Genomic DNA, 134,190 nt, shown 5'->3' on the forward strand with positions numbered 1-134,190 from the left:
TATAGACATCAAAGCTATGTTTTGTAAGAGTCTGCTACAATCCCTTTGCCTTACCATTCTTGGTTGTCATCTTGCTTACTGAGAAATAACTATCAAGCTTTGTCTGGCCCTTTCATGCTTACTTCCACTCCAGACATTGCTGTATGCATGCTGATTTGTTGTCAATAACAGGACCATATGAGTATAATTTATGTGGGCCTACTGTTTATGGTCCATCTAGTATTGACCATAATGTACTTTTTTAAGAGCTTACCAGGTTTTTTTATAGATAAGAGCCAGTCTCTGTCTCATAGATCATCAAGATTAACATCCTCTAGCATCTCCATCATTATATCTTTTATCTGTTCCATCCTATACTTTGACAGTTCTTCTCTGTCTGTATTTTATCCTCTGACACAGCACCATCTAGCAGTGATGGCTTCAAACCTGCATAAGGATATCATTTCAAGATATCACCCATGTCTTCATTAGTGTCTAACTCAAATTTAGATAAGTTTCTCAAGTGGATTGATTTTTTGCGAAGATTACTGAATATTCAATATATGTTTCTTTCTTAGAGGGCACTCTTGGGGATGCTTTGAATGCTGTATAAGTTAGAAGCTTAGTATGTCATTACAGCCTTGGTGAATTTTTTTAGGACTATTTAAGACTATCATTGAACTCAGATAAAAAAAATAAAGTCAATTAATGCTATTTCTAAGGCCCTACGATTTAATTTGGGGATTGGCCAATTTTTTGAGGGTCAAAATCAATAAAATGTAATTTACATGAGATTGGCCTATAGGATTTTGCTTGTAAGGAGCTCAAAATCCTTGTTTACTGAATGCATATCAGTTCTGGTGCTTCTGAAGAGTGGGAAAATTAGTTGACTAAAATTATCAACTTTGCTTGTCCAGAATTGTAGACTCCCCCATTAAGCAAGAGTTATCTTTTACACTCTAAAGCAAAACCTAGGCCAAAATTATCCCCCTAGTGCTATATAAGTCAATGGATAACTCTGTCGCAATAATCACCCCATTTAACAAAAAGATGCTTATGGGTTCTACCAAGACACCAATACAGATGCCTTACTAAATTATGACAACTGCTCATATGAAAATGGGTAATACTACTTTATGTTTCCTAACAGAAGAGAGGAAGAGTATCTTCAAAATAAAACAGAGAACCACTGGGACACGGTACCCTAGTGTAAAGATTTGGAACCAGTAATTCCAGATGACTTAGAGCAAGAAGATGTCACTTCTAATTTAGACTCCAACTTATTATATAATCAAATACTAATCAATACCCAAAACCCACATATTGTTGCCAATATGTCAGAATAAGGATCAGGCACCACCCCTTCTGCTCCTACACAACCTAGGAGAGGAAAAGTCAAACTCTCCAAAAACTACTTAGGTGACCAAACAGAATCTCAGAAGTTTATACTTTAATGCCTTTTTTTGTAGCAAAATTAGATAGGTACAAGACCAATTCAGACAAGTATCCCTTGTACTCTCATGTATAAGGCACAGTATGGCAAGAGCTTGGGACAAAAACTACTTAGCCAAAATAATAGGTGCTGAAACTCCCAAGGACTTAGGAGTTTTGTTAGACTTCTTGGCTACATTCAGACTGCAATTTAAGGAGTCCAACAAAATAGATAAAGTATGGAGTGCCCTTATAGCATTCTCCTAAGAAAAGATAACTATAAGTGAGTACTCTAACCAATTCCTTCTCATTGCTACTAATGCCAATATTACCGATGTCACAACGCAAACAAGTTTGTGCCTTGGCAGGATAATTTCAAAGAATGTTCTATAGAAAGAAATAACTATGCAAGTCTAGGCCAAGGCAAAGAACATTAGAAAAGAATGGGAAATTGAGAAACAAGATGATTCAAGAACTGCTGGTAATCACATCTGCGGATCACTCCTTCACGTCATATCCAACAACACCTCTGCATGCTTATCACTTTGGGGCATATTCTCTCGATCATTGTTCCTTCTTCATCGCCACACAGAGCTTTGACAGCCACCACCAGACTTCTATCCACTAATTGTCCCATTGGGTCCACGACTTGACTTGCTTAATATATCCTCTATCTTACCATCACCTCACTCTTTTATAACCATCCCCTATGAACCCACATACTGCATCAATGTCACCTCCAATACTCTTCTAGCTCCATCACCTTTGAATAAGCCATCCATGATGTTAATCTTTCCTGCCGAAGATGGAATTTGACTGCCACCTGTTTCGGCCAGAGGAGTATCAATGGAAGTCTGTGTCCTTCCTAGGAAAGAAGGGATTTGGTTGGAAGATGGGGTTTCAGTGGAGGTGATTGAAAGAAAGTCAGATGGCGACTATGAGTTTACGACTATCATTCTTTCTGAAATGGTCTGGCAAGATGATTGTATTGCCGTCTTTGGTGGAGCAGGCAACGAGCAGCAGTTCATAGTGGTGACATCTACTTTCTGTGTCAACTCCCCTCCCCCACTTGGCTATGCGATGTATCACACGTTCAGTGAGTACATTTGAGCTCTCTTCAGCTCTGACCGCAAACGTGTTCCCGCATCTGATGGCAATGTCTTGGAGATTGCGAGGTGAGCATTAGCAGGAGTGGGAGGTATGATCTTTCGTCGATTTGCTAGGCCATGAACACTTTACCCATTCATGATTCATTAAGTTCTTACTCATTTAGTCCAGTGTTTCTGTTACGAAATGTCTTGCTTATGTTACCTACTTTTCTCACCATCTTGATAAGGACACATGGAACCTTTCTCCCGACTTTACCCCGTGTTCCTATTTCACTGATACTTGGTCCGTGCTTTCACTTGTACATATTTATAAATACTGTGGCGTAGTGTGGAAGCCCTAGGCTATCCACCTCTGTCCAATCTAAGAACTGCTGTTCACATAGTCTTCTCTAATTCCAAGACACTGGTCTGATCAGTCCCGAATATCCTCTCCAATCCTCTTGTATTGTTTGTGGCCTAGGATCTCCTCGTCTCGAACAGCCGTTTGTGACATCTGGATAGCCTCTCTTCATACAATCCTACTCCACCTTTTCCTTTCAGCAGAACACTGGCTAGTTATATACGGCGCTAGGCAGTCCCAAAAGACAAGTGACCATCGACCATAAATAGTTACTATACATTTCGAGCAAACGATTGGACGATTCCACTTTAGTGTGGGTCGTTTCAGATTGTAGAATACTTCTATCTGGTAATCAACCCAGTAGAGGTACGACCGAAACAATTGCACTCGATGTTACGTACGGTACTATACCAGAAGTAGAAATTACTATACCCGGCTAGGAAGAGCTGCTGTTGCCTTGACCCTCAAACCTTTATCAGGTCGAGACTAGCGCGGGCTCTTTGATCTAACAAGACGACTTTCCAAAGTTTAGGAAGACACATAGGGCAAGTTCGACACGGAACCGACTACTTGCAGCACTCAAACACATACGTCCATTTCGGACAACCTATCAGAAGGACCTCCAAGGGAAATTGGGTTTACGTAGGAGGACAGGATAGCGGAAAAACAGTTGATGCTCCGCTAGTACCCTGGGAAGACAGGAAAGTGCCCCTCAGAACAGTCACTACCCCAACCAGAATGAAACCCATCCTACCACCAGTCGATATCCCTAAAGGAGACATTGAAGAAATACCAATCCCCGCGGGAGTATTAACCCCAGTTGACGAAGAAGACCCGAAACCTGTAGCAGGACCGAGTCAACCGAACCCAAACCTGAATCTACAACCAAACCCCTTACCTAGCACAGAAACAACCGATGACGAAGACGAGATGTCAGACAAAGGGAACAAGCCAAAAGACTTCGATGGAATGAGGTCAAAGTACTGAGAATGGATTTACGAGTGCCACATGTATATTCTGGCCAACCCAACCAAATATGACACTAACATGAACAAAACATTAATGGTCTTGTCGTACATGAGGGAAGGGACGGCATCGCTCTTTGCCCAGAAATATTACTTTGATAGAGAACTCCGAGAATACAAAGCAACGGAGACCAAATTGACATGGGGAACGTTCAAAGCTTTTTTAAAAGAATTAGCCGAATCATTCAGAGACGAAAGCCTCGAACAAAAGGCGAGGCAGAAGCTGTTCACCATAAGAATGGGAAAACAATCCGTAGACGAATTTGTCACGGACTACCTCATAACAGTCGGAGAAAGCGGATTTGATCTAGAATCCACTGTCGACTACTTCCACCGAGCCATACACCCGGAAATCCTTAAACAGATTTACCGGCTCCCAGAAATGCCGACCACCATGGACAATTGGGTAAAGTACACCCGCAGATTTGATAACCAATGGAGAGAATTATAGAGCATAAAAAGCTCTGTACCCTCTATTCTGGTTCAACAGAACAACCCCTTTTGCTACAACTCGTCAAATGCTCCCTCTTCCATAAATAACTCTGTCGTCCCGATGGCCGTCGACTCAGTCTGAACAGCTTTAACCGACGAGGAACAAAACAAGTTACGAATGGAGGGTGGGTGTTTTTATTGCCGTCAGAAAGGACATATGGCGAACCAATGCCCTGCTAGGGGTTCGTCTAGGATACATGAAGGGTCAATTGGACATGTTCAACAGAGTGGTGGAAAGATGGGGTACCGCCCGGCTCAGGCCAGTGGAAGGATGGCAGCAGGAGGAGGGAGCTATGGCCGAGCATTCTCGGCAAAAGCTCAGAGCAGTGATACAAGAAGCGCTACGATCCAGGGTGGAAGTGTAGTGACGACTAACCCATTCCAAGCCAGGCTCGCAGCGCGGCAAGCCTACGCATCCGGACCGGATGAAGCTATACATCAGGAGGAGCCTAAGATTAGCCGAGAAGAAATCAAGAGGTTCATAGGCAAGCTGAGATGGGATGAACAAGAAGCGCTCCTTCAGGAATTGAGTGAAGGAAGCAGGCAAAAGGAATTGGATTTTTAAATAGGCCTATGGCTCCGGTGTACCGTAGACCCACTCCAGAAACCCTTGTAAAAACAATTGTACGGCTCACCAAATCCAATCAGAAATCGTCTATGAGAATAAACATGCAATTGAAACACAAAGGAGGAACCACCAAAGCCAAGGTATTAATTGACTCAGGAGCAGAAGGGCTTCTCATCGACAAACAATTCTGCTTAGACAAGAAAATACCGATGCAAAAAATTGACAAACCTATTCCTGTGTTTAATGTGGACGGAACAGCTAATGAAGGAGGAAAAATCACTGACAAAGCCTGCCTGCTTATGAGAATGAAAAATGAAGAAGGCGATTACCATGACGAATGATGTGAATTACTATCTGCTAACCTAGGAGGAGAAAATATAATTCTCGGAACGGACTGGCTACACGAGCATAACCCACAAATTAATTGGGTAAAGAATAGTCTCACGTTTTCAACGTACGCTACCACGTGTCTAGTCAGCCGACCTAAATTCACTATACAAGCACTAGCAACTACGCAGAAAAGAAGAAGCAGAGCAGTCGGGTATTCCAAAATGGAAAACGACCTGGAAGACAACAAAACTCTTGACACCTTCTTTTCAGAATTCTACGAAGAATGGTATTACCAAGACCTGCTTGGGGCGCACCTTCTTGAGGCACTTCACATCGGTTCCATCGGAAACAAGTCACAACAATTGGCAGAAAAAGCGAACAAGACAAAGACGGAACGACCCATTGAGAAAATAGTGCCGGCGTATGTCCTTAAACGATTTGCCAAAATCTTTAGCCAGGAAGCTTCGCAACAACTTCCAGAACATTTACAATGGGACCACAAGATCAATATGAAGCCAGGATGGGAACCAATGGGATGCAAACTCTACCCCTTGACCGAAGAAGAAGAAGACAAGCTACACAAAATGCTTCAAGAATATTTGAAGTGGGGGACCATCAGAATATCCAAATCTCCACAAGCGTCACCCTTCTTCTTCGTGAAAAAGAAAAAAGGAGATTTACGACCGGTTCAAGATTACCGAAGATTGAATGAATAGATGATAAAAAACAAATACCCATTACCCCTGATTGATGATATAATAAGGACCATCGCGAAATCGAAAGCGAGGATCTTTTCTAAGTTTGACGTCAAATAGGGATACAACAACATCAACGTAGTAGAAGGAGACAAATGGAAGACAGCTTTCATGACCAAATTTGGCCTGTTTGAATGCCTTGTTATGTTCTTTGGTCTTTGCAACTCACCTGCTACATTCCAAACCATGATGAACATTATTTTTTACGACCTCATCGTTGTGCAAGTCCTAGCAGTCTACATGGATGACATCTTGGTATTTACAAAGACCATAGAAAAACACCAACGAGTGACAACCCAAGTTATGCAAATACTTCTGGACAATGATTTATTCCTGAAACCTTCCAAGTGTACTTTCGAGACGGACATGGTTGAATACCTCGGATTCATCATCTCCGCGGATACCATATCCATGGATCCGGTCAAAGTAGAAGGCATCGCCGCCTGGCCAATGCCGATGAACCTAAAGGAAGTACAGTCATTTCTTGGCTTTGAAAACTTCTACAGACGGTTCATCAAAGACTTCGCTACCATGGCCCGACCTCTCAATGACCTCACAAAGAAAGACGTCCTGTTCACGTGGACCAACGAGTGGAACACTGCCTTCGAAAACTTGAAAAACTGTTTCACCTCTACTCCAGTCCTCATCGACCCTAATGGCAAACGCCCGTTCCAACTTGAAACTGATGCTTCCAACTTTGCCTCCGGAGTGATCCTGTCGCAAGAAACCCCAAACGACAGATGGCACCCTATTGCCTATCTGTCCAAGTCGTTCAACGTGGCAGAATAAAATTACGACATCTTCGACAAAGAACTACTTGCCGTCATACATACCCTTGATCACTGGCGGGTATACCTCGAAGGCGCACGGAATCCGTTTGAGATCTGGTCTGATCATAAGAACCTTCTATATTTCTCTACCGCGGGAACTCTCTCCTGTTGACAAGCATGTTGGTCACTTTTCCTTTCTCGCTTCGACTTCACCCTTGTGCACAAACCCGGTGTCACCCATCGACCCGATGCTCTGTCCAGGCATCCAGATCTAAAAGAGGGGGTAAAATCCGACAATAAAGACCGGGTATTGTTACAGCCCCAAATGTTCGTCAAAAGTGCAACAGGATGAGGTACAGTCGAAATGCTCGACAGCCAGCTGAGACAAAAGTTAAAAGAAGTCACAGCTAAAGACAAAGAAGTAACGGAAGCAATAGAGCTTATCAAAGCATCAGGGACCAGAGCACTCTCAAAAGGATTACAAGAGTGGAATTGAAGACGACCTCATCTAGCACAAAGGAAGAATATACGTTCCTCCAGATGATAAACTTAAAAGACGAATCACGAAAATGTACCATGATTCGCCTGCAACGGGACACCCAGGACGATGGAAGACCTACATCCTGATATCAGACAATTTCTGGTGGCCAGGAATGTCCACATTTATAAAGGAATATGTAACAGGATGTGCAATATGTCAAAACACAAAAAACATCACACATCCCACACGCTCTCCACTAATTCCAAACGAAATACCAGAAGGACCCTGGCAAACGGTTACGATGGACTTCATTACCGATCCTCCCCAAGTCGGACCATATAATGCCATCCACGTAACAGTAGACAGAAGCACCAAAGGCGTTGTCTACACCCCATGCAACAAAACTATAGACGCCGAAGGAACGACCGACCTCTATATGAAAAACGTCTGAAAACGATACAGACTTCTAAGGAAGATCATCTCCGACAGAGGTCCACAGTTTGCGGCTAGGTTCACCAAAGAGCTATGGAAGAAGTTAGGAGTGACGACAGTGCTATCAACCGCATATCACCCAGAAACAGATGGAGAAACGGAAAGAGTAAACCAAGAACTAGAACAATACCTACGAGCATTCTGCAATTACGAGCAAACAAATTGGCCCAAACTGTTGCCATATGCAGAATTTGCACATAACGTTAGAGAACATTCAGCAACACACCAGTCACCGTTTGAACTCATGTACAGCTACAATCCAACCTTTGTGCCCCAAATCATGCCAAGATCCGACATTCCCGGCGTTGAACAGAGATTGGAAAGGTTAAAGCAATTACGACAGGAGACGAAGGCCAGCCTGGAAGTTACGGCAGAATTAATGAAAAGGAAGACAGCTGAAAACAAAGTTAAATTAGAAGCAGGACAGAAGGTCTGGCTATCAGGAAAAAACATAAACACTACTCACCCGAAAAACAAGCTAGCCCCTAAACTGCATGGACCATTCGAAATAGAAAAAAGGTTAGGACCGGTGACGTACAAATTAAAGCTTCTGCCAACGTAGAGAATACACCCCGTATTCCACGCCTTTCCAATCATACGTTATCAAGAGATGGCTGCCCATGGCCCCAACTTCGAGCAACCATCACCTGATCTAATAGAAGGACAAGAGAAATACGAAGTTAAGGAAATTCTTGACAAAAGGAGAAGAGGACGCGGGTACCAATACCTAATACGCTGGAAAGGGTATCCGGACTCCACAAACGAATGGATCACGAGGACAAACTTAGGGAACGCCAAAGAACTTTTGGAAGCATATGAAGCATGATACCATGACTTACCATTACGAACCGCCCTCACAAATACAGAACAAATAAAACCCAAAGGATATAAAAACTCGAACTCAATCCTCGTAATCCCACCATCACTCCAAGCATTCTTCCCCACCCACAACATTCTTCCATCTGACAAACATGTCCTCCAACGGATCCCTTCACCTTTCTTCCATTGAGAACACCCTCATCGACCGATCCATACAGACCTCTCCCTCTTCCCCCTCTTCTGAGTCATCCCTCACTCCCGCAGAAACATACATACAGTCGGGATTTGTCACAGACCGACCCATGATGAGTATGAGAGAGTTGGCATGGGAGCAGGAAGAGATCGCAAGAAAATACCAAGCCCGAGTCGACGCCAATGCGGCAGAAGAAGCAGCTACCGCACGCACCCCTAGTCCTCCCATCCTATCCACTGTAGACATCACAACATCCCGAACAACCTCTTCCTCCCGCTCGCCGTCTCCTTTCCCGTTGATCCATGAAGGGAACAAAGGAGTCGTATTTCCTGATAGAGAGACGTACTTGATGACCCCTGTGTCTTACATGATGGGACTTATTGAAGGTACACTGAACACTGAGTTTGTGTCTGGACCCACATGGCCAGAGGTACGAAGGGCTTTGGAAATCCTAGAGGAAGAGAGGAGTTTCGTTAGGCATGCACAGAGAGCCCTGCAGATCAGGGAAGGAACACTCATCGCTCGCATCAATGCGGGCGAGAGGAGACTCATGGGGCTAAACCAAACGACGCAGCTTTGCGACTCTTTTCATCCGGCCGACGACAACCCCGCCACTAAGTACCATATGCCTACCACGGCTGTGGTATCTAGTGCCTCGTCTTCGGCCTCAAATGGAGCACCACTTTGCCCAATGCCGGGGGCTTATCCCACGAGACATTGCGGATGGGACGATGTGTATAAGTTCACACAAATTTCTCCCCGCTACCACATAAAACTGCTGGGGCAAACAACGGTTTGACTCCATTGGGCCGGTACCCATTGCCACAATGAGATGAGGGACTCGGTTCTAGAACGCAGTCCCCGCGTGGTTGGTAACGAGGTGGGGTATCATGATGTCCATACTCAAGGGCTATCGCGTCATGACTCGACAGTGGGCAGCGAGAATTTGTGCCCTAAGTATTATTTGTCTCTTGCACTCCATGCTTTGAACTGTATGCATTGCTTATGTTTTTCTTGGACTCTTCCTTACCATCTCTGACACTGACGGCCTAGAGGGGGGTGTAATGTTACAAAATGTCTTGCTTATGTTACCTACTTTTCTCACCATCTTGATAAGGACACATAGAACCTTTCTCCCGACTCTACCTCGTGTTCCTGTTGTTGAGCGCAGTGACAATGAAGCGACTGGCACAGAGAGAGTGCCAAAAAGAAGCTCTATAACGACAGGACTGTGGTCCAGAGGGTAAGAGTCTGAGGAAAGAATCGCCCTCGGACCACGGGTATTTAAGCTACACAGAACAATAAGAAACGAAATAGGAAGGTATGACATCAACGGGTCATTACATGTGAAACATCTTACAAAGCGGTCAAAAGCTCCACCTGGAGCTCGGTCCGGAGTGTCAATGACATCACACAGGACCGCCTCAGCCGGCTAACCCGGTGAAACAACTGAAACAAGGTGAGACAAGGTGAAAACAAGGTGAGACAGTCCAAATGGAGAAAGAAAGCAATATATACTTGCTCTGGGAACGGCTGTAGGGCCGCTCCCAGCTGTAGAGGCGAGTAATCAATGAGTCCCAAAGGGGGCACCCATGTGGCATCTATGCCACATCAACCAGAACGGCCAAAAACAACACACCCTCCTGATTGCACACCTCTACAGCGTCCAAAACACCCTCCTAATGCGGCAGATCCTCTAGTCCCATCAGGCCGCAGCAAATCTTCACCTTCTCAGGTGGAACAGCCTTCGTCAGGATGTCTGCAGCGTTGTCCGCAGTAGGAACGTAGGCTGGCGCAATCACACCAGCCTCTACCTGGTCCCTGAGCCAAAAGAATCGAAGATCGAGATGCTTCATGCGCCCATGGTGCTCTGGATTCTTGCTAACTGCAACAGCCGACTGGTTATCGACACGGAGAATCGATGCCTCAGACAGGGAGTAGCCAAGTTCAGTGAGCAAATTGCGCATCCAGACGATCTCCCGGCCCGCATCAACGGCAGCAATGAATTCCGCCTCTGTGGTTGACTGTGCAACCAGTCCCTGAAGCTTGGAGCTCCAGCTGATCGCTCCAGAGCCAATGCGCAACACATATCCACTCGTGGACCGTCCGTTGTCTGGGTTGCCTGCATGATCAGCATCACAGAACGAGGTAAAGAGCTCCTTGGAGTCGGTGGGACCATAGACAAGTCGATAATCCAGGGTGCCTCTCAGATAGCGAAACAGATGCTTCACAGCCTTCCAGTGCGCAATCCCAGGATTCGAGTTGAAACGGCATAGGACAGAGACCGTGTGGGCGATGTCAGGACGAGTGGCCAGTGCAAGGAACAGCAGGGAACCGACAGCAGAGATGTAGGGAACCTTCTTCATATACTCCTTGTCCTCAGTCGATACAGGAGCCATGGAGACAGAGAGATTGGTGCCAGGGACCATGGGGGTCTTCACAGGGGTCGAGTCGGCCTGTCCATAACGCTCCAGCATGTCTAGAATGTACTGGCGCTGGGAGAGCATCAGGCGACGATTAGGGCGATCCCTGGCAATCTCTATCCCAAGAAGAGCGGTAGTGGGCCCCAAATCGCGAAGCTTGAACGACCTAGAGAGCTCAACGACAAGATCATCGAGCAGGGACAAGGAATTCGATGCAAAAGTGCAGTCATCCACAAAGACAGGCAGAATGACCTTGACCTGATCCTTGGTGTAGACATAGATGCTGTTGTCAGAGTAGATCGCCTTGAATCCCATGCGCTCCAATACCGCCTTGAGCTTCTTGTACCACAGCCGACTCGCCTGCTTCAGCCCATACAAGCCCTTCATCAAGCGGCACACCATCTCAGGTCCTCCCTGCTCAAATCCTTCAGGCTGCTCCATGTAGACCACAGTGTCCAGATCGCCATTGATGAACGCATGGGAGATGTCGACAGAGCGCAGGTGAAAGTCCTCGAGGGCAGAGAGAGCAAGGATGGCGCGAATGGCTGCAAACTTGGCTGTGGGGGCGAATGTCTCGAAGTAATCAAACCCAGGGCGCTGACTGAAGCCCTTGGCGACGAGACGAGCCTTGTAGCGCTCGACAGAGCCATCCGTGTTGTGCTTCACCTTGAAAACCCAACGAGAGCCAATTGCCTTGCAGCCCTCAGGGAGTGGAACAATGTCCCAGGTGCGATTCCGAGCATGAGCCTCCATCTCTTCCTCTGCCGCCTTCTGCCACTGATCTGCATCAGGGCGCTTCATTGCCTGACGATACGTCGAGGGCTCAGCCTTTTCAGCACCAGAGGTGAACAGGGCACGCTCGACTTCAGCCAGAAATGCGTCCTCAACAATGGGTTCCATCTCTGCCTCTCCAAAAGCATCAGGGACGTCCTCAGCAGTGTCCGAATGAGCATCATTGTCTGCAGACAGCGTCCTAACCTTCCACCATTCCCCAGGAGCGCGACGAGTACGAGTGGAGCGTCGAGTAACAGATGGGCCTGGTTCAGGGGTAGCAGAGCGATTCCTGGAGCGCGTTCTGAGAGCAGGAGGTGGCGCTGGAATGACAGGAGGGGGAGCATCAGGAGGGACAATGGCAGGAGCAAGAGGTGGAGGAGGTGCTGGGTCTGCCACAGGATGATCCTGATCGATGGGAGCATCTTCGAGATGACCAGCAGGAGGAGGAGCATCTGCTTCCCCCCCCAGAACCGGCACCGGATCCACATCTGCATCCCAAAGACTGAACAGAGACGAAGGAGGAGGGGTGGCAGACTGGGTGTTAGCATCAAAGTGGCGAGTGCCAGGAAAGAATCGCTCATCAAAGTCTGCCCTTTCCGAAATGATGACCTTCCGAGTCGCAGGATTGTAGAACTTCCACGCCTTGTAGCCATCAGGATACCCAATAAACACGCACTTCTCCATATGCGATCCAAATCCATCCCTTTTGTCTCTCTGCACATGCACATAAGCCAGGCAGCCCCAGACCCGCAAGTGCGAAACGTCCGGCTTCTTCCCATGGACCATCTCAAATGGTGTCTTGCCCTTCAGGGTAGACGTCCAGAGTCGATTCCAGACGTGCACATAGGCGGCCAGAGCCTCGCCCCAGAAAACAAGCGGCAAATGCGATTCAGAGAGCATGGCAGTGAGGGCCTCCATGATAGTGCGATTGGCACGCTCTGCCACGCCGTTCTGCTGTGGCCGATTGCGCGCTGTGTGCCTCCTAGTGATCCCATGCTCCAAACAAAACAAGTCCCAGGCATTGGACATGTACTCTCCTCCCTTGTCATCCTGCAAAGCCAAAATGCGCTGTCCAGTCAGGTTCTCCACATAGGCCTTGTAGCGCTTGAAAGCCTCAAACGCGTCGCTCTTCAAGCGCAGGACATAGACCACCTTGAGCTTGGTGAACTCATCAATGAAGGTGATCCAGTAGCGCATTCCAGAGTGAGTTGCAACAGGGAGAGGACCGTGGAGATCAGAGTGGACGAGTTCAAGCGGTTTGGAGGTCACAGAGCCAGTGGAGGGGAAGGGGTGAGCGTGCATCTTGCCAGAGAGACAGGGATCGCACACAGGGTCAGGCTGCACGTCCGAATCGAGCTATAGACCAGTAACGAGACGTTCCTTCACCATCTTCTGCACTCCAGCATGGTGGTGGTAGCAGAGACGACGATGCCACAGGGACAAGTCAAGAGGGAGAGTAGAAGCGGCACCAGCAGACTGCAAAACAACGGTGGATGTGGTCCCTTGAAGATATGCGTTGTTGGAACCATCAGGAACGATTGCCATGAACCACACTGCACTATCCCGGGAGAAATGCATCGAAGATCCTTCTATTAGCACAGAGAAGTGCTTGTGCTGAGTCAAATACAGCACAGACAGGAGATTACAACCGAGATCAGGGACATGCAGGACGTTTGAGAACTCCACAGACTGCGCCCTCTTGCCTCTAACGACCGGATTGAACACCACAGTCCCAACACCAGCAGAGTAGATGACAGATGAGTCTGCAAGACGAATGGGGACGACGAAGGGACGATAGTTGCGAAGCCAGTGGCGATGGGGCGTCATATGAGAGGTCGCACCTGTGTCCGCATTCCAATCGAGGTCAGTGACGAGTGAGGGGGCTGTGGATGAAGGGGATGGAGCAGGGGAACGAGAACTTGCATTGCCTGCAAACTGCATGGGACCAGAGGCTTCAGGGGCCTGAACCGAGTGGGCCTGCTGTGGCTTGGACTTCTTCAGCTCCTCATTAATCCTCTTGAAGCACCTGTCATCAGTATGGCCAGTGGCACCACAGAAGTCGCACTTGTACTGCTTCCTGGGTGGCCTAGAACGTCTGTAGGAGGTGGAGGAAGAGGTGGAGGACGAAGGAAAGGATGCCACAAGGGCCTGTGCAGAGTCTGTGGGATCAGAACGACGCGCACGATTCAAATCCTCACGCCTGAACGCGTCCTCGAGCTTGGAGCGAGACAAGACGTCCATGAGACTGAGGGAGGACGGAAGGTGTCAAACTTGGAGGGGAGAGACCACAAGAGGGCCATGCAAGTGAGCTCCTCGTCCTGCTTCTTGAGATCGAAGCCAGAGTCGCGGAGGTTCTTCAAGACGCGCATAGACTCGTCGACACGATGAATGAGGGACTGGAGGGACTCATCGTTGCGCTTCTTGATCGAAAAGAGGTCCTCCATCGCGTTGAAACGCGATCCAGCAGACTTCTTATTGAACTGCTCCTCTAGTTTGGTCCAAATGGCAATGGGGTCGTCCTCAATGCCATCCAAGACGCCTCTGAACTGCTCCTCAACTGAAAGTAAGAGCGCACCAGCAGCCTTCTGAGCATTCCTCTTCCACTCTGCCACCTCCCTTGCCTCAGCAGGCTTCTCCTTTGTGCCAACAGGGGCTGTCTCATCACCAGAGACTAGAAGCCACAGGCCTTTGAGATGAAGCCAGGCCTTGATCTCCTTGGACCAGGAAGGATAGTTGCGATTATTGAGAGGGGAGACAGAAGGGAGAGCGAATGAGGGGTCAGACATGGTGTGGCACGAGTGGCACAAGGAGGGAAAGGTGTTGGAAGCGATGTGTGAAGATGGGAAAGGCAGGGAAAGCAATGGGGAAGATGTGGCAGCAATGGGGTGTGGCCAGAAAAGAGTGGCACAGCAGATGGGAGACCAGAAAGTGTGGATAAAACGATGTAGAGCAAAGTCGCTAGAGCGCAGGGCCCATAACCTGTTGATCGCAGTGACAATGAAGCGACTGGCACAGAGAGAGTGCCAAAAAGAAGCTCTATAACGACAGGACTGTGGTCCAGAGGGTAAGAGTCTGAGGAAAGAATCGCCCTCGGACCACGGGTATTTAAGCTACACAGAACAATAAGAAACGAAATAGGAAGGTATGACATCAACGGGTCATTACATGTGAAACATCTTACAAAGCGGTCAAAAGCTCCACCTGGAGGTCGGTCCGGAGTGTCAATGACATCACACCGGACCGCCTCAGCCGGCTAACCCGGTGAAACAACTGAAACAAGGTGAGACAAGGTGAAAACAAGGTGAGACAGTCCAAATGGAGAAAGAAAGCAATATATACCCGCTCTGGGAACGGCTGTAGGGCCGCTCCCAGCTGTAGAGGCGAGTAATCAATGAGTCCCAAAGGGGGCACCCATGTGGCATCTATGCCACATCAACCAGAACGGCCAAAAACAACACCTGTTTCACTGATACTTGGTCCGTGCTTTCACTTGTACATATTTATAGATACTGCGGCGCAGTGTGGAAGCCCTAGGCTATCCACCTCTGTCCAATCTAAGAACTGCTGTTCACACAGTCTTCTCTGATTCCAAGACACTGGTCTGATCAGTCCCGAATATCCTCTCCAATTCTCTTGTATTGTTTGTGGCCTAGGATCTCCTCATCTCGAACAGCCGTTCGTGACAGTTTCTTGTTTATTTCTTTCTCTAAAATTCATACAGTCTTTACATTTCAAGTATCACACTCTCCCTTGGCTCCAGTTTCATGCTTAGGATGTGGATGGACATTTTGATCTATATTTGTGAATATATGCAGCTGTCTTTCATTAAACCTCGACTTATCAAGGACTTAAAGTGTCTATATTTATTGAAAAAGCTGCCTTAGTGCTATTTTAACAGACCGGATGAAGCCTAGAAGGGACTAGAGTAGAGCCAAACTGATCCAGGCTCTCATAGAATTGCATGGACCTTATGCGCTTTCTAATGCACTGAGAGGCTTTGTAATGGCTTAGTGAGCAGATGAGGAATCGAGAGGCTAGAGAACCTAGAGCTGCTCAGGTGACTAATAGAAAATCTGGAATAATTCCAGGCCATGCTCTAGAGGAATCTAGGAAAGCCTACTCTGTTCTAGTTTAGACCAGATACTTCATTCTAGAATCTTTAGCACCTAGATACATCTGTAAATACCCAAATCCAGGTCTCATGCACAGCCTCTCCAGAAACACATAAAAGAGGAGTGCATGTGCCCTGAAATATATGCAGTTTATTGCCCCTGTTATTGAAGTTGCTCTTGCCCTGTAAAGTAGTCCTCACTAATCACTAAAGTCTCTGAAGTTAGCACCAAGTACCTTCTGATAAGTTTAAAGCTGTGTTAGCCAAAACGGGATGCTGAATTAGTTCTAAGTCTGATCTGGTCAGAAAACGTCTGAACCTGCATCAGTAAAGAAGCTCTGAAAACACCAAGTTCAACCAACACCTATTAGTCTGATATCCAGGTCTTGTCTCTTCATCACACTCATCCTCTGGATTCTTTCAAACGGAAAGAGTCTGAATTCAGGAAAGTATTTCTCACGCTGCTCTACCAATCCTAACGCACAGCACCTTGATAGGAACAACACACTTCACAGCACACTAGTAACCACTCCCTTAGGATCCATACACCTCCTAACATAGGCACACAGCTTTGCATAAGTAAGATAAACTGGTACCAATATATAAACAAGAAAAATTACCCTCAACAACGAACAACTAGGCTGCTCTGGGAAAGAAGAAAACCCTGAGTCAGTCTAGGCGACGATTCTTTGGAATTGGTTGGCGTGTCAATTAGACTATTTCCTGCCCTCCGACTTCAAACCGTCTCACTGCACGACACCGATAAGAAACAAGTACCTTATTTCTAATGAGGATTAGATCTGTGGGCTATAGATAAGATCTATGACAAAGAAGCACTACCCAAGTACCTAGTCTCTGTTACTGTTGTGGTAAAACTGGATATTGGAGCATTAGCTGCCCCTCTCTATGCAGAATCCCCTCTACCTTCTCACAGAAACCTAGGCAAACCTGTTGTTTGTGGCCGTTCTGGTTGATGTGGCATGCATGTGGCATGCATGCCACCTTACAGACTCATTGGGACCAGTCCTATAGCCGCTCCCAGAGTGGGTATACTGCCTTCTTTCTCCTTTTGGACTCTCTCACTTTCATTTCACCTTGTCTCACTTCTTTTCAGTGGTTTCACTAGGCCGACCTGGGTCAGGGTGGTCCCATGTGATGTCATGGACGCTCCAGACTGACCTACAAGTAGAGCTTTTGACTGCTTTATAAGGCGGACCACCTGAAATGACCCATTGATGTTATACCTTACTCTCTGGACCACAGGTGCGCTCCCTTCTGTTCTTTGTATCTACTCAGACTCTTACCCTCTGGATCTCGAAATAATCAAACCCAGGGTGCTGACTGAAGCCCTTGGCGATGAGACGAGCTTTGTAGCGTTCGACAAAGCCATCCATGTTGTGCTTCACCTTGAAAATTCAACGAGAACCGATGTCCTAACCTTCCCACCATTCCCTAGGGGCGCGACGAGTGCGAGTAGAGCGTCGAGTGGTAGATGGACCTGGTTCAGGGGTGGCAGAGCGATTCCTAGAGCGTGTTCTAAGAGCAGGAAGGGTGCTGGGTGTTGTTTGTGGCCATTCTAGTTCATGTGGCATGCGTGCCACCTTTCGGACTCATTGATTACTCGCCTCTACAGCTAGGAGCGGCCCTACAGCCACTCCTAGAGCGAGTATATTGCTTTCCTTCTCCATTTGGACTCTCTCGCTTTGTTTGTATTGTTTTACTGGGTTGGCTGACTCAGGTGGTCCTGTGTGATGTCATTGAGGCTCCAGACCGACCTACAGGTGGAGTTTTTGAACAGGTGGAGCTTTTGACCGCTTCGTAAGGTGTTTCACCTGTAATGACCCGTTGATGTCATACCTTCCTATTTCATTTCTTATTGTTCTGTGTAGCTTAAATACCCGTGGTGTAGCTTAAATACCCGTGGTCCGAGGGCGATTCTTTCCTCAGACTCTTACTCTCTGGACCACAGTCCTGTCGTTATAGAGCTTCTTTTGGGCACTCTCTCTGTGCCAGTCGCTTCGTTGTCACTGCGTTCAACAGGTTATGGGCCCTGCGCTCTAGCGACTTTGCTCTACATCGTTTTATCCACACTTTCTCGTCTCCCATCTGCTGTGCCACTCCTTTCTGGCCACACTTCTTTGCTGCCACATCTTCCCCATTGCTTTCCCTGCCTTTCCCATCGTCCCACATCACTTCCAACATCTTTCCCTCCTGGTGCCACTCGTCCTACACCATGTCTGACCCCTCATTCGCTCTCCCTTCCATCTCCCCTCTCAATAATTGCAACTATCCTTCCTGGTCCAAGGAGATCAAGGCCTGGCTTCGTCTCAAAGGCCTGTGGCTTCTAGTCTCTGGTGATGAGACAGCCCCTGTTGGCTCGAAGGAGAAGCCTGCTGACCCAAAGGAGGTGGCAGAGTGTAAGAGGAATGCTCAGAAGGCTGCTGGTGCACTCTTACTTTCAGTTGAGGAGCAGTTCAGAGGTGTCTTGGATGGCATTGAGAACGACCCCATCGCTATTTGGACCACACTGGAGGAGCAGTTCAACAAGAAGTCTGCTGGATCGCGTTTCAATGCGATGGTGACCTCTTTTCGATCAAGAAGCGCAATGATGAGTCCCTCCAGTCCCTCATTCATCGTGTCGACGAGTCTATGCGCGTCTTGAAGAACCTCCGCGACTCTGGCTTCGATCTCAAGAAGCAGGACGAGGAGCTCACTTGCATGGCCCTCTTGTGGTCTCTCCCCTCCAAGTTTGACACCTTCCGCTCCTCCCTCAGTCTTATGGACGTCTTGTCTTGCTCCAAGCTCGAGGACGCGTTCAGGCGCGAGGATTTGAATCGTGCGCGTCGTTCTGATCCCACAGACTCTGCACAGGCCCTTGTGGCATCCTTTCCTTCATCCCCCTCCTCTTCCTCCACCTCCTACAGACGTTCCAGGCCACCCAGGAAGCAGTACAAGTGCGACTTCTGCGGTGCCACTAGCCACACTGATGACAGGTGCTTCAAGAGGATCAATGAGGACCTGAAGAAGTCCAAGCCACAGCAGGCCCACTCGGTTCAGGCCCCTGAAGCCTTTGGTCCCATGCAGTTTGCAGGCAATGCAAGTTTTCGTTCCCCTGCTCCATCCCCTTCGTCCACAGCCCCCTCACTCGTCACTGACCTCGATTGGAATGCGGACACAGGTGCGACCTCTCATATGACGCCCCATCACCACTGGCTTCGCAACTATCGTCCCTTCGTCGTCCCCATTCGTCTTGCAGACTCATCTGTCATCTATTCTGCTGGTGTTGGGACTGTGGTGTTCAATCCGGTCGTTAGAGGCAAGAGGGCGCAGTCTGTGGAGTTCTCAAACGTCCTGCATGTCCCTGATCTCGGTTGTAATCTCCTGTCTGTGCTGTATTTGACTCAGCACAAGCACTTCTCTATGCTAATAGAAGGATCTTCGATGCATTTCTCCCGGGACGGTGCAGTGTGGTTCATGGCAATCGTTCCTGATGGTTCCAACAACGCATATCTTCAAGGCACCACCTCCACCATTGTTTTGCAGTCTGCTAGTGCCGCTTCTACTCTCCCTCTTGACTTGTCCTTATGGCATCGTCGTCTCTGCTACCACCACCATGCTGGAGTGCAGAGGATGGTCAAGGAACAACTCGTTACTGGTCTACAGCTCGATTCGGACGTGCAGCCTGACCCTGTGTGCGAGCCCTGTCTCTTTGGCAAGATGCACGCTCACCCCTTCCCCTCCACTGGCTCTGTGACCTCCAAACCGCTTGAACTCGTCCACTCTGATCTCCATGGTCCTCTCCCTGTTGCCACTCACTCTGGAATGCGCTACTGGATCACCTTCATTGATGAGTTCACCAAGCTCAAGGTGGTCTATGTCCTTCGCTTGAGGAGCGACGCGTTTGAGGCTTTCAAGCGCTACAAGGCCTATGTGGAGAACCTGATGGACAGCACGTTTTGGCTCTGCAGGATGACAAGGGAGGAGAGTACATGTCCAATGCCTGGGACTTGTTTTGTTTGGAGCATGGGATCGCTAGGAGGCACACGGCGCGCAATCGGCCACAGCAGAACGGCGTAGCAGAGCGTGCCAATCGCACTATCATGGAGGCCCTCACTGCCATGCTCTCTGAATCGCATTTGCCGCTTGTTTTCTGGGGCGAGGCTCTGGCCGCCTATGTGCACGTCTGGAATCGACTCTGGACGTCTACCCTGAAGGGCAAGACACCATTTGAGATGGTCCATGGGAAGAAGCCGGACGTTTCGCACTTGCGGGTCTGAAGCTGCTTGGCTTATGTGCATGTGCAGAGAGACAAAAGGGATGGATTTGGATCGCATATGGAGAAGTGCGTGTTTATTGGGTATCCTGAGGGCTACAAGGCGTGGAAGTTCTACAATCCTGCGACTCGGAAGGTCATCATTTCGGAAAGGGCAGACTTTGATGAGCGATTCTTTCCTGGCACTCGCAACTTTGATGCTAACCCCCAGTCTGCCACCCCTCCTCCTCCGTCTCTGTTCAGTCTTTGGGATGGAGATGTTGATCCGGTGCCAGTTCTGGGGGGGGAAGCAGATGCTCCTCCTCCTGCTGGTCACCTCGAAGACGCTCCCATCGATCAGGATCATCCTGTGGCAGACCCAGCACCTCTTCCACCTCTTGCTCCTGTTGTTGTCCCTCTTGTTGCTGTTGAGCGCAGTGACAAAGAAGCGACTGGCACAGAGAGAGTGCCAAAAAGAAGCTCTATAACGACAGGACTGTGGTCCAGAGGGTAAGAATCTAAGTAGATACAAAGAACAGAGGGGAGCGCACCTGTGGTCCAGAGAGTAAGAGTCTGAGGAAAGAATCGCCCTCGGACCACGGGTATTTAAGCTACACAGAACAATAAGAAACGAAAAAGGAAGGTATGACATCAACGGGTCATTACATGTGAAACATCTTACAACGCGGTCAAAAGCTCCATCTGGAGGTCGGTCCGGAGTGTCAATGACATCACACAGGACCGCCTCAGCCGGCTAACCCGGTGAAACAACTGAAACAAGGTGGCACAAGGTGAAAACAAGGTGAGACAGTTCAAAAGGAGAAAGAAAGCGATATACCTGCTCTGGGAACGGCTGTAGGGCCGCTCCCAGCTGTAGATGCGAGTAATGAGTCCCAAAGGTGGCACCCATATGTCATGGATCCCACATCAACGACAACGGCCACAAACAACACTGGATTATCGACTCGTCTATGGTCCCACCGACTCCAAGGAGCTCTTTACCTCGTTCTGTGATGCTGATCATGCAGGCAACCCAGACAACGGACGGTCCACGAGTGGATATGTGTTGCGCATTGGCTCTAGAGCGATCAGCTGGAGCTCGAAGCTTCAGGGACTCGTTGCACAGTTGACCACAGAGGCAGAATTCATTGCTGCTGTCGATGCGGGCCGGGAGATCATCTGGATGCGGAATTTGCTGACTGAACTTGGCTACTCCCTGTCTGAGGCATCGATTCTCCGCGTCGACAACCAGTCGGCCGTTGCAGTTAGCAAGAATCCAGAGCACCATGGGCGGATGAAGCATCTCGATCTTCGTTTCTTTTGGCTCAGGAACTAGGTAGAGGCTGGTGTGATTGCGCCAGCCTACGTTCCTACTGCGGACATCCTGACGATGGCTGTTCCACCTGAGAAGGTGAAGATTTGCTGCAGCCTGATGGGACTAGAGGATCTGCCACATTAGGAGGGTGTTTTGGACGCTGTAGAGGCGTGCAATCAGGAGGGTGTGTTGTTTTTGGCCATTCTGGTTGATGTGGCATGGATGCCACATGGGTGCCACCTTTGGGACTCATTGATTACTCGCCTCTACAGCTGGGAGTGGCCCTACAGCCGTTCCCAGAGCAGGTATATTGCTTTCTTTCTCCATTTGGACTGTCTCACCTTGTTTTCACCTTGTCTCACCTTGTTTTAGTTGTTTCACCGGGTTAGCCGGCTGAGGCGGTCCTGTGTGATGTCATTGACACTCCGGACCGACCTCCAAGTGGAGCTTTTGACCGCTTTGTAAGGTGTTTCACCTGCAATGACCCATTGATGTCATACCTTCCTTTTTCGTTTCTTATTGTTCTGTGTAGCTTAAATACCCATGGTCCGAGGGCGATTCTTTCCTCAGACTTTTACTCTCTGGACCACAGGTGCGCTCCCCTCTGTTCTTTGTATCTACTTAGACTCTTACCCTCTGGACCACAGTCCTGTCGTTATAGAGCTTCTTTTGGGCACTCTCTCTGTGCCAGTCGCTCCATTGTCACTGCATTCAACACTTCCCTGATGCTTAGCAGTTAGGAAGTAAAACATGAAATCTTCATGAGCTATGTGTAACTAACTCAAACCATAGACTTCCCCTTGAGTTATTAGAGGACTACCAGTCTTTGTTTTTAGTATTGTCCCAAAAGACACTATAAACCCATAGAACCAATTTGAATCCTACAGATAGTAATTATTATCTAAGGACTAACTTCTTAAAAGAAAGCTAAAATGACTCAGATAATAGAAATCTATAGGAGATAAATACAAACCCCCTAATAATATAAGAATAAGGCACTCCTACTCTTAATAACCCCCATAAACCTAAACAAACACCAACACCACCATTGCCTAACCATAATGATGGATCTGAGCAATCACCTCCACTACCAATACCATTACTGAGCTTTGAAAAAACAAATTTATCATGACCAAATAGCCCAATACCACTATATAAATTACCATATAAAATAAATAACTAGTAGAAGAAACAGATAGATAAAGTTGGCTGAAAATAAGGCATTATAATATTGAGGAGCATTTCAGTCATATAAGAAGAAAATATATATTTTGGTACATAGTCAAGATTTTAAATTTATAAGACTATAATTACAAGGTATACTAGTAGTGGTGTTTTTAACACAATTAGCACAATGATTTTATTAGAAGGACATAGTTAATAATAAGTGATAATACAGTCATAAACACTATAGGCAAAGTTTAATAGGATTGGTAATTCTAGACTAATTACCTAATAATTTCTTGTCCCAAAATACAGTATAAGATCCATGGATAAATCTTAAATAAAATAGGAATGTGCTACTTAATTTCCACGCAAAGTATGCTTAAATTATATTATAATATAATCAAAAATATATTTTAGAATAAGATCAGGCTGAAATATTATAAAGGCTATAATATATATCTATAAAGCATAAAAGGGAGGATATTTGAGCTAAAATTACAAGAAACTTATTGTTGAGCGCAGTGACAACGAAGTGACTGGCACAGAGAGAGTGCCAAAATGAAGCTCTCTAACGACAGGACTGTGGTCCAGAGGGTAAGAGTCTAAGTAGATACAAAGAACAGAGGGGAGCGCACCTGTGGTCCAGAGGGTAAGAGTCTGAGGAAAGAATCGCCCTCGGACCACGGGTATTTGAGCTACACAGAACAATAAGAAACGAAAAAGGAAGGTATGACATCAACGGGTCATTGCAGGTGAAACATCTTACAAAGCGGTCAAAAGCTCCACCTGGAGCTCAGTCCGGAGTGTCAATGACATCACACAGGACCACCTCAGCCGGCTAACCCGGTGAAACAACTGAAACAAGGTGAGACAAGGTGAAAAGAAAGTGAGACAGTCCAAATGGAGAAAGAAAGCAATGTACCCGCTCTGGGAACGGCTGTAGGGCCGCTCCCAGCTGTAGAGGCGAGTAATCAATGAGTCCCAAAGGTGGCACCCATGTGGCATGAATGCCACATCAACCAGAATGGCCAAAAATAACAAGCTGGTTCATGGTGTGGATGGAAAGGTTATGAAGGAGAAAGTGTGGATGGTTGACGCTATGTTCAATAGGCACCCCCAGTCATTGTATTTTTCTGATGGCAAGCATCCAGATCATGCGGCTGGTGTCTTCAAAGGCATGATAAGGATTTTGGAGGAGCACTGGTATTATGATGTTTAAGAATTATGAGCAGAATGCCCTAGGTTCAAGTGTCTGAATGACACTTCTTGCTGCTGCTATTGTCGACTGCTTTACAGTCAGCCTGACTTTGAGAATGTTGAGTCTATATTAGAGACTCATTGTCAAGCTCATGGTTTTCAAATTATTTTTCTTCCAAAATTTCACTGCGAGCTCAGTCCAATTGAGCAGTGTTGAGGGCATGCAAAGCATATATACTGAGATTTCCCTCCCTCCAAAGGAGGCTGACCTCGAACAAAATGTAAAGAAAGCTCTTGCTGCTGTTTCAATTCAATCTATACAACGGTGAGTCCTCACCAAGGCTAACTTTATATCTAACTTACCATGCCAATAGATTCTCAATATGAGCACATCGGTTTATGGATGCTTATTGAAAACGATTGTCTGGCAAGCAGGCAAGTTAGGCAGCAAAAATTTACCATGGCCATTGCACACTTTCAGACACCATCTTAGACCAGCTAGACAACATCAAGTAATATCTTTCTAATGTTGTTGTGTCTCTTGCCGCAGGCTCTTTGTCTCTCCTATCCCCCAACTCACTTATCAGTAACAAATATCATTGATTACCTACTTAACATGTTCTTTGTCACTCAATGGTCACTAATTGCCATGTTAAAAGTAACTCCATGTGATGTAGTTGCATTTGTATGCAGCCTATCTTAATAATAATAATAATAATAATAATAATAATAATAATAATAATAATAATAATAATAATAATAATAATAATAATATTATTATTATTATTATTATTATTATTATTATTATTATTATTATTATTATTATTATCAAACTTATTTAATATATTATCATCAAGCCTAAGCATGTACAGAATGGCATTAGTGGCATTTATATTATTTGAAAAATAAAAAATGCATTTAGTAATATTCTTTTCTATCTTATTGTCTAGACAACTATAAAGGCTATTTATTAACTAGACAAGGCTTACTATTAGAGTTAGTATATGTGGTATAGGGCAGTACTCTACTATTATTGTAATTTAATAGCTCAACAAGATTAAGATAGCCTAAATATGAAGTATGTATTATAATCTATTATAACTACATTAGTATTAGGCTAGGACTATTATAGTTAATAGATTGTCTTACTACCACTAAGAGCTTCAAATCTTTAGCAAAGATCTAATTATAGCAGCCTAGCTTAAAGAAGCCAAGATAGTTGAGGCAAATTAAATAAGGATATAAATCTTAATTTAAGCATATTATAAGATGTTATTCTGTGCATCTAGATATATGTTCATTAAGCCAATATAGTATTGTAAAATACAAGTTGGCTTATCTATATTTATTACTATAGAGATAGTGATAAATTAGCTATGTCTATTATGTCTATCTAAAAGTAAGCATACTTAAACTTGTTAATATTGCCATTATTGGAATTAATATAGTAGCTATTAATAGTATGAAGGTACATATTAATGTTATGTATATAACTGTGCCTGCCTAGATTAATGTGGATTATAGTAGTTGCCTCTAACTAATATTAAGCAAGATCTGTGAAATAGTAAGACTGGAATAGAAGAGCTTAGCTGTCACTTGAGATAGAGGTAAAATAGCTGAATTAAATAGTATCTATGAGATAGTAAGACCAAAATAGAAGAGTTATGAATGGCTTTTAGTATAAGTAAGATAATATAGGTAAACAAGAAGCTTACCTTAGTTGTCACTTAAGGTAGAGGTAAAACAACTGAGGGAGTGAGTGCTGATCATTGCAAACTTAATGGTAGGTCCACAGTACCAAAGTATGAATAAGGAAATCAATAAGTAGGAAAATACCAAATAAGAAAGAGGAGAGAATAAAAGAGGTCATACTTCACTACTTTTCCTTGATCTTCATAATACCAAAACTGATCATTAGTTCTTTGTGGTGATCCTAAGGGATCCCTTTTGTAAGTATGTCTACCAAGTTATATGCTAAGCTAATATGCTCTATTTTAAGCTTCCCCCATTCTACACATTCCTAGATAAAGTAGTAGTAAATATCAATGTGTTTTGCTCATAAGTGATTAACATATTCACACATCAAGATATTTGCACTGAGGTTGTCACTGTACATTAAGGTAGGACCTGCAATTAGAACCTCCAGCTTGCAAAAGAGCATGCAGAGCCAGATTGCCATTTATATAGTGCTAGATACAGCAACATATTTGACCTTAGTTGTTGAGATTGTGACAGACTGCTGTTTCTTAGAGCTCTAAGTAATGGGTTTACTGGCTAGGAAAAACACCTATCCTGACAATGAGTGGTGGTTCAATTCAATCACATAGTTCACATCAAAGTAGCTGATAGGAAATAGGCTTGCTCCCTTTCTATGATATGCGATTCCATAGTCCATGATGCCTTTGAGATAACAACAAAGATGCTTGAGGGTGCACCAATAACATGCACCAAGAGCATGCATGAATGAGCTAAGCACCTGGGTGGCAAAAGAGATATTAGGTTGAGTAGTGACAGCAAGATAGTTAATAGTGCCTAGGATTTCCTAGTAGAGCTTATTATGGCTCTTGTGGCACTTTGTATCATCAATAGGCTCAAATAGTAGATAGTATGCTCTTTTTAAGGGGAGTAGAGTAGACTCAATGCTATAGTCAGCCATGCCAGTATGCTCAAGTACTCGGAGGAGAAAGCCCCACTGTAAGATATAAATTGTGCATGCCATATAGTCTTTCTCAATTTTAATACCCAGGATCAGCTTAGGCTCCCTATTTATACCATCCATATCCTTAATACAGTATGCCAGGCCTTCCAAAGCTCCTATGAAGGTGTCCCCATCAAAATACCCCTAAACAGGTCAGAAAAATGCTAACATTTTCCTGATTTTGCTTGTGAAGCATGCTAAAACTAGGAAGGGTAGTCACATTTTGTCACATTTTGTCACAGCTATTTTGAGATAGTGTAAACTACTCTGTAGCACTGATTTCTTCTCACAAACAACAAAGAATGAGTATATGAGATACTTGAGGTATATTCTAAGGCTCTAGAATCTGACCACTAGGAACCATAGGTATTGGCATGGTTAGAAGAACCTTCTTCACCTTTGGATGAGTAAGAGCTCTCTATCTTGACCCTGCTATTAGTGTTAAACATATTAAGTCTTGCTACTATCCAATTACAAGGTCTTGTATAATTTTCTAGAGTGTCATGCCAGAAAAAAACCAGGTTTCTGAACCAATACCTGCTTAACTGGGCACTACAGGTTAGGATGATTGGCAAAGTGCTGTTATATCCTTAGGCCTGCTAGGGCTAATACTTTTAGTACATTGTGTGCTTACCTCTTTGTAGTACTTTATTTTACTATGGCTCTACCTATCCCTCTTCTACTATCTCTAGAACTTTCACTTAGATAGAGATCACAATCAATCAAATCTTGGGAGTAGTGGTGGAGCATGACTAGGTAGGTCACATAAGGAGGTCTAGCACTTTTCCCCCATATTAGGAGTGAAGCACTTAGAAACCCAGTTTTTTTCTGGCACAATACTCTATAATGTATTGGGTACAAGGTTATAAAGTATTTGTGAAGCCTTTTCTTGGGTCTTGGGAAATGATTTGTATATTTTGGATTTGCCACACATGCTGATCTAGGCTTAGAAAAGAGAAGTTGAGAAGTTGAGAGCTTCCATTATATAGATGTCCAAGGAAGCATAGGATTAGAGACAAAAAGGATTCTTGAATATTCTATGACAAGTTGACCAAAATTTTCAAATTAGTAAATGCTATAGAAATCCTAATGTTTCCCTAACCAGACACAAACTGCCCTTAAAAATGCTAACTACTAGAAAACATGGTGTGATTTTGACCTAGAAATATGCTAAATTCAGGGAAGGACCTGACCAAAATCAGCTCTTATATATGCTAATTTTTGGGGAAACCTTCATAGGAGCTTCAGAGGACCTAGTATGCCCCTGCAAGCTTCTCATTTGTGCACTTTGCCTTAGTAATGCTCGATCTAGCTCTATCCACCAATTATTTCTACCCTACTTCATGCCATAGATAGCTTTATTCAAACAGCATACCCAGAACTCCTTCTTGGCCTCCTCAAACCTAGTTGGTTTCCATATGTAGATATCAGAGTTGATAGGTGCATTAAGAAAGGCACTTTCAAAGTCAACCTGCTAGAGCTCTAGGTTAAGGATAGCTGTCAGTACAAGTGCAGTACAAACAGTCTCCAGACAAATGACTGCCACAGATGTCCATAAGAAGTTAATACTAAATTTCTGTGAGTACCCCTTCCCAACAAGGTAGGCTTTGTAACCAATTACCCTGCTATCTCTATTGAACTTCTTAGCAAAGACCTAGCAGTGGTCTATTAGCTCTGCCTCCTTTGGTGGTGGGACAATATCCCAAACATTGTATTCTTGCATTTTAACAAGTTCCCTCTCTACAGCCTCCTGCCAGAGCTTAGGCTGTCATATTGCTTCCTTAAGCATCTTTGGTAAGGATCTGTCCATAGAGTCAGCAACAAGTGCAAGAGGGTCGCCATAGCTCTTGGAGTCTATAAGCAAGGGGTCATCAGCATTGTCATTAGCTATATATATAGTAGCAGCCTCATTGTCAGCCCATTTATCATCATCTAGGTGGGCTTGGGACTCATATGCCTCATATTTGTGAGACTCCCAGAGGGCATACAATGGTTATAGAAAGCAGAAGGGGTATCTTAGGGTATTAGGGACTATAGGAAGAGGGATGTTGGGGCATGGCAGTGTCTTTAGTGCCATAACTGGTGGGTCCTAATTTGGGTTTGTGGGTCTTAATTTGGGTTTGGCATTTGTGCTTGCTAAGTCAATAGCTCCTACCTGTCCTTCACCTTTTGCTTGCTCCGTGCCCTCCTTTATATTATCTTTATTGGGATATGAATTCTCTCCTATAATACAGGTAGCCAGTTTGCACAACTAGTGTCTGGAACCCTTGTCAAAGACAATATCTTGTAGCAGGAAGACATGGCCACCAAATAACTCATACAGCTAGTAGAATATATGGCTGTGATACCCAACAAGGACCACATACATCATTTTACCATTTAGTTTTGAGCATCACTCATCTTGTACCTTCGTATAAGCCATAGATCCATAGGCACAGAGGTGCTTAATATGGGGGTGGTGCTTGAAGATGACTTTCCAAGCTGACAAGGTAGAGTTATAGGAAGATGGAACAATATTAGCAATATAGATGGTGATAGCAAATATCTAGAAAACCACCCCTTTGTATTAGCTCTGGATTATATCTAATAGTGTCTAAAAGTATCTAAAAGTGTTAATAGCATCTAAAAGTGTCTAATTTCCTAATTAGAAGCAACACATTGTGAGCATTAGATTAGTTTCTAATTTCATGATATGAGCACTAATTCTATACCAAGAAGTCTTTAATTAGCAGTAGGAAATAGTAAGTACTACTGCTCTATCAGTAAGAAGGTAAAGATGTGGCACATTCTATCCTATTTTAGCACATTATTCTCTTTTATATATGCCTGCACCATTATCTTGTAGCTCTTTTGCTGACTTTCCAGCTGCCTTTAAAAGGGACATAGAGAGAGAGAAATGTGCATTGATGCCCCTAGCCACTTTGTTGGCAGCTTGGCAGCTGCCATAAGAGGCTATAAAGACCTCAGTACCTTAGCCTTGCACACAAGATCATTAAAGTTGTCATTGTTAGCCAATGCCTACTACTAGTTATTATAAGACACAACATGTGGGTTGGGCTTAGGGATATGCTACATGCAGCCTTGTAGACCTTGTCTATTAGTACAGTGGTCAATACTGTCTTGTGCAGCACATAATCATCATCACTATTGATATTACAATTTTTAGCACTATCTATATTGTTCATTGCCTTGTTATACAGAAGATGCTCAAACTTAGTGTTTTCCTCTAGCTATTGGGCTATGGAAAAGACAGTTATGTTGGTATATGGTGCCAGAATGATATATTTGCCTGCCATATAGAAAATATGTGTACTAAGCATATTAAGATTATCTCTAACAATCTTGTGCTTATTTATATATAGGCATGCCATACATATACCCTTGTCCCCACCCTCTACCTCACTAGTGGCTATTTGGAAAACCCCTCTCTCTTATTGGATCTTGATTATTCATAATCATGTTTTTGATCAAATTTGCAAATTCAGGTAGCATTGTCTATACTAGTAGAGTCCCATTAAATATTACACTCAATTATAGTTTTACACATTCTCAGTCCAAATTGTGTAAGTGCCATAATTTGTTTTTATCCTATATAAAGTGTATTATTTATTTTCCATTGGTTTATTATCTGCTTAGCTGGTGTTTAAACTAAATGCTGAAAGACCTGACTTTTTGGGTATTTATTGACCTATTTATTTATAAGAGAGAGAAAAGATAAATGTTGAATAAAATTTAAGATGTTGAGGTTGCCTATATTATGTTTACTTATTTAGATTACCAAGTTTATATATTAGACCTTGTGGCTTAGTGGCTTAAAGCATCTGTCCTAGGTGCTTGTATACATAAGGTTATTGGTTCAACTCTGGAAGAAGGCAAGTTTATTATAAGGTATATTCTGTGTTTAGGTATTCAACTAGTGTTTAAATTAACATGACTCTATAAGAAGGCTATGACAACTGTAATGCATGATTTGTTATTATTATTCCGAAATTTCAAGCTATAATCTATCCTAATAATTCCTAATTTAGGAAAATTATGTCTAATTAGAACAGGTTTAAGGGGGGGGGGTAAGCAAATAATCTCTAATCCTAATCATTCTTAATTATGCATAAATAGAACTAATTAGAGCATAATACAAGAAAGTAATTTCCCAGATGAAGGCCTTGGCCCATAACTAGGTTGGAAGGGCCCTGTTATATATCATGGAACATGCATGCTCCACCATATGCAATTGCCATACTCCGACATTCTATTTTATACTAGTGAGTATAGTGTGCTAGTCTCGTAGATAATCCCTGCCTTATTACACTAGTTCTTCCACAACTCATTTACAAATTCTGTCCTATTGTCAGTATAGATATGGTAAACTGGGCACCTGGTCTATATTCAGATCTAGGCCACAAAGCATTTTGCCACTACTAAGGTTTTTTAATAGTTTTAGATACCAAGAAGGTGAATTCTCCCCAACCAAAAAAGCCATCACATAGCCCAAACACATAGTGTTTGCCCCTGAGTAACATAGTGGGCATTGGGCCAACTAGATCCCCATGCACATGCTCCCTGACTAAGGTCTCATGCAGTACCTGCTTATTACATGACCAGTGTGATTGGCATTCTTCTATACAATCCTTGCAAATAGCATTGATAGCTCCAGGTTTCAATTTCATCCCATCAATGATGTATGCCACATGCTTTGTTACTTGCATGCCAATGTGGCTGAGTCATTGGTACTAAGTTGGTAAGTCAGCAGCCTTGCTCTACAAGGCAGATAGCACAATAACTTCATCTATAGTGCAGGATCTGGCAAGGCAGGCATGTATGATTGCTTTAGATAGTGGCCAGTACAAAGAAATGCTGTAAAGCCCTGATTTTGCAGTATCACTCTTAAGGATTCATCTACCAGTCAGGCTTATAATAGTGTAGCCCCCTTCTATAGTGATACAAAACCCTTCCCTATTGAACTGATAAGTAGACAGCAGATTCTGTCCCATATTATATGTATGTAGCATGGAGAACATGCATGTAACTCGCTTACCCTATACTAGGGTATTCTTTACCACTATCTTCTTTCCCACTACTGTGAACCCTAAGGGACTTGCTGCTCAACCCATCTCTGGCTTTGGGAACACCTTGTAAACCACAAAATCATGCCTGTTAGTAAAGTAGTGGTTTATTACTTTAGAGTCGCTATATGTTGGTACTGTGCCTAGGATGACAGTCTTAGGGTCTGCTCAGGCAATGAAGCCAATGTTCAGTCCAATTGCTAGAGCTACATTGTGTGCCCCATTGTTTCTCCCAGTCCCCCTATGGTTCTATCGCCTGTTGAACCATTTGGATCATTGGTGCTTGGCTAATTCCCTATTAGCTCAGCATTTCTTGATTGGGTAGCCTAGTTTGCTATAATTGGAGCAGTGTAGCCATTTAGTCACTACAAGTGCTGTGCTACCAGGGGCCATAGATGCAACGGCCACATCTGGCATGGTACTATGCCAAAGCATACTAGCATGGATCTGGGCTTCTTGTAAGGATAAGACCAATTCTACGATGAAAGAGTCTTGGCAGGTAAGTAATATTATTACAACAATGCCTAGGACCCTATCAACTGGAAATGTCATTAATACTGTTTGATAGCACTCCCCTTCTATGATTCTGGTGCCAGCTTGATTGGCAGTATCTCATAGTACCCAAAGAGTTTTAAAGTGATCAGACACAGCTATGCCATTAGAGTACCACATTGATGCAAGGTGCATTTACATGTCCTGCACAATGATTGGGTCATGGAGCTCAAAGCAATTGTGCAAGGAGCACCATATGGCTACAGTAGTGCCGGAAACATCTAGCCCAGAACCCAGTATGTCTGCTACATTTGATATGATATGCATGCATGCTAATATGTCATATTCCTGCCACCCCCTATCTAATGCTGCATACGTTATTAGTACAGAGCTCATAGCTAAAATAAAGATCAGAAAGAATACAGAGAGCAGTGGTATAGAGGGTAGACTACTATACAGTAGTATTTGGATTGGGGTTGATGCTGGTGATGACACCGGGCTCATAGCCAGAGTGACTGTAGTTCTTACCATGCCAGTCACTGCAGCCATCCCTATGGCTATAGGCAATATAGGGCTCATCATTGGTATAGTACCCACAAGTAGCATAGGCAGTAGGAGGACAGTGCTGAGGAAGTATGGTTTAAGACCACACACCTAGCATATAGTATAAATATAGGGCATTTAGTTGGCCCAATTAGCCATGGTCAGCCTCTCTGCCTCTGGGAGGATATATACTCCAAGGAATGATAGTAGTGCTGCTGACATGTGGGGATTTATGCTAGTGTGAAAATTTCTAGGAACTTGAGCAGGTCTTGGCTTAGTGTTCTTAGAGTGGCAACTTATAAGTTTTGGCAGTGTGATTACTAGTCTCATTTTTAGATAGCACAGTCAGGGCCCATAACCTAATGTTGAGTGAGATCTGTGAAATAGTAAGACTAGAATAGAAGAGCTCAGTTGTCACTCAAGGTAGAGGTAAAATGACTGAATTAAATAGTACCTATGAGGTGGTAAGACTAAAATAGAAGAGCTATGAACAATTTTTAGTATAAGTAAAATAACATAGGTAAATAAGAAGCTCACCTCAGCTATTACTTAAGGTAGAGGTAAAATGACTAAGAGAGTGGATGCCAAGCATTGCAAGCTTAATAGTAGGTCTACAGTACCAAAGTACAAATAAGGAAATCAATAAGTAGCAAAATACAAAATGAGGAAGAGGAAAGGACAAAGAAGGTTATACTTCAACACTAATATATTTAAAATAGATCATAGAAAGTGTATGTAAGTATTAGTTCTCCAAAAAAGACTTGTTCTAAGTATAAGACCTCTATCACAATGTCAATCTATCATTGCTTATGTATGTCAATAAACTCTTGGTAAAGTTTTTAAATACAGCTTATGTATCTTCAGCATCTTTAGCATAATGCTGGCCAAGCTTGGTACTATACACTTGCTATATAAATTTAGTATATCATTAAGGTATTTTATCTAAACAATACTATATCTCATCAAAGAAGTTGGTGATATCAAATCTAGTAACAACTTAAATGGGACTGTGGTCAGAACATAATTAAAAAAAACTAGTAAAAGAAAATTATCCTAGTTAACTAAGAAAACCTGCCTTGCTATCTACAAAGTCAAAATTGCTTAGCCCTAAGCCTAGCTAGCCAATCTAAGATTGACTATAGTATAATAGTATATACAAATGTATAAATAACATTGTCATATAGCTATATAAGCTCATACTTTTCTAAGCATATATTTTCTTAATCCAGTTTGTTTGAAAATCTGGATACTATGTTGTTTACCAAATTTTCCAAGGAGTACCAATTTGAGATTTTTTTGTGTCATAATCTGTTTAGGTCCAAAAATAAATGAAAATTCTTTCCAAGTAAGCATTATTAAGGAGTGAGTATAATATGCAAAGTTACTTATGAAGATACAAATGATACCAACAATTCTAAGAAATGCTTGCACATCTAAGAGGTTACAACAAGGTCCCTAATTAACTATCTTTTTGATATAAGATTTCTTGAAAAGTTGACCTTTATAGATATAGTAATAGCCTATGACAATAATCTTGGGCACACAATGTGTTGCCTTATAACCTAATAAAATGCCACCATAGTACTTTATTTATTGGATAATCCAATTTGTACCTTGAAAGTATTTCCAAACAAATTGCCTAATGCCAAGATTGTTAGGATATGTTTTATATCATGTGGCTAGGCTTTGTATGAGAATATTGTTGATGAAGGGAATCATAGTGTTTGAAATCTTAGAGTATAAGATTATAAGTAACATTGTTATGGAAAATTGGCACCAAGTTCATTTATCTTATTAGTAGCATAATAAGGCAATATATGCTAAATGGGGTCTAGGATGTTGTATAATTGTATTATTTCTTATCAAGCCCTCACTTATTATACCTAATATAGAGATCAAGAATCCCTTTGCAAGTGCAATTTGCAAACTACTCAGTAATCTGATTAATATATAGAGGCATACCTGAGTGCTAAATAGTGGCAACATTAAGAGTTGTAGTGCTTTTAGTTTTCTTAACAACTATAAACTAGCAAGATTGATACAAGGAGTTTGAGGGCTTATAAATGCCAGCAGTAATCTTGGTTTTAATTAATTAACAGACTTTGTCATAGAGTTCTGGCAGTATTGGCATATTATACTAGAGTCATGGCTTATGCTTAATGATAGGCATGCTAACTAGGGGAAAGACATCTTTGAAAAAATGTCCATGTTCTGAGTTATCCTAGGCAAATCCAAGGTTTTAAAGGCATATAAAGTAGTATGTAAGCTTATGCTCTACTAGCCAAAGAAAGTTGGAAGAATAAACTTGGTCAATAAGGTTGCATTGCTCAGTAGTATATTGACCAGTTAGTGTGAATGAAAGAGGGTTAGATATAAGTGTTAGTAGACCTACAAGAGAATTGCCTTAAATATTAAAGATAATGCAAAATTTGTTAGAGAGATTGGCAAGTACTAGATAAGTTTATAAAGCAATATACTTGTATTTTTATTTGGTAACAAATTATAACTGGGCTGAAGAGATTAGATAGCAATGTTGAGCAAGGTAAAGCAGAAATCAAGAGACAGAGAGTAAAACAGGGGTAAGATAAAGATAAGGGCAAGAGAAAATAAAGAGACATAGCATGGAGAGGATTGTAGAAGGGAGATGGAAAGATTTTTTGGGGGCTTTGTGCCATGGATTATAAGCTAAGAGATAAGCAAGACTAATATTAGAGAGACAAGGTGAATATAACAAAAATGTGGAAATAGCTCTGATATAAAAGGAATCTAGGATATATGGGTCTTTAGCAATAACCAAAGTAACCTCTTCTTAATTAGTAATCAATTTCTCAAGTTTTAAATACCTAAGTTATTGTGGTAGAAAATTCTTAGAAGGCCTTGTTAAACTGTTGGTATTGTTACCTTTGAACTAGTATTTGGGTCACTTATCATGATTATCTGGCCTTTATTGGCAAAGTTCTTGACAATGCCCTCTATAATAATATTAAAGTATTAACAAAGGAGAAAGTTGCAAATAATATGTCCTTAGAGATATAGAGTGATATTGCTAATTAAGAAAAAAACATTACATATGAGACTAAAGAATTTGTTGATCTCTTTATTAGCTAATTGTAGATCAAGAACAATATCTAAGCCATAGATAATAGCAAGCTTATTGCAAATACTATCCAACATTGCTATAACCTATAAGCCTAAGATAATAATGTATTTAATAAATTGCTGGTAATTAATGAGAGAAATAATTGCTCTTAAAGTAGAATATTTTTCAGTAATAATAAGCAGTTGGGGAACCTAACTAGGTGATAGTGAGCTTAGATACTGCTCATAAAAGTTGGACACTATAAGAGATTCTAGCAAAGGTGTCTCTGATTGGTGAATAATATATACAAAGAAGAAAACTATTAATATTAGTGGGTTAAGATTGTTGATTATATAAGGGAGCTCTATATCCTAGTATAGGGTCCAAACTTGATTAGAGGCCCTGTATAGTATCTTGCCAAGGTTGGTTTTTTTTGCCAAGGTTACCTTACAAACTTGCAAGTATACTTTTGGTCTAAGCAAGAAAAGTTTGTACTAAATAAGCATTATCTGGTCAATATTATATAATTATAAATCTTGGATATGATTTTCTCATTGTTGATAAGCATTATGGTTTTGTATGCTAGGCTATTCTTCTTTGCTATTGAAATATTGGATAGTACTTTGATATTGTAACTGTAAGATGGTATATAGGTTGTATAAGAAATGTTGGCAAATAAATATACTAGAAATTTGGCTGGTACTGGCATAGCTATTCTTATTATAGCTTAATTAGGTCAAATAGACACTTGTCAAGGTATTGCCATAGTAAAAGATATCAAATAGCAATTATCAATATTAGGAGTGTATTTTTAAATGTTGTAGTTAATCTGGGCTTGGGCTTGCCTCCTCAGGTGTATAATGCAAAAATCTTGTATTAAAGGCTTTGAATCCTCTTAACGTCCATTAGCTAGTATATGGTAGCTGTGTTGAAAAGCAAGGGTGAGTTAAGTTGAAAGGCAATGCTAACTAAGAATGCTAGCAAAGAATTGGCTATAAACTTTGTTAAGCTAGTGGCAATCTAGCCTAGGTTATAATAATGCCATTTGTTGATATAACCTTTGAGATTGCTATCTGGAATCTCTTATAGTACAAACATGCCTATCAATAATATAATTCTCCCTTCTATATTTGAACATAGTAAAGAAGTCCTTGGCCCTGGTTTAGGGTTTTGCCTTTGCTCTATAAGTTATATGAGAGCTATTATATAAAGCAAGTTAAAAGGTCAAGAAGGTATTGTGTAAGATAAATCTTGTAGCATTATAAATATCTTGTGACCAATATAGATTATTAAGGAAATAGTCTAGAAAATTAAGCTAGAGGTATTGTAAAATATATTCCTATAATTCAAATCAGAACTTATAGATAAAGATGTGGCCATACTTGGGAATAAAGATATAATCCTTGCTAAGGAAAAAAAAAGTGATTATAAGAAACTAGCAATAGTACTTGCTAAGATTGCTTAGAGGTAAAATCCCTATCTTGCTGCTTTTACCAACTAACTTATTCATATCTATAACTAATTACTTTTTTTTTCTAATTTTAGATAGAGGTAATATACTGCTTGGCAAAAGTCTTTATAGAGGATCATAGTATTAATATACTTATCTAAGGTCTCCCAGAGCTTGCAAGTATTAATATTGAGGAAGTAGCAAGCATGTTTCTTGTGTTCTATTGTATCAACTACCACTAACTAAGTAAAGTAAAAATCAAAATTTGAAAAATATTGCTAGAGTTTACAAGGCTAGTGAGAATCAAAAGTGGATATGGTCCTATTGATACAAGCTAGCATTAAAAAGGTAGTCATAGCAATAATATTAATAGGGTATAATAATATGGTGATGGATTCTGGAAAGAAGAGGCACAATGTTAAGGGCAGGATAAAAGTGGGCAAAGCAAAAGTTAGAGTAGAATTCTTAGGAGTATGACTAAGCAAAGAAAATCTGAGTAATATAGAGATAAGATCAGGAATGGCAGAGAGGTTTCAAACTAGGCAAGATTCAGTGGTAGGGATGGTAATATATAACAAACCAATTGGTAATGATAGAGGGGTTAAGAAGAATAAGGAATCTAGTAGAGGTAAGGGCAATAATAGGGTTAGTAAATTGTGAAGGTAGTGATAAGAGAGATAGTAAGGCATAATGTTAGTATTAGTAAATAGGCTAAGATTGGTATTAAGTCCAAGATTACTAAAGCTAGCAATGAGCCTTTGGATTTTGTTATATTTGATAGTGGGTTAAAAAGATCATCAAAGGACCCTTAGTAGAATTTTGGAAACCTACCCCTTATAGTGGGCTCTAAAATAATATGCTAGCAATAGCTTTGTATGCAAAACACATTACAAAACATATGATCAAATATAGAATAGATAGAGAGCCAACTTTACTACAATATTAAAGGACCTTTATAAGTTATAAGATAGGACACAAAATATGTACCATGAGATATTAAGATATTAAGCAAGGTAATATGAGATTGTGCAGAATATGTTTGAGTAATATTAAGAATGCTCTTGACAAGCCAAGGTTATACAATATTAGTATAAGGCAATATATCATAGACCAAGGTTATAATTGACCAAGGTGACTTTAAGGATAGTGACAAAGGCCCTAATAATAGAGACAACAAAGGAAGCAAGAATAAGTCAAGTGAGATAAGAGCAATGTCAACAACCAACAATATAAGAGGGATATTCTTACAAGCTAAGCTCTAAACAGAGGGCTATTTAAAACTAGTATACTATAGAGTTATAGATAGATATTTATAGTAAAATTAAGATAGGTAAAGCAAGCACAAAATTATAATATAAAGTGGCAATAATATTGTGCTAAGACTATAAAATCAAGAGATAAACAAAATTATATATAGAAATACTCATAGACCATAAGGTTCTATTGCATTATAGTCAAGAGACAAAGAAATATTTAGTAAATAGTATAGTATAGGAATAAGGCAACCTCTATAAGAAATAAGAAAGAGTAGATTATAAGACTTGTACTATCTAATAGGTATACACAATAAAGCTCACTATAAGATTATGCTATAAAGATGCTTGCTATTAGGTTAGAGACCTATCATGTACACTTTATACACTTGTAGGTTCCCTAGGCTAATTCTATAAGATTCTGTAATATAAGACTCTAACAGATAAAGACAATAGATTGTCTTTAAGCTTAGAAGAGAAAAATAGGATTGCTATTTGCTTTATCTTTAAAGAGATGAAGAGAATAGTCTTCAAGAGTATCTCAATAATTATTAGGTATAGGGTCTTTCTCTTCTATCCAATAAATAACTCAAGGAGGAGTCCAAATAAGAACTTCATAGATAGTAAGTTCAGTATATATTCTGGAGAACAAAGTAGAGGATGATAGGGGAGGTGAGACAAATCTAGAAGAAAGATAAAGTAAGGAAGGGACAGTGCTTTGTTAGACTATATAAGAAAGTCTCAGATCTAATAGAAATTACAAAACATGAGCTAAGAAGGCAGCTAGATTCTAGGTGTAGTACAAAGATCAAGTATATTATAAGTAAACAAGCTAAACAAGCTTGTCCACTCTTTGACTTATTTAAACATATATATACAAACTCCACTTATAGTAAGATCTCTAAATCTTAGCTATAGTTTAACAAGTGAGTAAGCTATATACAGCTCTAAATTAGTAAATAATTTAGATTTGCAATTAATAACAATTGATTTTATTATTAAAGTACTAAGTATAGTATATTATTGCAAATATCTGTCTGTATTAATAAGATTAGGAACAGGGGCCCAATCAGGGATCAGTGATTATTAGAAGTTGTAAGTAAGTATTCATGCCAAAGTATATAATATGTATATAACTAGAAAGTGTTTATGTATTAGTATATTGATAGAATAAGGCACAAGGCAGAGTCTATATCACAATTGAATTACTTGACTAGTCTACTTTATTATGTGCTTGATATATATTAGAATACAGGTCTAACACTATCCTTCTTCTAAAATACTCTCTATCTTTTGGCATAAGAGGCAGTAATAGCTGACAGCTTATGGGTGTGCTTATCATCAACAAGAGAGATAGAATAAACAGAGTATCCTATCCAGTTAGCAGCATTGATTATGTGCTCCACTACTTGCTTGTATTATCCATACTCTTTGGTTACTTGATTGATTCCTAAATAAAGCTAATAAGTCCTTTTATAATATGTGTTATAGTCTTAAATAAAGTCTCACACTGTAATATTTGTTCTTTCTCTAATATGCATGATTGGACATCCTATGATAAGATAACTAGCATATCCACATTTCTAGCAGGAACAGTCTTTGGAAGCAGTGGATGCAAGATAATAAACTGGCACATAATTGGGCTAGATGGCCTTGGAGACTTAGGCTCCCACATTCTAGTCTTCTTTAGTCATAATAGAAGTCAAAGGAGATTAGATAGTAGGCATGTTAATAATGATAGGATTGACAGGGAGATCTTTGATAAGGATAAGGGACAAGGACATATTAAGGAATGGCAGGGGCAGGACTAGTAAAGGAAGAAGAGCCTGGCAATCCCTAATAACTTGCTCTAAATTATGGGAGGGGCTAACTAGTTATAGGAATCTCTCAATATTAGCTTCACTAAGCTAAAATAAGTTTGTTTTTTAGTGGAAGTAGGAAAAGGTAAGGTGGCGATAGTGTCATTGAGATCGCCAATAAGTTTTGTGGGAGAAGTGGGAATCTAGGATACTAGCTTCTTCTTCAGAGTCAACTAGCACTCTATAATATGGACTCTTTTGCCTTTTAGCATTATATTACTAGCTATAATCTAAGGCTTAACATAGTTTTCCAGATATGTGCCATTTGCCTAGTATTTGGCAAGTGGATGACCTTCTTGGCTATAGAGTAAGAAGGCTTAAGTGGACACCAGACTCTTAGACACATACTCTTTAATCTCTAAACATCCTCTTTCTAGTAGCACTCTAAACTATTGTGTCATATTCTCAATATAGCTAATCTACACTAAGGTGTAGGTCTATTTATTAGTTGAGTGTCTTATGAAGAGGTTAGCTCTACTACTATATATGCCTCCTGGTCAAAAGTTAATTATATTGTTTTAGAGGGTTGGGAAATTGATAAGACCTTGGTAGTAATAACTTATGATTGCCAAATTCATTATGAACTAGCACTAGTAGAGGATAAGAGGACCTACAAAGACTTAATATATCTATATAAGGATCATCTACTGTAAAATAAAAAAGTATATGGGTTGGCTAGTCTAGGTTGGTTGAGGACAATTAGAGATTTGTTAGGGGAGATGGTAAAATAATATATGCTCTTTAAGAAGTAACTACTATTATAGTAGTGGAGATCATAAAGGGATAGAGGGTGAAGAGGGACAATTTGTCAAGGAGCTAAGGAGAGTATAGAGAAGACTTTGACAGGGACAGGGATATAAGGGCTATTAATTTGTTTAGAAAAAGAGATAACAATGAGGAATTGTTTTTAAAGGTTAGTAGAGATAAAGGAATTAAGAGGGATGATATTAATGCTCAAGTCCAAGTTAGAGTCTAAGTAGGATTAGGAAGAGTTAGTGTAAGACATAGTGTTAGAAGTAAAGATAGGAATGTGAGAAAAGTGAAACTAAGTAGGAAAGAGTGATATTCTTATTCCTTGAGTAGATTCCTTGGAACATCCAGGATATGCAACTCACAGCATATTGCCAGCTTGACTGCTATCTTACTATGGGGACTAAAAAAATCTATGCTAGACACTTTATTGTTTTTATGTGATGTTGAGATCAATAAAGATAGAATAATGGTAGAAACTGAGCAAAAGAGCAAGGGCAAGAAAGATAGTAGAGAAGCAGAAAGTTGTGATAATTGTATAAATAGCTACTTAGGACAGTATAAAGGTTATAGCTAATTTCCTAGCTATGCCAATCTATAGTTGGTCTGCTTTTGTAGCTCTTGATATGCTTAAATTCTCTAATTAGAGCTATCTAATTGTTCTTGCTGCAGCTTTAATTGAGATAAGTCTATATTGGGCTTCTTTAGCTACAGATCTTGGCTACTAATTTGTGAAGATAGCACTGTTGACTCTGAAATCAAGAGTTGCTTTTTTAACTGCACAGTCTTATTATTAATAACTTTCTTGATCTAGGGAATTGATAATCCTATAAAGAGAAGCCTTCTTTCTATTGGGTGCCTCTTGAGCTTCTTTCTAATTTTGTCTTCTTTGGCAATCCTATTATATTCAACTTTGATTGTCAAAGTGAAAATAGATGCTTCTATTTCTCTAACTGCTTAAGCATGCCTTTAGTGAAAGTTCACAATTGCTTTTTTAGTGTCCTTGACATTGTTAGTGGCTTTCCACAAGTTGTCTGATTCAGGATAGCCCTTTCATTTGATCAGGTATTATAGGGTCTTTCATTGTCCAAAGCACCAGGCTCTAACAACTTTTTCAACTTTGAATTCTTCTTGTTCTTTAATCTAGTTTAGGGCTAGTTTGGGATAGTTGGGGCCATAGACTTTGTTTTCCTTGTATGACATGAGTTGACTAGCATGGAAGACATTATGAATATACTTCTAGGTATTAGATAGTTTCAACTTGAAGTTGACTGTTCCAATAGTGTCAATAATTCCAAATGGTTCAAACTATTTGGGTCTTAGTTTCTTTGAGGGATAATTAGTATAGATGTTTTTTCTATCAAACTATTTGGGTCTTGGTTTCTTTGAGGGATAATTAGTATAGGTGTTTTTTCTATCTAACTATACTTGATCTCCTTTTTTGAATGACAGTAGGTCTATTCTAGAATAGTCATGCTGTATTTGCATAGCTTTTACTATAATTTTAAGACTGGCTTGTGCTTCCTTCCTAATATATTGTAAAGCTTTAAGGTAAGTATTGGTAATGGGGACATTGGTATTTCCAATAACACTTGGGTAGGCCCAAGGTTGGTATCTATAAAGTAGTTCAAATAGAGTCTTTTTTATCACTAAGTACTAATATATACTATGGGCATATTCTATATACATAATTAATCCTGCTCAATTATCTTATAAAGAGCTGCAAAATGCTCTTATATATTGTTCTAATTCTTGATTCATTTACTTAGTAGTACTATCTATTTGTGGGTGATAAGCTGTGCTTAATACTAATTGAATTCCTAGTTTATTGAGCAGAGCTTATACTATTTTTAAAGCAAATTGAATTTCTTTATCTAATATAATTTTATCAGGTAGCTTGTATTGTCTTTAGGCATTCTTAAGTAGGATTTTAGCTATTCTATCTAAATTAATGGTTTTCTTATATAGTGTGATTACTACTGTTTTAATAAATCTATCTATTACTATGTGGAGTGAGTCGTACCTATTTAATTTAGATAGGTTAGTAATAAAGTCTATAGTAATTATTCCAAAAGGTTAGTTTGGAATTTCCATTGGTTATAGGGGTACTATGGTAGGATGTGTATTGTTCTTGGTAAATTAATAAGTGGCATAGCCTTTTATATATTGATAAACTATGTTTGAGATTCTGGACCAGGTAAATTCTTATTCTACTATAATTAGTATTTCTCTCTGTCCTCTCTATCCTACTACTAGATTGTTATAATTTAGTCCAATGATATTTTGACAAAGTTGTTCATTTTGAGAAACATATATTTTTCCTTTATGTAGAACAAGTCTTTCGTTAATATTCCATTCTTGTAATCTTTTCTTCATACTATAAGGTTCTAATGTTTTGACCTTAGTGAGTGTCTCTAGTAACTATTCATCTTTCTTGCTTTTTTAATAATGTATGCCTTGAGGTTGTTATTGATTATAGTAATGCCTCCTTATCTAGTTGTCCTAATATAGAAGACTCAATTAGGATATATCACATTGATAGCTACAAAAGGTCTTTGAGTTGGTTTTCCTATTTTATTAGAAGATTTAGAATCTAAAAGTATTTCTTCTAAATTGTCAAATTCTACCCCCTTCTTATGGTCTAGACACTATAATAGACCATTAGATTTATTAGAAACTCCTGTCTTTTATATTAATTTATAGTTAAAATATAAGAAATAGAGTAACTATTTAGCTTATTAATAGTTTATTTTTAGCTTGAATAGAACTATTCAAGGTTCTTGTAGTATATCCAGACATCAACCAAATAGTCAGTATTCTCTAGGTAGTATCACCAAGCTTCAAAGCTCAAACAACTACTAGCAATTCTTTGTTGTAGATTAGATAGTTGTGTTTAGTCAGTAAGAGTAATTTGGAAATGTAAGCACAAGGGTTCCATTTTCTATCAGATGCAACCTATAATAATACTACTCCTATAGCAAAGTTGGAGGCATTATACTCAATGTAACAGGGGTTTCTAGCATCCAGTATAATAAGTACCAGAGATTCTGTAAATATCTATTTGGGCATTTGAAATACTTCTTTTTATGCTAGTATCCAATCCCAGCTATTTTCCTTTTGTATTAGCTTGAATAGTAGTTTTGCTATTTTTAAGTAATCTTGGATAAATCTGTAATAAAAGTTATAAAATTCTAAAACTAATTATACTTCTTTGACTTTAGTAGAAGTTGGCCAATCTACAATGCTAGCCATTTTGATAAAGTCTATTTCTAAGTGTCTATAGGATATAATCTATCCCAGATAGTTGATTTTTTGTCTTGTAAAAGTAGTATTTTAGTAGTTGTAGATATAGAGTATTGTCCTATAAAATCTGTAAAACCTATTATATTATTTGAAATAATTCTCCATGGTCTTAGAGAACACTAGAATATTGTCCATATAAATGGTCATTTTTTTAATATAAATAAGATCCTTAAACAAGGCATTTATCATTATTTGGAATGTTGCCAGGAAGTTGGTTAGTCTAAAAAATATAACTAAGGGTTTGTACATTCCTAGATTTATAATAAATGCTGCTAGTTTTCTGCTCTTGGGTTCTATGAGTGCATTGTTATATCTAGTATTGACATTCATAAGCAAAAAGTACATTATATTGGTCAACTAATCTAGTAATTCCTAAATAATTGGCAAGAGGTACTTATTCTTGATTATAATTTTATTAAGCTTGTGGTAGTTTATTACTTGTCATAACTTGTTATTCTTCTTTTTAATAAAGAAGAAGGGTGATGCCATATATAATTTGGATTTCTAAATAAATTATTTCTCTAGATTATCTTTAATGAATTTCTTAAGTTTTACTTGCTCTACTAGGCTAAGATTGTATAATCTTGGTTTGGGCAAGTAATCTATTTCTTTCTTAAGTTTTATTTTATAATCTCAAGTCCAGTTAAGTGGTAGCCTATTATAACCTGACCTATTGGGCCTTTGGGGACATCTATAACTAATCGAAAGCATGATAGATACTAGGCAGCTCTACATGGAGCATACAACAAGGTATCTGGTATTGTCCTCTAAAGACCAATATAACTAATAGATCACACTATTACTAATAGAGGGATATAACAGGGTTATGGGTAAATAGGAGACTATTAGGCTTAGGGCTACATGGGTATGCTTGCTATTATATACTAGGTTAGATAGATACAAATAAGCAGCACAAGAGTTGATGCTAACAGAGAATAGTATTTATAGGATAACTGAGGGGATATAATTAGAATATTCCAGAACATATCCCAACATAGTATATAAGGCCCATAGAATAGGCTAAGGGACTTTAGTCTATTCTCTTTGTTCTTAGGCAGTCTTTATACTGTCTATTTTATACCTAAATAGTCTTTATACTGTTTACTTTGTTATATTCCTTGTATTCCCTTGTAATATAGTGGACCTTTTATTCTACTCTGTTCATTGTGAAATTTAGAGAAGAATCCACTACTCTTGGAGTTATTGAACAAGCAGTTCATAATACTAGAATAGACTTTTCTTGCCCCTACCTTGCATAATACTAGCTTGTTGCCATATCCTCTCTCATAACCTTTATTAGCGGGAATTGTAGACCCCTATTATAAAATATTACTTTACACACCCTTAAGCAAGACCTAGGCCTTGCATACCTACTAGGCACTAGAAATATCAATAACCAATTCCAACAAAACAATCACCCTATCTAATAGACCAGAAGCTATTAGTACTATACTAATATATGCCAGGAAGCACTACCAAACTATCCAAACTGCTCTTTTATGAATGGATAATATTTCTTGGATAATAATGGAATAGAAACGGAGTTTGTTTAGAACAAGATAAACAATTCCTAGGATCTACTACCATACTATAGAAATCCCGAACCTAAAATAACCAATGAATTAGAGCTAGAAAAAGAAATATCTAACTCTGGTCATTTGGATATTGAAATACCAATCAACACTCAAAATACCCAAACCATCACTATAATGTTAGGAACAGGAACCACTTCCACTATACTGGCACAAACTAAAAGAGGGAAAGTCAAACTCCCTGACAATTTTATAGGTGATGGGACAAAATTGCAAAGATTTATTCTCTAATACCTTCTCTTTGCAATAGAATTGGAATGGTACAAGACCAGTTCAGACAAAGTTTCTCTAGTCCTCTTATGTATAAGACATAAAACCACTAAAGCATGAATAGAAAACTTTCTAACCAAGATAGTAGAGGTAGGGAGTCCTAAAGACTTAGAAATATGGAAGGATTTTCTAGACAGCTTCAGACTCCAGTTCAAGGAGTCAAACAAGCAGGACAAAGCCCTGAGTGCTCTTATGGCCTTTTCCCAAGGAAAGATAGCTATAAATGAGTACTTAAATCAATTTGTCCTTATAGCTGCTGACACTGATATTTCTAATAAGGAACAAGTTTCTTATTATCAAAGAGGACTAGACCCAAAGGTCATAGACAAAATCTATGATAAAAAAACTCTGTCAAAAAATGAAATCCTACAAAGTAGACAGATACATGAGAGCTTAAAATACTTAAAAGGCAATGCACACTAACTCTACCTCTTTTAGAAGTGATTTCTTAGATTGCTTTCATCTACAATCCACACTCTGCTATAACTCTACTAATACCCTATGAAAAATGAATAGCCAAGTAGTTGACATAGACATTAATGCCTCTTGGAAACAAGATGTAGGTCAATAAAAGTGTATTTATAATAACAAGCCCTATACTTGTTTTAATTGTGGAAAACCTGGGCATATGGCATCTGACTGCCAATCTTGCTTATCCAGAGGCATTCAACTACCTTGAAGAGATAAATATAGATTAATGGGTCAAGGAGATAGAAGAGCATATGTTATTGATATAGAAGGGGAAGACATTCAAGAATCCTGCATAGAGGATTATTCAAGATTATATTGAGGATTGGAGGAGAAGGGTTCTAATAGCCACCACTATGAAATATCATAACCTAGTCATTTACTAAAATATGTAGACCCTTTTTCAGAAAAGAAAAGACCTAATTAATGTAATAGAATGAGCTACATACTATCTAACAGACAACAAAGCAACAGACCCATCCTGCTTATATTAGAGCAGTCTTTGAAGAATTAGAGGATATGGAAAAAAAGGATCTCTTAATTGATTTAGTATAGGGTTTTACCTAACCTTTCTTTTACCAGTGGAAGAAAGAGGAAAAATGAACCCTGGGTATGAACTACTATTATGTATCTATATTGGTGCTATAAGCAGTATATTATCACACCAATTCATCTTAATGTGCAACTATTAACTTGGGAGAGAAGTGCTGAAGCCAGAGCCACTATTGACTTGGCCTGCAAAGGGATCCTAGCCAACAAATCATAGGTAAGGAAGCACAACTTTCCAGCATATTTGTTAAGCTATCCAATTCATGTCTGGAACATTGACAATATGGTTAATAAGGTAGGCCTTATATACTTTGGCCTAGATACAAACCTTATGGTTAAAGACTAATAGGGAAGAATACACACTGAATGTGTCCACCATTTCATTACTAATCTAGGGAAGAATGACATTTTTCTAGGAAAAAATTGGTTAAAATACCATAATCCCTTTATTTGGTAGAGATGATATGAGATACACTTTGATTAGTGTCCCTAAGATTGCCAACAATCCCATAGGTTTACCAAGGCATAGAAAGAACCAACTAGGAAGGAATAGTTAACTAGATTACACAGTGACAAAATATGTGTAAAAAACCACATCTTGTCCCTAGGCCAGTAGCACTGCTATGAAAGTTGTCTAAACAGAAAGCATAAACATTATATGAGAGTGAATTTAGAGCTTGGCTATTCACTCAAATTAATTATCCAGATTGGAAAAAATAATATAAAGAGTGACAATAGCAATAGCATGCTAAATAAATGCTCAAGGTACTAGTAGCTAAAAGGGAGGACTGCTAACATACTTGAAGAAGAACAGTTGAGCAAGCTACTCTATCAAAAGCCATTAAAAAGACACATATATAGTCTAATCACTTTATGAGAACCTATAAGGAGAAACTAGTTATTAGAATGATAGCCCCTAAATCCTCTAGTCTTGCCAGTTTTGATGAGGACCTAAAGGAAGAAATCAACATAACCAACTTAAAGGATTGTGTCCTAAAAGAGCACCATATCTACCTTGATATTTTCTATAAACAATAGTTGCAAAGGCTCCTAAAACACACCTTTTGGGACCATGCTATCAAACTGAAGTCATTGTTCAAACCTCAAGCCTCCAAAATCTATCCCTTGAGCCCTGAAAAACATGACAAGCTAGGCAAATTTATCAAGGAACACTAGAAACCATATAAAGGTCAATATATTATAGTGTAGCTTCCTTTTTTTTTGTAGGAAAAAAAAATGGAAAGCTCCACCTAGTATAGGATTATCATTATCTTAACAAACACACTATCCAAAATATTTGTCCCCTTTTCCTGATCCAAGAACTTTTAGATCTTATTAAAGGAGCAATTATTTTCCTAAGATTATATATATGATAGGAATACAATAATATTTATATCAAAAAGGAAGACAAGTAGAAAGCTGCCTTTATAACACTTCTGGGTCTTTTTGAACCCATAGTAATATTCTTTGGCCTTACTAATTCCCTAGTGATATTCTAGGCCATGATGAATATGATCTTTTAGAATCTCATTATTATTCAGAAAATCATGGTATACATAGACAATATCCTAATCTTTTCAAAGACCATAGTAGAACACATCATTGTTACTAATTAGATCCTCCAAATCTTATACAATAATAATCTCTACCTTAAACCTGAGAAATATGAATTCTATAAAAAAAAGCTAAACTATCTTGGATATACTATTTCAAAATATTATGTTACCATAGAGGATTCTAAGGTCAATGCTATTTAGAATTGGCCAATTCCTTACATAGTCTTCAATATCTACTTCTCCTTAGGTCTTAGAACTTTTATCAGTGATTTATTGACAATTTCTTCTTAATCACATGACCTCTCCATAACCTGGCCAAGAAGAATACAAAATAGGGCTAGACAGCAATTTGCTAACAAGCATTTAACTGACTAAAGAAAGCCTTTATTAGTTAGCCTATCCTCATATATTCTGATCTGATGTGACCCTACTAGCTTATGATAGATGCCTCTCTTACTACTTATAGTGTAGTTTTTCTATAGGAAAGACCTAAAAATAAGTGGTACCTAGTTCCTTATCTTTCTGGATCATTCACTCTTTTAGAACAAAATTACAATATCCATGATTATGAATTACTTATAATCATAAAAGCTTTAGACTACTAGAAATACTACCTTAAAGAATCTAAATACCTCTTTGAGATCTAGATAGACTATAAAAATCTGCTTTATTTTTAGACCACCCAAGACTTGTCTCAACAACAAGCTTACTAAAATTTGTTTCTATCCTGATTTGAGTTTATTTTAGGGTTTATGTCAGGCATAACAAATTATGCAGATTCTCTGTCTAGGCATCCAGACCTTAATAAGGGGGTAGAATCTGACAATTAAGTATAGACTCTACTCCTGTCCAGACTTTTCTCCAATTCTGATAAAATACTAGTAGAACCAGAAGAAGACAGACACATCAAAGCAATGGAAATTATATTATTGGACCTCCTTTCCCTTATTTAACACTTGTAATTAGAACATAATTTACTGGCTGACATAGCTTCCAAGAAATTACTTAAGCAAGGTCCACAAGCCATGTGTAGAGACTAGGGGAATGGATATACAAAAATAGCATCATACAATGGAATGAATATCTATGTATCCCAAAGAATAATTTTCTCTAATGAGCAATTGTTAAAACATACTATAACACTATAGCTGTAGAATACCTAAGCCAAGCCAAAACCTTAGAACTGGTACAATATCACTACTAGTGGGCAAGCATGAACAAATTTGTTTATCAATATATGAAAGGTTATTCAATATGCTAATCCACAAAGAATTTATCTTGTCAAATTCACCTACTTATTGAACTATTGGAAACTACAAATACTTCTTGGCACTTTATCTCTACCAACTTTGTAATCAACCTGTCTGAAAGTAGAGGATATAACTCAATTAACATAGTAGCTAACCAAGGACTGTCCAAAGGGATCATCATTACCCTATATAAGAAAACAATAATAGTGGAAAAAACCATGACCCTCTTTTAGGATAATATGTTCAAATAGTATGTCCTACCAACTAAAGTAGTATCAGATTGTGACTTCCAGTTCACAGTAAAATTCATATATGAACTATAGAAGAAATTAGAAATCACTTCTACACTTAGCATGGCTTATTACCCCCAAATAAATAGAGAAATAGAACAGGTCAATCAGGAGATTAAACAATTATTATATATCTTTTGCAATTACTACTAAGACAATTGGGCACATTTGATCCCCTTCATAGAATTTTCCTATAATACTCAAAAACACTATGCTACCAGGTAATCCCTGTTTTAAGGTCCTCTACAAGTTCAATCCCCTATACTTAGTAGACTCTGCTCTAGAGACCAAGGTTCCTATGGTAGCAAAATACCTGTAGTTGATCTAATTAATATAAGAAGAAGCTACATCTAGCTTATAAATGGCTATATAATATAACAAAGACTAGGACCTAAATCAAAACTCCTATAGTAGGAGGCAGGAACCCAAGTATAGTTAGAAGAAACCTATATCCATATAACTTATCCAAAGGCCAAATTAGCACCTAGACAATATGATCCTTTTCAAATCCTGGAAAAAATTGGGCCCTTGGCCTATTGGTTAGAGATATCCAAAGCATAGAGGATACATCTAGAATTCTATGCCACTATGCTTACCAAGTACTAAGAGATAGAAGTTCATGGAGAGAACTACACTAAACCATCTTATTAAATAAAAAGGATATCCAGAATTGGATAACACTTAGAAACTCTATACCCTCCTTAAAGAAATGGCTGAAAAGGCACTCTAGGAATTCTATAAACAATATCTAGACAAACCATAACCTACCTATTAGGCTAAAGGCTTATCATATGTACTAATGCACTAAGAAGGGTTTCCTAGGCTATTTTGATCATAAAACCCTAAAAAGACAATGGATTATTTTGAGGCTCACAAGAGGAATTTAAAATCGCTGTCTACTTTGTCTTCAAAGAGATAAAGTAGATAATCCTTGAGGATATCTCAATAATTAGCAGGTACAGGACTATCTTCTCTAGACCAACAGATAACTCTGGGTGGTACCCAACTAAAAACTTAGAAGGTAATAAGTCCTTTGTATATTATAGAGACTAGAGGATGATAAGAAAGTAAACACAAGTCCAGTGCTTTGTCAGACAATATAGGGATAGCTTAGATTTTACAGAGTTCACAAAGTACAGGCTAGGAAGGTAGCTAGATACTGGGTATAGTACAGAGATCAAGTAGTATACAAAGTAAATGAGCTAAGCTTCTTAAAAGCTCATCTTAGCTATAAGTATATACAAGCTATTTAGGGCAGAATTAAGATCTGATCTGTACACCTAAAGCTAATCTACTCTAATAGGTGTTAAGGTCTACTCTAATAGGTGTTAAGGTATAGAAGTGATTAAGTAAACAATCAAAGTCAGTAGATCATGATCTGCAATATATCCACATATAGTAATTGTCTATTCACATTAAAGGGGAATCAGGAATCAGGAACCAATTAGGGACTATGATTGAATGGAAGCATGAGTAAGTGTTTATGCTAAGGCATATGAATATGTAGGTGATTAAGTGTTTATGTGTTAGCATGTCAATGGTGAAGAGTTCTACTATGATTCATATATGAATCACTTGACTAGCCTATCTTCTCACATATAAAGCATATGTTAGAATGTGGTTCTAATACCATCTTAATAAGGGCCTAAAAATGCATAAAAGAAAGGTCAATCCCCTCTTTAAATAAACAGCCTCCCTTTCCAATTTATAACCAATACCTTTTTTTATTACTCTCCTAAATGTACTATGCTTATCAATAAAGGAACAACATTGCTACTATCTAGAAACTCCTTCTCTAATGTCATTCTTACAATTGCCAATCTAGATACTAGACAAATTAGCAAGTGTAGCAACTTAGAAGCACTGAAAAGAGTTCCCATATTAGTCCTTATTATTATCACCTTCTCCAAATCAAACTCAGATATAAGGAATGACTCAAATTGAGAAAACCCCAGAACCACTAGAAAAATATAGCCCAATCAAGGAAGAAAATTGTGAACTTTACTATGGATTGAGGTAACTAACAATAGTTATACTGAAATCCTTGACTATATTAGAGGAATAGTTCTACTAACAATTGGTCAAATGAAAAGTCTAACAAGTCTAGGTGAACCAGAATTATTGGCCAAGGAGGATCTACAGGCCCTAGATACCCTAAACCTTTTCCAGTCCTACTAAGAACTATACAAAGTCCAACAATAGCTAGCCTCCTAAATAATAGAATGGTGGAAACCACTACTAGCTATGGAAGTCTGCACTTTAGAGAACTAGAAAGATTTAGAAACACTTTGCTCCAACAAACTACTATCTCTATAGTAATACAGATGGCCACCATACTGGCACTATAAAGGCTTACTAGCCTTTTAGCAAGATAATCGGAAAGTGAGGATAGTGAAGTACCTTAATAACTTGCAGCTATAAGTGACCAAGATTAGAATCCTTGCCTAATCTAAGGACCATAGGGCTGTCTTATAGTACCAAAGAGAAAACAATCAGAGCTATGTATTCCTCATCTATTCTAATAAATTTACAATCTTTATCAATTTTGAACTGCTCTTTGTTTTCCTCTCTATCAGAAAACTTGACATCAGCTAGCTTGTTAGGGTCAACTCTTTTTATACTTGGAGAATAGAACCCACAATAAAAGTACCATTTCTAAACACCAAAGATACATCTACCTAGACCAAATATATTTGGACTACAGTATAGCACTAGTATATGGCATAAGACAATGTTTGACTCACTAGTAATGTTTTTCAGAGTACTAACAATGAGCAGCTGCTGACATACTAAAAAACCTCCAACAGTGGAGCATGAACAATAAGAGGAACAAGAGAAATATACTACCCTCAAGACAAAGAAAGAAACCCACCAGATGCTCGAGTAGCTTAACAAAAAAATAGAAAGACTAATAATGCTCTTGGATTTAGTTATGATAAGGGAATGAACCCTTGTATTGCTAGAAGAACTCAAGTCCCTTGTCAAGCAACTTTAAGATCTAGAATATAAACTTGAGAAAATCTAGATATATGAAATATCCTTGATGGTTATATTACTATAGAGCCTCTTAATAATTACAATAATCTAAATCCCTACTACAGACCCAATAAAGGCCACTAAGACTTTAAGATGGTATTCTGAACTTGTGGAACCAGAGGATAGAGTGAGAGATAAGGGAATTGAGGAATCCCTATATCTTAAAGGATAATAGAGAGAGAAGGACCCTCCATATTATAGGTACTGATTTTGATTTATAGGACAACCAAAGACTAATATCCTTTATGATATTAAACTGGACAAATGTCTAAAAAGACGTTAAACTATAGGATTGTCCACAATAATATTAAATTAAGCATAGAAAGGAAAACCTTGATCCTAGACAATACTCCAATCAAGATGTTGACCTACCAGTTAGTAAACTATAAAAAGATAAGAAGACAGGGAAAGTACCTGACCATATACACATATTCACTCTGTTATATAATGGCACATAGTACACCCTCACCCTCTTGTTGTTAAGAGGCATTCTAATAAGTGATTAGGTATTCCACTAGGATCCCCAGTTTTACAGGGTCTTTTCTATATTAGAAAACCCTTTGTAATAGTTTTAATATAGCTGGTTTATTAGTACACAAACAGCTTCTCAATATATTAGGCTATGTCAAGAAGGTATAATGCAAGGCTCACAAATAATGCTGGTATATTACTCTTGGGAAAAGCAAAAATCTTCACTATCAAGGTCTGACAGGTATTTGGATATCCCACTTTGGATCCCTGGTTTTATAGGGTTGTTTTCATATTAGGGAGCCCTAACACAATACACAAATAGTGGATACACCCTACTAACTACTGATAAGCAGAAAAGAAACATTTAGAATAATGTAAAAATACCAAAGGCTTAGTTCACAATAACTATAAACTAACTATTGTCCAAAATGACACTTAAACTACCAAAGACTATTAGAATCTGGTTATATTTTGGCAAATCACAGACTTTGAGCATTTGTATTACAGAACCCTGCTAACAAAGGTTAAGGTACTTCTATATTCACTTACCTTATAGTAAAAGAATATAGGGTCAACCTAGTTTAATTCTAGGTAAGGGGTTTAGAAACATAAAAGAGCATGCATCTCTTTATGATATGCCCATTTTATTCTTAAAGTTCAAATTCAAGGAGTTTCACTTTAAGGGCCAGTCAGGAGACAACTAGAACACATGCCTCAAATTAAGATGCTAGTTAAAAAAACTAGATTATAAGACTCACTAGTGTCCTTTATAATGTTAAACTGGACATATATGTCCAAAACAACAATAAACTACTGTTCCTTGGTTTGTAGAGATTATGATTGTCTACTTTAAAAGGTTGAAGTAGAGGATTGGTCCAAAATAACCTTAAACTATCTTATTCTAGAGGATCAAATCTATTGTTACTTAGGAGGTTTAAAGCAAGACAATAGCCAAATATCCTCTATAACATTAAACTAGACTGCCCTTTATTCATAGAGTCATGAGTTATATTAAAATAAAAGCTTGTTTTAATAACCAAAAAGCTATTTAGTTTGATATAGTATAAACCATTTACTATCATACCTTAGTGAAACCCTTTAGGAAGTAGGATCTGGTCTAGGGCCCTATATACATACCCAACAAATGTTTTGGTATGTGGAAACAATCCACTATTCTTTTTATAGATACTCCATATTAGCAATAAGTTGTATCTAAAAAAATCACTCATCTGATTATGCTCAAATTCTTTATAATAATATAGAATTTCCACTTATTATTATTATTATTATTATTATTATTATTATTATTATTATTATTATTATTATTATTATTATTATTATTATTATTATTATTATTATTGATTTTTAGCTTTCTTTCTCTTTTATCTATAGCTTATAAATCCTAATTATCTTGAATTATACATAATTTACATTTATATTTTCAAAAAATAAATACTTAACCAAGTACTAGGGTTACTCGCTAGTACTATGGTTATCTACAACTTTTGAATAGAGCTTAGCTATAAAGATCAGTTGAATATCTATACCTAAAATTACACTTTACAACAAACCTGCCTTAAGCCAGAGTAAACCCCATAATCTCATGCCTGCAAGCACTTTAACAAAATGCTCTAAACTACTAAGTTATAAGGTCTAACTCAGCATGGTAATTTGTATATATAGACATATTTTAAACAGTTTTAACATATTTAGTTCTATTCCACAATTATCTCTTATTTCTTTTATTTATAAGTAAGTTAATAAATACTTTAAAAAATAAGGCGTTCAGAATATGAGTCTAAATACCAGATACCACTACCAAAAACTAATAAAACATTGAGAATACACTTTATATTAGAGGAAAATATTTATGGCACTTACTTAATCTAATTTAGGTATGTAAAATAACAATTAAAGCAGTGCTTTCTTAGAATAACTCTAGTAGTATAGACAGCATTATATTGATTTGTAGATTTGATCATGATCATGATTATAATTAATAATAATTTGATAAAATATATTATAGTTAGCATTAGTTAGCATTGTTGATAATTATGTATAATTATAATTTAATAAGAGGGAAGGGTTTTCCAGATGCTTTATGGGTCCAAAATAACCTAGGGATAAACTAGAAGATATCTATAAAAACAATAAATCTACAAACCATTAGAAACAATGTTTAAACTATTATAAATAAGGACATACCTTATAGTGATCCTGCATAATCACTATCTATAGGTTATAAGTCTATTTAAGATCAAACTCAAAAATCTATTCAGTCTATTTATAAGGCAAAAGTCTGGTCTATTCAATATAAGGTCTTATTATTGATACAGATACCTACTATAAAAATAAATAGAGCAATTATAGAGGTTTAAACTCCTTTATACTAAGCGTAAAGCCAATAGAACAACTCAAAAGTCTATTTGCTCAAATCCTTACCTTATATAGCATATAAATATGTTAGTTGAGTAACATAGCAAAACTCTAGATATTTACCATAATCTTTAAACTAGGATAGGCTACTATATAGGGTTGTCAGGCCCTTAGATCTTCAAAGAATCTTGCTAGTACAGAAAAAGATTATATTAGTTAAGCAATATAACAAGGGTTAGTAGGCCTAAGCCTTTAGTAAGTAATTAAACTACATATCCATGGACCCCCTTGGCATTTTAAGGATCAACTACTCTAGAAACACTACCATGACCTTTGGTATTTGAAATAAAGCACAACAACAAGTAAGCATTGACACCTATATTAATGAGTTTCTACTTATCAAAGAATCATTTATACTTTAAGCCTTTTTTGACACTATATCAAGGAGTCCTAGTTTGAAGGTCTTAATTAATGCTTCACAACAAAATATATTAGTAAAGGAAAATATTAGATGAGGCATGGCTTGGAAACCCAAGGTCCTTGACTCAAACAGCTTAATAGAGACAAAAAAACTCCTAGGGGATTCAATAATGTAAGTTGGGCTTTCCCCTAGAAAACAAAGTTATATTAGAAGTTGTATCTAATTATATTTTGGATCAAGAAAGCAAATTATACATAGGATAACAATAAAACTTCTAAGTTGTTTCTCTAGGCATGGAAACATCAAAAGGAAATGTTGTTGTAACTTGATCTATTAGGCCCTTTAGAATATCTATAACTAATAAAAAGCACAATAAATACTAGGCAGCTTTATATAAAGCATACAATAAGGTATCTGGTATTGTCCTTATCTAGGAAATGCCTCTCTTGTATTAAGCTCTAATTATTGACAATTTTATGAAATTTTACTAAAATAGCATTAGCATTTGTTTGCTTACTCCTCCTTTGTTTTAGAGCTAATTAAAGCTAATCAGTGAGTTAGATTTCAGAAAAATAGAATCTATTATAGCATTGTCATTTCTTGATATTACTATAATCCATAACCTAGAGATATCTATAAAGGTCACTACTTAAATATCTAAACCTAAAGTCTTACCTTATAAAAAACTTGCCCTTGGCCAGAGTTGAATCTACAACCTTATAACTATACACACTCCAAATAGATGCTCTAAGCCACTTAGCCATAAAGTCTAAACTAATATCTTGGTAATTCAAAGATATTAATATAATTTAGGCAATCTTAATATTTTCAATCTTCTAACCTCACACACCCATACTTGATCTATTTTTGATCAAAAAATATTCAAAAAATCAGGGATTTTATAATCTCAATTTATATACCAAATAAGGATATAATATACTAAATAAAAATAAAGAATACACTCTATGTAGAATAAAAATATATTCTGGCACTTATATAATTTGGATTTAGAGTCTGTATTATTGTACTTAAGTTATAGATTTTAAGTAAACTCTAGAATCATAATCAACATGGTGTTTATTATAGATTTGATCATAAAGATAAGAAAGGGGTTTTCTAAATGCTCCAAAGGCTAATATAACTAATAGATTACACTATCACCAATAAAGGGATGCAATAGGGTTATGGGTAAATAGAAGACTATTAGGCTACATGGGTATGCTTGCCATTATATACTAGGTTAGATAGATATGAATGAGTAGCACAAGAATTGGTGCTAATAAAGAATAATAGTTATAGGATGACTAAGGGAATATACTTAGAATATTTTAGAACATATCCCAACATAGTATATAAGGCCCATAAAATAGGCTAAGGAACTTTAGTCTATTCTCTTTGTTCTTAGGCAGTCTTTATACTGTCTATTTTGTACCTAAACAGTCTTTTATACTGTTTACTTTGTTATATTCCCTGTATTCCCTTGTAATATAGTGGACTTTCTATTCTACTCTGTTTATTGTGCAACCTAAGGAAGAATCCATTACTCTTAGAGTTATTATACAAGCATTTTATAATAGTAGCTATCCTTTTGGTCTACCCTCAAAAACTTTTTAACAGTCCCAATATTCTTTTGGCACTATTTCCTCAAAGGTTAATTAGGGTTTTCCTTTGGCAACTTATTCTACCAATCATTGTAAGTTGGTATATTTGGTCTGTTTTCTAGTTATGGCTTTGACAAATTCTTTTCCAGAGACCAATATATTAGCTCAAGAAAGTTATATAGTTTTGGTGTAATGTATATTGACACCTTCTATATTATTATATAATTCTAGAGCCTATAAGATTCCTGTGTCCAGGCATCTAATGAGGTATGCTCTGTCTTCTAAGTTTGTAGAAGGGAGTGCCATATTATAGTCATTATCTTCTAGAATGTCTTTCTTAGCCTATGTTAGAGTCTTATAATAGTTGGCCTAAGTTATGAACTCCAAATGTTTAGGTATTGTCCATGGGAGTAGTACTATGGTATTTCCTACTTTCTGACCTAGCAGTGCTTTTTCTAGCTTTTACAATAGGATTGGATAGTTGCTTTTTTATAGTACTGTCTCTATGTGCCATATGCTAGGGTTTGGACATCCTAGTTTTCTTGTGGCTCTTTTGGCCTTTATTAGCCATCCTTTAATTTGGCAAAAGGATAGACATCTAGTAAAATGCAGCTCATAGGCATACCAATCAACTTCCAGATTATACTCTAATAACCAGTTAGTTTCTAGAATAATGTCTTTTTTTCCTATTTTTGCCACATGGAATCTGGCTGATTCTATGTGTGATCCTTCCCTTTTACCTAGAACTTGAAGTTTTAGCTTTACAAATTTTGTAATAGGCCCTTCTTTAATTTTTAGTATTTTGGACCATATTAACTAGAATGGGAATGGGGGTTTTCTATGTTATAATCTAGTGCATCTTAATAAAGCAAGGATGTATAAATACTCTAGTGGCTCCACTATCCACTAGGGCGTTTTATTCTTGCCAATAAGCATTATTTTGATTTAGAGTGATGGTATACCATGTAATTTTATTTCTGAAAGATACAATACATCTAGATATTCATGCTCTTGGTCAGTAACTTTACTGACCAGCAGAGCATACCTATTTCCTACAAGAATCCTTCTCTTCACATCTACTACTAATAGAAAAGTCTTTAAGAATTCTTTGAATTACTAACATCAGGGAAAAGTCCCACATCAAATTAACCATAGTTAAGCATAAACATAGCTAGATTTTTGCCAATTACTATTTAGGATTTTCAGCTTATCCCCTCTAATCCTAAAATTATAAGGTCTAATTAAAGCTAATTAAAGCTAATTTATTATACGGATTTTTGGAAAAATATCAACTCATCTAGTCCTATAGTTTCTCTACTATTACTACACCTTCAATCATAGAGTATGTATAGAGCTTGCTAATCAAACTAAAGTCATACCTTGTAGTAAACTTGTCCATTGCTAGAATTGAACCAACAACCTCATGCCTACATACCCTAGACCACTGCTCCTAAACTACTAGGCCATAAGATCTAAGTTATTTACCTGGTAACCTAAATATGTTAATATAAATAAGGCAATTTCAATTTTTCAATTTTTTTACATATTCATCTTTTGTCTATTTAATATATAAAAGGGTCAATAAATACCCTAAAAATCAGGGCTTTTAATATTTAAACTTGGACACTAGACAATAATATAGTAAACCAATAGAAAATAAAGAATACAATAAAAATAAGATTGTAGTACTTATACAATTTGGATTTGGAATGTGTGAAATTGTAATTGGGTTGTAGATTCTAATATGACTATAGTAATATCAACAATGTTACCTTTACTTGTAGATTTAATTATAAAGTTGATTATGGATAATATATTATAATTAGCTCAGATTAGCATTTTGAATAATTAGATCTAATTAAGAGAGGAGGTTTTCTAGATAAAGTTGGAGGAGATTATGTAAGACTGTAAGAATGCCCAAGTGTCTCTTGTAGTGGCTATAGGACTTTGTAAGATAAGCACAATAGTAGGGCAATAGTACTTATAGAGCTATACAAATAGAGGCCTTAGTGCTTAGAGGAGTGATGCACTTATCACTATGCAATCCTGGCTCTGACAAATACTCAAATTGATATATATAACTACTCAATTGTCTCTTGGATGCTTGTCTTGCCTCAACAATACATGGATTTGGACTTTCTTAAGAAAGTTGATAACACAGAGATGCAAACTGCCTTGCTAGATGCCATGCTCAACTAGGCTACATCACATTCTATCCCTGGCCTTCTTGCACACTAGGTGATACTGAAGAGAAGAGTCATGGCCCACTTATTGTGCAAACTCTCAATTGACTAGGCACTTGTCAAAAATGCTCACTTGGCTATAGTAGACATTAGGATAAATTTTGTGACTTTCTGTCTTCTTTGTCCATTTTTAGATATGAGGTTGGTGCCTGCATATCTTGATCTTGAGTCAATCACTATCTTTTGCATTTTATCCCATCAAACTCTTTGCTTAGAACATATTCTAGTTAAAAGGCAGTTTTTGCTTACACCTACGTATGGCACTACATTTAATAGTTGTCAAGGCCCAATGCTCAACAAGGTTGTGGTAGATCTGACTTTACTAGTTTTCTCTCATAGCCAGTTATACACTGTGCTCTTGCAGATTGAGCATAGATAATATAGAAACGAAGATGTCATCTGGAAAACCACCCCTTTGTATTAAGCTCTAATTAATTCTATTTATGCATAATTAAGAACAATTAGGATTAGACATTTTTAGCTTACCCCCCCTCTAAACCTGTTCTAATTAGATATAATTTTCCTAAATTAGGAATTATTAAGATGGATTATAACTTGAAATTTTGGAAAAATCATAATAAATCAAGCATCACAGTTCCCATAGCCTTCTTATAGAGTCATGTCTATTAGAGCACTAGTTCAATACCTAAACACAGAATATACCTTATAACAAACTTGCCTTCTACCAGAGTTGAACCAACAACCTCATGTATGCAAGCACCTAAGACAGATGCTCTAAGCCACTAAGCCACAAGGTCTAAGATATAAACTTGGTAATCTAAATAAGTAGACATAATATAGGCAACTGTTACGAACTGCTCGTTCGGTAACCCCAAGAGTAGGAGGTTCTTCCCTAGGTCACTCGTGGAGGATGTGTGGAACGATGGTCTCGACTGTACGTGTAGCACAGGAGCCAGAGATGTATTGCGGTGTAGCAATGAAGACTGTAGTAGGAAGACTACAGCGAGTGGAGTAGACAGTGTGAAGACTGCCTAAGAACGAAGGTTCCTGTATGTGAAGATACAGGAGAACGAAGAGAATAGACTGAAGAACCTCAGCCTACTCTATGGGCCTTTTATACTACTTTAGGAAATAGGGCGTGAGAATACCGTATATGTATCCGTAGGTATTTCTCTAAGTCGTCTCTCTCAATAACGACTACTCTTGTGCTTCTCCGTTAGTCCCCTTCCGGCCAGGAAAGACTAGGAGCTCAATGCCCGATGTGTGAGTAGTTTGTAAGGCGGCGTTCCATGCCCGCTACGCAATAGGCCCGTGATACTCGACCAATGATAAGGTGATCCGTTGGGAGTGGATGACCAAGGTTACTATCTGTACCTTGTTTGTACGCCTCTCCTTGTGAGGCCGCTTGATATTTGTGATGATCGTGTCGGTATAGACCGCCGTTAAGGCCCGACAGAACGTGATCATAACAATACCCCCTTTCTACGTCCTATTCACCTGGTAGGACAGCGCTACGCGCTTCATCGCCACTCCATATACGATTTGCTTTCTTGATCCAAAAATTGGTCTCCGGATGCGACTTCCGGGACATGACTTCGTTTTCTGGGAGGAAGACCGACTTACGTCGTTTGATCCTCTAGGAGTTTTCCATCTCCGTTGAGCTGTTTGTTTGTCGAGTCGTGAGGGTACCAAACCTCCGCTCTGTAGGATGTTCTTCCTTCACCCCTCGGTTGTTGTGATCTTTCCTGGGTTCTCAAGCCAGGATGTCAGTCCAGTCGGTCTCCGGACAGGTGTCAAGAAAGGCGTATGAATGCGAGTGGTGTGTGGATGAATAGAAACTCTAGCATGTGGGTTCCAGTTCGTGGCATCAGGTTCTTCTTCTTCCTTCTCCGAGGGCCAAACCTCAGTGTTTCCAGGATAGTCGTTATCCTCGTGATTTTTGTTGTTCCTCTTGGCGTTCAGAGGATGGCGTCCACGGACAAGTAGGTTGATCGCTTTACAAAGGCTTAGGCCTACTTCCCCAGACTACCATCTTAACGTCCCAAGCAGTATCGCTCCCATACGGTGAGCTCATCTCCGGTGAGGTTGCAGCCATAAATCCCAAGCAGTATCGCCCCCATACGGTGGGCTCATCTCCGGTGAGTTAGTTCGACGTCCAGAGTTTGTTTGATTCACTATGCGTATTGGGTTTGAGGCAAGGATATGAAGAGAATTAGACTTGAAGGGTGCCGTGAGGAGTAAGGAGGAGTCTGACTCCTTCTCCTGATCGGCCCGTTCGTTTTGCACGAATGGACATTAAGACCACAGCTGATATATTTGTCGGGTTGCGAGATATATCCACGATAGCAGTTTAAACGTCTTGCCGGATGTTCCGTAGTTTATCGTCGTTGCGGACGACAGTAGTTTTACATCGTTGCGGATGTATTAAGGCGCCCTGCGCTGCCTTGTAGTTTACTTCTAGGTCATTTGCGGACCTTCTTCATCATCAACATGGAATATCTGTGGGGGAAAGATGTTTCTGCACGCCGGACCATTCATCGGTTATGTGCATAGGGCCCTAGACCAGACTTTGTCCCACAGATTTCCACTGAGGCATGATGGGAACGGTTTATGCTATATCAAACCGGATAACTTGTAACGTCTCAATATTAGGAGACCGCTCAGTTTAACGCCGTGAGGTAGGCGACTTGCAGTTTAACGCCGTGCTTTAGGCGAGCTATCGTCTGACTATGTCCCTCGAGTCACGATAGGCTTTTCCTTCCGAGGATGAAGGTAGTTTACCGTCTTTTCGGACGTTGTCGACACATTCTCGTCAAGAATGATGTCGACCGATGATCCCTGTACCAAAAAGGGATGAGTAGTTTAACGTCATCTCGGACGGTTGATGACCACGGTCTTGGTCAACAACCACAACTCCTATTCGGTAAGGAGCACGTAGTTTAGTGTCATTGCGGACCGATTGACAGCATGGCGGTCAATCCACAACTCCTATACGGTAAGGAGCAAATAGTTTTCCGTCATTGCGGACGCATTGGTGTCTAGGGGATTGGACATCAATGACAACCCCTATGTCCAGGGGCACTAGTTTAACGTCGTCGCGGACGCGCGGTATCTTGTCAAGATCGCCACGCACACTCCCTATACTTGAAGGGACAAGTAGTTTAGCGTCGTTTCGGACGCGTGGGGATAACCTTGATTTCCACCACGCACGATCCCTAGAACGAAGGGACGATAGTTTTACATCATTTCGGATGCCCCGTAGTTTACCGTCGTTGCGGACGTCGATGCCATTTCCATTGCAAAAATGGCCTCGAACAATCCCTATGTGGAAAGGGACAATAGTTTATCGTCATTGCAGACGAATGAACATCTGGTCGAGATATCCATTACAATCCTCATTCTCGAGAGGACAATAGTTTAACGTCATCTCGGACGTTGTTTCGCCACAAATATTGTGGAAAAACAATGCTTAGTTTAACGTCATCCCGGACACTTCGTAGTTTATCGTTGTTGCGGACGAATGGCGGAATAGACTTCTCTGTATGAGTGGCCCGCTCTTGTCGTTCTTCCGCTATGTGGGCCAGACGAGAGTCGCATGGTCTAGTCCCTTCCTACTAGATCTTCAACTCGAGGCACGTGTCCTAGTTGCCTCCTGACTAGGTCTTGGAGCGGAATTTCTTGTACTTCAACTCCAGGACTAGACTGAGCGCTCCATGAAGAGATGCTTGCTCTTCCATGTCCCCAGACCCCTCGCTTGGATTTGAACCAAGTCGACCCGATATTCTTTTACCGAAAAGCGAGTGAATATCGGAAGCGCTTCGACCTCTTATAGGCAGGGTTCTGCGATGCGGATCCTCCCGAAAATCCGTGCTTCTCCAGAATACAACCACGCTCCTTGGGTCAATGGTAGTTTTACATCATCTCGGACGGTGGGTAGTTTTCCGTCATTTCGGACAAAGACTAGTTTAACGTCATTGCGGACCCTAGTAGTTTATAGTCATTGCGGACCAAGCCTTTGGTAGTTTTACATCGTTCCGGATGTGTTTTATGGCCTCGCATCATTATAGGAAGACTTGTGAAGTAAAGGTGGCCCGTTCTCTACATCATCTCATGCGCCAGCTGTAGGATCCCCTAATGCGGAAACGATCCTGTAAAACGGGAGATCCAAAGTGGGACGTCCCAAAACACCAGTCAGACCTTGACTGTGAGGGTTCACTTAACGAGTTGTGCATCATAATTTCTTGACTCGGACTTGCAACCGGTTATGTATGGGCACTTTGCTGTACCAAGGCAAAGAGCCGGCTTGTCGACACCTACGAGTAGAGTATATGTCATGTAGAGGGTTCCCTAATGCGGAAAAAACCCTGTAAAACTGAGGATCCAAATGGGACGCTCGATGCATCTGTCAGATTAACTCCTTGACAGCGAGGATGTGAAAGGTTCCGCCGTAGGTCGTACGTGGAATTATGCCCGCTGTTGTCCTTGATTCGTACCATCATTTGAACCTAGGACTAATGGTCAGGTACTTCCCCTGCCTTCTTATCTTTTCACAGTTTTAAGACATGCAGGTCCGATAGTTTAGACGTCATTCCGGACGCGGGGTAGTTTAACGTCTCTTTCGGACGAGGTCGTACAGTTTAACGTCTTGAGGGACGATCCTAGTTTTACGTCGTTGCGGACGATTGTAGTTTAAGGTCATTTCGGACCCTCTGTGGGAAGGAGTTCCTCAACTTCCTTACCCCCTTTCTTGCCCTGCAGTTGATCCTTCTTAGTAATCATATGGTCCTTGGTAGCCATCGCCTCCTTCGTCAGGTCGATAGTAGGGATCGGCGTCGTCGTAATTTCCGGGGTCGTCTAGAGCATCCCATGCATCGAGCTCGGATCGAGTCCAAGAGCGATTTCTTCTAGCCTCCGAATCAGCGCGGCGAGTTCTGCGGCTACTTCGGTTATTCTGTCCCTCGTCTGTACGAAATCGAGCACTAGGAGGAGGCGTTCCAGGCCGGTGTCGAACACTCCCGCCAGTAGTTGTTCCGCGGCGGAGGGTTGCCTGGGTCCCTCGACTCCTTCTTCCCTCGTTTCTTCGATAGACGGGTGGTTCCTCCTCGTCGGTACCCCCATGGGATAGGGGAAAATTTCGTACCCGGTGAGAGGAGGACGTCGTGGGATTGCTATGTGCTGTACGACTTTCCCATGGCCTCGGTGAAGGGCGTTCCACGACCGTGTGCGGAGTCCTTCTTGGATTTGGTACAGCCGTGGGATGTTCTCCGGGACGTGGTACATTCCAGACGACAACGCGGAAAGGGTCGGTTCTGCTTGGTTGGACGGCGCCCAGTTCTCCGGTGAAGAGGAGAGCTGGAAGGAGCTCTCTGTTGACATACTGGGAGAATTCGTCGGGATGGATGAGGAGAGCTCGTGGTCGTCCGTCGTTATGTTCATACCAAGAGGCGGTGTCAGGGTCTGTTTGGAGGGCGAGTCCTCTGATCTGGAGACTGGCACTAGCCAGTCGTCGAGGTATGTCGCTATGCTCATTCCCGGGTTGCCCTGCAGCGAAGTTAGCAAGTCGTTGTAGGGCCATGGCTGTGGCCATTTGTATTACCGCGGAGATAGTGCTTCGCTGGAGGAGCGCGTCCGCGTGTCGCTCCAATTCTCCAGCGTGAGGATCTGTACCAAGGGTAGTTCTTCCCATGGAGCGGGGAATCTGTCCACCAGTTGGTACTGGCGGAGGTGTAGCTCCCTGTATAACTGGTATCGATTCAGTTTCTCCATGGCTTGGGAGTTGAGCTGCTGTTCTTGCTCGTAGTCCCGAGGGACCTGCAGCTCCAACGTTTGCCGCGATTGTAGCAGGAGGTGGAACTCCCACTGGTACTTCGTCAGAGCCTGGTAGGTTTCTGTCATCAGGGTTTTCATTCCGTGATGCATCTCGTGAGGCCCCCTGGGATGACGGTCGGCGAGTTCTTTCTCTTTCTTTGAACTTGGCGTAGTCCTCGGCGTCGTCATCTGAGAAGTTGTTGAGGTGTGGAGTGAGGGTGACGACGGCGGGTTCTGGACGATGAGGGCTGGTTCCTCTATCAACTCGTCCAGCATTGCTTGGGTGAGGACTGGTTCCTCTATCCACTCGTCCGATGTCTGGATTGGACACCATAAGGACGACATCGGGGGAGGAGTTTCTGGATGGTGATGAAGCATCGTGGTCTTTGTGAAGGAGCATTTGAGTGAAGGAGAAGGAACTTGGGAGGAAAGTGGGGGAAGATGATCCGTTAGGGCTCTCTGGTCGCTCTTTTATGGACTTTTCCTCCCCTTCTCAGGGTGCTCCCGGACGAGGTTTGTCAGGATATTGGTCATGAAACTCTTTCATAGCTTCTTCCGCTGTCCCTTTTAGGAGAGCGTAGGGTTCCCAGGTGTTGTCTGCCTCGGGATATCCCATCCACTTGACCAAATATTTGGTTCCCCATCCTTGTTTCTTTGAGTCCACGATCATTTCTACTTTGTAATGTTCTTCATCGTTTAGTACCTCCGGCAATGGTCTTGCGAAGTTTTCTCCGTGTGCCTCGGTTTCCCTATACTTGGTTAGCGTTGCGGCGTGGAACACCGGGTGGATCCTCCAGTGTTGGGGAATTTGAAGTTTGTATGCCAGGGTTCCTACTTTCGCCAATATTTTGAAGGGTCCATACCTCCTAGGAGCGAGCTTGAACTTTGGATGGGTCGTCCGGATATGGGTTCCTTCTAGCCATACTTGGTCTCCTTCTTTCCACTGAGGGAGTTTCCTGTGGAGATCCCGGTCTTTGGCGTAATTGCTGGCTATTTGTAGGCTGGCTGCGGCTTCTTCCTGGACTTCTGTGATCACCTTAATGCGTTCAGCTACCGCGGGTACCTTTGTTTCCAGCGCAGTGTCAGCTGAATAAGGGGGATTGAACCCGTATAGCACTTCGAAAGGAGATTTTCCGGTGGCTGAATGTTTCCGCGTGTTGTGCGAGAATTCGGCAAACGGCAAAAGGTCCACCCAGTTATCTTGGTGGTAATTGCAGAACGTTCTCAGGAACTGTTCAATCTCCTAGTTTACTCGTTCTGTTTCTCCATCCGTCTGGGGATGATAAGCCGTGCTGAGAGCAGCGGTGATTCCTAGCCGTTTCCAGAGTTCTCGGGTGAACTTGGCCGCGAATTGAGGGCCGCGATCGGATACTATTTTGGTCGGCAGCCCATGTCGATTGAAAACGTTATTCTGGAAAAGCACGGTTGTTTCTTCTGCCATGATTGTTTTCTTGCATGGGGTGATGACTATGCCTTTGGACAGGCCTTGATCCACTACCACATTGATTGAGTCAAAACCCTTGCTTTCGGGTAAGTCCGTGACGAAGTCTGTCGAGATGAATCACCAAGGGACGTTGGTAGTTTCCAAAGGGTGGATAGGAGGGTGCGTCTTGTGTGTCAAATTCTTGGTCGATTGGCATACCGCACATCCGTCCACGTATTCATGAACGAACTTTGTCATGTTTTGCCACCAATAGTGTCGTTGTACCATCTCCAGCGTTTTGGCTCTCCCCAAATGTCCTGCTGCAAGTGCGTCGTGATGCGTTTTGACAATAAGTCTTCGTATGGCATCATCTTTTGGGACGCATATATGGCCGTTTCGTCTGGTGATTCCGTCTTCGTGTGTCCAGTGTCCCAGTAATCCTCTCATTCCTTGTGGCCCTACTCGCAAGAGTTTGGCGAGGGCTACCCTTGTCAGGGCATCATGTTCCGATTTTGAGAGTCGGATGAGGGAGATGAGGTCTGAGGATGCGATTTCTGTGGACTTAATATGCCGTATTGGGGACGGTTCTACCAGTGTTTCGTCGGATTTGTTAAAAAGGTTGGCCGGGAGCAAAATTTGAGCTTTGTTGTCAGATTCCACCCCCTCACTTAGATCTGGACGCCTGGACAGAGCATCGGAATGATTTGTCGATCCCGCTTTATAGCTGAGCGCGAAGTCGAATCTGCTCAAATAAAGGCTCCAACGGGCGTGTCGTCGTGAGAGATCTCGCGCCGTTTGGAAGTGTTCCAAGTTCTTGTGGTCTGTCCAGATCTCGAATGGGTGTCGTGCACCTTCGAGGTAATGGTTCCAGTGTTCCAACGCTTTTATGATGGCCAGGAGTTCGCGATCGTGGACATCGTAATTCCGTTCTGCTGGTGAAAATGACCCGGAAAGGAATGCGACTGAGTGCCAGTCGCCATCTTTTCCTTCTTGCAGGAGGATGGCCCCATAAGCAATTAGTGAGGCATCCGTTACTAGTCGATATGGATGCATGGGGTCCGGGTAATTTAGAACGGGTTTACTGATGAACGCCCTTTTTAATCGTTCAAAAGCTTCCTGGCACTTCGAAGTCCAGTTCCATTTTGCATCCTTTTTGGTGAGGTCGTGCAGAGGGCGCGCGATAAGGGAGAACTTATCAATGAAACACCTGTAAAAGTTTCCTAGACCTAAAAAGGAGCGAATATCTCGGACAGTGCGTGGGACTGGCCAATCTTGTATGGCATCCACCTTCGAATCTTCCATAGCGACATGGTCTTTTGAAATCGTGTATCCCAGATATTGGAGTTTTTCTTTATAAAACTCGCATTTTTCTGGCTTCAAATAGAGGTCATTGTCGCGTAAGATCTGGAAAACTTGGTTCAAGACTTGAATATGTTCTGCCATGGTTTTGGAGAAGATGAGGATGTTATCCATATATACGGTTATTTTCCGGGCCGTGATGAGTTCTCTGAAGATCATGTTCATCATGGCCTGGAAGGTGGCTGGTGAGTTGGTGAGGCCGAAGAACATCACCGTGGGTTCATAAGAACCCAACGGAGTGATGAAAGCTGCCTTCCACTCGTCGCCCTTTTTGATTCGTATATTGTTGTATCCCCACCGTACATCCAATTTGCTGAAAATGGTGGCCCCTTTGATTACGTCCAATAGTTCTTGGATTAATGGGAGGGGGCACACATTTGGGATGGTGTACGAGTTCAAATGGCGATAGTCCTGTACTGGGCGCAGTTTTCCATCTTTCTTTCCTATAAAGAAAAATGGGGCTGCCGTTTGTGAGGTGGATCGACGGATGGTCCCCCGAGTGAGGTGTTCCTTGATGAATTTCCCCAGTTCATCGTGTTTCTCTGGGCTCAAGGCGTAGATTTTTGGTACTTGAGGTTTGAAAGTCGGTTTCAGGTCTATGGCGTGGTCCCAATAAGTGTGCTCTGGGAGTCGCTGCGACTTTCGTTCGCTGAAAATGTCCAAAAATTCGTGATGCGCCTTGGGGACTCTTTCCTTTAGATTGGTGACAACGATTTCGTCTTCCAAGTCCTGGTCGAAGCTGGCAAATCCTGACGGTTCGGGAGCCAGTTTCCAAATAACTGGTTCCTCTATGGCCTGTTTTCCTGAGTTTTTATGTGGGAGATCAGGTTCTCCCCCGTTTGGTGAAAGAGATGGTTTGGCTTGAGCCTTTCGTTTCTCTTCTGCGTATTTCCTTATGTCCTGTAGGAGCCATTTCCTTTTGAGGTATGCTCGTAGTTGGACACCAAACGTTCCGCTATGATCGCGGAGTCCTACATCTTCCGATAGTCTTCGGAGGTGTTCTAGGCGCTGTTTTTCGCGCTCGTTGATGCGTGGTTTGTGCCGTGGCTCCACGTCTGATAACCGCCTATTGTTTTGCGGTTCTTCCCTTGCCCTAGTGAACCCATGTGGTTGCTGGCATTTCTGGGGGCACCGATCAAAGTGCACTTCACGTCGCCTCCACTCTATGGAGGGATCGTGGTATTTCAACCAATCTGTTCCTAGGATAAGGTCATCCTTCTCTAGATTGGAGATAAACATCTGGACGCGTTCAGTATGCGTTTGTCCCCTGATGTCCCGAATGGTGAGGTTCACATCCCAGGCGGATCGGATGAGACCTGCTTTATTAATGGTGTCATCGACGTTCCGGACGCGAATGGGGTTGTTGAGTGTATAGGTGGGGAAACGATGTCTTTTGACCCAAGTTTCGTTTACTATAACCCCTTCGCATGCCGAGTCGATGGTTGCCTTAGCTCCAGCGTATTGACTCCTGTTTGATACCTTCACGTTCAGACGTATGGGGGTGATGATACGGTCGTTCATTGCTCTGATACGAATACAAGTGCGGGCGTCAAACTCGGGTCGTCCTTGACCTCTCTCCTTCGCTGGTGAGGGAGAGGTCAAGAAAAACGCTCCGCGTGCCCCAAGATCACTTCTCTTGCTTCATCTTCTCCTAATTCTCCGAGCACTGCTCCGATTCGAGCAGAATGACTGACGCTTCCGTCTCCCTGTCGTCCGTTAGGTAACATAGCGCGTTGCCCATGGTTGTTTTGGGGTCATCCGGATGGGGCAGAGTAAGGACGTTCCATCAAAGGACCAGGTTGTGGTACCCGCTGGTCGTTGCGAGGAACGTCCTCTGTCTCCACTCTTCGATATATTCCCGCTTGGTCTCCCATAGCGGGTGCGTAGTCTTCTCCTTCCAAATCAACCGCACGGTTTCCTCTCCCTGTCGTACCCAGGCGTCTCTTCGAGTTTCCTCGAGCTGGTGGAACGCCTCTATGGGCCGACCAGCAGTTAGCGCTAGAGTGCCCTAATTTTCCACAATTTGAGCAACGGGGGGTTCGCTTGCCGTCAAATTTTCTCTCTTGACTTCCGGCGTTACGCTTCCTGGTAGCGTCGATGTCCATGTCAACCACCTGGTTGTTCATTCTGCGAGGAGCGGTGGTGGAGTTGTAGCGGACGGCTGGTTGAGTGTGGAAACGATTTAAATAATCGCTGCGAAAGGAGGTGGAGTTGGCGAGGATGGCTTTTTGAGCAGATCTAGCTCTGAGTCGTCCGTCTATTTCGCAGGCTGTGTTAATCCAGTCTTGAATGGTGTCCTTTGGCTGTACTTCTTTGTCATATATTTTGTCCATGACGCGCGGGTCTAACCCGCGTTGGAAATAAGGGACTTGTTCCTTATCAGAGATGTCGGCATCGGCGGCGATGAGAATGAATTGGTTGGAGTATTCATCAACCGTCATTCGTCCTTGGGAGAAGGCCATGAGTGCGCTTCGCGCTTTGTCGGTCTTGCCAGTCTCCCTAAATTGGAGCTTGAACTTTGTTAAAAAGTCCCTCCAGGTTCCTAGATCAGTGGGAGGGTCCGCTCCTACTGATTTGAGGAGGAAGTTCTCGGCCCAAGCTCCTGCCGTGCCATATCTCATGCATGAGAGCACCAGGGATATCTTGTCTTGATCGGTCTTGTACCGATCGGATTCTGCTGCGAAAAGAAGGAGGCATTGGAGCATGAATTTCTGGGATTCAATGCGGTTGCCTGTGTAGTTGTCTGGGAGTTTGACTTTTCCTCTTCCGGGTTGTACTGTTGCGGAAGGGGGGTCTGTAGAAGTCGAACCTTGTCCCGACATTTCGGCGAGCGGTTCGTTTCGGGTGTTGATCGGTGTTTGGTCTGGTGAGTCGGAGTCTGATTCCGAGGTTGTTTCCTCTTGCTCCGAGTCTTCGGGGATTACCGGCGCCGGTTCCCTGTATTGTGGGGCTAGTTCCCACTGAGCTTCTGTTTCGTTCCAAATATCCTCTTCTTCTGTTCCGTCTTCAAGGGTGAAGTAATAACGCCCGTTTCGGTATGAGCAGTTATCGTAATTCGGAGGGGCGTATCTGTTATTGTCTTCGTAGACCCAGAAGTCCCCTTCGCGCCGGATAGGGCGATTGTTGTGACGGAGTTGGTTATTGATACGTCTAGTGCCGGGTGGATATTCCTGGCCTAGGTCTTGCTCCAGAGTGTGTGCAGTAACACTTTCTCGATGGGGGTCTATATCCCCACTGAGCAAGGTTATGAGAGAGAGTGTGGCAGCAAGCTAGTGCGAGCAAGGTAGGGGCAGAAGAGTCTATTCTAGTGTTACGAACTGCTCGTTCGGTAACCCCAAGAGTAGGAGGTTCTTCCCTAGGTCACTCGTGGAGGATGTGTGGAACGATGGTCTCGACTGTACGTGTAGCACAGGAGCCAGAGATGTATTGCGGTGTAGCAATGAAGACTGTAGTAGGAAGACTACAGCGAGTGGAGTAGACAGTGTGAAGACTGCCTAAGAACGAAGGTTCCTGTATGTGAAGATACAGGAGAACGAAGAGAATAGACTGAAGAACCTCAGCCTACTCTATGGGCCTTTTATACTACTTTAGGAAATAGGGCGTGAGAATACCGTATATGTATCCGTAGGTATTTCTCTAAGTCGTCTCTCTCAATAACGACTACTCTTGTGCTTCTCCGTTAGTCCCCTTCCGGCCAGGAAAGACTAGGAGCTCAATGCCCGATGTGTGAGTAGTTTGTAAGGCGGCGTTCCATGCCCGCTACGCAATAGGCCCGTGATACTTGACCAATGATAAGGTGATCCGTTGGGAGTGGATGACCAAGGTTACTATCTGTACCTTGTTTGTACGCCTCTCCTTGTGAGGCCGCTTGATATTTGTGATGATCGTGTCGGTATAGACCGCCGTTAAGGCCCGACAGAACGTGATCATAACAGCAACCTCAACATCTCTGATTTTATTTAACATTTATCTTTCCTCTATCTTATAAATAAATAGGTCAATAAATACCTAAAAAGTCAGGTCTTTCAGGATTTAGTTTAAACACCAGCTAAGAAGATAATAAACCAATGGAAAATCAATAATACACTTTATATAGGATAAAAATAAATTATGGCACTTATACAATTTGGACTGGGAATGTGTAAAACTATGGTTGAGTGTAATATTCAATGGGACTCTACTAGTATAGACAATGCTACCTGAATTTGCAAATTTGATCAAAAACATGATTATAAATAATCAAGATCCAATAAGAGAGAGGGGTTTTCCAAATAGCCACTAGTGAGGTAGAGGGTGGGGACAAGAGTATATGTATGGCATGCCTATATATAAATAAGCACAAGATTGTTGGAGGTGATCTTAATATGCTTAATGCATATATTTCCTATATGGCAGGCAAATATATCATTCTGGCACCACATACCAATATGACTGTCTTTTCCACAGCCTAATAGCTAGAGGAAAACACCAAGTTTGAGCATCTTCTGTATAATAAGGTAATAAATAATATAAATAGTGCTAAAAATTGTAATATCAATAGTGATGATGATTGTGTGCTGCACAAGACAGCATTAGCCACTATACTAATAGACAAGGTCTATAAGGCTGCATATAGCATATTCCTAAGTCCAACCCACATATTGTGTCCTATAATGACCAGTAGCAGGCATTGGCTAACAATGACAACTTTAATGATCTTGTGTGCAAGGACAAGGTACCTAGGTCTTCATAGCCTTTTGTGGCAGCTGCCAAGCTGCCAACAAAGTGGCTGGGGGCATCAATGCACATTTCTCTCTTTCTATATCCCTTATAAAAGCAGCTGGAAAGTCAGCAAAAGAGCTACAAGATAATGGTATAGGCATATATGAAGGAGAGTAATATGCTGAAATAGTATAAAATGTGCTACATCTTTACCTTCTCACTGATAGAGCAGTAGTACTTACTATTTCCTACTAATCATTAAAGACTTCTTAGTATAGAATTAGTACTAATATCATGAAATTAGAAACCAATCCAATGCTCACAATGTGTTGCTCCCAATTAGGAAATTAGACACTTTTAGATACTATTAACACTTTTAGATACTTTTAGACACTATTAGATATAATCTGGAGCTAATACAAGAGGGTGTTTTTCCAGATGGTTGAATATAGCTTATACTAAGATCTTAGGTTAAGCAATGTTGATTACAAACTCTTTTCAAGTGGGTAGTTTAAAATGCCAAAGCAAAGCTCTGGTGTGTCTTGTTCAACTTAAAATCCTGACTACCCATAAGGGGGGTGATTTGGTTGTAGACTAACCCAAACCTGATAAACACTGATTCTCAGCCTGTTGTACATTCTGGTACTCAATAAGTCTAGAGTACTTTGTAGCAATAGACATTTCTGGGCCAGACCAATCGGTCTAATATATATTCTCACATGCTGCATTCTTTTATCAGCTGGATATTTTGATGTCTACCAAGTCTAGAGTACTTTATAATATGTTATTCTATATAGTGCTTATATTTTTTTGTATAACTTTGTCAAATATTAAGCTTTTCTCTGATGTAGCTGCCAGTGAACTCACTCGCAGCATACATAAAGACTCCATATTACCAATGTTCTTAGAACAGTTATTAAGTAGTGATGGGTATACCTAAGTTACATTCCTTCGTAGAAAGAGATATATGAATATCTACTGCCGGAGCAGCTTCTCATGCAGCTCCGCGCCCTTGAGCTTGGCCCGCAGATATTCCAACCGCTCCTCATAGCGCCCAACCACTTCTGTCCGCCGTCTACGAATGTCCACCATCTCTACCTCCAGAGCCGCAAGCTCTGCATCATCCCCTGCAGCGCTCGTTGCCGATCTCGGCGTCACTGAGGCGGACTTGGCGTGTCCTGCTGGTGTAGACAGCCCTGGCCAAGCTCGATGGCCATCTACCGACTCTCGACCATCGCCCTCTGCAACAGTCGCCAATGGCAAGTGCGACGCGCTCCGCGACAGGTTGAGGCTCGATGAGCTAGCACTGCCAAGTCGCCCTATTACGGACGTCGACGACGAAGGGAGGGCGGGCACCGAGGTCGATGCACTCCGTCCGCGCGAGGAGACGGACGCGAAAGAGGATTTTCGACCGAGGGAGACGGGCTGCGCAACAAGGGGGGAGCCGCCCTTTGGCCGTGAACGCGTGGGCGAGCGATAATCAGACAAGCTAGTGCCGTTGGATCCACTGGATCGCACCGAGGTGCTATCACTGTCTTTCCTGAACCGTGATCTGCGGTCGGGTATCAAGGTCCACGAGAAATCCAGAGGATCCTGGAGGTCGGACGGGTGGGTACCTGGGACAGCGAGATGTGACGAAGAAGCGTTAGGCATCAGAGGGCCTGGTCGATGCTGTCGCCGAGTCAAAGTGCTCAGTTCCAGGCCGTTGAACGCGTCCAGCAATCTTCGGCCCTCTGCTTCGACAGACTCAATCTCATGCCGAATGTCTCTAGCCGTCTTCAACTGCTCGGAATCAGTAGTGATGTCAAGCCCGCTTAAACGAACGTTCGGAGGGTCAAGGCCAACGACGCGCCCATGGAAAGAAGAAGGCGGAGCGGCCTTCGGCAGTCGTCTGGCACTCCGCGTGGTTGTGCGAGAGAGACTGGGAGAGGAAGGGGTAGTGGGTTCTGTCGCGGTTCCGCCGCGAGCAGATTTAACGTGAGAAGATATGGAAGCGCTGTCAAACGGAGAACTGTCTGTCCGGAGGGATAGTTCGCTTGTTTGCTTGTGAAGAGGGCGGGTAAAGAGCCGACGCTGGATCATACCGGAAGACATGGAGCCAATGGAGAACATGCTATTCGTGTCGCTTTGATCACGGTCGCGGGAAGTGGAGGAGGAGCGTCTGCTAGTAGCTCGTCGTAGCATACTAGAGAGATTGGATGAGATGGATCTCTTCGATTGGATCGAAGGCGGCCGAGATGGGGTGGTGCGTTGTGTGGAAGAGGTGTGGGCTAAGGGGACAAAGGTCAGTTTCCAGATCTGAAGGTATGGTAAGTACGATAAAAAGGTGGGGCGTACTTTGGCTGTGCGAGTCGACACGACTAGGCCCAGCGATGGGCACGACAGGTGTCTCCGTGGGAAGGGGGGCATTGGCGGAGAGTCGCTCGAAGAGACTCTGACGGAGGAGACGATATTCATCGTCACTGAAAGAGGCTGCGTGAGGGAGAATCTGGTGGGACGCGAGGATGGAAACTGACTCGAGCAAGCCTTCGGCATTTGCGGTGGCCAATTCGTTGAGGCGTTGAGCTAGCATGACACTAAGAAGATTAAAGTATCAATGGACTGGAGAAAGCAAGGGGAAATGGGGGCATACGTGAGGACATCTGTAGATACGCGAGAAGAGGGAGGAGGGGGGTGGGGGTGGGGGCGAGACGGGGGCGAGGACGAGAAGGGAGAGGGAGGGTGTGGCTGCTGCGTGCGAGGCATTGTGTGCGCTGTCTGTGGTGTCTCGCGCGGTCTCTGCTTGTTCTTTCCGTACTGGCGCGCGGGCGTCAGCGCGGGGCCGCCGCCGACAAACATGCACTCACAAAGCGAGACCGAACAACATTCACCGCCGCTGGCTTCTCCTCCGAGACGTACTTCTCATGCTCCGGACGTCGGGACGAGAAGAATCCCATCGTTGCATCGGTGATTCCCGAGTGCCTCCCTCGATCAAGCCGAACGAAGCGAAAGCGCACAGGAATGCAATGAGCGGAACAAACGAAGGACGTGAGCGTCGACGACAGCGGGCTGCCTATCCCATCCGACGCGAATGGCCTGCACGTGTCCCTCGCACGTGATCCATCCCCATGGCGCGACTTCCGACTTTCTCATCCTGGCACTCGTCCGACAGCGTCCGACACGTCTTGCTTCCGACCGTCATGACAGACCTCAACCCTCGCACCAAATCCTATGAGTTTCTCGGGCCTCCTGGGGCCCTTGCCGTGACCATAGGCGTTCCCATCATGACCTATGCCCTCTACTTCTCTTGCAGCGAGGTTTCAGGCGGTTGCCCTCCCACTCCCCTCTCTACCTTGATCCCTACCATTCAACAGGCCGTCTCTGATACAGAGTGGTGGAAAAGCCTTTTGGATACCAAGGCTCTCGCAATCTACTCGTCTTGGTACGCGTTTTGTATTGTGGCATGGGCTATTCTCCCAGGCGACTGGGTTCAGGGATCTCAGCTTCGCAATGGGAAATATCAAAGTTACAAGATAAACGGTATGTATATATGTCACGACTTCTCTGCCATGCATATCCATAACCATTTCGTAGCATTCTCTACGTCCCTCCTCGCTCTCGGTCTCGCCACAGGATACATCATGCGTTTTGGAGTCCAGTCTTTCACCTTCTTCTACGAACATTGGGTAGGATTCGTGACAGCCGCCTTGCTCAACTCCATCCTTCAAGGCTTGCTCTGGTATGGACTTTCATTCTGCCAAGGAAAGCTACTTGCTCTCGGTGGCAATTCCGGGAATCCCATCTATGATGTGCGTCCGTCGTCTGTCTCCATATGCATGACGTTGACGGATCCTCCACCTTAGTTCTATATCGGTCGCGAGCTGAATCCGACCGTACTTGGTTTGGATATCAAGTCTTTCAACGAACTGAGGCCAGGGATGATCTTGTGGTTATTGATTGATATCAGCATGGCCTGCGAGCAGGCCACTCGTCTCGGAGGACGTATCACCGACTCGATGGGTCTCGTACTCTTCTTCCAGTCTTTGTATATCATGGATGCTTTGTACAACGAGGTATGGCAGTCCTGATCGCATCTACTTCCACACACCTGACCTGCCTCCAGCCCGCGATCCTTACGACCATGGATATCATCTCCGATGGGTTTGGCTTCATGCTCTCTGTCGGTGACCTGGTTTGGGTTCCCTTTGTTTACTCACTCCAGGCACGCTACCTTGCTTTCCATCCGAAAGATCTTGGATATACATGGAGTGCTGCCATTTTGGCTGTCAATTTCCTCGGCTACTGGATCTTCAGAAGCGCGAACAACGAGAAAAATGAATTCCGCAACGGACGGAACCCCAAGAGTCAGTTTCATCGACATCTTTCGCTATGTGGTGTATGTTTAAACTCACGCAGATCTCACGTACATGCCCACCGAGCGTGGCACGAAGCTTTTGACTTCCGGTTGGTGGGGAGCTTCTCGCCACCCAAATTATATGTACGCTTCCTCCTATGTTCTGATTAAGTTCTTTTTCTGACGTGAGCTGCGCAGGGGTGACCTGTTGATGGCGTTGGCGTGGTCCTTGCCCACCGGCTTCGAGACCCCTGTCACCTACTTCTACGTTGTTTACTTTGCTGTCCTCCTGATCCACCGACAGCGACGTGATGACGAAAACTGTGAGAAAAAGTCAGTGATTTTCCTGCGCTCAGCCTCTGTGACCGCGACTGATCTTTGGCTCTTGATAGGTACGGCAAAGACTGGCACAAGTACATGAAGCTGGTTCCCTACCGCATCATCCCGTTCATCTACTGAGCAGCCTAGAGTGTGTGATTTCTTGTTTTGTTGATGTACTTTGAATATATTGCATTGGTGCTTGGTAGAACAATGGACAAATTTAATGGGTTTTGAGCCACTCTAGTAATCGTGAAAGGCGCTCTTTTCGCAATGGTATCCACAGGGTTTCCGATGAGCCCAACGTACTGGCCCCAGCGATGACAACCAGGCCATGGTCTTTGAACTCTCCAAGGAGAGATCGGAGCGCTGTATCATTCGTGGCCACGAAATTATCTCGAGCCATATTGAAAACACGATCGTAGGCCATCGCCAGCTCCTCCTCATGAGTAGCGACGGCGTCGCCAGCATCATCCATGGCTTCGAGTTGGTGCTGTGCGATCAGGGCGAAGAGCTTCTGCGCCTTCTGGGTGACGGACGCAAGGATGTGCTGCGCGGCCGTCTCTGTCATGACTGCTCCATCGGCACCACGGTCGCCTGACGGAGCGAATTGGAGGCGCGCAGACATTGAGGAAGACGTTGCGCCGTGGATGGACGTGCGGTCGGCGAAGGAGAGCTCGGTGTCATACGGTGCAAGGGTGGTCAGATCGTGCCAGAGCCACGCGTGCCCGCGGCCACCACTCTGGAGCGAAGGCTGTTTTCTGGTGAGTGCTTCAGATGAAGACCAGAGGAGAGGGAAGTTGATGTGGTCGACGGATGCCGCAAGACGGATGCGGGGACAAGAGAGGAGGAGCGATAAGCATGCACGTGCCTTGGGTGTGCGAAAGGCTGGAGCGTCGAAGCTGTGGATGATGAGGAACAGGGGACGGGAGCTGGTACTGAAAAAGCTGCGGATGCGGTGCGCCTGGCTCTCTATATTGTGAAAGCTGAGGGGTAGAGAGGTGATTCCTGGCACTTGTTCGATGGAGGAGATCATGTCCTTGATATTGAAGGAGGGCTGATAGCCGTTCACGACGATGGCGTGGCCTCTTCTCCGGCATGTTTGGGTGGCAAACGCGTTGAGCACATTTCGCTTAGAGCCTAGTCCGTAGAACGCCAAGCTGAAGCCCTCCTCTAGTTGGAGTAGGAAGCGAGCGAAATGGCGGCGATGGAGGGAGTGTAAGGAAGCCGGAAAGTCGGGAACGGGAGACGGATAAGGCGTGAGCGCGATGGCAACAGCGTATTCATCTGCAGTGAGAGGCTCAACGATCTGGGAGAATACGCTCGAAGAGGTTTTAGACGCTTTGGATGCATGCAGAAAATAGGCGTCGAAGGCGGTCTGTGCGGTGAAGGAGTACGCTGTGCGCGAGATGCCGGTATTAAATCCCTGGCTGACGTCAGGCTCGCCGTTGTCGTTCTCGGAGACGGCGCGAGATGTATAGTCTCCCTCGTCCTCAGAGAACGCTGTGAAGGAGCTCATTACCGAGAGTTCCGCTTAGTTCCCTCTCTCTAGGAGAGGGTTCATTGTTTCGCTCAATTCGTCTTGTCTCACGGTGCTCGTGATTGATCCGGTTCAGTATTACATGAACCTCGTGCTTACCAAGCGGAATAGGCCAAGCGGGCATTGAAAAGCCACGGCGCGTTTTCGTCGGAGTCGTTGCGGCCGGGCAAGCCGAGCTGACTCTATACCGCCTGGGTTTTGGCGGGGTGCGCCAAATGTGAGTTCGACTTGACCGAATTTTGTGCAATCTTCAGCCACCACTACTATACCTTGCCTCCACACTCATTACTTCTCGTAGCAAATAAATATGTATATAGATATGTTAACAAATAAATTGTTTATCTATATTATTCTGCCTCCAAATGTCCCTGAAAATTAGAACTCGTAACAGGGCACTCTGTTGCACCTCACAAAGATGCTGAAGGCCAAGGCAGAGCAATGTGGGCAACCGAAGGGTGCTAGGATGATGGTACCATTGTAGGGTGCTGTCCCCATAGTGCAATACTATGCTGTGGGTCAGAGGGCAAAGAATGCAGGGAGCCAAATGATGACAAGGAATAAGAATAAAAGGGGGATTCGGTCCGGTTCAGTACATAGGGGGATGCTCGCAGCAGAAGACAGTTGTCACCAACGCGTGACGTCACGCGTAGCTATAACAGGCTGGACCGAGCCGCGCGGCGTGCATTGCCGCCGTCAAGCCAGCGGATTCGCAACGGCCATCTCACGGTTCAGCGCTACAGTGTCGACCATGTCAGTCCCAAATATCGAGGAGATTTGCAAGTGTGCACACGACATAGTTATCAAGGCGCGCAAGGCGCGGACCCTCAGGTGCGTGTAACCTTAGCAGTGATTACGATCCCAGACCGGTTCTCATGAGACGATGCGGAACCTGCACCGTCGCAGCGCACTCACCCCTCGCTTGATCCGAGAAAGCGTGGAAAAGAGCCTCTCTTTAGAACCCGGAGCTCTTGATGAGAAGCGGTACAAGAAAGCGCTGAAGGGAGCGATCGAGGATGCCAAGGTAAGTCAAAGCCTTCTGCCCACCGTACACGAGAAGTATTCATCGAACGAGCGCCGCGCGACAGTCTGAGGACCTCCCAGAGCAGGACACGGAATCTGACCAAGGAAGCACCCCGGACAAAAAGCGCGCTCGCAAGGCGACAGAGGAAGACAAGGAGGCAAAGCGCACGCCTTCCTCGAAGAAAAGCATGAAAGACCGGGAGTCATCACCGAAGAAGGCGTTCAAGTCAAAGGTAGAGCATTCAAACTCACGCTTTTATTTTTCGTCTAAACATGTCGCACTCAGGAAATCATAGAAGATTCTGATGACAACGAAGATCCTGCGCCTCCGTCCCCAAAGAAGCCGAGGAAGGGGCGAAAAAGGTCAGTATCTCACTTGTTCTTCAATCTGATCCCGGCTGAGTATCATCTACAGAACGACGCGGACGACAAGCCGCCCAAAACGCAGACCGCCAAGTCTCGTAAACAGCCAGTCGTGGACGAAGATGCTGAGGCGGGACCATCAAAGACAGATCCAACCTCCTCCGTACCCTCATCTTCAACTCGTGTGGCAGCCAATGACCCCGACGATTCTGACAAAGCCGACCAGGCGAGTTCCCGCACCGTGCTCATCTCAACCTTGCTCACCCTCTTGGCAACAGAAGAGCGAATCCGAGCTGTCTGTCCTGATCGACGATTCTCCAAAACCCCGGAGTCGCAAGAGAAAGAGCGTGACAAAGGTGAGCAGGATCTTCTCCATATGCATCCTCACTCACTCCCGCAATTATCAGGATGAAGCAGAAGCGAGTATCCATATTAATCCAGCTCCGAAGCCATACACATCCTAATCATCATATATAGAAACCCAAACAGAAGCGGAGCAAGACCTCCTCACAGACCCTAAGCAAAGACGAGCAGGCGGTCGCTCGACTCAAGGTATCCCGCCCTTTTCTTCCCAGCCCCATCCATCGCTCATGATCCTAATCATCTCCCCATCCCCTGTGACAGTCGATCGTCGTCGCCTGCGGGGCACGCAAAATCTGGTCCAAGGAGTTCTCCGGCCTCGACAAGCCCTCGCAGCAGGTCGCCCGCCTGCGCTCCATCCTCTCCGACCTCGGCATGATCGGCCGCCCGAGCCTGGAGCAAGCCAAAGCGATCAAAGAAAAGCGCGAACTCGCGAAGGAGCTCGGTGCGTCTGCCCTCACAGCCCTGTTCCGATGCATCGTTCTCACGGCCACGCGCCCGGCTGTCTTGTCTTAGCGGACGTGCAGCAGTTCGGGCAGGCCGTCGCGGCCGGCAAGCCGTTCCAAACGCGATTTGGGAGGTCGCGCGCGAAGGCGGAGGACGACGAAGAAGCGAAGGAGAAGCAGACAGAGGAAGAGTCCGAAGCAGAGGTGCCTACGAAGGTCAGCAGCGCCCTGCCCGCCAACGCCGAATGCACTCGCTCCATCTGAATGTGATCCTGACGACGTTTGCCTTTGCTCCCAGAACGCCGCACGGAGAAGCATCATGGCTTTCCTGGGAGACCAAAGCGACGACGACGACTGATCGAGGGTCTTGTCTATTTACTTCGCTGTCGGATCTGCTTTGCTGTTGAGATGCTTGTCATGTTTCGCACCGTCTGTCGTGTAAGTTACCAGTCAGTTGTCCATATCCGGGTCCGCCTTGTATCTCGTCGTATTTCCATCCACTCCACATATCATAGGGCGGCGCAAGGCCAAATTTCTATACCCTTTCTTGAAATATGCCTCAGACTCTTAGAGCCTGAGACGACTCGTTGTTTCCCTATCCCTTCGAATAGCTCGGATCGTGTGATCGCAGCTTGCAAGTTGTGCAGGACGGCTGGCATCAGAGGCCAGCTTCAACACATCTCTTTCCATCTCTCCGAGCGATCCCATCAAGTCTCGATCGAAAAAACCTCGCGATCGAATCAGGTCAGTGAACTCGACATGTAAATGCTACACCACAGGTCCTCGGCACCATCGCCCTCGTGAAAGAAACAACAGCCCCACAAGTGCGCGATCGCGCGGCGAGACATTCAATCCAACAAGCCGCGAGACACGCCGCACAAGCGCACGCCCGGGGGCATCCTCTCCACCAACACTAACGCACATACACCGCTCGAAGCACGAACGGACCCACCTCCCCCTCGCGTCGTCGTACAATATCGACACCGGGCACCGTTCCTCTCTACAACCGCACCACAACACAATCAACAAATCACAGCCTATCACAGCTCCGTCGCGCGCACCAGCTCCTCCGCTCTCTGGTCGCGCGGCGCGATCGCGCACCTGAACGGCAGCGGATGGCTGCGCGCCGGGACCGAGACCGAGACCGAAACATACCCGTTAGCGCAAAGATACACAAACCCCTGAAAACGCGAGAAGCAAGAGAGCGCACCTAACGAGCGAGTCCGTGTACTCGCACCCGACCGCAATTTCGCGCCCCGCGGCGTCCTTCGCCCTGCTGACGCTAAACGCAGCCAGCACCGACGCGACGACGATCCACATCATCGTGTCCGCGACGTGGCGCCCCGGGCACAACCTGTACGCGCCCAGTCTAAGCTCCCTGAACACGCAGAATAGGAGATAGATAACCCGCGCCCGCGCGACGCGACGCGGGCACGCACCTCCTGCCGTACCCAAACGCCGATACCAGCAGCGGGTCCTCGCGCACCGCGCCCGACGCGGTCAAGAACCGCTCGGGCCTGAACGCCTCCGGGTCCGGGTACGCCTCGGGGTCGTGCAGCATCGCCCTTCCAGATTCGACCACCGCCAAACGCCAAACGTCAGCCCATCGGCGCGGCACGCAAGGGCGAGGCGCAAGGGTACGCACCACGTGTTCGGCATGACCATCGTGCCCTTGGGGATGAAGTACCCGTCGTACACGTCGTCCTCCGTCGACTGGTGCACGATCGCTGCCGACAGCATCCGCCAACACCACCGCCAACACCGACACCACCCCCGCCAAAACACTCAACGTCAGCCTTTTTCTGTCAATGCGCGAGAGAGAAGGTATGGGGGGACGCACCGAACGGGGTGACGAGCTTCCACCGCATGAGCTCCATGCACAGCGCGTCGACGTACGGGAGCTGGTCCCGATCCGCGTACTCGGGCAGCCGGTCTGGGCCGACGACAGCGTCGAGCTCGGCCTGCGCGCGCCGCTGCGTTTCGGGGAAGAGGGTGAGGACGAGGAAGAACGTGGAGAGCACGGACACGGTCTGCGGGCCTCGGATGAGCACAGGGAGGAAAGCATGAGTGCGCCGCAGAGGTGAAGCACTTACGGTGTCGGCGCCAGCTATGGACACGGGGAAATACGTTCAGGACGCGTGTATCCAGATGAGTGAGACGAGGCGTGCTCGTACCTGCGTATATCGTCGCCGCGACATATTTAATCATGTTTTCTTCGTCTTCCGAGGGACCGTCCCCTTGATACGCCTCCAGACTCTCGCGCGCAAGCGACGGCCTAGCCGTCCCATTCCGCTACCCAACCCAAAAAAACCCACAGTAATCAGACCCCAAACCGTTCCCTTGCCAACACGAAACCCAAGACCGACGCACCATCTCCTCCTTCACGAACGCGAACGGGAGGTTCACCATGTCGTCCGTGAGCCGCGCGACCTCCCGCGCGTAGCGCTTGAAGCCCATGCCGGGGAGCCACGCGGGGAGGTGGCGCAGCGCGGGGACGACGTTGACGAGGCGCGCGCCGGGCAGGACGGACGCGACCGCCTTGGAGATGGCGTCCTCCGCGATGGCCACGTACCTGTCGTTCGCCTCTGCGATCTCGTAGCCGTATGCCAGGGACATAGCAATCGCCGCGGTATAGCTGAGCGCGCGCGCACGCGCAAACGGCGAACGGAGAGTAAAAGACATGGGGCCGTCGTAAGAGGTTTGTAAGGGGGGAAGAGGGAGGACGCGTGCGTACTGCCGGATGTGCTCGACGAAGTCTTCGGGCTGACGCAGGAGTTGACGCAGGAGGCGATCCGACTTTGCCTTCTGCATCGGTAGGTAGGTGGCCACCGCGCTCAGTCGCAGACAGTGGTCTGCGATGCGGCGCCCGACGCGCCATTCCTCCGAGTACCTTCGCATCGTCAAGTTGAACACATCGAAGCCCATGCTAGTAAGAACCAGGAATCAGTCAAAGAAGTCGAAACTTTCGCATCCAAGCTGCAGGTGCGGTGACGCGGGTCATATTACGAGCGGGTATGTAAAGGTGATCCAATCATTATAGACGGAAGGCCAGGCCAGACCGTCTCGTTCGATCCTTACGTCGCAGGAGAATCGGGAAGAACGAAGGAAATCGGGGAGAACAGGGAGCCGACGAAGAGGGAGGGGGACTCACAGATCAAGCATCGGGATGAGCGGGCGGTCGGAGTAGAGCGCGCCGCGCTTCTCGAGAAGGTCCCGGGCGATTTTGGCGGAGTTGAGGATGACGATGGGCTGCCCGAGCGCGTTGACCGATATAATGCCGCCTGGATCGAGAATGCACGCGTCAATCGGTCAGTATATGCGCCAAATCTTGTTCCCAGGAGGGCTAGAACGTCGCTCTCGAAATGCAGCCGGCGGGGGCGAACCATCGCATCGCCGGAAAGACACCGTCAGTACACACGGATGTTCTTTCTTTGGCGATACCTCCGAGGACCACGACTCACGCCTATCATACAGACGCGCGCTCGCCCGCACACAAAGACGTGCCCAAAACAAGCGAGCCCGTCGCAGGACGATTCACTCACCGTATGTCTTTCCCCACTGAGCATAGGTCACCCAGGGGGACTTGGTGGGCAGGTCGAGCACGTTGCCGATAAAGGGGAGCGGTCGCGGGCCGGGGGGGAGAGGGAGGCCCTGTCTCCGCCGTCGATCGAAGAATTGCCTGACGGCGAGGGACGCGAGCAGCGCGAGGGTGACGACGGCCAGGAGCATGCTATTAGACATGGCTGCGGCTGCAGATGGTCAACGGCGAGAGGCGAAGGGGGGGAGGATGGAAGATTGGATCGACGGGTCTGCATCGGGCCAAGGAGCCCATTTAAATAGACAGGATCGGGCCTGGGCAAGCGCGAGGATGGCGGAAGCGCGGGCCATAGCCAGCGTTGGCGCTGGTTGACGTAGAAATGCACGGGCGCGACTGACGGACGCGCTTGCGGATGCCGGCATGTCGCACATGTGTGTCGCGATGTACGTCGGCGGCGATTGGCACACAGAATTGCTCAGATGCCAGCGTGCGTGGAGATGTGCGCACGATGTCGAATCTGCAAATGGAGTCGGACGAGGCGAGAAGCAGGAAGCAGGGAGGGACGGAGAGCCTACGTGACGTAACACACACACCCTCGCTCACCGTCCTCCCACCAGCCTCGACTCGCCCATGAAGCGCGTCTCCCTCGTCGCCTACTCCGACTCGGACAGCGACGCCGTCGACGACAGCCCCGCTCCTCCAAACAAAAAACACAAGCTCCCCCCTCTCCCCTCCCACCTCGTCGTCCCCGTCCCCTCCGACGACCCCTCCAAACACCAGGGCCGCACCCGCACGACGCCCCACGTCGACGGCCAATGGGCCGCCTACGTCTACGTCCCCGTCGCCATTGCCGCTCTCGACCACAGGCCCCTGCGCGCGCTCGTGCGGAGGCTGCTCGCGCGCGCGAAGGAGGCCGTGCCGAGTCTCCAGCCGCTTGCGGCAAGTGAGAGACAGCAGCTCGACGCGGGCCGTGCGGTCGAGGGCGATTCGGAGCTCCACATCTCGCTCTCCAGACCGATCTTCATACGGTCTCACCAACGCGAAGACGTCAAGCGCGCAGTGAAATCGCTCGCCAGCGCACACTGCCCGTGAGCGTCCCTCCCTCCCTCCCTCCCTCCCTCCTTCCCTCTCTCCTTCCGTCCCCCGCGCCACGTCCCGCTTCGCCCTGATCCAACCGGCATCTGCAGGCGCTCCCCCATCGCGCGAAAAGACAAGGTGGGCTGATCTGCGTTCCTTCCCCCTTCTGTACCCCGTTCGCCCAGATTCGCCGCGTCCTTCGCGGCGCTTGCAGCGCTCACGAACGACGAGCACACGCGCACGTTCCTCTGCATGGAAGTCGGCGCCGGCCACCTCGAGGTCCGTCCGTCCGCCCGTCTCTTCACCTGACGTCCACATACCACGCCTCGTCCAGCTTCGCGCTCTCTCGGACGCGCTCTCGCCCCTGCTCCGCGCGCTCCGCCAGAAAGAGTACTACGACGCGCCGCGCTTCCATGCCTCGATTGCGTGGGCACTGCTCGATCCGCCGACCCAGCCCTCGCGTCCCCAGATCCATCACGACGACCCGCGATCCTCCGCCTCGCCCGCGCTCGCACCCCCGCCCTCGATACCCCCCGCCGCCTCGACCGCCCTCGCCCTCTCCTCTCACACCTCCCACACACCCTCCGCCTCGCCCCCACAACCCGCATCGGACTCCGCGACCCCTTCCCCTCCTCCTCCTCCGTTTCCCACCATCCCCCGCCTTCCACCGACCCTCGTCCCTTCCCTCAGCGCCGAGTTCGGCAACGAGCTCGCCGCGCGCGCGGGCGTGTTCCACGTCGGCGAGGTGAAGGTGCGCATCGGGAAAGACGTGTTCGCGTGGCCGCTGCGCTGACGCGCTGAGCGCGTACTGCGGACGTACTGCGGACCCTCCATCAGTGACCACTTCCTTCCTCCGGCCGTGCACATCGCGACGGCTGCTGGCCGGCCAGCGCGCGTCTGCCCTGCCTTGGCCGATGCGCACGGTCGCCAAAAGTACCGCATATCAGATGCGCAGCACGTTCTGCGCGACGACGACGCGCAATAATAATAATAATCAAACACGATAGATATAAATTATATCGCACCCCCGGGGGGTCGGGGAAGACGCGCGGCGTCTCCCGCCCGAGGGGTAAAGAATCATTGTACATTGTGAAAGTATGCTATATGCTATAAAGACAGACTGCGCCGGGGCAGGCAGGGGCGGTGGTACCGGTGAGTGACGTGTGATGGATACATGCATGGGTGTGAGTGTGCGTGGCGCGCATGGCCGGCCCATGGTCCCTTCGTGGGAGGAGGGCGCAGGGCGTTTTGGGAGTCCAGTCTAGTCGTAGCTCCAGGTGACCTGGACGACGCCGACGCTCTCGTCCGCAAAGGTCGTGAAGAGCGCGGGCGACATGTCTGCACAAACGCAAACGCAAACGCAGAAGCCAAACGTCAGATCCCGTGCCCACAGAGCGAGGAGGGCGCGCGAGGCTCACCGAGGTCGCCCGAGGAGCACCCGGGGCACTTGTCCACGACCTGCGCGCTGTGCGTCTTCCCGTTCGCGGAGACGGAGATCGTCTTGCCGCAGTGCGCGCCGCTGCCGTAGTCCGCGGACGCGAGCGCGACGATGTAGTCGCTGTCCGTGTTCGTCCAGCCGCACGCGCCGAGGCCGACGGCGAAGTACGTGCCCTGATGCATCGCGGGAGATCCATGCGTCGAGGTCAGCGCCGCGTTCCGCGAGTGTGGGGGCAGGAGAAGAGGGGACTCACGCGGCCGGAGTTGCGCTTCTCGACGGGCCCGGCGAGGGCGCAGAGGACGCTCGCGAAGAGCGCGACGAAGAGGGCGGCGAGGGATGCGCGGAACATGGTAGGAATAGTAGGATACAAAGAAGGTCTGGAGTCAAAGACTGCTGGATCGTGTAGCGGCGGTGACGAAGGCGGCGAGGGCGTGTGCGGTCGGAGGGGCTCAAGGGGATATTGGAACGCTGAATCGCGAGAGCCGAGAGGCTTATATACCCCCGCGTGAAACGAGGGCGACGCGGTGGTGGTGCGTGGCTGCAGCGACGGAAGCCAAGGCACGAAAAAACTTCTATCACGCAGCAGGACCTCCATTTGCGCGACAAGGACGAGGCATCGGGCATCGGGAGAGAATAGAAAAAAAAAGGTCATCGCGAGGCAACGGGCCTGGACGGGTTTCGCGGAGGGCGTCAACCGCGTTCAGATCCATGACCGTGCCCTGCGCTTCATTCCAGGGAGGCGGAGTGGGCGCCCTCTTGTGCGATTGGGAGATCGGGCGAGTCTCCATTCCAGGGGATCGCGAGAGAGCGCGGGCCCAGACCCGCCTTGAAAATACTGTACCGAACGAGGACGGGGCTATTGCAGTGCCTGCTTACGCACTTATGGGTGATCGATGGTGTGGAGGGGTGTGGAGTAAGTAGCAAACGGTGGCGAAGCTCTCATCCGCAGCCGTGATGCCGAGGCGGGGCTGGGGTTCCGCGGCACTGATCACCACAAAAAGATGAGGTTTCAGATCTCAGAACTGAACTGCAATCGAGAATCGGCCCAGTGCATAGCGTCCCATTTAAATTACTTGGACAGGCAAGAAAAGAGGACATCGCTTGGATGTGATGCAGGACTGAGTCCAACCGACACCGAAAACGAATCGGAGGGACAAGAGTGCAGCGTGCGCGCAGCTGCGACGCACTGCAAGATCATTGGCCGCTGCACTTCTGCTGCTGCGGCTTTCTTTGCAAATGCTCCCTTTTTTCGAGGGTCGAGCTCGTGAAAGTTTATAATGACACACGAAAAAGAGGGTGCGACGCGCTGACAGGAGGCCTGGAACATGAGGCCAGGGCTGCTCACCGGCTTCCAGACGTCGCGCGCCAGACGGTTCAATGGGATGATCGCATGTAGAACCTGAGCTGGACGCAGCGTTGTGCCCATCAAGATCCAGAGTCAGCAGAAACATTATTATTCAAGCACGATCCCTCCGGTAACTTACACGCGCCTTGTCTTCGTTGCCCCTCGTACCGAACGCTGCGCACCTGCCATACCTGATGGTGTCGGGAACGACCCCCTCGGCCTCGGTCACGCTTTTTCACCGACCGCTCCAGCCGCCCCGGGGCTCCCCGCCGTCCGCCACGCCGCCAAGACGAGCTGCACTATATCGTCGATACCCTTGTTCTCCTTCACGCTCGCGAACACCGTCGGGCCGTCCCCGCGCATGAGCTTCGAGTCGCGGTTCATGACCTCGAGCGAGGCGTTGACGTATTGGGCGATGTCAATCTAACAAGTCGCGCGCGCGATGATCAGGCCCCACGCCGCGCGAATGGGAGAGCTGCGGGGGGATGGTGCGAGCGTACCTTGTTGATGACTAGCAAATCCGACTGCGAGATGCCAGGTCCGCCTTTCCTCGGGATCTTGTCGCCGCCCTGCACGAGAAACGACTTCATTGAGCACAAGCCCGATACCTGCACGCCCCGCACGCTCTACGAGACGGGACAAGGCGACTCACGGCTACATCGATGACGTAGATGATATAGTCCGCCAGCTCCCTCGAATAGTTCGCGGCCAGATTGTCGCCCCCGCTCTCGACCAGCATAATCTGGCACCCGAACTTCGCCTGCAGCGCCTCGAGCGCGCCCATGTTCGCGGAGATGTCCTCCCGGATGGCCGCGTGGGGGCAGCCGCCCGTTTCGATCGCCAGGATGCGCTCGGCGGGAAGCGCGCGGTTCTTGATCAGGAACTCTTGGTCCTCGCGCGTGAAGATATCGTTGGTGACCGTGGCTGGAAAGTTCGGGATCGTGTCAGGACGATGCCGTGTACGGTGCGGACGAATGAGAGGGGAGCCGCACCGAGGTTGTACTCCTGGCGCAGGCGTTGACACAGCGCGAGCGTGAGCGCCGTTTTTCCTGATCCCACAGGCCTGTGAGATGAGATACGCATAGTGAATCGTTAGATTGGTTCTTCAAGGCGCCGCGACAGCCTAGCAGAGCACGCACCCGCCGATCCCGACCGTGAACCCTCGCTCCTCAAAGTTCCTCAACGAGTAATCCGGCATGTCGCGCTCCGCAAACTTGCCTAATATCGCAAACGCCATCCGTCAGACGTCCAGATCCTAGCGAAAAAATAGCACGATGGAGTCCGAGCCCGTGTACACGCACCCGGATGCTCTAGATGTTCGTGCGTATGCCCGTGCTCTCCGATGCCATGGTCGTGGTCATGCGAATGTGAGGGCCCGCCGTCGTGCGAGTGCTCATGGTGGTTTTTGACACTGTTCGAGGCGGCGGTTGCAGAGAGGCTGTTGATGAACGGGACGTTAGCGGACATCGTGGAGGGATTATTAGGGCAAGGAGCTCAGGTGGACGCTCCTGAGTTATTCTTAGAACGGGCGGGGAAGATAAGGGTGCTTATACATACGGCGGCAGGGAGATAAGCCTTATCACTCGCAGTCTGTGCGCATATTTCCCGATTTTTTGGACTGTGGGAATCTTACATACACTGCCTTCCGAAAATGTGCTGCTAGTCAGCTGATTCACAGAGCACCCTTATCTGGCCATACACAGACATCTAGTCAGATGTTCCCAGATGACCTAAGCATCTAGGAGCATCTGGGGTATCTGGGGCTCTAGGACTCGGCTATGGTTTTGCTGGTGCTGTCTTCAAGAATGTAATCCGGGGCTATCATTGATAAAAGTAGGTTTCACCTTCATCTCATGTGACCAATGTTCTATACACCCTTTCCATAGTCTTCAAGAATGGGATTCAATAATATTATCTTTGATCTTGCTTGGCTGGAGGTAGTAGCAGGCTTGTTGCTTTTTCCCATGATCATCTTCCTCAAATGGATAGCGGGTGAGGTTTGAGTGCACTCAGACTCACTGCGCGTCCAGTTACAAATAGATCAGGTTCTATTGTATCAATTCTGGTGCGTTGTATTGCCCACGGGATGCTCCTTCCCTGGCTCATCAAGGCTCCATTATGGCACCAGACCCGCAAACATAGTACAGTGTTGTTTTAACTTCAAAGGAAGACTTGCATAAGGCAAATTGTGAGATACTGCCCTTTTCTAAGATATATCAGTAGTCCACAGAATGGTTGAAGAATCTCTTTCACATATGGATGTTGATCACCTCAGCTCAAGTAAACCATCTAAGTGGAGTTAAGAGGATAATTATATCCACAAATGACCCACTCAAAGCCAATCCTACCCTTTTGAAAATTAGAATCCACAGTTGTTGTGGAATTTTCTTCAGCACACTCCAATTTATTGTAAAGATATTGCAATTTTTTGAGCTTCCAATCCTCATACTGCTTGCCTGCCTCTGTGCATACCTATACATCTTAAACCACTCTCGCCTCTCAATCCTGCCTGGTCCACATCCCTTGCCTGTCCTTGGAAATATTCTCTTTATTACATCATGCAGACCATAGGAGACATATGCTGCGTGGGCTCACAAAAGTGAGCATGCACCCTCCTGCTAATCTGGCACTATATTGAATTTCTATCTGTGCATAGCCGACATAGTGTCTGTCCATACACTCGGCCACCTGACCCTTGTCGTCAACACCATCAAAGCAGCCAAAGAGATGTTTGAGCATTGATGAGCATGGGTGTTCTCTAGGCACCAATACCCCACTTTTTGCAGCTTTTCAGTATTTTTTGACTATTTGGCATACTTAGGACCGACCGATCCCGATTTGTTCGGCAATCTCAGTCATTTGTCAGGTGTTGACTTTGCATTTAGACCTCTGCACAGTTGTTTGGAGCTATTCATAGTCATCTTATCTATCTATTATCACTCTTAGCAGTAGGGGCTCTCCACAAACTATCGCGGCCAATCGCCGATTGGTTTGGTATGCTTCATATGGTCAGCACATTCGGTCGGCTTTGGTGTCCCGAATCAGAGGCAGCCAAACACTTTGTTGACTCAAAATGGATCTGTCTTTTTATCTTTTATTGTCTTTATGACTTCTGTTGACCTATCCTTTGTTATCCTCAGAGCTCCCAAGTTTCTAAATGGTTTACCCATGTGACATGTGGCTCTTATCTCCAGGTCCATGTGGACTCACCTTGGCAATCTCTCCACTTATTTAGACTTTAGAGTTATTGTTTCTTATCTTATAGTATTTGCAACATCACTCCCTTATCTTCTTTATCTTTGATCACTCTTGGCACACAAGTCCAATTTCTCTATGCCTCTGCTGATCTCTTTATCTTGTACCTATTTAGACTTACTATAAAAGAGCACCTATGGCCTTGCAATACATCAGCTTTGGCTCTCCCCTTGTTCTGATTCCATTTGTGCGCTTGTGTCCATAAGACTTTGAGCTATTGCATTCTAACCCTCGTTCACAGTTTTCCCCTTTGTTTGTGTTGTTGCATTTGATTGCAGCCCTTCGTCAGAGCCCTTGTCATCTTGCTTTTTCCCTCTCATCTAGTTTGTCATCCTCTGCCAGTGTCCAGTGTGGCCTTGCACCCATCCCCTTCCCTTTGCGTCCCAATCAAATCCCAATCAAACATCAACCAACCAACTGACCTACCAACTGACCTACCAACTGACCTACCAACTAACCAACCGACCTACTGACTGACCGACCTACCGACCAACTGACTGACTGCTGACTGACCGACCAACTGCCCAACTGCCTGACTGCCCAACTGACCGAATTTTGATTTTGGAGTTGTTTGTTTGCTATACTCCGAACACTTTTAGTACACTCCCTTGTTGGTTGTTTCACAGCTTATAGTTTCTTGCATACTAGAACCAGCTTCTGCCTACCTGCACTTGTAGGGGTGTTTCTTGGGTGTGTTTTACACTCAGAGGCATCACTAGCATATCAACAATATATTTGTTCCTAAAAAAACTTGGCTAAGGCTGTTGAAGATGCAGTTGTAAGAGCTCGTCCTTCTGAGACCTATAACAAGTCATCTCTTGCTGCAACAATATACTTGTATCCTTTTGCTTCTGGCATAAGCATAATATCTACATATATCTTTGTCCATAGTGTTGCAGGAGTGGAGACTGTGAGTGGGATCTCCATTCTTCGCATGCTGCAGATTTGGCATTGATGGCAAGATTACACATGATGGTGGACATCAGCACATCGATAAGGCCAGAAGAATCAAAGTCAAACTGTTTCAAATATTGCCTGTTCTCCTCTATGACCTAATCCTTTATAAGCTTTGGTAAGGATTGCAATCCATGTGGCCTTATTCATGATAACCTTGAGTAGGGGTCGATTCCCATTCTGCCAATACATTACTTTATCCTTCACAAAGAACTTAGCTGCTTGGTGGATGAATCTTTTCTCTTCTTGTACTGAGGATTTCCCAAAGGGATATAAAAGTGATGTCAAAAAGTGATATATGTCCTGCAATATTTCCTCTTGAGACTGGTGAATAGAAAGGCTTGACAGAAGTTCCTGAACTGAATAGCTCTGAGCAGCCGATAGTCTTGGGATTTGAAAATTATGGTGCTGCTGCTTGGCAACTGAATACAACGCAATATTATCAAGCCATGAGTCATCATCTGGTTCTATCACTTCTCCATCTGCCAATGGCCATTGAGATAGTGCATTTGGTCCTTTGTGCCATTCAGCTGGTATATGTACCAAGGCAAAGTCAAACATCAAGATCCCTTGAATCCATCAGTTGATTGCTACATTTAGCTGAAGATCTGGAGAGTTTAGCATCTCTTTGATGTATTTTGCATCAACTTCCACATAAAAGTTTTTGGCCCCAATCAGGTATAACTGGTAATGCCATAATGCCTAGTAAAGGCCATAGAGTTCTAGCTTTGGCTGAGAATATTGTGCTTCTACTTCATTCATCGGTAAGGATCTATAATGAGCTGGCTGTTTCCTTCCTTCTTTGTCTAGTTGCAATAGAATAAATCCTATAGCGATGTAACTTGAATCCACTGATAAGATAACAGGATTTTCTGATGAATAATCAATGGATCTAAGAGTAGGAGCTGAAGTGATAACTTTCTTGAGGGTGCTAAAAGCCTCCTGCCGCTTATCAGTCCATTCAAAATCCACATCTTTTCTTATCAATTCTGTTAAGAGTCTAGCAAGAAGAGAATAGTTGGGAATCCAAATTCGAACAGTTCCACAAAGGCCTAGAAATCCACAAACATCCTTGACTAACATCAGAACTGGCCAATTGAGAATTTTATCAATTTTTTTGGTTTCTGGCAGTCGGCCTTTAGGAGTATATCTTTGTCCCACAATCACCACATCAGGCCGGCATATTTGTTCTTTGGTTGCTAAGAAGGTGCCCCTAGCACATTTGATTTTATGCATGACATGATAAACATCCTGTGCATGCTCCCAAATAAACCTTTGTAATCCTGGGTTTTCAGATAAAACTTGAGGGTTCCCCTCCTTATCATGGTATATAATTAATGGACCTTGGATTCCACAGTCATCTATAAATATGTTTGCTTTATTGGGAATTTTGTCTTGAAGAATAAAGGACATAGAATTCTGAAATTTTGCTGGAGAGTTGGTATATCCCATAGGCATAGATGTGAGACATAATAGCCCTAATGGTATCTGAAATGCAGTAAGGTCTTGGCTTGCTGGATGCACTTTTCTTCCATCAAAACCCCAGAACGGATCAGAGACTGTATTGCATAAGCGCCCTGCATATGGTGTAACAAAATTATCAGTAATTGGAGGGAGTCCTGCATTGTGGATTGAAACCTTGTTCAATGGTTGCAAGTCATGTACAATCCTGAGTTTGCCATTCTTCTTGACTACACAAAACTATCTCGACCGATATGCTAATTAACTAGGCTCATAAACTCCCGCCTTTATTTTGTCCTGTGATAGTTGTACAACCTAGTCCTTGATACCTAGTGGAATTGGAATATTCTTGTAGACCCATGGAGTATGGGGAACTGTTAGATAAATATATAGTAAGAAGTAAGATTCTTTCAAAGTATCACAATCAGTTTCTTCGAAAGCTAATGCTTCCTCGTTGAGCTGCATGATATGTTGAAACAACTTTTCTTCTTCTGGCCATAAGAATCCTTTAGGATTGAGGTTTAATATTTTGAGATGTTTAGGTGTGATTTTAGTAAAAGGGATGAATTTAGAAGGATTTGGAGAGAGTGGCAGTAGAGTGATAAGAGGGTCTTCGGAAATATTCCTCAAAACACGAGCTTCTTCAGGAAATAGACCTGCAATTGGTCAAACCTTCCTATCCACATGTTTGTATGCAGTGAATGAATTATGCTGAAGATGTAATGGCGGCAACATTTTTCTAAAGATCAAGGTTATACACCAATTCAAATATAAATTCAACTTAGAACAATGCAGTGATAGGTAAAAACATTTGAGAGATATTGCAAGTCCAACCTGTACATACAAAGATGTCAGATAACAGTCAATGGAGGAGGTAAGTGGCCATAATAATGCCAAGCAGGGGCAGGAATTTCATATAGAAAGGAAACTATCAATTAGAGCATAGAGAATATTTAAAACATACAGGAGCAGCACCAGACTATAACATGTCGAGACATCCTATACAAAGATCAGAAAGAATATTAAAGGCCATCAAAATGTCCAAGGAATATAAGAGAGAAGTGTTCCAAATAAGATTCTTTATCCATTTCAACACTTAACTAAGGCTGCTTACTTATTGCTTACTCCATATACCTCTGCTCCCTATCTCAGAGCTCCTCAACCATGGTGCCTGCATGGTCGAGTCGTCGAAAGTAGTTCCGGGCCCATGCCTTGTTGGGAGAAGGGCCAAAAAAGTGGTTGTTAACAAGATGGCGGATGGGTAGGTCATTGGCAAAGTGGATGTCAGTGAACCTATGCAAGACCTTCATGAAATTATGCCTTCCCTAGATTTCAAATAGCCAGCATACCTCCCAGACAAAATATGACTCATCGGAATATATTAAGGGGTTATATCAGTCTAGGGCAGTAATTGATTCAAGCCTGCTAGAAGTGAGGAAAAATTGAAATAAGGGGTCCGTGAAGGTGGCTTCAAGAGAGTGGTCATACTGTCGGGGATGATAGTACTGCCTTTCAACAAAACTCCAGAGAGATACAATGGCACTCATGGTAAGGTTTTGCCAGTGGGCCCACACTAGGATAATTCTGGGCATCAGAACTCTTATGCACGGCAAGATGCTGCTTGTGTCAGGGTGCAAGCCTGACCAGAACCGCTTGATAATTGTCAAAAGAAATAGAAACTTATCCCCATAGACTGGTGTTGGAGGCTTCTGGGTCAAAACAAGTGAGCCATTATGATTGCAAATAACAGGTCCATTGCAGAAGAATATGTGAGACCACTGATTGTCTGGCCCTGGAATCAGCTCCCTAACCCTTCCAGAACCTTCCTCGTCATCCTCATTGTTCTCAAAATTCCCTGGGATCAGCGCTCCGTGGCTCGACTCTTCATCGTCAACATTAATGGGCCTTGCTAGGCTCACGCCGAGTGGTAATTAAGGTGGGGTTAGTGGCGGGGTCAGTAATGGCAGCACTGTGTTGTCTGGAGATGGTGGTGGCTGTGGAGGTGGTGGTCTATGTGGATCGGGCGGAGTGTGTCAAGAAGATGCTATAGAGGAGCTCTCAGAGGGTGGGGGAACCTCCGGGGATAGGGATATCCCTAGCTTCTTGAGCTCATCTGAATGATACTCAAAAGGCCCAAGAGTAGGCTGCATGATGAACCGCAGGTCTGTAAAAGGGTCTACGACTAGAGGGCTAGCATGTACATAAAATATTGTAGCATTATCGACTGGGGACAGGGCTGGTGGCAGAACGTATCATGGGAATGGAGATGGTGAGTGTCTTTGCAGCTCATTCATCAGTGATGCAACAGAGGGTGCGGGAGTGGTTGGCGCATAAGCGTGAATGGTGTATGAGGCCCCAGAGCTCTCATTGAGGCTCCCAGTCCTGTGAAAAGCATCTGCGGTGGCGGTACAAGCACAAATAGCTGCCACAAGGTCTGCGGGGCCATCCACTCCTGCCTGGGTTGCATCTCTGACATCTATGTGTGCCTGCACAATGGGTGCCACTACATAGCTAACGGAAGTGGGTGCGGGTAGTGCATTCATAGGTCATAGGCCACTGCCGGTGTTATTGGACGAGGTGCATGAACCTAGGCACTCGAGTTCTGAGAAAGAGTCCCTAGTGCTTGAATTGTTCGTAGTGGGCTGTGCACGCGCTCTATTTGCCTGACAAATGGTATCACAGGTGGATGTTCATATTCCAAAGGGGAAAGGGGTTGAAGAAAAAGTCCTGCAAATCCATTTAGATGGCTGCTCATCCGCTAAGCCCTTCAATGGTGAATGTTCTGCGCTGGAATGGTTAGCGTTGAGCTGCGCTACATCTGCGCTGCCCTGCGCACCTCGTGGGGACTCCCCATCAACGTGCATGGCATTGTTCTTGTTGTGCTCCCTCCACCACTTTTCCATTCACCTCCCACTGCCTCTGTGACTATTGGCTTTGCACTCATCAATGGCAGGAGCTCTGCCTAATGCTTGTGTGTCGTGTGCGTTGTGCCCCATGCCCTGAGTTCCCTCAACCCCTCCCTCTCTTGTTCTGACTTGATCCTCTTCGTTTCTTCAGCTGTCCAAGTCCTCTTGAGTGCCATTATAGGCTCGTAGGTCCGTTTCGTCGACACGGAGCTAAGGGAGTGGAGAGACAGGAGGTGGCAGTCGGTAGTTGTCATCAGGCGGGTAGGGGTCCCTTCGGATGATTCCGGCCCTCTGCGAGTCATCTGGACAGGCTGGCATGGGCTGTGCATTGGCAGCTGCAATGAAGTTGTGGAGGCGTGACAAGGATTAGGTGAGCAGAGTGCTGGAGTTGTCGAGAGGTGTCGCCAGCAAAGCAGGAAGGGAAAGGAGATGACACATATCCAGCACTGGATTGGTTCAGTTGCCTGGCCCGGGGGCCGCAGCTTCAGAATCGGACCCTCCAGTGGTGCCACCAAAAAGCAGGTAGTGAATGTTTCGGTTGCAACTTGGCACTGGGAGCCAATAGGTTCGAATGAATAATACCCTATACTCCACACCAGGAGAAGCAGTGCTGCCAGAGATTTGAGAAACCAGAGCAGAAGTGAGGAGAACATGATCATGAAAATGCTCGCCCTGCTTGAAGCCAGATCCAAGCTCAGCTCCCTAGCCAGACAAGACAATGTCATAGGTCTCCCCATCATGATTAAGCCTGATGTCTTCTTGCCAAGCCTGCTTATAAATATCAAGAAGGGTGGTATCTGGGTAGACCTTGAAAGCCAATGGGAGTTGAAAAGAAGGTCACTCAATTAGTTCTTGGAAGGCTAGATAAAAATTGGAGCTTGCACTTTCAGAAGGCATTGGGAATGTGATTTGATGATCCTTTCCTTGCTCAATCCTCCTCCTTTTTATACCCTTTCCTTAAATGTTTCTCCTCCTTTCTAGAGACATTTCTTCAAGTCTCTGAGTTAGCTTGCTTATGCTATCCATGTGTTTCCCTTTCCTTTTTTGCAAGACTGCAGAGAACTGGGTTTCCTCAGTAGGTGATGCCAAGCAGGGTAGTAAACTTGGCACTTTTTTTTATCGGAATCCTCATAGGAGATCTTTTGACAGATCTAGACAGGACCGTGTCTCCAGGTTACCATTAGCATGTGATTCTTCTGCACTTCTGATGATTGATATCTGACTCAGCTGGAGGAGTCCAGCTGCTACTTGGAGCCTTTTCCAATGTTCCTAATGACTGATTTGGCTCTGGCCCAGGTTCCACAGGCGACTTTCAAAATGATCTCAGTCAAGTGACCTGATTTCTGGCTTCCTCATCAGGTCCAAAGTATTACCAAGTGAGGCTGTGTAGCTCTTGGAGATAGGAAACCAATGCCTAATCCAGGAGAGATGCTCCTCATTCCCATTTCCCATCTCTCTTCCTTTAGCATCAGCAACCTTAGCTTTGAACTGGACTATATCCAGATTATCTAGATCTTTAAATTGTAAATAGGTTCCATCCTTTCTCTCATCAATTCCCACAAAATTGCCTCTCTGCCAGGGACGTCCTAGCAACATTGAGAATGGAAGATTCTCACCAATATAAAGACTGGTCCAAGTGGTTATTCCTCCAAACTGTAACTGGATATCTTCAATAAGTCCGATGAGTTCTTCTTCTCCACCATTGGCATCATGCATCCTAATATGCGCTTTCTTGTTAACTGGTAGGAATATGAGCTCATTGCAAACTTCCTTAGAAATAATATTGAGCTACGACCCTGTGTCAATAATTACAGATACTGGGCTTGAGTTTTGGTATTGACTAAAGAATAAAGAAATGTTGATGAGAGGTTCACTAATAGTCCGGGTTAGATTTATGTAAGCTCGTTTATGTCTATCTTGAGATGCCTTAGGCTGATCAGCAACCTTGAACTTTATACTTTTTGACAGTAGTGAAGACAGCTCTTTAGAGACTCTAAGCAAGTCCCCAACTGCAACTTCAATTGGTGTTTGCAGAACTTGATTCAAGACACAAGATGGATCGGTTGTTGATGAGATCATCGATTGTTGAAGGTAAGGCTTCTTTTACTGTCGATTTCCTGTTCCTTCTTTTAATTGATCCTTTGTCAGTTCCTCTAATCTTTGTGTTGACCTTTTAAGGAAATGCTGCTATTTTGGTTTCACAATGTCAACTTTCATTTCTGAATCAGGATCCTTTTTGATTACACTCTGCTTCTTGGCTAATTTCAATTTTGGAGGGTTTGGTTGCTGATCATCTCTAGTGTCTTTCATAATGAAATTGCTATCCTCATTATACTTGGGTGCATGAGTATCGACAGGCTAGTTCTTGGTAAACTGTGGTTTGTGAAAATCAAAAAAGGGCTTTGCTGTGTCATTCACAGGTGTTGGAACAATAGGGATTGGTGCTGGAGGCATCCTAAGTGGTTCTACTGGTTGTTTTCCCTAGCTTCTAGTTCCAGATGATGGTCCTTGAGGTATTGTAGATGATTTGGCTGGTTCTAGTAATTTGTTAGGCAGTGTTTTTGGTCTTGGATGACCTAGCCGCTCTCCTAAAATTCTTGGAGCCTGCATTGCCTGAGATTCTTGTGGCCTGGGATCTAATCACAGTTGGCTGCAGTTTGGTGGATATACTCCATCAAATGCCCTTTTTCTCATAGACTTAGTTGACTTAATAGATCACTCCACCAGAAAGACTTGATATTCCTCACCTTCCCTATAGATCATGTAAACATCTTCCTTGTCATTACTTTTTGCTTCTAAGGATGTATCACCATTGACTAGAACCAAATTGGTTTGGCTTCGATGAGTTGTATCCATGATATCTCTTTTATATTTTGTGGCTTCAATGATGGTCTCATTTTAGAATCTGCTAATCCTTGTACCAGTTCCATGAGTGATCCGCCCTACATTATCACATGCTAGAACTCCTGATTTGGTTAATTTAAATATCTGAGGGCACCAACCCAATCCATGTCCTTTTTCTCTGCAACTATAACACATCATCTCCTCTTGCCAAGGAGGTTCTTCAGGCATTCTGATAAATCCAATTTCCCGTGGTGGTGCCGGATGCGGAAGAGGCTGATGTTGAAAGCTTGATTGAGGGCTTGTCTAAATTGGAAGAGTTATGGGTTTGGATTGCAAATCAGGTGCTCACATAATATTAACTATGTCCCATTCTAGCTTCATAGCTCAATAGTAAACTTAGACATATTTTGACAATGTGATATCCATTCAGTTCATCATATCTACTAATCCTTCCATTTCATCGGCTGAGACTGAAGCCTTTGCATTTGCACCAGCCTTAACTGGAATAATCTCATCGTCACTATCATAGGAGACTTTCTTGGCTTTCTTCTTCTTTAAGGCTCCTGACCATTTATGAGACTTGGACTTCTTAATATCAGTTTGACAAATATCATCTTTTGTTGAGGTTTCATTGTTTGAGTTGGACTTTCCTGACCAGTCTGTACCATCAAATTTCCTATCAGTCAGGTAGTCATTAAATTGCTCTTTTTGCAAGATGGTTTCTGCAATTGCTTTAATAGTTACCATTGGGTATGGGCTTGCCCGATCTACTTTGGTTGTGGATGACAGAAGATGGTTTTCAATAATAAATCTAAGTCCTCGGCCAATTCCAACCCAAAAATAGGTTGCTTCTTCTTGGTCTGTGATTTTACCTTTGCTTTTTAGCCATCCTGTGATCTTGATATATCCACATGTATATCTACACCAAGAGGCCAAATCACCCATGCATTGGTGTTTAGTCTTCTGCATATATGCTAAGAGATCCTTCTTCTTGTAATGATTCCGGTAAAGATCAGCATTATAGTATGTTTAAAGATCATCTTTCAGCTCAGTCCATTTATTGTTCTGGAAGCTTTGAAGGGCTTTGATGACTTCATGGACACTCCATGAACAGTACTATGTTATATTTTCACACTTTTCCTTATCACTTGTCGCATTGTACAATCAGCATAGTTTATCATATTGGTCCAAGAACTAACCAATTTCTGAATGCTCTCCTTGGAATTTAGCTAGAGCATGTTTTGATCCTGGAAATGGCATCATTTCTGGAGTATTGGTAGTGGGGATGGTAGGAGGGTTAGATAGTCCAGCAGACATATTAGCTTATGCTATGGCAAGCTCTGTGGTTCTGATGTTGGTACCAAAAGGATAAACAACAAGAGTGAGAAATAGATAACCCTCGCGGTGGGCTCCAGTAATGTCGTGCAGTGAGACAGTTTGAAGTTGGAGGGTGGGAAATAGTCTAATTGACATGCCAACCAATTCCAAAGAATCCTTGCCTAGACTGACTCAGGTTTTCCTTCTTTCCCAGAGCAGCCTAGTTGTTTGTTGTTGAGGGTAATTTTTCTTGTTTATATAATGGTACCAGTTTATCTTACTTATGCAAAGCTGTGTGCCTATGTTAGGAGGTGTATGGATCCTAAGGGAGTGGTTACTAGTGTGCTGTGAAGTGTGTTGTTCCTATCAAGGTACTGTGTGTTAGGATTGGTAGAACAGCATGAGAAATACTTTCCTAAATTCAGACTCTTTCCATTTAGAAGAATCTAGAGGATGAGTGTGATGAAGAGATGAGACCTGGATATCAGACTAATAGGTGTTAAACTTGGTGTTTTCAGAGCTTCTTTACTGATGCAGGTTCAGACGTTTTCTGACCAGATTAGACTTAGAACTAACTCAGCGTCCCATTTGGACTAACACAGCTTTAGACTTATCAGAAGATACTTGGTGCTAACTTCAGAGACTTCAGTGATTAGTGAAGACCACCTTATAAAGTAAAGATCAGTTTACAGGGCAAGAGCAACTTTAACAACAGGGGCAACAAACTGCATATATTTCAGGGCACATGCACTCCTTTTTTATGTGTTTCTGGAGAGGCTGTGCATGAGACCTGGATTTGGGTATTTACAGATGTATCTAGGTGCTAAAGATTCTAGAATGAAGTGTCTGGTCTAAACTAGAATAGAGTAGGCTTTCCTAGATTCCTCTAGAGCATGGCCTGGAATTATTCTAGATTCTCTATTAGTCACCTAAGCAGCTCTAGGTTCTCTAGCCTCTCAATTCCTCATTAGCTCACTAAGCCATTATAAAGCCTCTCAGTACATTAGAAAGCACATAATGTCCATGCAATTCTATGAGAGTCTGGATCAGTTTGGCTCTACTTTGGTCCCTTCTAGGCTTTGTCTGGTCTATTAAAATAGCACCAAGGCAGCTTTGCTAATAAATATAGATACTTTAAATCCCTGATAAGTCAAGATATAATGAAAGACAGCTGCATATATTCACAAATATAGATCAAAATGTCCATCCACATCCTAAGCATGAAACTGGAGCCAAGTAAGAGTGTGATACTTGAAATATAAAGACTGTATGAATTTTATGGAAAGAAATAAACAAGAAACACTGGACTAAAGGAGTAAGAACTTAATGAATCATGAATGGGTAAAGCGCTCATAGCCTAGCAAATCGACAAAAGATCATACCTCCCACTCCTGCTAATGCTTGCCTTGCAATCTCTAAGACATTGCCATCAGATGTGGGAACACATTTGTGGTCAGAGCTAAAGAGAGCTCGAATGTACTGACCAAACGTGTAATATATTGCATAGCCAAGTGGGGAAGGGGAGTTAACACGGAAAGTAGATGTCACCACTATGAACTGCTATTTGTTGCCTGCTCTACCAAAGACAGCAATACAATCATCTCGCCAGACCATTTTAGAAAGAACAATAGTCGTAAACTTGTAGTCACCATCTGGCTTTCTTTTGATCACATTTACTGAAACCCCATCTTCCAACCAAATCCCCTCTTTCCTAGGAAGGACACAGACTTTCATTGATACTCCTCCGGCCGAAACTGGTGGCAGTCAAATTCCATCTTTGGTGGGAGGGATTAATATTATAGATGGCTTATTCAAAGGTGATGGAGCTAGAAGAGTATTGGAGGTGACATTGATGTGGTATGTGGGTTTGTAGGGGATGGTTATAAAAGAGCTAGATGATGGGAAGACAGAGGACACATTAAGCAAGTCAGGTTGTGGACCCAATGGGACAATTAGTGGATGGAAGTCCAGTGGTGGCTGTCGAAGCTTTGTGTGGCAATGAAGATGGAACAATGATCAAGGGAATGTGCCCCAGAGTAATAAGCATGCAGAGGTGTCATTGGACATGATGTAAGGGAGTAATGTGTAGATGTGATTACCGGTAGTTCTTGAATCACCTTGTTCCTCAATTTCCCATTCTTCCCTAATGTTCCTTGCATTGGCCTAGACTTGCATAGTTATTTCTTTCTATGGAATATTCTTGGAAATTATCCTGCCAAGGCACAAACTTGTTTGCATTGTGACAGTGCTCAAACATGTCCTTGGCTGCTTCAATAGTGTTGACAACAAGGATAAGGTGACCAAGCGTGTGGACAGATACTATGTTGGCTGTGCACAGACAAGGATAAGATACAGTGTCAGCAACATCCAGATCAAAGGAAAGGCAGATGCTAGCTTTTATACTCACAAGCCCATGCAGCATATGTCTCTCATGGTCTGCGGGATGGAATGGAATGGATATTTCTGAGAAAAGGCAGGGGATGTGGACCAGGTGGGATGAAGAGGCAAGAGTTGTGAAAGATGTATAAGTATACACAGAGACAGACGAGTGTTGCAAAGAGAATTAGATTCTCAATTATCTCCAGCATGTTTCTTGCAGGAGAGGCTCGAAGGGACTATACAATGTCAAAGTCGGATGTCCACAAGTTAGTAGACAATGAGAGATAGCTGACAATGAGAGGGCTGTGTAACAAGGCTCTTTGTAGGTTTAAGTATGCCTTCTCCCCCACGTGAGTGTTCTATTGGAGCTAAGGTTCCACGTCAATTTGGGATCCATATATATCACTCACTCTGTAAGTCCATTAACACATCATAAATGTTGCCTCAGAGAGCCACATATACGTCTTCCATTTGAAGGAAGATGACACTGTGCTATATTTGCAGTTCTAGTACCCTGATGAGTATAGCCTCGATAAGCAGGAGAAAGAAGGTTGAGTGGATGATACAACGTACTGAAACCAGAACACTTGAAAAAAGTAATCACCCTATGCACAGTGAAAGGCGAATCCGACAGGTGCGCCAACTAAAGCTGTCAGTAATTTGAAGTAGGTTAGCATGAGAAAATGTGACAAATTTGCCGCCTCATGCCCGAGCGATATCATTGGACACCATGCTCAGTGATTACAGCTGGTGTCAAAACTGTAGACATGGTTTTGAGTTTCTTCTGCTCAGAAACCTTGTTGACCTTTGGAAGAGGACAAACAAGTGTAAATGACTGCATAGGCCTATTAGCACTTGAGCGCAATGCGGGCACTGTGGCAATTCCAATTGACACCAGCCATAGCTGTCAGTTGTGGGTGCCGGGAAGTAATTCATTTATAGAAAATTTGACTCATCTACAAACAAACTTTGATAGGTCTCGTCATTATCTTTTTCTGCACGTTGTGAACTGTCAAACTGAATCAAAAAGAGCAAGGTACTGATGAGATAGGAACGAAGAGCACTTGCCTGATGAAGCTCAATGGGGTATAAACCATCTCATGGACTGGGTCACCTGTCTCTGTCTGGACGTCATAACACCGAAGATGGTAAGTAGTGGAATGTCGAAAGTGGGTTTATCAAAGAAGCCGTTGGTTGTGACTCTGTCGACGATCTACTCTATATTTTGTCCACCTGTCCCATGAACAGGTAATTGTCTTGTACGATCTTGTATCCGTAGGCCAGAGACATGACGGTGGACATGCAGTCAAATTGTAGGGATAAAATGAGTCAACTCTTTGTGTTTGATGGTGACGAAGTTCCTCTCCGAGTGTGCATACAAGGCACGAAATCGTATAGGCGCTCACGAAGCCTCTAGAGAAACTTGTAAGCCTGCTCTTGATCTGAAAGTTTGATCAATAACTTGCCTCAGGACTGCTTGTATACCATCAACTCAACATTGAGCATATTGAGGTCAATACTGCTGCCAGGAGAAGATGACAGTTAGAGATCCAGAAAAGCAACTGGACACAATTCCCACTTACAGCTCGAACATGGCATCTCTGGGAGATCGGATCGAGATCTGCATTTTTCTTCTCAATTCAATCTTTGCGACTTGAGAAGGATTTATGAAAATGAAATCGCCCGAGGACGCGAACGTACATACATTGTACCACAGATCAATGCCCATGTAAGCGTGTGGTGAAGACTCATACCATCGAGCCGTATCATTTGTCCAAGGAACGGTCGTGAAAAAACACCTCAGGGGGATTCGAACATGTCGCCGATAAATTACAAAGACTGAGCGCTTAAGCGCTTAAGTCTTGATGGAGATGGAAAATCGCTAGGGTCGTATTATTTATGGAGCGGAAAGAACCACGAATGAATGGTCCACAGATTCCAGTGCGTTCACAGATATGTCAAGACAGGGATAGGAGGTTTTGAGACCGTCTTGAGGTAGGTTGTACACGGGTCGAGTATTTGAGTCAAAAGGTGACCTTGATATATCCTCATAGGCACTTGGCCTAGCTCTAGTCGTATATGGTATGATATCATCATCAATAGGCTTAAGTCCAGAGGTGCCGATTGAAATAACTTACTAGTGTTTTAATAATGGGAGCGAACTGTAGGATATCGGGCTTGCATTTATTCGGCCGTACCTCGAGATGGGCGACTTTCAGTGCCGAACGACGTCGTCACGCCGCGAAATCAGGTGTGCGGTGAAACACCGAGATTACGAGCATTGCATGGCCCTGCAATCATATTATACATAGACAGAGATGTTTGGACTGACGCTTGGTCAGTTTATTCCGAAAGCCTGACCGCCGAAAGAACGCGTATGCAGAACTAAACACTGCCGCTGACATGAGGCAATGCTGGGCGCTTAGCTTATCCACCATAAAAACTGGACAATTCTGCTTCCTGTGCTCCATCTTGCATTGCCTATTGTCAGCGTCTTCTCACATCGAAATGTCAACCACCAACCTTTCTCTTGTCTACGGTGTACTCCTCTACGAGGGCATGTCTATTCTAGACATCTATACCCTCCTCGAATTTCTCAACGTTATCTCCCTCGACCTCCCCCTCAAGATCCATCTCATCAGCGCGGAGGCCTCCAATGTGGTGTCTACGAAAGTCGGCCAGAATTATATCACGAAGATAAAGCCCGCCTTTTTGGGCGGCGAGCAAAGGATGGTGGCCGATTTTTCCCTCGACAATGCTCCCGATGTGGATGTCATTGTTGTTCCGGGAGGGACGGCCTCAGAGGAAGTGATATTGGACGGAAGAGTGACAGATTTCTTGAAGACACGATACCCTGTAAGTTGCTTCTTGACTTCGGATAGCTACAGAATCTGAGCGACTTTATTCCTTGTCCTTGCAGACCTTGAAGTACCTGATTGGAATATGCACCGGTGGTGCTATTATTGCAGCCTCAGGACTACTCGACAATAAGCGGGCTGCAGGGAGTAAGTCCTTCTGGTCTTGGGTGAGTTATTGCTCTCATAATGTTGGAGGACGGCTTGTGACTGACCTATTTGAAATAGGTGTCTTCTCAAGGAACCAACGTGTCCTGGATACCAAAAGCCCGCTTCATGAACGACGGAAACATTTGGACGAGCAGCGGTCTCACTGCCGGCTTAGACCTTAGTTACGCGTTCCTTAAGGAAGTGTACGGGGAAGAGGTCGCGGAGAAGGCAGCGTTGGTGCTGGAGTACATTCCGTCGGAAGATCCTCTGACGGACCCGTTCGCTGCAAAGTACGGTCTGGTTTGAGCGTGCATGACCGCGCATGGATGTGTAGATAACCAGGAATAGGGACTGTCACTGATCAATGGGACGCACCTAATTTTCACATGCCTTGACATTACTCGCACCTGCGATGGGCGATGAATTGACACCAGATGCACACCCAAAAATTAAATCGGGAGTCCTGGAACTGTCTATCTGACAACGAGAAGGCGATTATCTTGTACACACGGTGGGGAGCATGCCTCCGATCGTCCACACATTTTCCACATTTTGTCTTCCCTTGTCCGTTGCTTCAACCTTTCGCGCCCCCATTCCTCTTTTCCCATCCATCGCGGTCCAGATACCAATCCACTACTGGATCGCTCTGCCGCTTAGTGCTGTCATTGTCTTTGCAATGGCCGACATCTTCGAGAGCAATGTACGCTCTCATAACGCGCCAGTATATCTCCTTCACGACGAACTGGAAACACTCCTGCGCAAGCTCGCTGCACCTCGCCTTCAGCGTCAAACGAGCGTAATTTGAACAGCAAACGGATAAACGTACGGACCTTGTCTGGAAGAGTGAGTAAAAACCCGCATGTTCGTGAGTATATTGTGATTGGCGAGCTGGCGTCCAGTCAAATATTACAGACGCTGGCATATTGGTCCCTTCCGAGAAGGGAGAAGATTGAGACCACGAAACACGAATTTTGCCCAGGACCGTTCGTTTCTGCGCCGCGCTTCTCCAATCGCCATCGACTCCTGTCTCCAGTGTTTATGAACGAGCGTTTGACATTGAACTAAGAATAGGGTTGGATAATTGAAGCCAGAGGTTACTTGTCGGTTCAAAAAGTAGTGGAGGGAAGTGGAACTGCATCGGCACCGACCGGCCCGCGAGGCTTCGAAGTCAACGACTTGCCGTTAACCGCGATGTTCTCTTCTTTCAAGAGGTCGATTGTGAGTGCACATCGTCAACAGTGTCAACTTTCAAGGGCTGCTCATGCATTATGATTTCTGACAGCCTCAGATATCCATCTTGTGAGTCCCGAACGTTGTCCACAGGGAACTCTTCCATAGCAGTGTACTTATTGCTTCACAGTCATAACCCTTCCTCTCCTCCGTCCAACAGAGCCTTAGCAATCTTACAATCCGCTCTCTCTTCTCCGTATCCTCCTGGAAAATCTTCTGCACCACCGCTGCGGTTCAATCTCGAAGTGATCGAGAACACACCGCCAACCGCCGACCAAGTGAAGACCATCCTCTCCTACCTGCCTTCGGTCGGCGACTCTTCTGATCCTCACCACATCGCGAGGCTGCTCTCGTCGCACCCGTCTACTCCAGCACTCCCTGATCGCCCACATAACGCCGAAGCCCTCGTCCGTCTCGCGAGTCACAACCCTAATGCCATCCAGTGGCCGATTGTCGTAGACTGGGATGGCGGACGGGCAAGTGTCGGGAACGTTGAGGGCGTGAGCGCTATTCTGGAGGCTCTGAGGCAGAAGAGAGACGGGGAGGTGAAAGATGCAGAGGAATATAAACCAAAGGGGTGGTTCTCGTAGTAAGGTCAGAATTTTCATCTCTGTAGTATTTTTGAGCACGTAGGACGGATTTCCATAACCTTCATGATGTCGTCTGTGTCGTACCATCTGTCACCTTCAATGTATACTATACACGCAGCTGTGGATATATGGATCTTGGTCAAACAATTGCGGGGTCAGCCGTATCCCCTTTACGTCGTTTACCATCTTGCCATGATACTCCATGCCAGCACCGTCCTTGCTCGCTCTCCGACCGCACTTCTGTCTCACCTCTTCGAAGTTCCGAAAGCTTTCTTGAAACATCCTCTTCTCTTCACACTTTCATCCAATACACCCACCTCGTCCCTGGAATCACTCATCTCGGCGCTGACTAGTCTTTCTTCTCATGAAAACATAGGATGCATCTCCGCACCGCTCCCAATATCGCCGCCTTTGACAGGGGACTATATCGCATGTTCGCTCGCTTTTTTCGACAAGGAGACATGTGTGCCGTTCAGGAGCGATATCCCAGGACGCGCAGATACGCAGGTAGGAAGATGGCACGCGATGCGGAAGAAAGGCGATAGTCGTCCGATCGACTTTAGAGGTCTGGAAGACAAGGTGAACTGGGAGGATGTTTGGAGTCGGAGCGTGCAGAGCGATGACCTCCCCCTGGAACTTAAGGCTATTAGGTGCAAAGTTCGTCTGCTCGTTCGCGCTCGCACCGCTCACAGCCCCCGCTCATAGTCCCAGCGATGTACATACTGTGATTACATTGACAGATAACCATCCAGAAGGGCTCAACAATGCGTTGAGCGCGTTTACAAATGCCACGAAAGTCAGTTAGGATGAGTGTGCTGGTCTCTGCAACATACCCTGTGGAATAACATGTCTGTGTTTGTGATCACAAGGTAGGCCTGATCACCACCTCGACGCCTTTCGTTACGGGAAGGCCATTTACTCTTCTCCACGATCAATTGGTGTACTCCTCTGGCGCGGTGGGGCTGGCGCTCACATCGCCTATCAAACCCACAGTCGTCAGCGCCTTTCCGGGCTTAAAAGCTATCACCCCTGTGTTGACAGTCACTAGGTATGCAGTCTTTTTATCTGTAAGCTCGTTGGCGATAAAAGGATTGTCAGATCAGAAGGAAATTTGGTCCACGAATTGGACTGCGGCAATCCTTCACAGCTGTTGCTCACTGCTATACAAAAGAGTGGAATAGATAGCGAAGCAGCGAAGATTGATGACTTCTGTCTCAGCGTCATCCGCGAAGACCAAGTGAGATAATATTTATATTGTGTCGGGAGATGTACCTTACAAGTGTATCGTAGCCGACCCAGGTCTACAGGATCATGTCAGGAGACCCAAAACGTGGCACGATGTCCCTTGAATCTGACGCAGCCCCAGTTGAGGGTACTTCGGTGCGGGTAAGTCGCCTCCAGAGCTAGATCCCACATATCTCAATCCCATCTTCTCAAAAGCTTTGCCACCGTTCTCTGGGCGCCTCCACCAAGCTGCCGAGATCCCTATTAGAAGGGAACCCTCGGCGTCAAACGCTTACGTTCCTGACTTCACTAAGCGATGTGGCTCCGGACCGATTGACGCAGACAAAAGGACAAGGAAATATCCAGGTATTCGAGAATACGTTCTTAGCATCGAGCGAAAACGGGTTTATTTTGAATCGGATGGACGAGAGATCGACATGGAGATGCACGGTGGGGGGCGGTCTGGCTACCCTGACTTGGTGATGGACGATGACGAAGCACAGCTGAATGTAAGTATTGAATCGGTGCATCGATGTCTCGGATAGCCCATCGAACCCTATCCAGCTATATCAGGTTCTTTAGTCCGATGGTATTTCTTTGTGGCCCAGCTCTCCAAGGTGTATTCGGTTCGAAACATCCGGCCTAGGTTCTAATTCTGTCTGTTGGGCGCATTCGCACCTGCGTGCATGAGTCAAGAAGCTGATCTGCGCTGTGGTGGCGAGGCTGCGCAGGTGTTGGGAAACGGGTGTTGTGCCACGTAAATCGAGGGACGAGGCTGTTAATGTTAGGTGATTGGCTCAAGAGATAAATCAGGACGTTGTTTATTGTGGGGAAATGAACGGCGGACGGAACGGCGAGCGTGCTCGGAAAGGCGGGCTGAGTGACGATGGCGTAACATAAGCAGGCGCGGTGGCGTTGAGTCGCCATTCACTCCTTGTACAACGACCCCCACCATCCATCCCACAGCCCTCATCTTTCCTTCCCCCATCTCTTTCTTGCTCGTACCAGCGAGGCCGTCGGGCTCCTCCACGAGCTTTATAATACTTCCTCTGTCTATTAGTACCGCCTTTCTCCTCACATCCGCCTCCTCACTGCGCAGGGTCGCACCCACCTCGTATCTCCCCAGCTTGCTAGAGAATGGGCCAACGCACCTCACGACTGTCGCCACCAGCTCCCGCACCACCCACAAATATCCCAATATCGCAGTCAACTGATAGTCGGTCCGATGGCGACGCTATGTCTGGTTCCGACCGGCATCCCCGTTCTTCCCTCGACCCCCAAATGTCTGCTGATGCCTCCGACTCTTCGAAGCGCTCAAAGCGCAAGAGCATTCTGGGATCCATCACAGGAAAGTCCAGGTCGTTGTCCGGCTCCGTGCGCAACCGGATAGACACTCTCACATCAAATATCACCGACCGTGGTAATCGTCCTTCGGCGGGGCGACGAGGATTGCGAATATCGAAGCGATGGAGTAGAGCGCCGACGGAGACACACGAGGGGCCGGTGGGGTCACTAAATGAATTCGGGCAGCGAGATGTTGAGGGAGCTTCTGGGAGTGCGTTGACTGGCAAGGGTGCAGAAAGGACGAGCGAGCCGCCGGCGGTTGAGCCGACGCCTTCCTCTGAGCCAGGTGGATGCTCCTACATCGACGACTCTGCAGCTCCCCACGATGAACCACCGACGGCCCGCATCGTCTCCCCGCAGCAAGCAGAGCTCGCACAATCGGAGGCCGACTCTGGAAGTGATGCACAGTCAGAGCAATCAACCGATGAGGAAGACTTCCACCCGTTCTCGATAGACGAGCCGCCTCAGCCACCGGTCGAGACTCCACTCACAGGACCGCAGCTTGTTCCTTCTGGTGAAGGACTTATGCGAGGCCCTGGACGCCACTTCCCGCCCGCTGGCACCCTGGTCGTCGTGCAGGGCGTCGTACACACAAGCGACGTCGCTGCGGCCAACCAGCCCTCCGCTCCTCATGCTAGGCGCTCGTCGTCAGTTCCCGCATTAGGCAGGAACGTCGGACGCAGCAGGCTGTCCTCTTTGATCTCCCGACCAATTCGCTCGCGCCCAACGTCCTACATCTCTCCAGACACTCAATCGCATTCTGAGGCCTCTGAACGAGGAAACAGTGAATCTGACTCCCCTCAAAACGAGTCTAGTGCCACGAGCGAGGACGTTCACGCAGCGTCCTCGCCTATGGGGGACAACCCTTCGGCGCGGACTTCCGCTGAACCGCAGGCGCCACCCCGACCTGCCCCTCTTTCGTCTACCAGTATCGATGTCCTTGGCACCCTACTCAGGTATATTTACTTTAGTCTAATTAAGCCGTTGGATAACAATCTAATAATGCATCCTTGCAGTGTTGCAACAGCAGCAACAGCAGCTTCCTTGGTCACAGGATCCTCGGATCCCCTTTTCTCATCTGGGCTAGCCCTTCCTGGCGCGACCAATCTACAGCCCTCAAATTCCACAGCTCCAGAATCTGATCTGGCTGCCAATCGACCCACTTCCCCTACGCCCACCGCGGGCCTAGGGTCCTTCGGCAGCATCGGAGCACAGCCTCCATCTGGCAGAGAAAGAATGCGTGGCGCCTGGGATAGCCTGCGGGATCGAATTGGTCTCCTCACTGGGCGGAACATTCCTAGCAGTGGCTCTGCGAATTCTCCCGCAGACAGTGCAGCGGATCCTAGGGCACAGCTGTTGGCGGAAGTAGCGAGGGCGTTCAACTTGGGCATGAGGCTCGATCACAACAATGCAGATGGTTCAAATGCAAATCAGGAAGCGGGCAGCCAATCGCCCTCTACCGACGATACTTTACCTCCAGAAGATAGTTTTGAGCGATTCCTCATGGATCTGCAAGTTGACCTCAGGCGGACGTTATCTGAGGATGTCGTCCAGGATGAGGCCGAGGCACCGTCCCAAACATCTGATCCTGCTACTGCTTCTCAATCGCCTGCTGACGAAGAACGTTCCGACTTGTTGCCTTGGCCTACGGCGTCCAATAATCTCGCTGAAGAAAACACAGCACAGCCCCAACATGCAGCAGACCCCACAGGTGAAGGTAACCAGCGTCCCAGCGCAGATGATGCAGAAGTCGATGATCCAACAGCGCGCGAGGATTCATCGGACTCGGATTCTGATGATGAGGACAGGGCAATCGCGTCTTTGGCCGACCACGAACCTCAGCCCGGTGCGCCGAGCGCGGCTCCTCAGCCTCCCCCTCAGGTTCCCCACTCTCGGACTGCTTCTGGGTCGGAGCGTCGTCCGGGTGGTGGCATAAATTGGTGGAGGTTGTATCGCTTCCCGCCTCAGCACGCGCCCAATGCCCAGGGGCACGGACTGCTACCGCCGTCATCTGCTGCACTTGACTCGGACAGCGTGCCTTCGGGGATGCCGACACCCTCTGGTACGGACACTCCTGCCAGTGCAAGCGGCGACGCGCCTCCTGCAGGTGAAAACATGATCGTCCCCGTTATTCTCGTCGGATTGCAGTCGGTCATTGGTCGTAGTACGCCCGAACAGAACGCTTATCTGCACGGAGACGCGCCCGATGGCGATAGCGCCGGTGACGACGGTGGTGTTGATTCGGAGTACGGGGACGACGAGCGGAGCGTGGGTGGCGCGCCGAGAGGACGCCCGTGGCGTTCGCGGGCGGCAGATGCGTTCCGAGGGCTGCGGCCCGGGAGGCGGGGGGAGGCAGCGAACGGACCACAGGCTGGCGAAACTGGCTCGACGACATTCTTCATCTACGTCATCGGTGGTATGTGCTCTCCCTCGTCACGATGTCTCAAAATGAAACTAAGCGTATGCAGGCTATTACCCGCCAAATCATCACTTGGTGACGGGCAACGACCCGCTCGACTCTTTCGAGGCGCTGTGGGAGCTCGCCGAGATGTTGGGCCAGGTCAAGCCACCGACTGCGACAAGGGAGGACATCGCGAAGTCTGGCCTCGAGGTCATCCGTCCGTCAGACTTGGAGCAGTACGAGAACGATGGACGCGTTTCGTCGAATTGTGTTGAGCGGGTAAGTCCCACTTCGTTCTATGACTCTGCGGTATCATTGAGTGCTCACCTCGTGTATGCATGCGCAGTGTCTGATCTGTCTGGAGGAGTATGCGCCTGAAGAGGATCTCCGACTCATGACATGTCGACACTTATTCCACAAGACTTGTGTGGATCGATGGCTCCAGACTGGGCGGAATAACTGCCCCGCATGTCGTTCGCAAGTGCGTTCACTCAATTCAATCTTGTGGAGGCCCATACAGTGCTGATATCCTGATCTAGGGCGTCTCCACCGGACCTGGGGCAACTGAAACACCCACAACAGGGTGATGAAATATAAATACTGTACTTTCTCTATTTCATTGCTTTCCTCGGACTATTTCTTTCAGGAGTCTCATTCTGCTGTGGCGTCATCGCATCTCCCTTGCTCGTCTCTCCTTCCTTTGTTCTTATACTTTCCCGTCCAATCCCGCTCGACACCCAATTTGTGTATCTTCATCGCATTCTCACGCACGCTTTCTGCATTACCCAAATGCGCATAACCAGAAGACGAAGAAGTACATCATCATAAATCGCCACGTTCCCTTTACGTGTAGTAGTTTTCTCTTTCTCCTCTCTTGAAGTCGACGTCGACGATCCGCCTCGAAGCAGGCTTATGAGTTATACATTGCTGTTGGTCTGCAAGTCTTTATAACCGTCGTGCGCACCGTATAACGGACTCGACTCTTCTGTCTCTTGGTTTGTGAATCTCTTCGACAATCATGAATGTCAACCCGTGCCGGGTTAACGTCCGGAGTCTGCGATCGCTCTCGAACTTGAGTACTTAGGTGTTAGGCTCTGTGACCTGTCTGGAAATAATAGCATCGATCAAAGACGAGTACATTCCGCCCCTCGTGCGCTGAGATATAAACGGGCATTGGCGTTTTGTGCCTGTAAGTGAGGAGGTTCCGTTTATTGACGATCGCTCGTCATCGTCGAACCGTCGCCTGGCTAGGACCCTATGATTTGATTATGAAAGGCTGAGTACAATTATTGAGTGAGATGAGTGAATGTGAAAGAGAATATGAGCGTACAACCGATCTCACGAGTATATCCCTTGCTATGATTTGTGTATGGAATACGAAAACATGACCGCACTGACCGCCCAGTGCAGTGCGAGACATCAGATATATACAACTGACAATATGATCCCAGGGCTACAATACACTTGCATAAGGCGAAGGAGGCTACGCAGAAGCAGTGAACCCGGCTTCCTTGAGCTTCGCTACCAGCTGGTCCACATTGTCCACCTGCGAGACAGAGGATCAGTTTCTTCGCCTCGAACGCAACAGACGTGCACAGCAGATACGGACCTTGCCTCCGCCGACGCGTTTTGGTGGTTCTGCCACCTTGAGCGTCTCAAGGATCGGTGTGAGGTCTACACCGAGATCCGCAGGCGTCAGTTTCTCGATGGGTTTCTTCTTGGCCTTCATGATGTTGGGTAGGGACGCGTAGCGTGGTTCTAGATGGTTTGTCAGCCATCTTGATCGTAAAGAGGTAGATAGTCATGGCTGTTCAGATGGAGCGTACCGTTCAGCCTAGAGATCGTTCTTTGTTAACATCTAACTGGAGGTGAAAGTCAGAAATGGCACCTACCGCAAATCCGTCGTGATCACGGCCGGCAGCCGACACTTCAGCTCCTCCGCACCTCCGTCGATTTCTGTCCTCACCGAGACCGTCTTGCCCTTAACGTCGATATCCACTTTGCTCGCGCACGTCGCCTGCCCCACACCCATCAACGCCGCCAGCATCTGTCCGGTCTGCCCGAGGTCATCGTCAATAGCCTGCTTCCCCAGGATTACCAGGTCCACCTCCCGCCCGGCCTCCTTCTCGCGCTGCAGAAGGGCGCGCAGCGCGCGCGCGATGCCCAGCGGCTCGGGCGCAGGTGCAGAGTCGGGGATTTCGATGTGCACGCCCGAGTCGGCGCCCATGGCGAGCGCGGTGCGGAGCGTCTCGGCGGACTTTGGTGGGCCGATGGTGACGACCTTTATTGATTTGATCTCTTCCTTGAGGCGTTCGCGGAGGCGGACGGCCTCTTCGACGGCTGGAGGGAAGCTTCAGCATCCGGAACGCTCTCGCATAGCGATTGTGGAGGTGTGAAGATGGGAGAAACGGATTGTCAACGTACCGATTTCATCAAATGGGTTCTGCGGGAAATTACTGGCGTGAGGAGGATACATGAGGACTAGGCAAAGCTGCTCACCATGGAGTGCTTCACATTCGTGTCAATGCCTGTCTGCTGGGGGTTGACGCGAATTTTGACAGCGTAGTCGACGCATCTAGATTGGTGAAGCTTCTCCATGAGCACTCAGGCCATAATAACACTGCCTAACTGCTCTCACCGCTTCACAGGAACGAGGATGTTGAGCAGCCGCGTAGCAGTAGGTCTCATGGTTGCAAAGCGTTCAGATTAAATTTTCCGGTTATGGTGAAGTTTATCAAAGAACCGGTGAATGCCAATAGCGATGAACAGATGAAAGGAAAGACAGAAGAAAGTGCAGTCGGTAAATATTATTGCGTCCAGTGCAGTGGGGAATCGGGATCCGGACGGCAGATGCCGAGGACCCGACGAGCTGTCACATGATTGCCAATGAGCGTGCATTATTAGCAGGCATTACTGTAGCCCGATAAACGTTGGGCATTGTGAGAATACGGCCTTAAATGGGGGGAAGGGTAAAGTGCCAGACGCCACGTCGAGGGGAGAGACGAGGAGGATACTATTCGAATATGATATTTTCAAAGGACTTACATCAACAATACATGTGCAGTCAAGGTTATTGCCATACAATGTTCGTGGCTCAACTAAGCACTGTAGAAATAATGCGCGAGAAGGCGTTGCTCGCTTGAGGCTACGCCCATCGCCCCCAATGACTGTCATCTGACCATCGACACTCACGACGTCCACGCATAAAGATGTGTGCACGTGCCGGCCTGTGGACGGCGAGTTGAAACGGCGCCCGAAATCGTCGGCAGGATCCACCACCGAGAACGCCCGAATTCCTCATCCTCAACTTTTCCATAGCCTTGATGGTTTCTCGTGTCCTTTCCGCCTCGCTCGGGCGCGCTCTTCGCGGTGCGGCGCGTCGTCCAGTGAGTGATACAATACCACCTGTAACTCCAAATTTGAAACCTAACGGTCCTCAGGCACCCATACGGTCGTTGGCGACAGCTGTCTCATCACAGAGCCCGTTCACTGAGGTCACCACCCTTTCTAATGGTCTCACCGTCGCCACGGAATCGCATCCTCATGCACAGACAGCGACCGTTGGTGTGTGGATAGACGCTGGCTCACGCGCCGAGACCGACGCTACGAACGGGACTGCTCACTTCCTCGAGCACATGGCTTTCAAGGGCACCAACCGTCGCACCCAACACGCCCTCGAGCTTGAAGTCGAGAACATCGGTGCCCACCTGAACGCCTACACCTCTCGCGAGCAGACCGTCTACTATGCGAAGAGCTTCCGCAAGGACGTTCCCCAGGCCGTCGATATCATTTCAGACATTCTTCAGAACTCCAAGCTGGAGAGCAGTGCGGTCGAGCGGGAGCGGGATGTCATCATCCGAGAGCAGCAGGAAGTTGACAAGCAACACGAGGAAGTCGTCTTCGATCACTTGCACTCGGTCGCTTTCCAAGGTACGTCACGCATCTTGCCGCTGTTCAGCTGGGCGAAAGAGCCGGGAATCCCCTTATTCCCATATATGACGCCGCAAGACATTACACCATGTCTTCAGTACGAGGCTTGTTAGCTATTTCGTGTGGGGGGTGTGTCATTATCGCTCGTGGTTCAATCGACCATGCTGAACAGTCGTGCAGCTGTGATCCCTCAGAGCCAGATTCCTGACTTTACAATGCAGGTCAAGCCCTAGGTCGCACTATTCTTGGCCCGAAAAAGAACATCCTGTCCATTCAGCGGGATGACCTTGCGTCTTATATCAAGACGAATTACACTGCTGACCGGATGGTTCTTGTTGGAGCTGGCGGTGTCGACCACGCCGAGCTTGTCAAGGCTGCGGAGAAATCTTTCTCAACGCTCCCCGTGTCGCCAAATCCTATCCCGCTCGGCCGGTTAGCGCACCCGAGGACCAACTTCGTCGGTTCTGAAGTCCGTGTTCGTGACGATGATATCCCGACGGCGCACATTGCCATCGCGGTCGAAGGTGTCGGCTGGTCATCGCCTGACTATTACCCTATGCTCGTGATGCAGTCCATCTTTGGTAACTGGGACCGCGCTCTCGGTTCCGCGTCGCTGCTTTCTTCGCGCCTTTCGAGCATCATCTCCCAGAACAACCTCGCAAACAGCTTCATGTCCTTCTCGACATCGTATTCCGACACTGGCCTTTGGGGCATCTACCTTGTATCGGAGAACTTGATGAACCTCGACGACCTCATGCACTTCACATTGAGGGAGTGGACGCGGATGAGCATTGGTCCAACTTCTGCGGAGGTTGAGCGGGCAAAGAGCCAGTTGAAGGCCGGCTTGCTCCTTAGCCTTGACGGGACGACCGCGATTGCGGAGGACATCGGGAGGCAGATTGTGACGAGCGGGCGGAGGATGACGCCGAAGCAGATCGAGAGCGCCGTGGATGCGGTGACTGTCGATGAGATCAAGCGCGTCGCCCAGAAGTACATCTGGGACAAGGATGTAAGTCGTGTTGTCACAATCAGTCAAGCAAAGTGCTGACTTTGTCATCTTCTAGTTCTCCATGGCTGCGCTCGGCTCCATCGAGGGTCTTCTCGACTACAACCGTATCCGCTCGGACATGTCTTCCTTGATCTACTAAGGCATCAATCATGTGCGCCCTACATTACCCCGGATTCCTGTACTCTGTAGGTTGACACTGCGTTTTGTTTATTAGCTGGTCGTGCGAGTAGTGGTCCGGTCACTGCACGCATGCGCTTCCTTCGTAGAAGTAGATGCATGGGCGCCGACATTTACATCTCCGCGCCTTTTGTTAATCGTGTAGATACCGGAATCCAAAATCACCTTGTTAATTCCCCTTATTGCTCGGTGCTGGGTGCGCATTGGTACCGGCGAGTGCGGGTAAAATTTTCGGTTTGGAAGGTTCCAAGAGACTGACAATCAAATCGGATGCTCTTCTCTTTTTTCGCGTCGAGCTGCTGGCTCATGTTGTCCTAGAAGATTCGGTGTTGCAGGTGAGAGGGTTGTTTTGGGACTTTCCCGGGTCCTTGATATTTAAGCTGAGCACGATCGACAGTGCCACAACGGCTGTGACAGGGCATGGAAGCTTCGAGGATCAAAGTCCGCCAACTCAGTTGCATACCGGATCAAATATGGAGAGCAACATCGATGTCAATGATCAGCCAAACGAGGGCAAGCTCCAGATTTCGCCTTTCGGACGGGTTTAAGAACACCGACAAAAATTGAATCCGTTTTAGGTGCTAAACTCAAGGAAGATAATTTAATGGGTTGGTCTTGGTGACTTTACAAATGAGTGCGACGCTGCTCTGGGCTTTGCTCATGGAAGACGTCGGGTTCAAACATGTAGAGGTTTGCTGTATTTTTGTGTTTCAGCGGAATGGCGAACCCGAGTAGAATGAGGCAGACTTTTTTCTCTTTCTTTCCGGACGTAGTTCTCACGGGAACTCGGCTTGTCTGAGTATCGGTGGTTCAGAAGCTGTCGGGGCAAGGTTCGGATATATGTGGTGCTGCTCCTCTTGTGCGTCATAATCATTCTTGCGTGTCCCTCATGACTGACCATGAATGTAAGACTGCTTAATGCGTCGACGCATCAGAACAAGCACTAGGCGTTAATGAGGGTCCGGGGGCAAAGACTAATAAACTTTGAACGGTCAATCGCGTGCTCAGGGACGTGGTCAATACCCCCTTCGGTTTTCAGCCATAGGCTTCGAACTTACATACAGGAAGCCCAGCATGCGCAGAGCTAATTTCAAGAGTGCTCCAGCTAGTGACACAACGCCTAACTTCTCACCTTGAGCTTCAAGTACCCGTGCCCCAATGTATTGCTCAATCAACATCTATTTCTGAAATGGAGCTCACAGTCGATTATTCAATCGTGGGAGTGGGAAGGGACGTTAATACGTCCATGCACCTTCTCGGGAGTGGCAACGTCTGGATCTTCCCCATGGTTCACCTGTGGGGAACGCCTTTCCGCGATGAATTCTTCGAGCCACAACCGCTGTGGTCAAGCGGAATACTGCGAAGCTCCGCTGCTCTTATCCTGCCGTAACATCGAGCGTCCGTGATTCTGGACGCCTCTTGTTTGCAAATGACAAGACGCACTGGGCCCGGGGTTTCTGGTCTTTTCGCTTCACATGCGGAACTCCCGTTGCGGAGCGAGCGATACTGGCCTTCTTAAAGTGAACGCGAAGGGCAGAACGGCTCCCTCACCTCTCTTGAGCGACACAAGCGCTGCCATGTCGTCCATCAATCTAGAGTTTCTCGACTTTGTCGCGTTGATCACTTTTCTGGTTTTCGCCAAGGCGTACTGGACCAAGCATCGGAAACCATATGGCCTTCCTTATCCCCCTGGGCCGATGCCTCTTCCCCTCGTCGGGAACATCTTTGACATATTGAACAAGAACACTTGGAAGACATATGCGAAGTGGGGGAAGGAATACGGTATAGTCATCTTCGCACTAGTTTTCTGCATACAACTATGTAAATGCTCACGGAAAACCCGCAGGCAATGTCGTGTCTTTCAGCGTGCTTGGCCAAAGGCTGGTGATCATCAACTCTTACAAAGCCGCCAAAGACCTCTTCGATAAGCGCGGCGAGATATACTCGGACCGACCGGTAGTCCCGGTGTTTAAGATGTGAATATTCGCCGTCTATGCAGGAAAATGAGATGCTGATCCTCTGATGTCGGTGTCCAAGAATGGGTGTCGATTGGTGGAACACCGTTTTCACATCTTACTCCCACGAGTGGCGCGCGCAGCGCAGGGTGTCTGATCACAGCCTGCGCCCAAGCGCTGCATTGCTATATCGGCCGATGCAGAGGCGTTACACGCACGACTTTCTCAAAAAGCTGCTCCACCGCCCGGAAGCGCTCGACAAACATATCACACAGTGAGCAACGACCATCTTCCCCTTCCCTCACATCCCCCACATCTCAAAGCTGACGTGAAACGGGAAAGCCTCACAGGAGCCATCGTCATTAACCTCGCATATGGCTACGAGATCGCCGAATCGAACGACCGGTTCGTGTCTCTCGCAGAAGAGATCTCGCACAGGTCATCGGCGGTATTCCTTCCTGGCGCTACGCTGGTAAACGCCTTACCAATATGTGAGCGTCTGCTGCCTTGCTCGCCTCTGGCCACTTCCACAGCTGACTGGCCTCCCGTAAAACAGTGAGACACTTGCCCGCATGGGTGCCGGGCATGCGTTTCAAAGGCATGGCGTCGGAAACCGCACGGATCGCTCGGGATATGGTCAACGCGCCGTACGAATACGTGAAGGAAGCGATGGTGCGCCCCCTTGCGAAAATTCCAGGTATCGAAGAGCTTGCGTATGACGCGCGACCAAACGCCACAGCGAGACGGGACCGCCCGCCCTTCGCTCACGCGCGACAACCTAAATGCATGCCAAGGCATCGCGCCGACTGAGCAAGAAGAGTTTACGATCAAATCGGTCGCCGCGACTCTGTACACCGGTCAGTGCTCGAACATGCATGCATCACAACGCCGACGTCTCGCCTCCATTCTGATCTTACCTCCGCAGCCGGCGCGGACACGGTGAGCGCGCCTGGTGTCCCCTCCCTTTTTTCAGTAGCTCAGCCTGTTTCGCGAACAGTCCAAGGCAGCTCTGGGCAGCGCTTTTCTCGCGCTCGTGCTAAACCCCGCCGTGCAAAAGCGTGCGCAGGCCGAAATTGACGTCGTTGTCGGGCGGGGACGGCTGCCAGATTTTGGTGACTATGAGAATCTGCCTTACGTCAACGCGGTCTGCATGGAAGTGAAACGCTGGCATCCGGTGGTTCCATTAGGTATGTACAGCGGCTTTCGTGGGTGATGCGTGTATTAGAACACATGTGCATCTAGGGGTGTCACACGTGATTAGGGAGGACGATGTTTACGAGGGCTATTACATTCCGAAGGGTGTGTACCGTTTTGCCCCTCTTTCTAGAAATTATAAGTTGACTTGACGACACCGCGTAGGCACCAACATCTTCGCAAATCTCTGGTGCGCGGTCTAGATGTTGGACGCTTCCCACATCTGTTTCATGACAACATGTTCACAGGGCTATATTGCAAGATCCTGAGACATATCCAGACCCAGATGCATTTAAGCCCGAACGTTTTTTGACATCGGACGGCAAGATAAAGGAAGATCCATTACTGTCTTCTGTTTTTGGATTTGGGAGAAGGTGGGCAAAAAAACACGACAGCACTCAGTAAGCTGACCCCACGAGCAGGATATGTCCCGGCCGGCATTTGGCTGATGCTACACTCTGGATCGTCATCGCGTCTGTCCTGTCGGTCTTCACTGTGGACCACGCCAAAGACGCCGATGGAAACATAATTCCTGTTGAGCGCGCCTATACTGATGCAGCGATCAGGTGAGGGCCATGTTTGTTCACTTCTGAGGTACCTACTCATGGGAGACCCACAGTCATTCGTGCCCATATACATGTTCTATCGTGCCAAGGGATCAGACGGCGGAAGGACTGATCAAAGGCATGCCATAGCGAGCGGTGACTATGGTCGCAGCGTCGCCCGGGGCGCTCAGATGTCGCTTGCAGTGCTTCTAGAAGCTTGATGTATGATACGGAGCGAAGTGCCGAAATTTGCATGTCATGCATAGTTCTGAGAGACTTGAAGAGACATCAGAAAGTGGGATATACACGTCTGCTCGCAGTAGTGGATGGTCATGGCACGGGAGGGACGGGATAACGGAGATATGAAAGCAGGAGGGACGGTGCCCGATTTGGCGTGCCTGATGCGGACGAAATAGATATTTGACTAGATTTGAGCCGATCCGGGGGAATGAAGCATGCTCGGTAGCGATAGAGAGGGTCTAGCGCGGGGTCTATTAGCGCTGAGATGCACACAATTGTATATATAGCGTGTGTCGACATCGGCGGCGTCGTTTATGCTCGGGCTCTCGTCGCATCCTTCATCCCCATCAACACCTCCGACGCATATCCACTGCGATGTTCTCCTCCCTCCTCGATCAGATCGTCCTCGCCCCCGCAAACGCCCTCTGGATCGCCCAGGGCCTCCCCCCAGATTCCATAGCTCATCTTCATCTATCCAAATCACCCGATCCTTCCGTCGACTCGCATTTCAAACTCGGATTTGCTGCACAGGTCCGCACCTCTTTCGCTTTTCGCGCACACAGACAGAACGACGCATCCGCTATCGATAGACCGCCATAGGCGTCTCTGCTCTCGCCGCCGCCCACTTCCACAAGCTGCGCACCGGAGAGGAACAGGATGTATCCGTGGAGGCCCGACATGCCGTGATTGAGTTCAGTAAGCACCCGGCTAGCAGCCTTCATCAGTTCGTTTGGTCCTGAACTGACGCTCTTTTCCTGCTGCGTGCAGACAGTGAAAAGTACTATACCGTTGACGATCAGATACCCAAAAGCGTCTTGTTCGATGAACTCTCCGATTTCTTCAAGACAAAGGACGGTTATGTGCGCTTGCACGCGAACTTCCCGCAGTGAGTCCCCCATTATCCCTAACCCTAGAGCGTGCAAGTGCTCGCGATATTCCCCAGAATGTTCCGTCGCATGCCGGATCTGCACGGCTGTAAGGCCACGCTGCTGTGAAGTAATACGTCCTTCTATGACATCATCGCCCTACTAGCTCGATCGTGCTCAATGCTTCAGTAATGATTCCCGTGTCGGCTTTATTCATTTTATTTCACATCGTTTCTCAGGCCTCGTTCGTTAACGCGTTACCTCCATGCTATCTTTTCCAAGGCCAATGTCACTGACTCCATTTACGACAGTCACAAGCAGGGCCTGGTCGATATTCTTAAATGCGCGCCTACAAAGGCCGCCGTAGCGGCCGCCCTCGCCTCCTGGTCTTCCATCGACTTCGAAGCAGAGGTGATGAAGCGTAACCTGTGCGCCGTCGCCGTTCGGTCCTTCGAAGAAGCAGACCGACACCCGCATGCGCGCCAGACGGTCAACAACGAGTCAGTTTACGTCCGCAAGATCGGCGACGCGCCAAGGCGCATCCTCTCAGGAACAGAATTTGCGAGAGCTTTGGATGGGATACGGGTGTTGGATCTAACGAGGGTGTTGGCGGGTCCTGTATGTGGGCGAACACTTGCTGGTACGTGATTCTCCTTTTGCGTGCTCTGCACTGAGTTTGATCGCGCTGCTTTTGTTCGGTATGCAGCGCACGGCGCAGATACTCTGCTTGTTACTTCCCCAAATCTCCCTAGTCTACCATTGCTGGATATGGACACATCCCGCGGCAAGCGGACAACACAGCTGGATCTGCGTGACCCGAAGGACAAGGAAACATTGCAAAGCCTGGTCAAAGATGCGGATGTATTCCTGCAGGCATATAGACCTGGGGGCCTCCAGGGCCTTGGATTTGGGCCTGAAGAGGTCGCGAAGGCGCGTCCAGGGATTGTATATGGGACGCTGAGCGCATACGGATTCTCGGGGGCCTTGAAAGACGCGAAGGGTGTACGTCCCCTCCTGCCTCAACGCCTTTCCCATTGTTCTCGATTGGAACGTTGGTGGGTTATCACTGACAATAATCACAGTTCGACTCGTTGCTACAGGCGATAGGCGGCATGAATGTTGCAGAGGCACAAGCATATAAAGACTATGTCCTTGCTAACGGTGGGAATGTCAATGATTTCCCGCCTCATCGTTCGTTGCCGATGCAAGCGCTTGATCACGCCACCGGCTACCTGTTGGCGTTCGGCATCATCAGCGCGCTATGCAGAACCATCACCGTGGGTCTACCATCATCTCATCACCCTCGATAGACGACCCGCTGACCATTATGATAACGCACAACAGGAAGGCGGCTCTTACGAGGTGCACGTCTCCCTCGGAGCGACGCTGCATTGGGTCCGTTCGCTTGGGTACCTCAGCCCAGAAGAGGCATATAAAAACGGCGAGCCCCTCCCGCCGCGCGGGGTCCCGCTCGATACCGAGGTCGCCGGTTTCAGCACGAAGATCGAGCAGGCAGTTCCGGATGCGGGCGTGCAGTCAGGCCCTGTGTACCACAACATCACAGCGATACGCCACGCTGCGGTCATGTCAAAGACGAAGGTGTGTATCGGCGAGGCACCAATGCGGCTCGACGCCCATCTCCCTGTGTGGCTGAAGAGGCCATGAGATTGCGAGCGCACGTCCGTGCGGGTAGTGCTCAGGGACTTTTGGAACTAGAGACGAGGGCGACAACAGCCATTCGGGCACGTGCGCGCGACCGGGATGAAGGGACGCTCATCCGCACCGTGTATCAAATCTATACCCCACCGCAGGCCTGTATAGATACTGACTTCAAGATGCTGCATCTCATGTATATTATCTCATGAAAACAACGAGCGTGCGCGACGACCAGTTATTTGTCTCTGCTTAGTCTCAAGGGTCGTGGCGTCGAAGGGGGCATAGTCTCGTCTTCGGGGTCAGTACGGCATGTGCGACACACGCTCCCATGTCTCACGGGACCGCGAAGACGTAAAGGGAGAAGCGGAAGGACAGGAACGATAGGCCCTCCGCAAACGCACCCGGCGCAGTGCCCCCCTTGTTGACTTGACAAAAGGGGATGTACACAACGATATCTACATCCGCCATCCTCAACCCCGCCCACGCCCCCGACATAACACCGCCTCAAGGCCTGAGAGGGCGCAAGATGCTCATCGCGTTCACCCCCTTGAACCTAATAAGAACAGAGCTCGCGTAGCCTTTCAGGGGCTGAGCTCATTGAACCACATATGTTTCGAAACTTACGCCCAGCAGCGCACGGTGGTGATGATTATCGGAGCCTCGGCATGACGTTGAGGAGAGTCGCTAGAGAGCCTTGTCCCAGCTTGTCCCACGCGCTTTGCAATTCAGACGTTCTTGGAAAATGCCAAAAGATCCTTCGTCAGCTTCCGTCCTAGCCTGTCCCGTGCAGATGAGCACGATGATCGGCCCGACAGCGATTTGTCTTCTCCCACAACGTGGTGGAGGGCTGTTCGAGGTGGCTGGGGCGGGTCCCGTTATGTATAAACAGCGGAACCTCTTGACGTTTCAAAAAGATACGGCGTCGGGTATAGGATGTTTGTTGTGCGTCGCGTGCATGCGGCGTTACTGCGAGGCGTTGGAGGTGCAGGGTAGCCGCTGCTGTGGGTCTCATACCTGGCGTTCATGCACTGGGTCCGTAGGGGTGTCCGGGAGAACGGCGAGTGAGGGGCTGGTCCTAGATGTAAAACCAGTCGCTGGGCCGCTGAACGCAACGACAGGCTGAGCCCATAGCGCTCCATAGCGCCGGCTGGGACCGCCAGCCCCGGTCAAGCCTGAGGTTCGACATGTCGAGATCAACGCTCGCCAACGGATGCCACGAACGCTGTTTTAGCTTTCCGTCGACGATGCCAATCAATCAGCGTCGAACGGGAGCAGATATGGCGAGACCTTCCCACGACGCGCTCCTTTCGCGTCCCGTGACAGGAACGCGTCGTTTGGCGGAGTTTCAAAAAGTCGAACCACATCACGGGACCACGCGACAGCTCTCGTCTTGTCTTGCCTTGTCATCCTCTCGTCAGGCCTCGGTGTCACCTTGCGTTACCTTGTCCCTCTCCCCATCCTCTTTGTCATGACGTCCATCGGTGCGGTGACTCGTCAGATTGCTGCTCTCGAGATATCCTCGAAACAAAACACCACGACTACAACCACCACTGCGGTTGCGAAAGCGAAGCCAGCGCACCAGAAGCAGCCTAGCCAAACGAATGTCTCCAAGCTCTTGACCAAGTTCGCTGCGCCGAATGTCCCAAAACCTGCTCCAAAACCCATCCTGAAGCATAAGGCATCTTCGTCTAAGATTCCCACCAGCCAATCAACCACGACTACGACCACGACTACGACCACGACTACGGTAGCAAAGTCGAAGCAGACATCATCGGCCGCGCAGCCTGAAATTGATATTGGTCGCTATGATGGGGGGTTTGAGATTGAGAACGAGACAAGAGGTCAGGTCGTGCATGGGGAGGCAGCGAAGCAACTTGCCCTCGATTCGAGCATCATTGGGTCAGTGCGCAAGCACGACGCCATGGCCTTATGCTCACGTATATTACAGGGCGCGACCCACTCGTGAGTGGCATCTCTACGACTTCGACATAGGTCGCCCACTAGGCAAGGGCAAGTTCGGACGAGTGTACATGATCCGCACTAAATGCGAGCCGCGATACATCTTGGCTCTCAAGTGTCTGTACAAGTCAGAGATCATCCAGTCGAAGGTGGAGAAGCAGATTCGGAGAGAGATCGAGATTCAGCAGAACCTCCGACATCCTCACGTTCTTCGACTTTACGGGTACTTCCACGACGAGAAACGTATCTTCCTGATGCTCGAGTTCGCTGGAAAGGGAGAGCTTTATAAGCAGCTCACCAAGTACGGTTCTTTCTCTGAGCGGAGGAGCGCGGTCTACATCGACCAGATGGCAGATGCTCTTTCGTACCTTCATTCGAAGCACGTCATCCACCGCGATATCAAGCCCGAGAACCTGCTGTTAGGGATCAATGGGGAACTCAAAATTGGAGACTTCGGTTGGAGCGTGCATGCGCCAGGCAACCGACGGACCACGCTATGTGGGACGCTCGATTACCTTCCTCCCGAGATGGTCGAGGGCAAGGTCCATTCGGAGAAGGTTGATTATTGGGCGCTCGGCGTGCTCACTTATGAATTCATCTGCGGTGCCCCCCCATTCGAGGATCTCAGAGGATATGGCGGTATGTCGTAATGCTTCCAGACCATCGCTGACTATTGTGCTTACATCGAATGACACAGCGACATACAAGCGCATCGCCAGCGTAGACTTGCACATCCCGTCCAAAGTCAGCGGGGAGGCCCGGGACCTCATCATGTCTGTGAGTATTCAAATTTTGGCTGTCGCTGCGCTCGCCTGCTTATCATCATCCTTAGCTGTTGCAATACGACCCAGACAAGAGAATTCCTCTTTCAGATGTGAGAAAGCACCCTTGGATCGTGAGATACCGGACCAAGGCCCCCTCTGAAGGCAAAACGTCATAGGCCAGGACGGCGTCCGGTGTCTTGGCGCTGCGCTGCGCCATCGAGATGTGCGTTAGAGCTGCTATGTTTGCAGATTACTGCTGTCTATATGGGGGCCGGATTTGCGCCGGATGTAAAACAGTATATGGACCTCGGTATACCGAATGCCGCTCTTTGCCGCTGCTGTGTATTCCTTGTGTCGGACACGTGTATACCATGCTTTTGTTTGCGTTTTTAATTTCGAGTCCGACGGACGGCGTCGGGTGATGGGGGCGATGGGGCGACGATTGATACTCCTCACGGTCTTGCCTCCCTTATCGATGAAGCTTGCCTTGTTCTTTTTTGTAGCGGCGACGCCATGAGAAAGAGAAGGCGTCCGAGTTGATTCTCGCCGAGTGTTTCAGCGCCCATGGATGATCGCATCAGGTTCCACCGTCGACGTTCTACCAGGATCACGAAGATAAGTGATGCCTACACGCAGCGGTCATGGGGGGATCGTGATCCTCGCGATCGGGTGGAATCGGGTGGGTCGGGGTCAGAGATTATTGGTGTCTATACACAGGGATCTACAAGGCGATGATGATCACAAGATGGTTGGAGGCACAGCCCACGGGGCGAGATATGGGCATTCGAGAAATCAGATCGACGGACTACAGAACAAAGCGAGATGACCAGACAACAGAGGAGGCGATAGCAATGGAAAACGAGACCGGACAAGCGAGAAACGACGATAGCAAACGAGATAGACGACGACACAGGACAAGGGGAGATGAGACAACGAGACAACGAAACAACAGGATAGCGAGAGAATATACAAAAGATGATAGGAGAAATGAGATGCGGGTAGCAGAGGCTACAAAGAACATTGGAACGAAAACAAATGGACAGCGACAACAGGATGAATGATGCTAAAAGATACAAGTCCTGGATGAGAGAGCAAGGACACAGACGTACAGAGGGGAAGATGAAGCGCGAGAACCCTAAACAAAAGGAAAATGAAAATGAGCGTACCCATTAGATACGGCAACAGCGTTCAGAGCACACGATAGACCAAAGGGCCGCCGCTCTCCTTGACACCCACGACGCCAACCTCATAGCTCCTCCTCCTCGTCCATGTCGGAGTCGTCATCCCCTTCGTCACTGGACAGACCCACATCGACGATGGCGTCCTCTTCTTCACCCTCGTCGTATCCATCTGGTGGCGGCTCAAGCCTGAAGACGATGTCCGTCGGCTTGTAGCCTCTCTTCAGGTGGACCTTAGCATGTCGCTTCGCCGAGTCCTTGCGGGAAAGCGTCTCGCTGCAAACACTGCAGACCAGACGCCTTTTGTGGGCATTCTCTCCGCAGTGGAACACGTTGTGGCGGAGGAGGTCTTTGGGGCGGGTAAAGGACAGGATGCAGAAGGCGCAGTGGCTAAGCTTGTCGTCGGACTCGGCGGTGGGAGAAAGCGGAGGAAGGGCGGTGGGGCGGAGCGCGGGAGCGTTGGGAGGAGCCGTGGAGTCATCCGCGGACGAGCCGGTCAAGTGCGATCTCGATCCGGCGGCGCGCTTCCTGGGACGACGAGTCCCTTTCGTTGTGCGGGGTGCACCAGCGGGTACGTACTCGTCATCGTCGTCCCCGTCGTCGTCGTCGTCGTCGTCGTCGCGCTGCAAGCGCTTGCACTTCTTCCCGACAGTGCGCGCGGAGGGTTGGCGTGCAGGTTGCGGGCGCGAAGGGGGGGGAGAAGGGGCCGGAGCTGGCGCCTGGGAACGATGAGTCGCTGGCTTGCGCGCGGGAGCCTTGCGGGTCACGGGCTTGCGTGGTGGCTTGGGAACGGGGGGCTTGGTCGTGCATCGGCGCTTAGGACGAACACCCCACTTGCCCATGTCCGAAGACTCAGTGGAAGGGGGCTTCCGGGCGTCGCTCTCGCTCAAGTCGCTTGAGAGGGAGGTGGGGGAGGTCGTGGCGGATGATGATGCCGACGACGTGGAGGCCTGGTGATCGGACTCCGCACCCTCCGAGTCGAGTTCGGTCCCGTAGGGTGGAGGAGATATGTCCGCGAGACAGACTGTTTGGGGCAAGCCTGCCTCGGCCGTCGCGGGGGTGTACGTTCTCAGACCGCCAAACTGTCTCTGTTGGGCATCGTCAGTGATCAGAATGTATCAAAATTGATCAGGATCGAACCTGAAGGCAGGTCATTGGTGAATATTGGGGACGGGCACATCTGTAGACGGAGATGTAGTTCGTGGACGGATACATCACCGGATATGACGCCATGTGTGATGACGATGGCGGTACCCTCGACACGTTCGACAACTCCGGCAGGGGGGGCAGTGGTGAGCGGGGACTCTGCTCGTCGTAGCCTGCCTCGTCCGAGAAGAGGCCTTGAATACGGTCCATGTGGACCATGTCCTCTATCGCGCTGGTCTGTTCGAGGGAGTTGAGGAGCATTTGGCTCCGGAATATGATGGTGGGCAAGTCGTCGCCCCAGACGACCAGAACGCGATCGGCGCGCTACCATGCAGAGGGATTAGCTCGGTATTGATGGAGGACAAGGAAGGGACTCACGATGAAGGCGGCCGAGTGGTCGCCTTGAATGAGAGGGAGTTGGTCCATGGTCTCGAGGACCTGGACACACGTGTATTCGTCCACCCAGTGGTAGGGTGCCTTGTTGAAACTTCCAAAGGCGCGTGAATACGAAGAATCTTATGATGATACAAAGAACTACTCACATGTTGCCGCAGACCGACAATATGGAAGGGTTGCTCATTTGAACTGCGAGCAAGCAGTGCAGACGCTTGAAGGCGTCTGCTAAGGCGCCAAGAGACGCGCCTGGCAGCGCGAAAACGCGCTGCCCGTCGATGCGGGCGATGACGCCGGCGAGGAGGTCGTCCTCGGGTCGCCGCCTTGCCACGCATTGTTGTGTTTGAGAAAATATACTGCATAAGATACCGTCGATTGCAGCGGAATCCATGACAGTATCGAGTATATTTTGAGGCGGGAGAGCGGGGAAAGATCTGGGGGGTAACAGGGCGAGGAATACGCCGGAGATCGAGGCAATTAAAGGATTGGCACTGCCTGGATGCCTCGAGGAAGCGGTGCTATAACCGGCGGTCTGCCTGCTGAGTTGACTTATCCAACACTATGTCGCCACTATCTCGGTCATCACCGGTTTGGCCTGATACCTTCCGCCTTTCTGGCCCCCAAACAAGAGCGGCGTGCGTCCAATCGCACGAGCTTCTCTCGCTTAAAGTGTCTGACATTATCGAGTGATATTCTGTGCAAACGCTCATACGTACAGCATTAGAGAAGTTCGTCCAGGAAAGTTTTCCCCTTGTACCGTTTGCCATCGGGATGAAACAGGAGGGCAGGGAGGCTGCCGGAGCATACAGTTGGATGGCAATTGTATTTCTGGTTGTCAAGTGCGGGGGCAAACAAAAAGATAGTGAATACAAGGGTGATCCCACTGACGCCAGTGATGAAGGGAAGGAAGACAGCTGTACCTGTGAGAGAGGAAGGGGAAGGCGCAGTTTAGACGCTTGTCTCGCTTGTCCTAGTGTCCAGGTCCTGTCGCGGCGTCGCCAGTATCTCGTGGTAAGGCATTCGACGGCCCGGTTTCGCCCCACAGCCCCTCGCCTTCGCGAGTGCCGACGCCATTTTTCTTGCCACCCGATCTTTCCTTTAATGGCAGTCAGCTTGCGTCCTGGGACACGCCTGTATCTCTTCACAATCCCTCGTGCGACCGTCTCGCGGCCTGGCACCTCAGGAAGCCTGCCGTCAGGGCGCTTCGGACCTTGGCACGCCATGCCATGAGGATTAGATATCAGCCCCTTCAGAAGCGTTTGCCATGCTTATGTATTGCGTTGTGGACTGTTGTGGGTCAGAAGCGTGAGAGGCATCCTCAGGTCCTTGCCATAAAGCGCCCATATGGGCCCATGTTGAAATTTTGGATAATCTTGATGTGTCGATGACTCGATTCACGGCGCGATGAATGAAACCTGCTAGGCTAGAACTCTCCGTCGGGACCTTTTGGGGCCATCATGGAAGTCATGTGGGAGAAACCGCGGGCAGATGTCCTGACGAGGATTCAGAATTGGGGAGAGCGTGGCGTGGCGTCCAGTTGCTAGGTTGGCCCGACGGCGCGCAGACACTTCGGGGCTGTGTTGCCGTGCAGAAGAAGGCACGAGAGCCAGCAAAGTGGCGGAAACGTGGCGTGGCGTCTGATCAGCGTCAGTCCATCAAGGCGGCTTGCTCCAGACAGTTCAACATTTACCCTGAGAAGCCTTCATGTCCCGGTTCTACCACAGGCTGTAGGGGAACAGGTGATGAAGGGTATATACAGAGGCGAAATACGATCAGAAGACTCACAGGAAGTAGAGGTTGGTACATATATGGACGGATAGCAGGGAAATATCTACGTAGAAGATGGTTTCGACTTTTTAAACTACTAAGACGACGTTCGATAGCTCAAGCGGAGTAGAGGGTATTCGGTCCGTATGAATTCAGGTCAACACCACTGTCACACGCCAGTGAATGCGACACGGTGAATTCACAGCGCTCAGGCGACAAGATAGTCGGGCGTGTAGGGGGAGAGTTCGACTCATTGTGAGGCGCCCAGTCAATAGTAGCGAGTGTCGAAGGCTGCGGGGCTTCTTGTCGTGAAGTAGTCTTCCTGAGATGAATCACCATTCGGCTCCCCACAGTGACCTAGTGGAAATTAGAATGGCCGTTGACGCAAAGGAGCGACAGATGGAAAGACTCGCCGAGAAGCTAGTAGACCAAAGGCGCGTCAAGAATGTTTGTGAGATCAAACACCATAAATGCAAAGGATGAACACTAACACAAGTTGTAGCCTAAGAGTCGTGAGCACGCAGGTGCCATAGCGAAAAGTGCGAACACTCACTGCATGGCGATATTGCGAGCGGAAGGGTCGGCATATACGATCGTAAATGTCGAGGCGAGCATGACCGAGCAACCAAAACTGTCAATGATTATTCATGCATGAAGACGAGGAACTCAAAAAATGGAGCGTACAAATAATATGATAGTCCCTCTTTCATCAGAGTGGATTGAAGATTCCCAGTTTCCCGCGACCCGCGCCAATGCACCAGACGAGCAATCACCAAAACACATATGACAGTGTCGTAGACAAGTGGAAGAATGGCAGCGCAAGCAGCGACTGGGC

The 134,190-nt window shown here is 45.8% G+C and overlaps 44 protein-coding genes across 44 annotated transcripts in view; 19 read left to right on the top strand and 25 right to left on the bottom strand.

The window, feature by feature from the left end:
- Positions 1–3,867: 3,867 nt before the first annotated feature.
- On the top strand, positions 3,868–4,941 carry HETIRDRAFT_418047 (uncharacterized protein; the record flags this gene model as incomplete). Its single annotated transcript, XM_009548347.1, has 3 exons — positions 3,868–4,290; positions 4,336–4,452; positions 4,477–4,941. 3 exons carry the CDS (start codon positions 3,868–3,870, stop codon positions 4,939–4,941), a joined length of 1,005 nt encoding a protein of 334 aa, XP_009546642.1.
- Positions 4,942–5,495: 554 nt separating this feature from the next.
- HETIRDRAFT_45742 (uncharacterized protein) lies at positions 5,496–5,990 on the top strand (the record flags this gene model as incomplete). The annotated part of the gene is made up of 1 exon (XM_009547515.1): positions 5,496–5,990. The coding sequence occupies one exon, from the start codon at positions 5,496–5,498 to the stop codon at positions 5,988–5,990; it is 495 nt and encodes a 164-aa protein (XP_009545810.1).
- Positions 5,991–6,506: 516 nt separating this feature from the next.
- HETIRDRAFT_317982 (uncharacterized protein) lies at positions 6,507–6,836 on the bottom strand (the record flags this gene model as incomplete). The annotated part of the gene is made up of 1 exon (XM_009548348.1): positions 6,507–6,836. A coding segment is annotated over one exon (330 nt), but the record flags the coding sequence as incomplete, so codon positions are not given.
- A 475-nt stretch (positions 6,837–7,311) lies between these two features.
- Positions 7,312–7,731, top strand: HETIRDRAFT_45723 (uncharacterized protein; the record flags this gene model as incomplete). Its single annotated transcript, XM_009547513.1, has 1 exon — positions 7,312–7,731. A coding segment is annotated over one exon (420 nt), but the record flags the coding sequence as incomplete, so codon positions are not given.
- A 644-nt stretch (positions 7,732–8,375) lies between these two features.
- Positions 8,376–8,695, bottom strand: HETIRDRAFT_168971 (uncharacterized protein; the record flags this gene model as incomplete). Its single annotated transcript, XM_009548349.1, has 2 exons — positions 8,376–8,555; positions 8,693–8,695. 2 exons carry the CDS (start codon positions 8,693–8,695, stop codon positions 8,376–8,378), a joined length of 183 nt encoding a protein of 60 aa, XP_009546644.1.
- Positions 8,696–8,743: 48 nt separating this feature from the next.
- Positions 8,744–9,583, top strand: HETIRDRAFT_101409 (uncharacterized protein; the record flags this gene model as incomplete). Its single annotated transcript, XM_009548350.1, has 1 exon — positions 8,744–9,583. One exon carries the CDS (start codon positions 8,744–8,746, stop codon positions 9,581–9,583), a length of 840 nt encoding a protein of 279 aa, XP_009546645.1.
- Positions 9,584–9,787: 204 nt separating this feature from the next.
- On the bottom strand, positions 9,788–10,350 carry HETIRDRAFT_317777 (uncharacterized protein; the record flags this gene model as incomplete). The annotated part of the gene is made up of 3 exons (XM_009548351.1): positions 9,788–10,073; positions 10,145–10,233; positions 10,303–10,350. Coding segments are annotated over 3 exons (423 nt in total), but the record flags the coding sequence as incomplete, so codon positions are not given.
- Positions 10,351–11,147: 797 nt separating this feature from the next.
- HETIRDRAFT_45769 (uncharacterized protein) lies at positions 11,148–11,522 on the bottom strand (the record flags this gene model as incomplete). The annotated part of the gene is made up of 1 exon (XM_009547517.1): positions 11,148–11,522. A coding segment is annotated over one exon (375 nt), but the record flags the coding sequence as incomplete, so codon positions are not given.
- A 9,185-nt stretch (positions 11,523–20,707) lies between these two features.
- HETIRDRAFT_316913 (uncharacterized protein) lies at positions 20,708–21,254 on the bottom strand (the record flags this gene model as incomplete). Its single annotated transcript, XM_009548352.1, has 3 exons — positions 20,708–20,840; positions 20,896–21,098; positions 21,183–21,254. The coding sequence occupies 3 exons, from the start codon at positions 21,252–21,254 to the stop codon at positions 20,708–20,710; spliced, it is 408 nt and encodes a 135-aa protein (XP_009546647.1).
- Positions 21,255–21,877: 623 nt separating this feature from the next.
- Positions 21,878–22,385, top strand: HETIRDRAFT_317098 (uncharacterized protein; the record flags this gene model as incomplete). Its single annotated transcript, XM_009548353.1, has 4 exons — positions 21,878–21,964; positions 22,032–22,120; positions 22,192–22,251; positions 22,307–22,385. 4 exons carry the CDS (start codon positions 21,878–21,880, stop codon positions 22,383–22,385), a joined length of 315 nt encoding a protein of 104 aa, XP_009546648.1.
- A 1,444-nt stretch (positions 22,386–23,829) lies between these two features.
- On the top strand, positions 23,830–24,045 carry HETIRDRAFT_318294 (uncharacterized protein; the record flags this gene model as incomplete). The annotated part of the gene is made up of 1 exon (XM_009548354.1): positions 23,830–24,045. One exon carries the CDS (start codon positions 23,830–23,832, stop codon positions 24,043–24,045), a length of 216 nt encoding a protein of 71 aa, XP_009546649.1.
- Positions 24,046–24,069: 24 nt separating this feature from the next.
- On the top strand, positions 24,070–24,240 carry HETIRDRAFT_317206 (uncharacterized protein; the record flags this gene model as incomplete). The annotated part of the gene is made up of 1 exon (XM_009548355.1): positions 24,070–24,240. A coding segment is annotated over one exon (171 nt), but the record flags the coding sequence as incomplete, so codon positions are not given.
- A 2,070-nt stretch (positions 24,241–26,310) lies between these two features.
- On the bottom strand, positions 26,311–26,559 carry HETIRDRAFT_318920 (uncharacterized protein; the record flags this gene model as incomplete). The annotated part of the gene is made up of 1 exon (XM_009548356.1): positions 26,311–26,559. A coding segment is annotated over one exon (249 nt), but the record flags the coding sequence as incomplete, so codon positions are not given.
- A 1,636-nt stretch (positions 26,560–28,195) lies between these two features.
- HETIRDRAFT_317933 (uncharacterized protein) lies at positions 28,196–28,375 on the bottom strand (the record flags this gene model as incomplete). The annotated part of the gene is made up of 1 exon (XM_009548357.1): positions 28,196–28,375. A coding segment is annotated over one exon (180 nt), but the record flags the coding sequence as incomplete, so codon positions are not given.
- Positions 28,376–32,957: 4,582 nt separating this feature from the next.
- HETIRDRAFT_168964 (uncharacterized protein) lies at positions 32,958–33,149 on the bottom strand (the record flags this gene model as incomplete). Its single annotated transcript, XM_009548358.1, has 1 exon — positions 32,958–33,149. The coding sequence occupies one exon, from the start codon at positions 33,147–33,149 to the stop codon at positions 32,958–32,960; it is 192 nt and encodes a 63-aa protein (XP_009546653.1).
- A 2,694-nt stretch (positions 33,150–35,843) lies between these two features.
- HETIRDRAFT_45808 (uncharacterized protein) lies at positions 35,844–35,993 on the bottom strand (the record flags this gene model as incomplete). The annotated part of the gene is made up of 1 exon (XM_009547518.1): positions 35,844–35,993. One exon carries the CDS (start codon positions 35,991–35,993, stop codon positions 35,844–35,846), a length of 150 nt encoding a protein of 49 aa, XP_009545813.1.
- Positions 35,994–42,632: 6,639 nt separating this feature from the next.
- HETIRDRAFT_44888 (uncharacterized protein) lies at positions 42,633–42,854 on the bottom strand (the record flags this gene model as incomplete). The annotated part of the gene is made up of 1 exon (XM_009547500.1): positions 42,633–42,854. A coding segment is annotated over one exon (222 nt), but the record flags the coding sequence as incomplete, so codon positions are not given.
- A 264-nt stretch (positions 42,855–43,118) lies between these two features.
- Positions 43,119–43,286, bottom strand: HETIRDRAFT_45037 (uncharacterized protein; the record flags this gene model as incomplete). Its single annotated transcript, XM_009547504.1, has 1 exon — positions 43,119–43,286. A coding segment is annotated over one exon (168 nt), but the record flags the coding sequence as incomplete, so codon positions are not given.
- Positions 43,287–44,597: 1,311 nt separating this feature from the next.
- On the bottom strand, positions 44,598–44,858 carry HETIRDRAFT_45747 (uncharacterized protein; the record flags this gene model as incomplete). Its single annotated transcript, XM_009547516.1, has 1 exon — positions 44,598–44,858. The coding sequence occupies one exon, from the start codon at positions 44,856–44,858 to the stop codon at positions 44,598–44,600; it is 261 nt and encodes an 86-aa protein (XP_009545811.1).
- Positions 44,859–47,609: 2,751 nt separating this feature from the next.
- On the top strand, positions 47,610–47,849 carry HETIRDRAFT_46477 (uncharacterized protein; the record flags this gene model as incomplete). Its single annotated transcript, XM_009547529.1, is given in 2 exon segments — positions 47,610–47,726; positions 47,742–47,849. Coding segments are annotated over 2 exon segments (225 nt in total), but the record flags the coding sequence as incomplete, so codon positions are not given.
- Positions 47,850–60,853: 13,004 nt separating this feature from the next.
- On the top strand, positions 60,854–61,015 carry HETIRDRAFT_241110 (uncharacterized protein; the record flags this gene model as incomplete). Its single annotated transcript, XM_009548359.2, has 1 exon — positions 60,854–61,015. A coding segment is annotated over one exon (162 nt), but the record flags the coding sequence as incomplete, so codon positions are not given.
- A 4,350-nt stretch (positions 61,016–65,365) lies between these two features.
- HETIRDRAFT_317412 (uncharacterized protein) lies at positions 65,366–66,805 on the bottom strand (the record flags this gene model as incomplete). Its single annotated transcript, XM_009548360.1, has 1 exon — positions 65,366–66,805. The coding sequence occupies one exon, from the start codon at positions 66,803–66,805 to the stop codon at positions 65,366–65,368; it is 1,440 nt and encodes a 479-aa protein (XP_009546655.1).
- Positions 66,806–70,330: 3,525 nt separating this feature from the next.
- On the bottom strand, positions 70,331–70,708 carry HETIRDRAFT_46442 (uncharacterized protein; the record flags this gene model as incomplete). Its single annotated transcript, XM_009547527.1, has 1 exon — positions 70,331–70,708. A coding segment is annotated over one exon (378 nt), but the record flags the coding sequence as incomplete, so codon positions are not given.
- A 4,078-nt stretch (positions 70,709–74,786) lies between these two features.
- On the bottom strand, positions 74,787–76,726 carry HETIRDRAFT_384480 (uncharacterized protein; the record flags this gene model as incomplete). The annotated part of the gene is made up of 3 exons (XM_009548361.1): positions 74,787–76,158; positions 76,226–76,464; positions 76,521–76,726. 3 exons carry the CDS (start codon positions 76,724–76,726, stop codon positions 74,864–74,866), a joined length of 1,740 nt encoding a protein of 579 aa, XP_009546656.1. The 3' UTR covers positions 74,787–74,863.
- A 341-nt stretch (positions 76,727–77,067) lies between these two features.
- HETIRDRAFT_318728 (uncharacterized protein) lies at positions 77,068–78,680 on the top strand (the record flags this gene model as incomplete). Its single annotated transcript, XM_009548362.1, has 7 exons — positions 77,068–77,407; positions 77,462–77,676; positions 77,731–77,940; positions 77,991–78,231; positions 78,284–78,365; positions 78,420–78,554; positions 78,614–78,680. The coding sequence occupies 7 exons, from the start codon at positions 77,068–77,070 to the stop codon at positions 78,678–78,680; spliced, it is 1,290 nt and encodes a 429-aa protein (XP_009546657.1).
- An 82-nt stretch (positions 78,681–78,762) lies between these two features.
- Positions 78,763–80,058, bottom strand: HETIRDRAFT_418054 (uncharacterized protein; the record flags this gene model as incomplete). The annotated part of the gene is made up of 1 exon (XM_009548363.1): positions 78,763–80,058. The coding sequence occupies one exon, from the start codon at positions 80,056–80,058 to the stop codon at positions 78,763–78,765; it is 1,296 nt and encodes a 431-aa protein (XP_009546658.1).
- A 769-nt stretch (positions 80,059–80,827) lies between these two features.
- Positions 80,828–82,626, top strand: HETIRDRAFT_115641 (uncharacterized protein; the record flags this gene model as incomplete). Its single annotated transcript, XM_009548364.1, has 9 exons — positions 80,828–80,907; positions 80,983–81,100; positions 81,165–81,332; positions 81,386–81,703; positions 81,741–81,818; positions 81,940–82,014; positions 82,087–82,267; positions 82,339–82,484; positions 82,567–82,626. 9 exons carry the CDS (start codon positions 80,828–80,830, stop codon positions 82,624–82,626), a joined length of 1,224 nt encoding a protein of 407 aa, XP_009546659.1.
- Positions 82,627–82,987: 361 nt separating this feature from the next.
- Positions 82,988–86,041, bottom strand: HETIRDRAFT_475560 (uncharacterized protein). The gene is made up of 11 exons (XM_009548365.1): positions 85,811–86,041; positions 85,420–85,549; positions 85,003–85,194; positions 84,639–84,903; positions 84,443–84,560; positions 84,362–84,375; positions 84,109–84,298; positions 83,914–83,995; positions 83,708–83,833; positions 83,479–83,622; positions 82,988–83,387 (listed from the first exon to the last, which is right to left on the bottom strand). Exons 1-11 carry the CDS (start codon positions 86,007–86,009, stop codon positions 83,309–83,311), a joined length of 1,539 nt encoding a protein of 512 aa, XP_009546660.1. The 5' UTR covers positions 86,010–86,041; the 3' UTR covers positions 82,988–83,308.
- Positions 86,042–86,436: 395 nt separating this feature from the next.
- On the top strand, positions 86,437–87,676 carry HETIRDRAFT_122905 (uncharacterized protein; the record flags this gene model as incomplete). Its single annotated transcript, XM_009548366.1, has 3 exons — positions 86,437–86,894; positions 87,069–87,162; positions 87,218–87,676. 3 exons carry the CDS (start codon positions 86,437–86,439, stop codon positions 87,674–87,676), a joined length of 1,011 nt encoding a protein of 336 aa, XP_009546661.1.
- A 218-nt stretch (positions 87,677–87,894) lies between these two features.
- On the bottom strand, positions 87,895–88,606 carry HETIRDRAFT_434345 (uncharacterized protein; the record flags this gene model as incomplete). The annotated part of the gene is made up of 3 exons (XM_009548367.1): positions 88,575–88,606; positions 88,302–88,494; positions 87,895–88,221 (listed from the first exon to the last, which is right to left on the bottom strand). A coding segment is annotated over exon 3 (204 nt), but the record flags the coding sequence as incomplete, so codon positions are not given.
- HETIRDRAFT_45142 (Non-catalytic module family EXPN protein) lies at positions 88,145–88,503 on the bottom strand (the record flags this gene model as incomplete). The annotated part of the gene is made up of 2 exons (XM_009547506.1): positions 88,145–88,221; positions 88,302–88,503. 2 exons carry the CDS (start codon positions 88,501–88,503, stop codon positions 88,145–88,147), a joined length of 279 nt encoding a protein of 92 aa, XP_009545801.1.
- A 7,045-nt stretch (positions 88,607–95,651) lies between the features above and the next one.
- On the bottom strand, positions 95,652–96,002 carry HETIRDRAFT_45985 (uncharacterized protein; the record flags this gene model as incomplete). The annotated part of the gene is made up of 1 exon (XM_009547520.1): positions 95,652–96,002. A coding segment is annotated over one exon (351 nt), but the record flags the coding sequence as incomplete, so codon positions are not given.
- Positions 96,003–97,232: 1,230 nt separating this feature from the next.
- HETIRDRAFT_451710 (uncharacterized protein) lies at positions 97,233–97,486 on the bottom strand (the record flags this gene model as incomplete). Its single annotated transcript, XM_009548368.1, has 2 exons — positions 97,233–97,346; positions 97,412–97,486. 2 exons carry the CDS (start codon positions 97,484–97,486, stop codon positions 97,233–97,235), a joined length of 189 nt encoding a protein of 62 aa, XP_009546663.1.
- An 812-nt stretch (positions 97,487–98,298) lies between these two features.
- On the bottom strand, positions 98,299–98,895 carry HETIRDRAFT_427250 (uncharacterized protein; the record flags this gene model as incomplete). Its single annotated transcript, XM_009548369.1, has 1 exon — positions 98,299–98,895. The coding sequence occupies one exon, from the start codon at positions 98,893–98,895 to the stop codon at positions 98,299–98,301; it is 597 nt and encodes a 198-aa protein (XP_009546664.1).
- An 8,370-nt stretch (positions 98,896–107,265) lies between these two features.
- On the top strand, positions 107,266–108,181 carry HETIRDRAFT_61380 (cysteine peptidase C56). The gene is made up of 3 exons (XM_009547579.1): positions 107,266–107,638; positions 107,703–107,807; positions 107,866–108,181. The coding sequence occupies exons 1-3, from the start codon at positions 107,291–107,293 to the stop codon at positions 108,091–108,093; spliced, it is 681 nt and encodes a 226-aa protein (XP_009545874.1). The 5' UTR covers positions 107,266–107,290; the 3' UTR covers positions 108,094–108,181.
- Positions 108,182–109,145: 964 nt separating this feature from the next.
- HETIRDRAFT_243525 (uncharacterized protein) lies at positions 109,146–109,607 on the top strand (the record flags this gene model as incomplete). The annotated part of the gene is made up of 1 exon (XM_009548370.2): positions 109,146–109,607. A coding segment is annotated over one exon (462 nt), but the record flags the coding sequence as incomplete, so codon positions are not given.
- A 3,836-nt stretch (positions 109,608–113,443) lies between these two features.
- Positions 113,444–115,523, top strand: HETIRDRAFT_440169 (uncharacterized protein). Its single transcript, XM_009548371.1, has 4 exons — positions 113,444–114,591; positions 114,644–114,855; positions 114,923–115,057; positions 115,116–115,523. Exons 1-4 carry the CDS (start codon positions 113,565–113,567, stop codon positions 115,161–115,163), a joined length of 1,422 nt encoding a protein of 473 aa, XP_009546666.1. The 5' UTR covers positions 113,444–113,564; the 3' UTR covers positions 115,164–115,523.
- A 536-nt stretch (positions 115,524–116,059) lies between these two features.
- On the bottom strand, positions 116,060–117,337 carry HETIRDRAFT_150398 (uncharacterized protein; the record flags this gene model as incomplete). Its single annotated transcript, XM_009548372.1, has 7 exons — positions 117,215–117,337; positions 117,076–117,151; positions 117,001–117,019; positions 116,469–116,916; positions 116,403–116,410; positions 116,186–116,334; positions 116,060–116,122 (listed from the first exon to the last, which is right to left on the bottom strand). The coding sequence occupies exons 1-7, from the start codon at positions 117,262–117,264 to the stop codon at positions 116,060–116,062; spliced, it is 813 nt and encodes a 270-aa protein (XP_009546667.1). The 5' UTR covers positions 117,265–117,337.
- A 555-nt stretch (positions 117,338–117,892) lies between these two features.
- Positions 117,893–119,874, top strand: HETIRDRAFT_146190 (putative metallo peptidase M16). Its single transcript, XM_009548373.1, has 5 exons — positions 117,893–117,962; positions 118,017–118,506; positions 118,728–119,515; positions 119,571–119,666; positions 119,730–119,874. The coding sequence occupies exons 1-4, from the start codon at positions 117,900–117,902 to the stop codon at positions 119,652–119,654; spliced, it is 1,425 nt and encodes a 474-aa protein (XP_009546668.1). The 5' UTR covers positions 117,893–117,899; the 3' UTR covers positions 119,655–119,666; positions 119,730–119,874.
- Positions 119,875–121,269: 1,395 nt separating this feature from the next.
- Positions 121,270–123,411, top strand: cyp38 (cytochrome P450 monooxygenase 38; the record flags this gene model as incomplete). Its single annotated transcript, XM_009548374.1, has 12 exons — positions 121,270–121,474; positions 121,539–121,668; positions 121,730–121,921; positions 121,990–122,138; positions 122,204–122,319; positions 122,387–122,504; positions 122,573–122,586; positions 122,645–122,834; positions 122,890–122,946; positions 123,007–123,031; positions 123,090–123,215; positions 123,264–123,411. The coding sequence occupies 12 exons, from the start codon at positions 121,270–121,272 to the stop codon at positions 123,409–123,411; spliced, it is 1,470 nt and encodes a 489-aa protein (XP_009546669.1).
- A 1,261-nt stretch (positions 123,412–124,672) lies between these two features.
- HETIRDRAFT_418066 (uncharacterized protein) lies at positions 124,673–126,157 on the top strand (the record flags this gene model as incomplete). The annotated part of the gene is made up of 5 exons (XM_009548375.1): positions 124,673–124,680; positions 124,732–125,132; positions 125,199–125,494; positions 125,575–125,769; positions 125,837–126,157. The coding sequence occupies 5 exons, from the start codon at positions 124,673–124,675 to the stop codon at positions 126,155–126,157; spliced, it is 1,221 nt and encodes a 406-aa protein (XP_009546670.1).
- A 1,844-nt stretch (positions 126,158–128,001) lies between these two features.
- HETIRDRAFT_318059 (uncharacterized protein) lies at positions 128,002–129,047 on the top strand (the record flags this gene model as incomplete). The annotated part of the gene is made up of 3 exons (XM_009548376.1): positions 128,002–128,746; positions 128,805–128,884; positions 128,940–129,047. 3 exons carry the CDS (start codon positions 128,002–128,004, stop codon positions 129,045–129,047), a joined length of 933 nt encoding a protein of 310 aa, XP_009546671.1.
- Positions 129,048–130,092: 1,045 nt separating this feature from the next.
- Positions 130,093–131,013, bottom strand: HETIRDRAFT_409693 (uncharacterized protein). Its single transcript, XM_009548377.1, has 2 exons — positions 130,533–131,013; positions 130,093–130,157 (listed from the first exon to the last, which is right to left on the bottom strand). The coding sequence occupies exons 1-2, from the start codon at positions 130,889–130,891 to the stop codon at positions 130,118–130,120; spliced, it is 399 nt and encodes a 132-aa protein (XP_009546672.1). The 5' UTR covers positions 130,892–131,013; the 3' UTR covers positions 130,093–130,117.
- A 2,891-nt stretch (positions 131,014–133,904) lies between these two features.
- The window catches only part of HETIRDRAFT_475577 (uncharacterized protein), a gene marked incomplete at its 3' end in the record, with an annotated part of 1,502 nt that continues 1,216 nt past the window's right edge, over positions 133,905–134,190 (bottom strand). The window contains exons 12-13 of the mRNA XM_009548378.1: positions 134,040–134,190; positions 133,905–133,986 (exon numbers count right to left, since the gene is read on the bottom strand). The exon at positions 134,040–134,190 is cut by the window's right edge and continues 2 nt beyond it. Of these exons, the coding sequence (XP_009546673.1) occupies positions 133,905–133,986; positions 134,040–134,190 (233 nt within the window). The remainder of the gene's footprint in view (positions 133,987–134,039) is intronic.

This window comes from Heterobasidion irregulare (assembly GCF_000320585.1).
Source record: "Heterobasidion irregulare TC 32-1 unplaced genomic scaffold scaffold_05, whole genome shotgun sequence".
Lineage (NCBI taxonomy): Eukaryota > Fungi > Basidiomycota > Agaricomycetes > Russulales > Bondarzewiaceae > Heterobasidion > Heterobasidion irregulare.

Coding starts and splice junctions, on each gene's coding strand:
- HETIRDRAFT_475560 (XM_009548365.1), bottom strand. CDS start 86,009: ATGTCTAATAGCATGCTCCTGGCCGTCGTCACCCTCGCGCTGCTCGCG. Junction 84,904..85,002: donor TTCGTCGAGCACATCCGGCA/GTACGCACGCGT, acceptor GCGCGCGCTCAG/CTATACCGCGGCGATTGCTA. Junction 83,388..83,478: donor TACACGGACTCGCTCGTTAG/GTGCGCTCTCTT, acceptor CCCGGCGCGCAG/CCATCCGCTGCCGTTCAGGT.
- HETIRDRAFT_61380 (XM_009547579.1), top strand. CDS start 107,291: ATGTCAACCACCAACCTTTCTCTTGTCTACGGTGTACTCCTCTACGAG. Junction 107,639..107,702: donor TCTTGAAGACACGATACCCT/GTAAGTTGCTTC, acceptor TTGTCCTTGCAG/ACCTTGAAGTACCTGATTGG. Junction 107,808..107,865: donor GTAAGTCCTTCTGGTCTTGG/GTGAGTTATTGC, acceptor TATTTGAAATAG/GTGTCTTCTCAAGGAACCAA.
- HETIRDRAFT_440169 (XM_009548371.1), top strand. CDS start 113,565: ATGAGGCTCGATCACAACAATGCAGATGGTTCAAATGCAAATCAGGAA. Junction 114,592..114,643: donor CTTCATCTACGTCATCGGTG/GTATGTGCTCTC, acceptor AAGCGTATGCAG/GCTATTACCCGCCAAATCAT. Junction 114,856..114,922: donor CGTCGAATTGTGTTGAGCGG/GTAAGTCCCACT, acceptor ATGCATGCGCAG/TGTCTGATCTGTCTGGAGGA.
- HETIRDRAFT_146190 (XM_009548373.1), top strand. CDS start 117,900: ATGGTTTCTCGTGTCCTTTCCGCCTCGCTCGGGCGCGCTCTTCGCGGT. Junction 117,963..118,016: donor GCGGTGCGGCGCGTCGTCCA/GTGAGTGATACA, acceptor AACGGTCCTCAG/GCACCCATACGGTCGTTGGC. Junction 119,516..119,570: donor AGTACATCTGGGACAAGGAT/GTAAGTCGTGTT, acceptor GTCATCTTCTAG/TTCTCCATGGCTGCGCTCGG.
- HETIRDRAFT_409693 (XM_009548377.1), bottom strand. CDS start 130,891: ATGGGCAAGTGGGGTGTTCGTCCTAAGCGCCGATGCACGACCAAGCCC. Junction 130,158..130,532: donor CACTTGACCGGCTCGTCCGC/GGATGACTCCAC, acceptor CAGTGACGAAGG/GGATGACGACTCCGACATGG.